This window comes from Vicugna pacos, chromosome 11 (assembly GCF_048564905.1).
Source record: "Vicugna pacos chromosome 11, VicPac4, whole genome shotgun sequence".
Classification (NCBI taxonomy): domain Eukaryota; kingdom Metazoa; phylum Chordata; class Mammalia; order Artiodactyla; family Camelidae; genus Vicugna; species Vicugna pacos.
The window spans coordinates 1220378-1364556 of NC_132997.1; the positions used below are offsets into that span (position 1 = coordinate 1220378).

Consider the following 144179-nt stretch of genomic DNA (forward strand, 5'->3'; position numbering starts at 1 on the left):
CCTCTTCCTCAGTCCAGGATGAAGTTCCCTAGTAGATTTACTCAGAGGTCTTGTGAAAATGGCTATTCATTTTATTGTTTCACCAAGAAGGGCTGCCATCATGATCTCTGTGGTCAGGTTTTGAAGGGCTGCCATCATGATATCTGGTAAGAATTCTATGGAATTGGGTGTTTCTATTTCATGAAAAGAAAAAAATTACAAATAGAAAATTAGAACAAGGATGGTCACATGGGCTCTTGGAAGTGGACACCATTAGAATTTGGAGGGACTAGTGGGCTCAGTGGGAATGTTAACTGAGTGTATCTCATGAACTGGGCATTGTCCTATTTGTACTGTGTGTTCCTTATTTGAGACAGTGAGCTCACCTAACCTCGAAAACCTCTTTAAAAAATTAGACTTTTTATTTTGAGATGTAATGTAGATTCCCATGTGGTAGTAAGAGATAATATGGAGAGGGCCTATGGACTCTTTGCCCAGTTTTCCTTAATGGTTCCATCTTGCAATATTGGGGTACAATTCATTACTGACTCACTAACAATTTGAGGTTTGTGTTATTGCCCTCATTTCTATCCACGATTAAATTGGGGCTTAGAGAAGCACACAGTCCTGCCCAGGTCACCCACATTGTTAGTGCAGAGTCTGGTGAACGTGGGCTTGGGATTTCCAGGAAGTATCATTATGATGGTCTTTGGCAGGGAGCAGCATTCACTTTGCTTGTTTATTCATTCATTCAAAAAACATTTATTGAGTAAATTCTGTGGGTCAGATGATTTCTTAGGGTTATCTGATTCTTCATCAGTACTGAGAACCAGGTAATGTTTACATTTTTTAAACTGAGAAAATTAGCTCTGAGAGGTTATAACTCCCCCAAAGGAAGAATAGCTCATAAAGGGGGGATAGTACATTTGTACAGTCACCACTTTTTATGCAGGTGGTACCCTAGGCATTTTACATTTGCAAACATCCGTAATCCAGATTTATTCTTGAAAGGCAAGGATTTTTTTTAATTGATGTATAGTCAAGTTTACAATGTTGTGTCAATTGCAAGGTGTTTTTTGACTTTTGAATTAAAAAATACTTTTTCAGGAGGGAAATTAGGTGTATTTATTTGTTTGATTTCTTAAAATGAGGTACTGGGGTTTGAACCCAGGACCTCGTACATGCTAAGCATGTGCTCCACCAATGATCAGTACCCTCTACCCCAAGGCAAGTTTTCTTATCCATTACTATGAAGCTAAGGGGTTCAAATAAATTGAATAGAATTCCAGATCTTTTGATCCTACTGTGGTCCTTTTCTTTATATTCTGCTGAAGGGGTTTGGGGAAAGCATATCTTTTGTTCATTTCTTTATTCAGCATTTTTGAGTAGTGACTTTATATCAGAGCCTTGCTAGGTGCTTGGAAATATAAAATAAGAAATGACACTTCTCTGCAGGGGCAGGAAGCCTAGACCAAAAACTGGGTAATGTGATCCGAGCTACAGTAACCATGTGCAGACTCTGAGGACAAACTGTACCCCCGGATATGCTTTGGCTTCCCTTGCCTTCTGTCTGGTACACACCAGGTCACCGCAACCCAGATGGGCCCATAGCATACAGCAGAGTATGTACCTCGATCTCCTCTCCTGTCTCGGCAGGGCCTGCAACATGAGCATCACTGACTACGTGCAGTGTGCTGAGGACCACCAGACTCTTCCCGTTGTAGTCCAAACCATGGAGATCACCTCAGAGGAGAATTTCTTTTGCATCTATCAGCTACTCACCTCGGTGAGCCATATCAGCCCATGTGGCTCCCAGTGGACACTCTGTATCCACTACAGGCAACGCTATGTGCCCGAGAATGGGTGGAGCGTCTTCCAGAAACACTGCAAGGTCGTGGGCCTTGTCACCATTACCGACTGTCTCTCTGCCAAGGCCTTGGAGAAGCTCCACGTGCAGAGGAGCTGTATGGCACCTCGATAATGACTCTCAGCTCTTTGTCTTTGTACTGCATGTGGAGGAAGTCGAGCAGCCGCGCACCGACGTTGCCTTCAAATTTAGAGGACTGCAGGGTGGTGGAGAAGAGGATCGAGGACTTCACTGAGTCACTCTTCATCTTGCTCAAGTCCAAGTGGCTGGATGGTGGCCCCAAGAATTCTGGGGACAAGATCCCCCTCCCCTGCATCCCGTTTGAGAAGGAGGACTTCATGGGACTGGACACAGACAGCAGGTAAGTTTACCTGGAGGCCAGTCCACCCTGGCTTTGTGCCGGATTGCTTCCCTACATCCAGAAAGGGATCAGCAAGGAAGAAGTCTGTCTTGTAGCCAAGAGGGGATGGAGATGCAGCCCGCCGGTTTACAGACATTTCAATGTGAATCCGCCTTTGTTTCAGAGAGATCCTTTTAGGGTTAGTGTGGACACTTACTCCTGCTTTACAGCCATGACCATGGTGGGACCCCTGGGGTTGCTGTCCAATAAAGTAGCCAAAGCCACTGATGCTAGGAGCACTGGGGAGGAGGCTGGACTGAGCTGAGATGTGTTGTAGGTCAAATGCACATCAGACACTGAGGCTTGTCTAGTAAAAGTATATAAACTATCTCTTTACTTCCTATATTGATTACATGTCAAAATGATAGTATTTTACATACAGTAGATTAAGTAAGATCTGTTCTTAAAATCACATTCTAGTATTTGTTTTTTGTTTGTTGGTTTGTTTCTTTGTTTACAATTTTAAACGTGGCAAATGGGAAACGTTATTTACATGGCTCTCATTTCATTTCTGTTGGGCAGCCTGTCCTGGGACAGTCTCATCCCTTTGCTTATAGATGAGATGCTGAACCCCGAGAGGCGGAACGAGGCGCTGGTTGAGCTGGGGCTGGAGCCGGTGTCTCCTACCTCCCAGGCCCAGCACCTATTCTGCTCAGGCCCTCTCTTCTTGCCCGACAGCCTCCATGCCAAGTTAGGACATCAGAAATACCGCCGGGGACTTCCGAATGAACTCCTTATGCAGGGAAAGGCGTATCACGGTGTATGGGACAGAGCAGGGAAATGTTCATTCTCACTTTTTCCCTGTGATTAAGTCAACGGCCCCACATTGCCTCGGAAGTACAGACGAGCTCTTCTGGGCTGCCTACCCCCCCAACTTCAGCTCTGTTTCCCGGTGTATCTGTTGTGCTGTCCCTCAGGCAGAAGAGGGTGAGATGCCTTTTCCGAGACGTGGAAACCTTTGCTGGGGAGAGTGAGGGAAGCTGTGTTCCCCCGGCCTACGGCCTCTGTCCTTGAGTCTGGAGAGGGCTCATGGTGGTCCCACAGGTGACGGTCGGAGAACCTGGCACATGTTTCTGGGCCCGCTGTGAAGGAAGTGCTCTGTGACTCTTGAACTTAGCTAAGATCAGATCCTACTCTCTGGTTGTTGGTAAGTTGGAGGAGAAGATGCTAGAGAATTGATAAAAAGAATGTCTAGACCAGCCCTGTGAGTGAGAAGCACAGGGGACACGAGTCCCACCTGCGAGAGACAATGTAGCGGGCTCTGGATGAATTTTCTGTTCCTCCCAGACATACCTCTATGACTTAAGGAAGGGGAGAGGCATGTTGTAGCCATGATCTGTACTTGTCCTCTCAGGGCCCTGTGATCTACATGCCTGCACTCCCCATCTGCTTCTTAAGATGAGCTGGCATGTATAGGAGCCTGGGCACTGCTGAGGGCATAGCTGCCAGCACCGTGCTACACCAACTCTGGCTCCGTTCACCTCTCCTGTCAACACCTGCTGAGGCCCCAGGCGTTAGTCAAGGTAGGTGCATCGGTGCAACATAAGCAGGGACCACTTCTCCCCCTGGACAGACTGGTGAGTGAGCAGTGGAAGCCTGGAGCCCTGCCCCAGCCCCCACGCCAGTGCCTCCTCTTTTGTCATAGGAGGCAATGGTGATATTTTTGCTCAACAAATGCTTGTCTCTGAGTCTGCAGCCCCACCAGAGAATGCCAGATTGTTTTTGTCTTTTGAAGTCTGCCCTTGGGACTTGGCGGAGTATCCGGATGTGTAAATAGCCCACAGTGGTTGACACTGTCCCCATTGTTTACCCAGAACCTCGTGTACCAGGCATGGCTCCCAGTATCGAAATACAGCAGCGCATTAAACCTCCCTCCTTTTGGGTCTGTCTGTTCTGGTACCATAAGGGCTCAGCCAGCTTCTGAACGTCAGTGAGATAACGCGGCCAGTGAGCTCGGGTCAAGCACATTCTCCTCCAGTCACTTTTACCCCATTGTTGCTTTTAGTATTCCACAGTCATTAATTATTTAAACAATTCTTTGGTACAGGAGCAGAGCCTAATTCTCTCCTGCTACTATTGGTGGAAGTGAGTAAAACGGTCCAGAATGTAATGCGACCACAATTTGTAGCTCAAAATCTGCCTTGAAGCTTGTAGGTGGAATTTTGGTTAGGGGCGCTGACCACGTTGGGGTCCCCCGGCAGCGCCGCTCCCCTCAGGTCCCTGCATTCCCTGGAGCAGGAGGTGAGGGTGGGTCTCACCATCCCCTCGTCCCTGGCCTCACACACTCACGTAAATTCTTGTACATGCTGTCAAAATCATTTTTGTTCTTGTGTGATTCTAATTTTCTCTTGTTCCTCTTTTCCTTTTTCTTTATTCCTTTTTCAATTGTACTGCCCAGTGAGCATGTTGTTGCATCTGAAAATGTGGGCTGTGCACACCCTGCATTGGAAATAGCCAGATTGCCCTCCATACTGTCTCCATCGCTTTAAAAAGCAAAATCTTAATATCTGTCTTGATCCATGTATTATCCTAGTCATTTTGTATTTTCTAATGTTTTGGAATATTTGCTTTGTTAGCACATTACCCACTGGTGTTAGATACCTGTTAAAATCCTTGCTTTGCGGGACCTGTTTGGTCCTCCTTTTATTTGGTGACAAATGCGCCCTTATTAAATTTGTTTGATTGTTTTGAAGAAGTAAGATGCGAATTGATTTAGTCGGCTGCTCAGGGATTCTTTTCATGGAGTATTTAAACTTGTAAGGTCAAACTCTGCAGCATTTTGCTCGATTCCTGCTTTTACACAAACGTGCTCGGCACGCGGTTCCTGGCTGTCGCTGTGTGACGTGCGTGACGGCGCTTCCTGGCCGGCGGTCACTGGTGAGGAAGTGGCCGCCACGGAGGTGACAGCTGCAGGGGACGCTGTTGGAGGAAGCGGTCATCGTTTGGTTCTTTAATTTTTTTTTTTTGCATTCAACTTCCCCGTGCCATTTACTTTACTTTGCCTTCATAAAGGGGCAGAATTGGGTCTAAAATCCATGACACTATTTGTTCCCTTTACGAGGCTGGTTTTTCTGGGTATCAGGACAACATGACCTTCTCCTAAGTAGCTGGCTCACCTGGATCTGTTGGACACAGGGACAGCTAAAAGGGCCGTAGCTTCCTCTCTGCTCCAGCCAGTGGGCATTCAGAGCTGGGTCTGTGGTTTGCCTCAGCAGCCGTGCAGACCTCCCTGCCCCGGCCTTTACTTTTAACCCATGTTGGCAGTAAAGAGTTGAATCCGTTTCTGTTGCAGCTGACATCCACCACTGACAGCCGTGTCGTTAGTTTGTGGTAGTCAGTTTCCAACACCCCAGACAACCGTGAAAAAAGATGATTTGGCCGACCTAGGACCCTGGATTCTCACCCTCACCATGGTTCATCTCACCCGGTGGAAGGGTTTGGCCACCACCATCATGCTGAACATGAGGCCTTGTTTCTCCTTTCATGCTCTGGTCCAAATGTGGACACTTCATTTTTCACTGAATTTGTCTCTCTTGAGACAGGCCAGAATATCTGAATGAGTCCATCACATTCTGGGTGGGGAACAGAACAGAAGTAAGTGTCGCAAGTAGATGGAGTCTAGGCTTTCCGGGTTGGCAAATGCAGGCTGGGATCTGTGATGGCTGGGCTGTACACTGGACACAGGCCTTTCCCGTGGCTCCCGAGAGCCCATGAGTTGGAGTGATAACAGCCTTGCGTGGGCTCCCCCATCCTCATCTGCTCACTGGCAAGTGTGTCTGCTAATTAGGAGCTCCCCCAGACCTCGGGCCCTTCAAAGCTCAGACCACGGGAAAATCTTGAGTCCCTTCTCCTGGGCCTCCTGTGTGAGAATCCAGTGCCTTCTGAGGTGACCAGCGGCAGGAGATGCCTCCCCCTCCAGGGAGCACCCTACGGCGGACTGTTAGTGAACCATGCTGTGAGCTTGTGTGTTTCCGGCCATGGTCCCTGCAAAACCACACTTGAGATCAGCTTATTGGCGAAAATAACAGGACTGATTCCAGGGCAGGGCCTGGGGGAGGGAACAGTGGAAATTGAATGTGACCTGAGACAACTAGGTGGGTGCTGAGGCTGTTACTAAAATGGGGAGTCTGGGAGGTACCTGCCAGTAATCGAATTCCAGAGTAAATGGTGGACATGAGGCATTTTTAAGATGCCATTTTTCATCCAAGTTAGGACTTCAAAGAGGCACTCGGCTCTATGAGACTGGGGCTCAGGTGAAGGAGCTGGACTAGAGATAAAAGTTGGGAGTCGTCATTCTTAGCTGGTGTTCACAGCCTTGCATGTGAATTAGATAATCTCGAGAGCTGCAGACTGAGGCTGAGGGAGGGGAGGGCTGTTCCTCGGTTGGAGGAAAGCCCAGACCATGCAGCTTTGGTGTGTCAGCCAGCGGCGTTTGTCATTTTCAGAGCAATCCCATTTATCCTTAAGGGGCCTGGGGGTCAGCAGGGCCAGCCAGAAAGAAATCCAAAGGGAGAGTCTTGGCCATGTGTGCGTCTTAGGAAGGTGCAGAGGCTGCAGGATACGGAAGGTTAGAATCCTCAGAAGCTGGAGTTGGAGTGGGGAGAAGTTATTCACTGTCACCTGTGAGGGAGGGAGGCCTAGGGAGTCCCCACCTTACCGGACTCGCTTTCCCATGAACAGGAGGCAGTCAGACAGAGAATCTGAGGTAAGAAGGATGGGCACTGGGAGGGGAGCCAACCTGGAGAATGGTGCTTGGAAAGTTCTGGAATAGTCTCCCTGAAAAATAGAGTTAAAAATACCCAGACTCTTAAGAATATTGTTAGTGACTTGGGAGGAGGCAGTTGTTTTTCTGGCCTCCTAAGTTTAAATCATGTATCCAGGGATACACAGAAGATACGGGCAGTCTGTTCCGGGGGCTTGATCCTTACCAGGGGGATCAGTGCAAGTTTAAAGGGGCAGAAGGGCAGCGGAGGGAAACTAGCCAGGCCCCGTGTCAGGTAGCAGTCGGCCGCCCTACTTGCGTGTTTCATTCACATCCATGACTCCCAGGTGGGCGCTGACAGCCCCCTTTTGGGGATTGGGAAGCCTTCTCAGAGGGGTTAAGGAATTGGTTTGTTTAGCGGTTGATAAATGCTGTAGCAGGATTCAAGCAGAGCCTTGTCAGACTTCAAGGGCATGTTCTCTCTACTGTTTCCAGTACTTCCCTGTTATACCTGGAATGGTGAAGTGGGTCAGATTTGGAGCCTTTCAGAAAAAGTATGATTTAAGTGCCTCAGGACTGTTTCACAAAGCTCAGCGTTCTTTGATGGTTCTGAAGCATGCAGTGCTTTTCGCCCCACAGAGGTAACGTCTAACTCCATTGTCGATGATGTGGTTGCAAATGATATACAGGTGTAAAACCACACTTCGCAGCTTCTAAAGGGAAACTCTCCAATTCTCCCTTGGTCGGCTTTCTTCCACGGGGTGTAACTGTGCTGCAGCATAGTCCTGAGCTTCTGTATGGAGTGAGGATTTAATATCCGATGTTAGCATAAAATGGTCAGATGAAGAAAACCGACAATGACAATTTATTTTTGGGTTTCATTAGTCAAGATATACTATCAGTTAATGGCCCATATAGCAAATGAAATTCAGTATAGGACATTGCATTTCTTCCTTTCTATTTAGAGTTCTCTTACCGAATAAGGTTGCCTGCTTTGGAACATCAGCTTCACCACCACGGCACCTATCAGTGTGTTGGTGTGATTGCATTTACAGAGTGAATCTAATCTGGTCTTCCTAAGCCCCAAACACTCCAGTGCAGAATCACGGGCTGTAGCCATCTGTTAGTCACGCAAATACTTCTAAAATTATATGATGCCAGAAAAGAAAGAAGAGAGAGAGAGAGAGATTGCCTTTATCAAAGTTCCTTTCAGTTCTAACTGCAAACTGTTGTTGAGCAGCTCTGGTTTCCTTTGGATATGAATATATACATTTCTTTGCATGTAACCTAGGTTTTGGACTAGAACACCAAGTTCTTGCTGTCCCCAAGCCACAAAAATAGTAGCCAAATTGCACACGTGTGAAATAGTTTATACTTTTTTCTGAGAAAGTATCCTTGAATTTGGGACTTGGACTGTGATTTCTGCTTTTTGCTTCCCTCAACCGTCTTGTAATCTCTCACTCCTTCCCACGTGGTTCCCAAGTGTTCGTGGTCTCAAAGGAGCGGGCAAACACCCAGTTGGTCACCATGTACTGCTGCTATAGATAGAGACCAGACAAGACCTAAAGGACATTATCGGAGAGGAATTCCTGGAAGAAATGGTCTCTGCATTCAGTTGTGAGGACAGAGTAAGAGTCAGCCAGGAGAATGAGTCAAGAATGTGTCTCAGATCGCAGGTGCAGCCCGGGCAGAGGCCTGGAGGCTTTTGGCGTGGGCACCCGTGGAGAGTGCCCTGTGCGGTCCAGGGTGGAGGGAGCCCCTGCTGGGGAGGACACTGGAGAGAGTCCGGGATGTAGGGCTTTGGAAGAAGTTGAGTTTTACTAGAACTGACACAGTAGGCAGTGAAGGGTGTCAACAGAAGTGACCCTCAGGAAAGGTACTTCTGGTTTTGCTTCTGATATTCTACAGACCGAAGGATCGGGACGGGCGAGAGCAGGTATTTCTTTCCCTTTGAGACCCAACCGGTCATTCATTTATACATTACACGTGCACTTCTGTGAGTCTAGGGGAGAGAGCGTGTAGCCACATTAGTAAGCAAAATGTATTTGCTTCTTGAGAGCTTAGCATTGTCAGAAGTTGACTTAGCCTAGAATGTTCTAGGAAGAGAGGAACAAATTGTGGAGGTTGGAGGGAGGGAAGGCTTCCTTGGGAAACAGTCAAAATGAGACTGGAGCAAGTGGGAAGTAGGAGCAGGTCAGGGGCCCCTGTGGTCACTGGGGACCTGTGTACTTAGGTGAGGATGGGCGAGCAGGGTCTGGGGTGGGGCTAGAACTCTAACAGGGAGCCTCTAAAGGGTTTGAAGTGGGGGTTGATGTAATCAAATTTGTGATTTGGGAAGGCTGCCTGTGTTTGTATAGCGGGGAAGAGGGGGTGGGTGCCACCAACTGGGGGATCATTAGAAGACCATTCACAGGCTGGGATATGGGCATCGGGGCTACTTGGGGATGGCAGGGGCAGTGTGGATGCCGGCTTTCCTTATTGGGGGACTTGTTAGCGGGCCGACCTAGAGGCATTTTGTGGCTGGAAGAAAACTGATGGAGGCCGCCAGGTGGATTTTCCTCTTCTCTCCTTCCCTGCCTAGTGTGATGATCTTAGCTCAGCCAACATTTGGAACAAAAGAGCTAATTTCCAGGGTTGCCCAGGACTTTGTAGAGCTCGTTCGAGTGAGATCTGATCGGATTTAGGTTTGTGTTCAAATCTGGATGTTCACTTAGCTAGAAACGTCCTGTCATTTCGATTTCCATAGGGGTTTTTTACTTCATAAAGATTGCTTTCTTGGTGAGAGGAAATTTAATACAGCTGTTGTCTTTTTCAAAAAAATCATATCATTTAAGAACTTTAATATTCAAAAGAATAGAAATATATAAAATATTTAAGGAAACCTTTGGTGTAGTTTCTTTGCTTTCTGAGCTAATGTGGAGTTAGAGCCTTTGCATTACTTAATAGCACATCCTTGTCAGTATTTAAAGAGCTGATAGTGGGCGCCCCAGGCCCCACCTCTCAAAGAATCGTTAAAGTTTTCTCTGAAATAGTGAGGTCATAAAGGTCTTGTTTTCAGAAATCAAACGGTTTATAATACACAGCATAGCCACATATATAAAATAATAATTAGTTCAAAATTAAGAAAGTGGTGGATAATTGATTTTTTTAAAGCCTATACATAAACTTTCTTGTGCTAATGTTGCAACTGGAAATTTTGAAAAGAAAAATCCTACTGCAATATCATCTACGTGGAATACATATATGAGTTTTACGCTTGAAAAGTAACTGCGCAGTGGTTTTCAAAGTCAGGAGCATTCCAGCTCAGATACTGGCAGTGATGGTTGCTGGTTTTCAATGAAAGAGCCTAAATTTGCCTTCTTAGCTTTTTTATTTTTGTATTGAGAGGGTTGATTAGTGCTTTGCGAGCATGATTTTGGGGCAAATTGAGGGCAGATGTCGTGTAAAAACAGTGAGATATTTCCATGCATTTTATTTTCTGAACATCACCAGGGCACATGTGGGGTTTGTGCCTGCAGGCTGGAATGCTGCAGGACTCCCTAATCCATCACCATTATGTCCTGGAGCTGCTCAGGTCATTGAATGCTTTTCTGTTGCTTGGAGGAAAGGTGGTCTGATGGAGATGATCAGATGTGCAGTTAAAGTGCTATTACTTGAAATAAGAGTAACCTAGAAACATTGCTCTAACAATACAGGATGAGGGAGGAGAATTGTCTGAGCTACTTGCAGTGGGGAGTCTTCTCATATTTCTCCCACACCGTGACTCCTGCCAATATCCGCCACAGTCCTGCACGGTAGTCCTGCCTAAGCAAGCAAGCACTTGGCTCAGAAACGCACTGAATTTCCTTGTGCCTCTGTTTGTTGGCTTTTTTTTGAAAGCACATTTTGCCCTTTGCTTAAATGCCATCCATGCTAGTCAACTCTTACACTCATTTTTCTGGAACTCGTCCATAAATAGCTGCTGAATGGATGAACAGAATGTAGTATCTCCATGTAGTGGAAGATTATTCACACGTAAGAGTGAATAAAAAAAAAGAGGAAAATGAAAAAGGCCACATGTTTTTGGAAGTCCACCCTGACTGTTCAACCCACACTTTTCCCTTTGAAACCCAATCACTTATGCTCCAATCTACTCTTTTTGATAGTACTTACCACCTTCTAATAATCTTTAACGTTTTCAAAAAAAAAAAAAAAGAAAGAGATGCTGATACCACTTCAAAATATACAAGCCTTGATAACAGCTTGTTAATTGAAAGGAAGCAGACACAAACAGTCAAATATTGTTGATTTCAGTGATCTGAAATGCCCAGAAAAGGCACGTGCAGAGGCAGAGAGCAGGTGATGGCTGGAAGGGGCTGGTTGGAGGGGGATTAGGGAGTGACTGCTAGTGATAGGCGGATTCTTTAGGGGTGATGAAGTGTTCTGGAAATAGAAGGTGATGAGTGCTACACAACCGTGAGTTTGCAGAAGACTGCTGAGCGCTGTGTCTGGGAGTGCCTGTTGTTGGGGCATCTTTATTTTGTTCTCATCCTGCAATGTGAAGAGCCATCTTCTGCTGTGGCTGTTCTACTCCTGTGAGTGGTGAGGGTCAGAGACTTTGCAGAGTCATGTTTCTTTTTTCCCCCTGGGTGAGTGTAGGCAAAAAAAGATTTAAGCCTAAGAAAGTGCTCCATCTTCAGAAATGTCTTTTTGTTTTGCATGGTGTAAAAACCTTGAGAGCTTTTAATCGTTGAGGCCAGTCTGTGGGAGGAAATAGCCCGTGAAGCGTTTGAGCCCGGGAAGCACCGTGCATCTCTCCCAGACACGGGTGGGGATTTCACCCCCGTTCAGGCAGTGAAGGGCCCAGACCCGTGAGCAGACTTGACAATCGTGAATATTTACGTGCATCCGCTGCTTCATCTTGGATATTAATTTCAAGCTGAGTCAGTTTGTGGCGGCAGCCTCATCCTACATCAGGAATTTATAGTATCTGCTCTTTGAGGTGAAGACCTGACAGACTTGATTATTTAACAGTCTGCCTTGAATTGATATCTCAGATTCCTTTGTCAAAAGCAAAACAGCAGAAATACAGACGTCCTTTAATGCCAATGTGACCTGGAACGGGATTAGCCTCTGTGCCTCAGTCGCCTTATCTGTGAGTGGGTAAGATGATAACAGTGCTTCCCTCAGAGGAGCTGGTGAGGGGAGAGTCAGAAGCACAAATGGAGGACTTACACGAGGTGCTCATGAATGACCTAGTTTAGTGCTGTCAGTCTGGTGAGGCCTCAGGGGCAGAGATGTCAGAACAGAGCAGTCCTAGCCGGAGCTCGATCCGTGATGGAAGCTGTTATGATCAGTATCACCACTGTTGATTATCAGGTAGTTTATGACTTGGTAATATGAATTCATGAATAATGTTAAAGAACTAGATATCTCAGATCCAGTTTACATAGTCCTCAAAATTTCCTCTGAGAAATAGATGGTATCTTCCCCATCTTAAATCTGAGATGAGTCTCTAAAAAAGTCTGTATTCCTCCATCTTTTTGCTTTAATTCCCCATTTCTTAAAAAACAAAGTTTTTAAATGGAGTTACTGGGGACTGAACTGAGTGCCTCATGCATGCTAAGCACATACTCTCCCACATGAGGTATAACCTCCTCCCTGATTTTTTTTTAATTTACTTTCTTAATTTACGGAGTTTAGAGGCCTCTAATTCTTTTTCTGGAGACTTGTCCATGAACCTGTAAATCTATAATTAATGGACAAAATTTGGTTTATTAAAAAAATCAATAGAATATTGTGCAATCCATCCAAAAAGAAATGCTCATTGACTTAAAATGTTTCTCCTTTAAGGTGATTTCTCCTTTGTGGTCTAGCTTAATTTATTAACAGGCATCCTCATCATCATAATGACCAAACTCGCTGTGAGTGGACACCTACCTAAGGCTAAAATGCTTTCCTCATGTTTTAGTTCATAGCAGGTGTTTGATTGTAGGTATCAGTGTCTCCTTTTTTGCAGCTGAGGGATTGAGAGATGGAGCAGCTTGTCCCAAATTACATGCAGCAGGCTGTGGCTAGCTCGGTGCTGGAACCCAGGCTACACAGGACGCTTTCTTAATTGCTCCTCTAATCAGCCTCCCGTTAAGTGGTTACCCAAACACCTATGACTCCATAAATGGCCGAGTTTAGTGATCTCAACTTGATGATGCCTTCAAAGGAGAGACACCATTGAGAAGGTGAGACAGAGTGGCAGAAATTACAATTGTTTATTTTCACAAATTTTTAATTCTCAGGTAATTACTTAAAAAGTTAATTTTATATTTTAGTGCTCTGTAAGCACTAAAAACATAACATTAAAAATAATTATAGTGCAAAAGAGAAGTGGGCTCTGAAAGTCCAACCACTGCTATTGATGTTACTTGTTTTTCTCTAGTGGCCCTTATTGACAGAAATACTTACAAAGACTGAATTGGTTTTATGTAGTCTTAATATGGAAGAAAAGATTGTCAGTGAATATTGTAAGTAAAGTCTTTACTCTTTTCTTTCCTGTTGATGAATATGTAAGTTGTTTTCATGGCTTAAGTACATTTCCTCATTTGTGAAATTTTAGTAATATTGTTTAATTTGTCTGACTGTGAGAGTTAGACGCCTTGTATACAAAGAACACAAGAGGTGCTTAATAAAAGTGCTGTCACAATGACAGATATTTTAGATTGATCAACTCTGAATACTAAAGAGTGTCGCTTATTTCTGATGCATATTTAATATGTATATGTATGATATATTTGAATATGGTTTAAAGTAACAAGGATTCATTTTTTTTTTGGTGTAGTATGAAGTTTTAATGAAATCTGTATCATTCTAGTGAGACAGGGACTAGTTAGATTGCCTTAATCAGATGACCTTGAAGATTATTTACACAGAATATGTATTGTTACAAATCAGAATTTATGTTGCCGTGTAACCATCCACGCAGATATTTAAATTCGTGGGATTCTGACCAGATCAATTAAGTTTAGTAAAATCCACATTGATCATTTTCAGGGAATAAGCTCCTCTCTTTTGTGATTAAAGAAAATTTTGATTTTTTTCTACACTCTTAACAGGTTTAAAATATCAAAACATTGATTTGACACATTACTTTTTTAATAGAGAGAATAAAGCTCATGCTGTTTTATTATGTAAATAAATATTTTTGTATGTCGACAAACTTGTATGATATCCTGGATCTTTGAGAAGTATTTTGCAAGATATTAGATAACCTACTGTTGGAAAAATACAAACGTGAATTTTATGAACATAGGCGTAGTACAGATCTGTTGGTTTTTGCTACAGTGCAAGACATGAGGCCTAGGATGCCTTTGCTGCCGATTGCCAGGAGGACACATTCCATGTCTCAGTTTCCCCTCCTGTAAAATGAAGTGGCTGAACTGGATTCTTTCCTCTTCTAAGATGAGTTTCCATGAGCCTATGTCTTCTGTTTATATTCAGGAGTATTAGCAGTATCAAATTAAATACTGAATATCCCTCCCTTCCCCCGAATCAAAGTGCAGTATATGCTACATAAGCTTTTAGTTATCTGATTCTCCTTTCTGATCCTACAGGCAATTTTTGTGTTGCATCTTTCCCGGCAACCTGGAAGGTCATTTTAGCCATAGGTGGCACTGTTGCACTTTCTTACATTCTTAACATTCCTGTTTGTAAAAGAAGGCTTAAATAACTTTATTTTATTTTGATTCCTTTACTTAATGCTTCAGAAGAGCCCAATGTCTTTTATGTGTGTCTACCTGGAAAAGTTATTCTGCTTATATCTTAGATTTATTCTGTCATCTCACTGTGAACATTTCAGACTTGCTGTGCAAGCAATGGGAAAATCGGGCTTTTCTTCTAGTGTTAGAAACCAGTGAGCCGGGATTTTATAAAACAGCTAGAAGCGGCATCTGGAGGACCTTAAAGGTGAAAAGTGTATTGAGTTCCCTGAGTTTTGACCCCGCCGCTGTGTGTTAATTGGTGGTAGGAGATTTGGTACATATACGAAGGGGTGTAGTTTTTTGACTTGGGTTTGGTTGCACGTGCTGCCACTGAGCCACGTGAGCCTGAGACAGTTCGTTTTGAGTTTTTCCCTCGTCTGTGAGATGGGGACATTCATATATGAATTGTAGAATTGTGAGAATTAGAAATTATGTGCAGTGTTTACCACAGTGAGTATGTCAAGAGGGCTCTTAAACTTTAGCTGCTGTTTTGTGTGAAGCCATCATTTGGGAGTCTTTGGCAATTACTAAGAAACAGGAAAATAAGAAGAGCTGTTTTTATGATGAAAGATATTTGAGGAGGTTCCATAGTTCCTATACCCATAATTTAGCATCAGCAGAGTCAGGACAGTTACACAGTCGCCCTGAACCAATGTTAAGCCACAGAATTATTTGTTGCTTCATATATTTTGGGGCTTAAGGAGATCCAATACTTATACATATGTTGTCTCCAGCAGCCAACTGAGAGATGACACAAAAGAGTAGACAGGCGATAAATGTCTTCTTTGTTACTGATGAAGCCACGTTCTTCATGAACTTCAAGGCTGTGGGAAAATGTGTGTCATGATACTGTGTCCCAGACTCACCCTGTCCCATGTAGCTCTGGGCCACAGCGAGCCTTCCCTTGAGAGGACCTGCCCCTTCATGCACAGGGCTTTCCTGCCATGGAGCTGAGCATCCCAGGTGCTTCCCAATGGTGACCAACACTGGAGTGAAAGGAAGGGTTTCACATGCCCCGCTTGTCTCCCCAGACTCACACCTCACTCTGTTAGTGTGATGAGTGCTAGCTGTGGGCCAGGGGCCAGGGGTGTGAAGGGAGAAGCACTCTCCATGGCCCAAAAGAGTGGTTAGGAGGCATCCCCTCCCTCAGTTTAAACAGGTGGTTGGATGGAACATAAGGGTACTCCCCAATTGTTTATAAAAGGAGAAATAAGGATGTTCTTTGGGACTTAGGCTAGCCAGGAAACACATAAGATGATTAGAGGGGAGACTTGTAAATCACTTTGATATTAAGTTAACATTTGTTGAACACCCAAAATGTGCTACATTCTTTTCTGAGCATTTTACAGAAATGAATCCTTCAATCTTCTCAACAAGCGAGTAAGGAAGGTTTGATTGTTATCCCAGTTTTACAGTGTGGAAATTGAGGCACACAGAGGGTAATTAAGTTGGCAAAATCACAGAACTAGTAATTGGCAGAGCTGGTATTTAAACCCTGGCTGTCTGGTTTTGAGGCTCCCAGAGATGGGCTTTTTGTGTTTAGCGTTATCAGCATCCCTGAATCTTTATACTTCTGTGCATCAGTTAGCCTAGAAAGGACAGGGAAAGGAGAGTTACATGGGTGCTCATAGTCATGTCTTGCCGCTGTCCACGGAGAGTGCACCGTGATTGGCGTTAATTGTCTTCTGGGCAGTAGATGTGTTCGTATAATAGAAATTTAGTTCATTGAGTTAATCTAGAAACCCTTCCTGCTCCGTTTCTGTCCATGCTTGCCATGTGACTGCCTGCCCGTTATTGGGCAGTGGAGGAGAAAATGTACTCATGGTTGAACTCTGATATTTCAGTCTGGTTCATAGATTCACGTCTTCTGTTACATTAATAAGCTAAGTTTCTGGTTATCTTGCATCAGTGTCTCATGACTTTGGTTAATGTGAAACCAGTCCATGGGAGCCCAGGGGTGATGACGGTATAATTTCTGAGCACGCTGTGGCACTTCTACCCATGCAGACGTGGCTGAAGGATGTCCACCTTCCTCACTGATTTCCCCCAACAGCAGGGTCCTCTCCCACCCCTGGGTGTGAGGTTGGGAGCTCTCTGAGTAGGCCAGTCAGAGGCCCAGTTAACCAATCAGAAAATGATGAAGTACCTGGAAGTGGGTTTAATAGAAGAAAAGGGCTTCCAGGTAGTCAGATGGGCTGTTCGAGTCCATTTGGTGAAAAGCTGTCCACTGTCTGTGGTTTAGCTGCTTCTTTGCTATTGAAAAGTCTGGAGTAGATGAAGGGATTTTAAAAAGCAGAAAGGAATGATTTCAGGTGGTACGTCCACACTGGTGAGAAGTGATGGATGACCACCAGTGTGAGGCATAGACAGAGTCTTACAAAGTTCATAAAACAGCATTAAAAGCTCTGCCATCTGAGTGCACTTCATATGGGGTCCAGATCATCACTGGTGACGCAGTGAGGGCAAGTAACTGATGATGGCAGAAAGAACATGGACGCATCAAAAAGGTCTCGTTCACGTTCCCTGTTTAAGGGATGCGGCACAGTGTAATATATTTGAGCTGGTTTTTCACTGAAAAATTTTTAGTGTTTTCTGGGACTCCCCAGTGCCCCAAGGGTCCATGCAGCTGGGTGTCCCCTCAGTGCAGCACTGTCAGCGCTTGCCCTGGGCTGACGCGGTGTCACACGGAGTAGGATGGTCAGCGTCCCCGACTCCTCTGAGCTCCGTCACCTCATCCGCAGAGCCGGGTTTCTCATCCGTGTCTACTTAGTAGGGTTGTTGAGAATCACACGTGAAGCTTCAGGGGTGACTTGTGGTTGTCTCTGTGATTGGCATATAGTGAATATTTGATAGAAACACTTGTTTTTTTAGTATAATTGTAGTACCTAGGTTGCAGTGGTTTTTAGTCTGCGTTTTTTTATAACTTTATTCTTTTTTTTTTGTTTTGCAACTTTGTTTATTTATTTTTATTTTTATTTTTTAACATTTTTTATTGATTTATAATCATTTTACAGTGTTGTGTCAAATTCCAGTGTTCAGCACAATTTTTCAGTCATTCATGGAAATATACACACTCATTGTCACATTTTTTTCTCTGTGATTTATCATAACATTTTGTGTATATTTCCCAGTGCTATACAGTGTAATCCTGTTTATTTATTCTACAATTTTGAAATCCCAGTCTATCCCTTCCCACCCTCTACCCCGCCCCCCCCGTAACCACAAGTCTGTATTCTTGAGTCCATTTCTGTCCTGTATTTATGCTTTGTTTTTGTTTGTTTGTTTGTTTTTGTTTTTTAGATTCCGCATATGAGCGATCTCATATGGTATTTTTATTTCTCTTTCTGGCTTACTTCACTTAAAATGACATTCTCTAGGAGCATCCATGTTGCTGCAAATGGCATTATGTTGTCGGTTTTTATGGCTGAGAAGTATTCCATTGTATAAATATACCACATCTTCTTTATCCAGTCACCTGTTGATGGACATTTAGGTAGTTTCCATGTTTTGGCTATTGTAAATAGTGCTGCTATGAACATTGGGGTGCAGGTGTCATCCTGATGTAGTTTTCCTTCTGGGTACAAGCCCAGGAGTGGGATTCCTGGGTCATATGGTAAGTCTATTCCTAGTCTTTTGAGGAATCTCCACACTGTCTTCCATAGTGGCTGCACTATTCTTATTTTTAAATATGCACTTAGTTTATTTATTTTTTTGGAGGTACTGGGGACTGAAGCCAGGACATTGTGCATGCTAATCAGGTGCTGTACAACTGAGTAAAACACACCCTCCTTTTCTGCACTTGAATATAAATATTGCTATACCCAAAATAGCTCTTAAACACCATCATGGGACCTAGTCACTGTATAGACAATTGAACACGTATGCTATTTCAATAGGAATAAATGTTGATGAGACATACATTTCTGAATCTGTTAATGTGCTTAAAAACGATCATAGGTAGTGATAAACACGAATCTTTGATCCAGTACTTCTTAGGGTCTGTTTTGCCATCAAGGGAAATTACATTCTACAGAGAAGGCTAATTGGGTCTCTTTGATATTTGGATGGTTTAGCAGATGATGAAGACTTTCAAAAGCTGAAAGTTTTGTATTTTAAATTAACTACAAGTTATCTTCTACAAATTGTAAGTACTAAGCTTGTGAAGTGCTCAGTAATCCAGGGGGTATGTGTCTGTGTCTGTGTGAACGTTTGTGTGTGTGATATCAGGAAGATAGAAAGAAGTTCCATATAGACTTCTGATAACTTTCTCCTCCATTTCAAGGTGTAGGCATATATTTACATAAATAAATTGATATTCTTTTGTCATTTGGCATGTTGGGAATAAGACTTTCTCATACTTGTTTCAGAAGGGTTAGGGAGGTTGAGCTTAGGAAATGGGAGGATATAGAGACAGGGAGGTTCTTTAAACTGTGCAGAATGAGAAATAGTAACTTTTCTCTTTTCTTCTAGAGCAAACTGGCACTGAATTGTAACATAATATTACTCAGAATTGCTTTTCTGATCAGATACAAGTACCTCAGATTTTTTAAGGCAACATGAAAGATGAAATATGTTTTAGCATTTATCTTTAAAAGAAGTTTTATTTTTCAAGTAAAAGGTTATAGCCTGTTCTTTCTTCCAGCGGTACAAGAAATTCTCATTGATCTATCTAAATGACCTCTGTGCTTAGATTCTTTGTGTTTTTTTTTTCTTTAAGTGCTTGTTTCATTGTGGTTTGAATGAATGTTTAAAATTTCTGGATTTTGATCTTTAGAACATGCTGATTTATCAAAACTGTTAAAAACCTGATTGTTCTCTGCTCCTGGTTTGGTGGGACAACCTACTGATTTCTGTTGTCTGTTCAAGAGGGAAATTCTTCCTCTAGCCTGCAGATCATTAAGTGAATGGTTTGCAGTGTGCCTCTAAAATTATTTGTATGCATTGAGCATGTTTGTCCAGTGAAACTTAAATTGACTCATTGTAATGACTTTGCTTTGATTCTGTGGTTTTGATCCTCTCCACAAGAATTTGAATTCTCTGTTGCATTTTGTATACGTGTTCTTAACAGGGGAAGAGATTTTACATTTTTTACAGAGGTGGGTTTTCCTATCCCCTCTGAATGCCTTCTAAAATTGATACATTAAAAATCTGTTATTGCAGTGCATAATTATTTCATAAACTATTTTTTGGCATAATCAGAAACAATGACCAAGAATGATAATAAAAAATACGAAAACCTTCCTTCCTTTGAAGAATAGAAATCAGGTAGTCAGGCTCCCTCATGCTTTGTGCCTGACACAATTACTCTCATGTCATTGTGTATCATGATTCGGAGATGGAGTTGCTTCAGGTTTATAGATTTTTGTTTTAAAATTTGTGTTGAATACTTTCTCCAGACTGATGTTTCCTGTTGTGTTTGTGGAAAGAGTAGAAGGGAAAAAAATACTTTGTTTTGTTTTCAGGAGGCCTGAGTTGATGAGAAAAGTGTTGAGGGTGGGCTGAGGAAAAGAGTGACACTCCCTCTCCTCCTGGCTGAAATTGATGAACAAAGAAATCAATTAAGTATATCGATATTTGACCAATAGAATTTAGCGAGCCCAAACTGGCTAGAAATGCACAACGGAAATTACTGAACTCAGCTGCAGAATGAGGTGCTTTACCAAGTAGAAGCAGCAGAGAGCAATCAGAAAAATCAGTAATATGATGAGATATAAAAGGAATATTATATCTTTTATTTGTGAAACTTTTCTACGGAAAGTTGTGTAGAGCTAAAATTAAGTTTCAAGCATCAGGAGTTAAGAGAGTGGGTGGTTCCGTAGGATCGTTATTCTCGGATGTGCGTAGACCCTGCTAGAGTGGCTGAAGATGGCAGGAAGAGACCCACATCCAGGATTAGTCATCCTAGGGTGTCCTCCATAATGGTTCCATGTGGGAGCCCATGATTGGGTTAACAAATTATAACACAGCACAGTCGCCTCTGAACTTTAAGAAGAAAAAATATGCTTTGGTACTGCTTTGCAAGCAAGTTCCTGTGCATCTTCACTCCAGTCTCCTTTCCTTAAAAAGCAGAGACAATGCTTTGCTTGTGTAGTTGAGGTTTTAGGTAGCACTCTGCTGGTTGCAAAGCAAGGACCGAGACCCTCAGCTATAAATGCTGGGCTTGTGTGTTGTTAGTCTATTATCCCCAAAACAAAGACCTGGCTGGTCTGGTGGTGTGCTTTGTAATGAACATATCTAAAAGTGTATCTTGTTCCCCTCACCCCATGACTTCCCTAAACATACACTAATCCTTTGTACTCATTGTATATTCTACAATCTCTGCCTCATCGTGTCTTTCCCGAATTTCCTCCTTACTATCTCACAACTGTTAACGAATTTTTCCTTTGATTATACACAATAAATATGGGAACATTTGAGAGGCTCATGGAGATGGCTCCCTACTCCCTCTCGATTTCTTGACTTTTTCCACAGAGTCTTGAATAATCATTCCGTGTCGGTAAGACTTCTGCCAGCCAGAACCCACAGTTCCAGGTGAGAAGGATGCAGGCTTTATCTCTCCTACCGGAGGCAGAGACAGAAGAGAATTGAGATATGCTCCCCCGTGATCCCTTCCTGCCCCAGGTCTACTGCAGTTCACCTGCAGCCTTCTGACCTCTGCTCAGCGGGCCTCTGTCCTAGGACTAAACTCATCCTTTTCTTCCCTTGTCAACATTTCCAGTACCTTTCAGAACTTGGTCTCTTCCCTGCAATTCAAACCTGGCAGATGTGATGGTGGTCAGCGTGCTGGTGGGCAGTCCTTTGGGGACCCCCAGGAGCCATGCTGATTCTCCTGAGTCTATCAATCTGGGTTACAGAACAGTCGAGCACCGAAGGAAGCCCATTCACGTGATGTCAACACAGCATTTCATCACTTTCATTTTATTTTTAAATTTTCGGTGGAGAAAATATTTGTAGCAAACTCTTCCAGATATTCGCCGCCTGCTTTCCTCACCACCATTTCCTTGTTGGCTCTGGTGCTAGTTTTATGAATCAGGATTCTTCTCTGCTCATTTCTGGCAGCAGGGCTTGCCGAATCCTTGATCTGCATTTGAAGCAGAATGCTTCTTCGTGATGTCAAGGTGATTCTCCTATTTCTGAATATTTCGTGTACACTCAGCAACTGTTTCAAGTGAAATGCTCTTGTCCAATTTCGGTTAACTCACATTTGCTGATCTCCTGCTTTCATGCTGAGGGCAGTTTCTTTTTCCTCTAATAAAAGTTAGCAATTTGCATTTACTCTGGAAGGTACTGCCCCGAGATGCTTTTGTTCTTAACAGTTTTAATACAATTCACCCATTAAAATGTACATCGGTTTTTACTCTATGCCCAGAATTGTGCATCCCATTCAATCTTAGAACATTTTCATCCCCCCAACAGGATGCCCCGTATGCATAAGCAGACATTCCCATCTTCCCCATCCTCCCCCAGCCCCAAGGAGCCACTTTTCTCTCTGTGGATTTGCCTGTGCTGGACATTTAATGTAAATCGAGTCACTTCATGTAAGTGGAACCGTCTATTGTGACCGACTACTTTCACACTGAGTAACGTTTTCAATGTTTGTCCATGTTGTGGCCTGAGTCACTATTCTATGCTTTGCTATTGCTGAATAACATTCCACTGTATGGCTGGGCCCCTCTGTTTACCCATTCACCAGGTGATAGGCATTTGGGTTGTTTCTGCTTTTTGGCTGTGATGAGTAATGTCGCCGTGGACACTCATGTGGGGTTTTTTTATGTGGATATCTGTTTTCAGTCCTCTTTCGTGTGTGCCCAGAGAGCAGAATTGCTGGGTAAGTCAGAAACGAAATGTTCAACTCTCTGAGGCCCTGCCAGGCTGTTTTCCAAAGTGGCCACGCTGTGTTACGTCCTCACCAGCAAGGGCTGTGCGCTCCACTTCCTCTGTGTCCTCATTAGTGCTTGTTACCATTTTTTTTATTATAACCTATTGTTGTGAGTGTGAAGCGGCTTCTCCTAGTGGTTTTGACTTGATTTTCCTTACAGCTAATGCTATTGAACATCATTTCATTGTGCTTATTGGACATTTCTATGTTTTTCTTGAAAAATACCTTTTCAGAACATTTATTAATTTTTTAATTGAGTTGCCTTTTTATTGTTGAGTTGTAGGGGGTTTTTTTCTTCATTTGGAGATACAAATTCCTTATGAGATAAATGATTTGAAAAAATTTTCTCTAGTGTGTTGTTTTTTCACTTTCTGAATGGTGCCCTTTGAAGCAAAGTTTTAAATTTTGATGAACTCCAATTTATCTCTGTTTTCTTTGTTCCATGTGTTTTGGGGTATTATTTTAAATCTGAAGTATTTTATTTAAGCTTTTATGTATAAAATATCTAAATTTGTAGAAACAGTCTAGGAGATGTGTGCGGTTGTTTTCCCCCGTCTTTGGATAGGAGACTGAGGTGCAGAAAATTTCACTGAAATATCAGTGTCACAGCTACCCAGTGCTGTGGGAGTTCAGACCCCTCATGTTTTTCCCCAGAATATGTGACCTTCACCACCATGCTCCACTACTGCCTGGAATCATTAATGAAAACATCTTTCCTTTTTTGATTTCTTGTTAGTTTGTTTTCTCATTGGGGACCTCATCTCCTTATTTTCCTTTCGGATGTCAGTGTAGATTTATTATAGGGCTCATGTAGGCAGAAGCATTGCTATCAGTTAGCTTCTATATTACTCACTCTCCAGTGATGATTGTTGCTAGTTGACCTAATCAAGTCATGCTTAAGTCTTTCCTGCTCATGACACTAAAAACAGTCATGACTTACAGAACGCTCAAAGAAGAAAGTACTTGATTGATTTTATTTTGCTACCCAATCAAACCAATCAAGTAAAAACCCCAGTGTTGACACAGACTATAAGCCCTTCAGAATAGGGTCACTGTCTTCCTTGTGTTTCATTTATTTGGTCACAGTGTCTGGATAGTGCTTTGCTGTCCAGCAGTTTTGTGAGGATACTGTGCTCGTGAATATTTGTAAGCACAGAATTTTGACAACAGACTGTGTTGTTCATTTCACAAGGGAAAAGATAATATAGAAATACTGCTCAGATCTATTTTAAAATTAAGCTTGGAAATTTGAGAAGAATTCAAGAAGCCATACAAAGCTCTTTTTCACTAATTTTAGATCTATCTTAGACACTTTATGGTTACATAGCAGAGTAACTTATCAAGTAGATTTGACAAGAGGACTGTTATATTGATTATTTGATTTAGTTGAAATATTCTACCAGGGATAAAGTCATAAGTGCCGATAAATGAACAAATATGTTTGTATTTCTATGCAACATGGGAGCAGACTACATATGTTTCTATACAATATATATGACTGTGTGTTTTAATCTGCCTGTCAGTGTTTTTTATAGTTTTTCAGCAATGTTATAACTTCAGAATTCTTCTAAGTTATTCACTCCCGATATTACTGCAGTTTGTACTGTGTATACTATCTTATGCATGGGATTCCACTGTCCCCTCAGTGAGGAATTTCCTCTCCTATTCCGTTAGTAGCAGAGTTAAAGGAACTGTGATTTCTAGGCCTTTGCTTTCCATGTGTTTGCAGTTGGCTGTAAATCACGAATTTCCCTTTCTTAAGTTTTCATTTTTCAATAAGAATTTTTAAAATAATTGTTAATATGTTTCACCAGTCTCCCTAGAAACTTGATGTGTTTGTGCTTTTCAGTTTTCAATTTATGAAAATTGTAAATGCACACTTGTTTTTAAGTAGTCCTTTTTCACTAGATATTTGTTTACCTCTTTAGAGTTAAAATAATTTTTTCCCAATGAATGAATCGGTGTTCATGTTTTAAAAGATAACTTACTTTTTATTTTTCTTATTCTAACAGGTATATTTGTTGTACAGAATTTAGAAAATAAGGATAAACAAAATAATAACTTAAAAATGGCCTCTCATCTCACTTGGAGATACAGATGTAAGGTTTGAAATTGAGAATTACAAGTCCTCTCACGTTGTACTTCTCTTTCAAGTACGTTTTGGTTACTGAGACCCTCGAATTCCCATATGAATTGTAGCAGCAGCTAGTCAGTTACTGCAGAGGAGCCCGCTGGGATTGTGATCGAGACCACGTTGTATGTATGCATCGCTCTGGAGAGCACTGCCATCCCAAGAATGCTGTCATCTGATCCAGCAATCTGCGTGGTGTGTCTTTCCAGGTATTTAGGTATTCTTTAATTTTTTTCAGCAATGTGTATGGTTTACATAGTATTATTTTATTTATTTTTTGCCTTTATACTGAGGACAAGTGTGCAAGGTACCAGGATTAGAATTGTATTATAGCCCCGCAACTTGCTGCCACCATGGACGCTGCGGTCTCTCTTTGCCCTTTGTAAAATCTCGCACAAAATAGGACCTAAGTAACTCTCTCTTGAAAGAATGATTATATGATTGCTGGATGATGCTTGAGAGTCCTTGTGATGATGTCTTTTTCCCAGACTTTCCTCTCTTCTTAACTATGCCCTTTCTCTTCCTTTCTTCCAGCCTGGGTTTCAGCGTGCCTGTGGCATTGATTTTTCTTGTCTGTGGACTCATCCTTTCACTAGTTCATGATAATGTTACATGTGGGCTTTGGAAACTTCCTAGATGTCAAGAAAGAGCAAATCCATTGCATGCTAGATTTTTTAGAGTGTGTTATTGTATTATCGATTGAAATTAAATCAGGCTGACCCATTGAGCCATCCCCTGAGCTCTTTTCGCCTTCCTACAGGTGATACTGCTCTCGTTGCTGCATGTGCCCTTCCCCCAGACTCGGTTTTGGAGTTGAGTAAGTCACCATCACTGGAGCCCTCTCTTTAAAAGATGAAGAAAACCTTTGCTCCTTCTCCCTGGTTGGGGACTTGGATGAGATGAGGTAACAGATAAAGAATGGAGCCCCACCTCATTCTGACCACCGGTCTTTCCGTTCATTTCTCCAGGGGAAGGGTACAATTCAAAAATATAAAGATTGTGAGCTAATGAGATAGACAAGACAACCGATCATTTATTAAATATCCTTTCATGCCAGAAACAAATGTATCATACACACAAAAAGCACATAAATTACGGTAGTACTGTGGTTACAAACGTGGGTCCGAGTTCGATTCCTGCTCTGGAGTGACAAGTCCTGTGAGATGGAGAAATGGTAGATCGGCTTAGCCTCTCTTGGACTTGTTTTCTGTCCTGCAGAGATGGGGTTCGCTAGGCATCCCTACCCCGTAGAGTTGCTGTGGGGTGTAAATGACGTGAGTGGGCAGCCCGAGCACACCTGCTCGTTCCTCGTAAGTGCAGGATAGCACAGCTTTTGCGGTGATGCCTTTATGACCACACCGTGTAGACTCTCAGTGCTCCGAAGGGATGCCTTGTGGATTGGAGATGGGATTCTCACTTCTGTAAATACCCAAGAATTGGGTTATTGGGCCTTGCTGATTTGAATCTATTCTTTAGAAAGTACATAATGTAGATATATTTTTCAAACATGCATGCTTTTTATCTTTTATTATTTATACTTCTACCCTCTCATCTCTTGGTGTGACATTTCATGGAATCCAGGAAACAGTCCTAAGCCACCTGCCTCTTCACACTTCTTTGTGGTGGTTTTCTTCCCTGACTAGAAGAGGGTTTTGCATAGGAAATTTTGTTTGCTCCCCTTCTCTTGGCGTCTCCCTGTTTGTCTGCCCATCTCTCACCTGTCCATCTGTCCATTTCTCTACCCACTCATTCTTCTGACTTGTTCCAAGAAGCATTTCAGGCAGCTTACAGAAGAACAGATACCAAATAAACAGGTGAGAAAATGGGGCCAATTTCAGACAGTGAGGCTTGCAGTTGAGCCTGTGTGAGATTTGCAGGCGTGAGACACACGCCTCTGCCTTGTGCCTTATAAGATAGACAGCATCAATATGCCTGAGGCTCCCAGCAGACACAGGGAAACAGGGTTTGTGGGAGATGCTTACTGTCTGTGAAATAAATAAGTGGCTTAGGAGAAGCCCAGACTTTCCAACTACTAAGGCTTAGGAGAATATATTGAGTGTCTTCCAAAATCAGATTATTGCATCTTTTCTTTTTCAGAGTTTTATGTATAGTTGGTTTACATTCTATACCTGGAAATTTCTCCAAAACTTCTGCCCACGTGAGTCCCATGACTCGGGAATGGGGTGGTTCTGCTCATTGACGGGTGTTGGCCAGAAACGGAAAATGACAGCCTCAAAGGAGCCTGGGATTTATCAGTTATGTTTTGTCAGTGCTGTAGATTTCAGAAAATACTTTTACCATTTCTCTCCGCCTGAGGAAGCAGCGTGCTCTCTTCCCAGCATCAGGAGCTCAGGGCCACGGGATGGTGGGGGCTGACTGCACTGCGGTCAAAACAGCTGTGCTAGTCACTGCAGGTGTGGTGCTTTCACGTAGTGCATTTCATGTTCTTTAATAGGTTTCAACAGGTAGTTAATTAACTGAGTTAATTAACATTTAATAAATATAATGCTTTGTTGAAAAGACAGTTATAGGCAGAATATAAGTTGTGAACAATATAAAAACTGTTTCAATACTGAAATTTCAGTAGGGAAGATTCAGTTTATCTTATTTCCGCCTCTCTTTAAAAGAGAAAAGAAACAAGACAGAAAAAGCAGAGGATGATTTCTGTTCTTCCTCTCGGCTTGCAGGTGCCTTCACCTCCAGTGGCATCCATCCAGACACCAGCACTGACACTGGCCATGCTCAGAACTGCCTCAGCCCTGAAGACACAACTGACAAATGGAAGGGGGACGCGCCCTGTTACAGCGGGTGCTTTCAATTTTTGGGTCCTTATGTAACTGCGTGGTGTTATTCAGGATCACCCATTCTGCACTGTGTGACGGTGCTTTGGTGTCTCCTAGTTCTTTGTTTCTGTAAGTACTCATGTATTTTTTCCAATGTGTGTTACTAGACATCTAAAAATGCATTTTTCAGATGAAAAATAATGTGTATTTAATATAAAATTCTGAAAAAAGGGTCAAAAGGGTCTATCCTGTTCCCAGTATTCAGAGATAATAATTAACACTTTAAAATCTATTTTCTGTTCTTTTCATCAGTGTGTATTACCTCTGTCATAAAAACCAGCAAGCACTGTGTGCCTGTTTGCTGTGTGGAGGCCTCCATTTTCCATTCAGCTTATGACAATTTTTTTTACAGTATTCTATCTCTGCTGGCATGATTTTTAATGACCATTATAGCATTCTGTCTTGTGGAGTCCTCGTCCATTTTACTTTGGACTTAAATAAACTTTTAAATTCCAAGTATACTTAACTGAAATTCTGAAAAGAGATCTGTTGTGGTACCGAAAGTCCCCTACATCCCTTCCCCTTTTTTTCTGAGAGTAAAAACTGCTGACAATGTGGAGTATATATTTCATGACCTTTATGCCTGTGTCATATAAATAAACACATACATACACGTATATGAGAAATCTATGTCTATGTGTGTGTATATATGCTTTACTGAAAAATAAGGCCATACTATATGTTTTCTGCAGCTCGGTTTATTCACTAAGGTATATATCACAGACGTCCTCTCCCTCCAGACTCACCCGGTCCTTTCAGATAGAGTAGAGTGGTCTCCTGATGTGCAGGTTTGGTCTCTTGTGTAAGGACACCTTTCGTGGGAGAGAACTGTGGACAAGGCCTTGGACCACGCCGAAACACCGGAACTTTAGTGGCCACAGCTCACCGTGATTTACCGCATCATTGTCTTGATGGTGGACACTTAAGTTTTCTCCATTTTCCACTGTCAGAAAGGGTGTCTGACTGGCATCCTTCTTGTACAAACATTCCTGTGATCTTATATAAGTATTCCTTTAGTTAAGGTTTCTGGAAATTTAGTCCTTGGATGTGACAACTACATAAATCACTGGCTCCTTTCAAGTGAATCTAGAAATTCCTTCTCCTGTGGGGAATGAAAAGATGTAGAATAACTTATGTAACCAATTCTCTATCCCTGGGTATGATTCCACTTCAGCTTTTCTTCCTACCAATGTAAACAGTGCTGTGTAAATTCTCTGATGAGTACATCTATTTGAACTGATTCTTTTTGTAAATGAAACGATTCCTAAAAGTGAAGTTCAGCCTGTGTGTACACACGTTTTCCAGGGTTTACATATCCATTGACATGTCGTCCTCCAAAAGATCGCTCACAGTTTGTTGTCTCAAAGATGGACACTAGCTAGAATATCTTTTAAAAATATTTGCCAATATGATGAGCAAAATGATTTTCATTGTTTTAGTTTGCACTTTATGACCAGTGTGGTATTGAGCATTTTTCACTCATTAGCCATCTGACTTTTAAAAATTGAATGATCCCTTTTGTCCTTTGCAAATATTTAAGTGAGGGAGCTTCTTGTTGCTTTGTGACAGCTCTATGTATATTATGAACATTAGCCCCTTGTCTTCATCAACATGTATCACAGAGCTTTCCCTTGTCATTTTTTGCCTTTCATTTTGTTCAGTAGGTTCATTTTTGTTATGGCCCAAAATAAACTTTAGATAGTAAATGTCTTCTTTTTCGGTTTTATTCTTGATATTATTCTTAGAAATGCTTTCTTATAATGGTGTAAATTTCTTCTGTAGGTTTTCTTAATCTCTAAGATGGAGATGATAATAGTGCTTGTCATAGTGAGGAGAAGCTGAATTGATATGAGCAAAGAGTTGTATTTGCTCTTATTAGTACTTTCTAATATTTACATCACTTTCTGTAATTTTTCTTGCGGTCATTTTGACCGGAATAGAATTTGTTTTTTCAAGGGGATTCTGTGATTGTCCCAAGACAATTATTGAATTCCTACTTTGCTCTTTAATTTGAAATCCCACCTGTAAAAATACTTATGTACACTAGAGTCTCTTTTTGAGCTCATGATTTATTTCTGTCAATCTTACTTTCCTACACTAGCACTATATCTTACATATTGTAAAAATTTATTTAATATCTGACAGTGCAAATTTTTTGATTTGCTTTTCGATCCCTATTTTTCTTTGCTAGTATTATGACTTCATTTTTCCTGAAGAATTCTAATATAATTTTTTCAAGTTAAAAAAAAGGATAAGTGTTGTCATGGGATTTTTTAGTAATTTTGAAGTATCTTTAGGAGAACGTACATCTTTACAAAACTGTTTTCCTCCATACAAAGGTTGATGTCTCTACTTTCACACTTCTTACTTTACCCCTCAGTACAGTCCTGTACTTCCTCCATATACAACATGGGCATTGTTTTTGAGTTTATTCCAGATTATTGTTGATGTTTTTGTTAATTTTTTAAGTGAGAAATTTTTGCTATTATATTTTTTAACTGTTAAAACTGACACCTAGGAAGGCAGATTCGGTTTGTAAATACTCACTTTGTAACTTCTCATTTAAAATTGTAAGTATTAAGTAATCGATACAGAATCCTTTCTTTTCTGTTTTTAAAAATTTGTTTCCAAGATTCTCAAAATGGTCATAGCAAAGTAGTATAGGTGGGGAGAGAGATGGAGAGAGGTAGTGTGGCTCATGTACAAACTGTGAGCACTTTCATGGCTGCCTTTATGCTGGAAAAGCTGCTGAAGAGTCCAGGTTAGACCAGGGGTGGCTTTGTATGCACTTGAAAGCCAGCTTTCCTGCCTGTATGGTGAAGCCTGGTGGGCATGGCAGGTAGATGATCAAGGTCGAATGGAGGTTATTGGCTGCACAGAGCGCTGTGTCTGAGAACTGGAGACCATCGTCATGGGAAATGCTTGGTGCCAGGAACAATGCAGAGGAGCTGGGGACCCTGTGTGTTAAGGATTTTCCAGCCCTCGGAGTGGGAAGTTCAGACTCTGCATTCAGATCTGAGTTTTAATTCATCCTCTTTAGTTTACTTGTCCTCTGACTTTGGTCAAGCTATATACCCTCTTTCACTTCCTGTTTCCTTGTCTCTCAAAGTAGGAGAATTACAGCCTGCTGCTAGAGTGTTTGATCAGGTTAAATAATTTGTGTCTATAAGATGTCACGTACAGTCACAAGCTCAGTGAGTAAAGGGCTGTTGCCTGTTCTTCTGCAACTCAGTGCTTGACAAGACATGGGGGAAAGCCAGTCCGTAATTTGTGTGTGATGCAAGTAGGAACAAAAATAATGTCTTGCCTTTCCCTAGCAATACTCTTACAGCTTTGCTTCATTTACTTCTTTCCTCCTTTCCTTTCCTCTTTCCCATCCTCCACCAAAAGAGCCTGAGACTCTCTCAGAATAATAGATTCAAATTAATTTAAAGGTAGGCTCATTCTCACGAAATAATAGTAACATAAAAAAAATCTGTGCACATCCCAGAATACGTTGTATTTGATTTACACACACACACGTGTGCACACACACACACACACACACACACAATCAGGCTACCTCCCACTTGCAGAGGGAGAAGGACCACTTTTTCTGAGTTTTCACTCACTGAGCGTGAGAACAATGTCTCTTACACAGACTTTCACCAGGCTTCGTGCATGGTGTTTTTAATTGAATTTCGGCTTTGTAGCCATAGATATAGTCTCCTAATAGAAGAGAGAAAGTGGAGACATAGACATTCTGCTGAGATATTGGTGTTATCATATTTTAGTTGGAACGGACTTAAGACAGCATAGAGTCATAACATTTCATGGGTGAGAATCCATTATGTTGTCACTTGGACAAGAACCTGGATCTTCTGCCATCTTGTCCACGTGGGTGAAGAGGCAACTGGGCAGGGGATGGCAGGCATCCTTCTTGCTTGAGTTCCATGTTCTTGCTAGTTTTCATTGCTCAGCTGCCTTTAGTTTATGTACATGAGGCCTCACATGGGAAGGTCACTCTGTCCTGATAGAATGAGTTTCTTATCAGCAAAAAGCTCTGGACCCACTCATATTTCCCAGAGTTTTCTGCTGATCTGCTGACACTTTATATAATTGAGACTTAAGAAAATACTGAATATAAAATCCTTATTGTTATTGTTTGCCCTCGATTTCCATAGGAATGAGGTGCTGTCTCAGGCTGTCTAAAGTTAGATCTGAACAATGATAGGGTGATAGGTTGTGCTGCTTTACCTCCAAAGTCAAAGGGGATTTCCACCTTAGCTTTTAGAATCAGGCAGATTAGTTCAAATCTTGCCTTTACCAATTATTATCTTTGTGTCTTGGGGGAGAAACTGTACTTTTTTGTGTCCAAATTTGTTTATCTGTAAATAAGTTCAGTATTTATTTTAAGGTTTCTGTTTCAGAATTGAATGAGCTAATACTCTCATTTATAGCTAAAATAGTGATTGCATGGTTCTATGCTGGTGCCTTGGTAGTTGATTACTAAGGGACTCCGCAGTGAGAATGGGGGTGGGGGACTCCGGGGTAATAGAGTTTATATTCCAGGATATGCTTTTAAAAGACTGGATGTGCAGTGGATTTTTAGTAAATATCTACTCCTTTCCTAATCTGCATTGATTGTGTATATATCTTTATACTAATATATGAACAATTTTTATTGCAATTTAAATATCTTTGTAGTACTTACAATATGTAGCTTTAAAAAATACGTGAAATAAAATGATTTGACTTTTATTTTCTTTTCAATAAGCATAACAAAACAAAATAAAAAGAAGAAAATGTTTGAAGGAGTAGAAATAATTTTATTTCTTGGAATCAGTTCCGTATAATAGGTTTTTTGTTCGTGTTGTTAAACAGCATATAAAACTGATAAGTTGTGACATTCTGGAAATGAGGAAACAGTGGAGACATACTACCTCTAATGCAGTCACTTTGTTACCAAGTCCAAACTCGTTCTGCTTGCTGCATGACAGGCCAATAAATCGGGAGATGAGATGTTGGAGTAAGGAATAGTGACTTTATTTGAAAAGACGGCAGACCCAGAAAATGGCATATTGATATCCAGTAGAACTCTCTTCCCCAAGGCAGAATTCAGTCTCCTTTTATACTAAAAAGCGGCGGGGATGTGGCTGGTTGTTGCAAACTTCTTGCTGTACGAATTGTTTCTATTTGAAACCCTTTGTTCCTGCAGCTGTTCATGTGGGTCAAATTATGGTGCCCCCGTATAACCTCCAAAAAAAAGAATTTTTTTTCAGCTTGCCATCTGTACATAAGTGTAGAAGAGCTAATATCCTTAAAGATCAGAGCCCGGAGAATAGGCCCTCCTGGGTATATCAGGCTAAAGGCAACATTCTTTTACAAAAGGTGCAGAAACAGCAAGTCTGTGCCTAGAAAACAAGGTACAGGTTTAAAGTCAGACGAACACATCTAACATGGAGTGAAATTTGTTCTTTTCTATTAGAATTACTTTTTCTACCTCATAAATAATTTTAGTAAGAAACATGAGCAATTTTTTTATTTTTGCTTCTTAATAAAGGACTAAAACTACACTTTAGTGAGCAGGGATGCTGTGCGTGCTTTGGGGTCACAGCAAACTCTTGTTGGGGGTGGTCGACCCTGCAACATGTCTGATGCCCCGTGAGTGTTGGTGAGGGTACCCCTAACCAGGGGCTCTCTTCAGGAACCACCATATGGGCATTGACCTCTGGAGACCTGTTTTTCAGCTGCAGGAAAATTTTTCAGAATCTGTGATGGGAAAATCACTCCAGCTGGGGATAATCAGGGAATAAAGGAAGAGGAAAAGGGCTTGAATTAGAGTAGAAGAGAAAGACAGAAGATCAGGGAGCCTGGGGGCTTGGCAGCGGGGCCTCGGGAGAGAGAGTAGCAGAGAAATGGAAGTGACCGTCTACGGAACCAGCTCCTGCACCTTTCCCCGCACCCAAGCCACACAGCTCTTAATTGGACCCAGGAATCTCTCCTGTCTGGATGTCACCCTGGGCAGAACCTTGAGAATCGAAGGTAAGGGGTGGGCAGCACTCACCTAGCGGGTCACTGAGGACTTTGATCAAGTCCACATTGACATTCCCAGTCATATGCCTTCACCTGTTCTTTATCTCAGGATCTGAGAAGCAGGAGCAAGGAACACAGGGAGAGATCCAGGAAGACATCTGACTGTGTTAAGAGACGACAGTCACAGCGACACTGGGAGTGAAACCCTTGTAGCAAAATAAAATAAATTCAAAACTATTGCATCAGAGCTGCATGTGTGAGAGAGCCTAAGCCTGTCTCAGAGTGCAGGGGACAAGAGGAAAGGAATGGTAAAATTAACACTGATAATTGAAATTTTGTTAAATAGCCTGCTACAGTTAATTTTATCACGTGAATGTATGCAGGTTTATTTCTATGAGCATTTATAGGTTCACACAAACCCACCAGCCCGTCTTGCCCCCATCGGGGATGGGATTTCTCAAGCACAGTGCCCCTCCTGCTTGCGTGGACCACGCTGCGGGTCCTCGCCTGGGGCCGCACTGCTACAGTACACTGAGTCCCTGAGGCACGATCTGGGATACATGACAGGAACATCTGTGCTCTTGGCTGAGGGCCTACGTTTCCCCCTGCAGTGTAAGAATGCCGGTGACTCAGTTAGAAGCATGCATCCAAGCCGTCCTTCCGTGTCATCACCATGTAGAAGCAGTGTCTGAATCTTCTGAATTTCTGCAGAATGCGGTTTACAGTCACCTTCAACAAGTGAGTGTGTGTCCTCTTTCAAGTGGAGGAATTACTGCCGTTTTCCTGGAACTTACTCACCACTAGTCCATCTGATTTTTCTGTGCTAGGATTCAGTATGGCCTGCTAATAACTCTGCAGTCAGATCTAGAAACCCTGATGAAGAGGATTATTTATTTTTTTCTTTAGATGATAGAATTTTATTTTCAAAATTGTGAGTTTTCTGTTCTTGGAGGAATTTTTTCGGGGGTTGGATAAACAACTTTGCTCTTACCATCTTTGTGACCTGTTGCTATATGCGTCTCACCTGTCTTCTGTCACTTGTGAGGCGGTTCCATTTGTGACCCTGTCCTGGTTGTTCATGTAATAAAACATAAAATCTGTAAAAGTACAGTCCCTTTTACTCCGAAGACATTCCACAAATACTCCTTTAATCTGTGTGTGGTTTTAACAAGACACAATCATTAGAACATATACTTGCAGGTTGCCAGTGCAAAATCCCCAAATCAATTGTCTAGCTCAACATCTAAAATCTTTCTAATCTACGTTGGATTTGTATGGATAAGTGAAGTTGTTTGCTAAGAACTCAAGACCAGGTTTATAATACAGGCTGATTTAGCTCAGCAGGTCCTCCCAAGCTGAAGCTCTGCCAGAGGGCGGGGCCAAGGGGAGAGGGCGGGTCCTGCCTTCCCTGAGCTGACAGTTTCATGGCAAAGACCTTCACCAGGTGAAGAAATTGAAGTTTCTTCTAAGAAAATTGGGTCTGAAGAGTCCAAAAAGCGCGGGAGTGACACAATCCCATTTGTCTAAAGTAGGGAAGAGTGGCTGTGGGGCCACTTGGGAGACTCATGAGTCCAGGTGCGCAGTGTTGGTGGCTTCCACTTGAGTGGTAGGACAGTCAGTGGGTAAAAGCGAACAGATTGAAGGCATGTTTTGATGGTTAAAATGAAAGGATCAATGCTGTCTGTGAAGGTAGGATGGAGTAAGGCCCAGGTTTCTGGGTGGATTAATGAGTTAAATAATGGTCCTGCTGTGTTCTGAGGACGGAAAGCTGCAGAGGGAGTTCTGGGGGAAAACTGATGAGTTCAGCTGTGGGTAAAGTGAAAAGGTATTAGATGTGTGATCTGGGAGCTCTGGTGAGAGCCAGTAGTGAGTAGGGGGCGGGGAGAGAGACTTTCAAATCATTTTGTCTTCTGAACATACATATAAGAATGAGTAATGACATAACCCCTCTATATTCTGGATTTAAAACCCAGTAACATTTTGCTATATAGGCTGCAGGGGTTCTCAATTTTTTAATAGAAATAAAATAAATTGAAACAAAACAGTGGAGTTAATGAACATCTTAGAGTTGATGTGTGTCCTTGTATGTATTTTGATTTCTCATCTGTTTATAAACATAATCTACAAAAAGTTAACTTGCTTAGCATAACTGTTAAATAGAGGGACGTGACACACTCTGTTGGTGGCTCAAGGTGATTTCTTGGGCAAATTATGTAGCCTCTCTGTGCCTTAGTTGCATCTTCTGTGACTGCCCCCGGGCCCCTCATCACAGCTGATTCCCTAGAATAGATGTTGGGAGGGAGGCTGCTGAAGGGAGTAAGAGGTGGCAACTGCTAGGGACACTGAAGAGAGAGACAAAAACAGATTAAATCCAAGAAACTGAGTGCTAATACACTCAAAGGAGAAAGAATCCCGCAGTGTTTTGAGCCCCTTAGCATAAGGGAAACAAAATCACGTGGATCCAAACTCTTGAGCATATGAGTATTGTGGGTGGGAGGGTGTTATCAGAAAAGGGTTGAAAGAGGCCTTTTGGTTTCCCTTAACGTTTCCAGTAAGGATGGGGCACAGAAGCGAAAACCACCCGCTTCACAGTAGAAGGTGCTGTTTTGTGCAAAACTGACGAAGGTTGGAGACCAGTGATCAGTTGTGCTGACAAATGAAGAGACTTCTGGATTGGGGCACTTGCTGTGACTTCCAGGTGACCTGCTGGCTGGGGGCTGTGAGGCGGGCAGTAGGTTTGCAGTGTGACCTGGGCATAATCCCTGGCTCTGAGGCCCCTGCAAGTTTCTGCAGCAGCTGCTCTTGCCCTGCGATGGGAGGGCATAAAAGGGCATTGTAGCACACGAGGGCAGGAAGGGGCTGCTTTAAAAGCAGACATGTAGCCTCCTGCAGCTGCAGACCTGCAGGCAGTTTGGTTCATTGTCGTGGAGTGGACTTTAGAGGCCTTAGTGTCGTCTTAAGACTTGTTTTCCCTTGGGGACCGGGTTTGCCTTTGCATATTAATATTGAAGGTTTGGGCTTCTGGCAAAGATGTTTTCACAGATGGGTATATACGTAACATATCGTATAAAATAAAATGTTTTTATTTAATATGTGGGACTTTGCAGCTGTTGGGAAGAGCTGTGTTGGCCTGGTCTCCACGGAGGACACTAGCGGTCGGCAGAGCGTGCGGGAGGGCAGGCAGCCTGCAGTGCTGCTGCGGGGGGTTCTCCCCAGCATGGTGCTCTGCTGAGTTCAGTCTTCTATGAGTTTGGTTGCCAGAGGAGCAGACAGCATAGTAATGAGTTCTGGTGGGATTGTATAATGACAGGAAGAAAGAGGGAGCCGTAGTTCTTCGGGACTACTACACTCTTTTGGTTCCTGATCCAGTGTGTCCCATTACACAATTGATGAGTTGTGTCTATTTTGGGACTTGATTGAAATAAACGTGCAGCCTGAATTTTAAGAGTTATGTTTTATTTGTCAGGAGGACTCGAGCCAGGATGACCGCCTCTCGGAACACTCTGAGGGACTGCTCCCAAGAGTAGGGGAGAAGCTAGGATTATATAGGAGCTTTACAACAAAGACCAGGTAGTTAGAACAATAAAACATTGCTTGTTATCTAAAGAAAGCCAGGTATCTCACGTTCAAGAATTTAGTGCTTTTCAATATATGGGAGGAAGCCAACATTTGGGCTCACTGAATATATTCTTTAGACAAGCACCTAGCTATCTAGGGTCAGTAATCTGTCCTTTCTTATTCTGAGTCTGCTCAGAGGACACCGTTGTGAGTGGCTGCAGGCGTGTTTTCACTGGGGTGCGGCAGCAGTCGCTGATGACTTGTTTTCAGCATTCTTTGTTTAGTGACATGGTTGCAGTATTTTCATTCACATTGTAGTATTTTCGTTCACAGAAAATTATGATATTACCCTGATTATGGATAATCTGGAACCTTGGAAAGGAACCGAGATGGAATTACTGCAGGTAACTTCTACTTTAATAAGCCGTGTGCAAACATGAACACGGAGGAAGCATACAAAAGGATTCGGTGGTGAATGGGAAGGGTTTCTGCACGTTACAGGAGAAGGCAAGGCAGAATTCCTCTTCTTTGTGGGCAGGGACGTGAGTCCAACTTTCCTTTCTGAAGTGCTTTCGGAGAACAGTTTATGGTAATTAAGGAACATAGACAAACGGTGGCACACATTGCATTTAAGAGCTGGCCGGTTTCAAACTTGGGTATTGGACAGGTGGATTTCATAGGCAAGTGGTCAGGTGGATGGGACAGAGATGGAGCCCAGGCCTGGGGCCATATTCACGTTGAAATCGCCATTACCTCACCATAGCACCTTGGACTAGAATGTAACCACTCTTAACCTGTTGGTGAATCTGTGAAATGGGCATGATAATATTCGTTACTTTCTGGGATTGTTGTAAGTTCTAAAGGGTATTATAGCACACATGAAACACTTAACACACTGGCACTTAGCAGTTTACACTTTGGGCGGCCACCAAGCTTGGCGTGTGTCAGAGCCGTAAAGGCAGTATTTATCTGTTGAGGATGCACTGGTAGCCCCTTGGCTAGGTTGTGAATTTGGTGATTTCCTTTAATACTTGTAACTCTGTGTTCCATGGGCAGTTATTTTCATAGACAGATGAGGAATCTCAGGGTAAAAAAGACTGTAATTTGCCCAAAGTCAGACCATAATTTTGGGTGCAGGGGCCTCGGTTCAGCATGGGCCCCTGGGACTTGTGCCTTCTCCATTCAGCACCAGAGCCAGATGTGGGCTCGGCTGTTTCCCTGCCCAAAATATCCGGCAGGCCGCAAGACACAACTGGCCCCGTGTTGCTTGAGCAAAATCTCCGGAGGAGAGGCAGTTACAAAAGGGATAAACATAAAAACAGATGACAGCAAACTGTGATCAGCTCTGAGAAGGAAAGGAACACGTCTCGCCGTGCAGAGCTGGGAGCTTTCCCGTCGGGCTGCTCTGGGGGCGTTCATCTCAGCTTAACAAACTCTGCTGCTGCACCAATGCAGGAAGGCAGGGCGCGTGTGGCCAGGTAGACAGGGCCTCATTGATCGTACTCATTCCCCATTAAGCGACAGCTCTCACGGGCACTTAACTAATAAACAGATGTTGGCCATAATCGTCACGCATTTTGACTGGTAGCTTTATTGGCTCCAACTTTGGGAGGAGGTCATTGAAGCTGGGGAGTTTGCTGCATGCCCGTGATTACCATGGAAATATTCCCACTGGTCTTTCAACCTAGACTGGTGTGGCTGTCATGTCCTGGCCCTGTGAATGGCATCGTGTAGCTTCTCCCAATTGCCCCAAATGACTTACATTGATATGCTTAATTCGTAGGAAATGGTATGTGGTAATAAGGGAAAAAAGGCAGTAAGAAATTGTTTGGAAAACTAGAAAAATACCTATTCTTTCCCGGCTGGGGGAGCGTACCCTGTATCACCCACCCTAATCACTGCCTGTCACCTCCTTCCTGCCGACTCCATGTTCAGAAGCCACTCTGAGCCTTGGGAGAACATTTTGCCTCATGAAACTTTTGACTAGGACCCGTGACTTCTCTGTCCCTGGTTAACTCTCTCTTCAAAGCCATGTAAATTTTTTGCAGGCTCCTCCACTCAGATGTAAGAATAGCCTCTTTAAACTTCTTGATGCAGCTCCTTAATGAAGATCTTGCGATGGAAACCTAGCCAAAACTGGGATGTATGCATATAGTGACTGCAAACTCGGCACTTTGTTAGTTCAGAATCAGAGGGGTGAGTGACTCAGGAAATGCTTTTTTAAGGTAACAAGGGGAAAGTGAAAGGACGCAGGCTATGTGAGAAAGAAACATCTCGGTCACAGCCAGCAAGACACCTGTGTTCAGGATGGGGTGTGGCGAGTGCAGAGTTCTCACAAAAAAAGAACTGATGTGATGGGAGGGAGGACAGTTGGGTACTTTATTGGGGAGGAAAAAAGTGGGCTGAACATTTCCTGGTTGAACAAGAGGATTGTGACATGATGTGCTTGTATTTTGGAGAGAAGGGTTTTGTGGGGACAGGCCTAGGAGTACGCTGTATGGCTGGGGAGTCAGCACAACAGAGAAACACAGAGAACTGGGCAGACCCCAAGACCCATGCTGGGGGAGAGGCTGCCTGCAAGCTGGAGCCCTGGAGGCTGCTTCTGTCGCTTAGCTGGGGTCTCAGACCTCCCTTCACAGACCAGTCCTGTTGATAGAAGAATAAAAAAACGTTGGGCATGAGAAGGGCTGTGTCCCAGGCTTTTGTTGAGTCCCTGGGATGTGCCCCACCAGATTTTGTTCCTTGACTTCATGCAGTAAAGAATTGAAGAGCAAGCCAGTGTTGAGTAAAGGTATATTTATTCAGAGAGATACATTGATAGGCAAGAGAAACTTCACGAGGTGTGGGGGTTTGATGCTCAGATTAGAAGTAGGTACACACTTCACAGACAGAGTGTGGGCCTTCACCAAAGAGGGAAAGAGTGGTGACCGCGAGGTGGCGCTGTGTTGCTTGTTTTCTTGGGCTTGGTGGTTTCATATGCTAATAAGTAGAAGGACCAGCCTTAGGGCAAGGGGCTGGGATTTCCAAGGAGTTGGCCATTTCCCACCCTTTGACCTTTTGTGGCTATCATTGGGACTGCCATGGTGCCTGGGGCATGTTATTCACCACGTTACTATTACAATGGGTGTTTACTGAATCTCAAGATCTGCTAGAAGTTAAATCTCTTCATCCTGAGCCTCAAGACCTATTGGGGTTTGAATCCTTCACCATTTCTATGTTAATTGCGGTGGCCTTCCTTGAATGGCTGTGCTCTTCCCCCTTCCATCCTGTCTCACTGTGATGACACAGAGACAGCAAAGGCCAGGCCCTACCTGTGCTCCTGCATTTAAAGACTGCAGGTTTGGGGTGGGCTTATGATGACTCTGAGTGTTGAGAAGGATGTTTCAGATTTTCCCACGTGAGACATGGGGACCTGCCAGCAGCCACTGCAGATTTATCCCACGGGCATTATCCCTTGTGTTGTTATGGAAACAACAGGCCAGCCAAGAAACAAGAATCACTCAGAGGGTTGGAGTATTGAGATTTATTACGTTGGCGGGCTCTGAGGGGCTTCTTTTCCAAAGCTCTGAGCCCCTCCAAGATGTGCACATGATGTTTTATACGGTTAATTACAAGTATGGGACTATTAGCCAATAAGGCTCAAACAACAAAAAGCAAGGAATCAGTACACTGAAGCTTATCAATTTGGAACAGATCCCGTTACTGACAATTGTTCACCTTGGATTTTCGGGTTAGCTTATTAGCCCAGTAAACTGACACTAAACTTCAGATTTACCAGGTATCCCAGCAAAACTTAGATCAGTAAACCGACACTTATCACACTTAGATTTGTGACTTAGCTTGTTAGACCACCTGTGGTTTTCCTTCACAGTGTCACTTATCTTTTCTATTTTTCTTTTTTGCTTTTTTTAAGTATTTAATCCAAATTTAATATCAGGGTTTTTTGGGAAAGAAATTTCTCTTTTTCTTTTCTTTGGTGATCTTTTATGGGGGCAGGTAATTAGACGTATTTATCTGTTAGTGGAAGCCCTGGGGCTTGAACCCAGGACCCCGTGCACGCTAAGCACACGCTCTACCACCCGCCCCATCATCTTTTCTTTTTGGTTTAGCTGCCAAGAATCCTACAGCTGAATTTCTAGTCAGCCTTTAACACTTGCTCTGACTTCATGGAATCCATTTTTATGAGTTTATCTCCCCCTGGTTTCATTTAAGTATTGAATCTCCATTTTCTCTTCATTCTCAGGTTTGCCTTTTTGTTGTTAAGGTTGTTAAGCTGTTTTTAAAAGAATTGTTTAAATTCTCTTTAGCAAGAGGCTGAATGTGAATAAATATGTAAAGAAACAGCACAATTAAATGCTTTTAAACATTCTAAACTATTTAGTAGTTACTTAAAAACCGAATTGAATATTAAAGTGATAACATTTTAGAAATATTTTTTAATTTTTTAGAAAGATATAGCTGATTTAAAATATGATATTAGTTTCAGGTGTACAATAGATGCTCCATTTATAGTTACTGTAAAACATTGTCTGTATTCCCTGTGTTGTAAGGTACATCCCTCTAGCGTGTTTACATTACATGTTGCAGTTTGTGTAAGAAAGTTGGGTAATGCAGAGTCTGGGACGTGGCTGTGTCTGACCCAGGTTCACGCTCACCCTGCCTGTCAGAGCTCAGGCCTTCACTCCTTTCTGCAGGGGAGCGAGTGGAGGCAGTTCTCATCAGTGCTGGCACCACCCTCTGAGTGGCAGTGACAGCAGTCACTGTGTGTGGACGTGCAAAGAGTTTTTCCAAGAGCTTTATATGCGTTTCTGAATTTAATAATAAAAGCCCTCCTGTGAGGAAGCGTTTTAAGCTTTTAATGTATAATACATCTTATTTTGATATTGATAGATTTCAAACCACCAGAAAATTTAAAGGAGTAGTAAAATAAAACCTTAAATACAGTTCACCTTAAAGGGCACTATTTGACTTTTTGTGTCTGGCTTTTTAGCATAAAGTTTCAAGGTTCATCCATATTGTAGCCTGAATTAGTACTTTATTCTTTTTGTTTGATAATATCATTTTCTTTTTTTCGTTTTTGGTCTATTTAAAAATATTTTCATTGAAGTCTAGTCAGTTTATAATTTTGTGTCAGTTTCTTGTGTGCAGCACAACATTTCAGTTAATTAGGAACATACCTGTATTCATTTTCATACTCTTTTTAAACACAAGATACTATGAGATATTAAATATATTCTCCTGTGCTATACAGTATAAACTTGCTGTTTATTTGTTACATACTCAGTATCTGCAAATCTTGAACTCCCAATTTATTCCTTCCCACACCCTCTCCCCTCTGGTAACCATAGTTTGGTTTCTATGACTCTGTGTCTGTTTCTGTTCTGTAGATAAGTTTATTTTTTGTTTCTTTCTTTTTTTTTTAGATTCCACCTGTGAGCAATCTCATATGGTATTTTCCTTTCTCTTTATAGCTTACTTCACTTAGAATGACATTCTCCACGTCCATTGATGTTGCTACAAATTGCATTATTTTATTATTATTTTATGGCTGAATAGTAGTCTATTGGACAAATACGCTACAAACTTTTTATCCAGTCATCTCTCAGTGGACATTTCGGTTGTTTCCATGTCTTGCTATTGTAAATAGTGCTGCTGTGAACATTGGGGTGTAGGTGTCTTTTTGAATTAGGGTTCCTTCTGGATATATGCCCAGGAGTGGCATTGCTAGTTCATATGGGAGGTCAGTTTTTTGTCTTTAGAGGAACATCTATACACTTTTCCACAATGGCTCCACCAAACTGAATTCCCTCCACAGTGTAGGAGTGTTCCCAATTCTCCGCAGCCTCTCCAGTATTTATTGTCAGTGAACTTCTGAATGATGGCTATTCTGACTGGTGAGAGGTGATACTTGATTGCAGTTTTGATTTGCATTTCTCTGATAATGATATTGAACATTTTTTCATGTGGCTACTGGCCATTTGTATGTCTTCATTGGAGAAATGTTTCTTTAGGACTTCTGCCAATTTTTGAATTGTTTGTTTGTTTTTTTTCATATTAACTGTAAAAGCTGCTTACATATTCTGGGAATTAAGCCCCTAGCATTTTCATTTATTGCAAATATTTTCTCCCATTCCATAGGTTGGTTGTCTTTTTGTTTTGCTTACTGTTTCCTTAGCTGTGCAAAAGCTTGTAAGTTTAATTAGATCCCTCTTGTATATTTTTGGTTGTTTTTCTATTGCTTGAGTAGACTGATCTAGGAGAACATTGCTGAGATGTATGTCAGATGTTTTGCCTATGGTTGCTTCTAAGAGGTTTATAGTGTCTTGTTTACATGTTTAAGTCTTTAACAGATTTTAATTCTTTTTTGTGTATGCTGTGTGGCAGTAGTCTAGCTTCAATGATTAACATGCAGCTGTTCAGTTTTCCCTACACCATTTGCTGAAGAGGCTGTCTTTACTCCATTGTATGTTGTCACCTCCTTTGTCAAAATTTCAATGACCAAAAGTTTGTGGGCCTATTCTTGGTAATTTTGTTTATCCGTTCATTGATGGATGGATATTGTTAGTAACTTTTGGCTACTCTGAATGATACTGCTATGAATATTGATGTGAAATTTTTTATGAGAATATGTTTTCATTCCTTTGGCTGTACATTTGGCCCACCATATCTGTAGTTTCCACTACATGGATCTAGATGGCTGATTGTAAAGGGACTCGAACATCCTTGGATTATGGTATCCAGGGTGTGGGGTTCCTGAAACCAACCACCCAAGGGTATTGAGGGATGACTCTACATATAGGAGTGGAATTGCTGAGCCATACAACTCTAAGCTTTTGAGGAAATACCAGACTTCTCCAAAGAAGCTGCAGCATTGTCCCTTTCCCCTGGCCGCATATGAGGTTTCTCTGCCTCCTGAATGACATTTGTTATTGTGCATGTTTTGGTTATAGCCATCCTAGTGGGTGTAAAATGAGATCTCATTTTGTTCTTGATTTCGCTAGTGATGCTGAGCATCGTTTCATATGCTTATTGGCCATTTGTATATCTATTTAAATTCATGGTAAATTTAAAAATTGTGTCTATTTTCTTGTATTGCTCAGTTGAAAGCATTCGTTATATATACTGGATACTACTCTCTTATTAGATACATGCTTTGCAAAATTTTTCTTCTATTCTGCAAACTGTCTTTTCACTATATTTTTTTAAACATTAAAACAATTTCTTTACAGGGGAGGTAGATAGATGAAATGATTTATTTTATTTTTCTTACTAAGCACGCCCTCTCTGACTTGAGATAACCATTTCCCCTGTCATTTCACTTTCTTGATGATGTCCTTTGTAATAAAAAGATTTTAATTTTGGTGAAGTCCAGTTTATCTGCTTTTTCCTTCTATCACTTGTGCTCTTGGTTTTGTATCTAGGAAACCAAAGCTTATCCTAGGCCCACAAAGATTTATACTGTGTCTTCTTTTAGAAATTTTATAAGTTTAATTTTTACATTTCTGTCTGTGATCTATTTTGAATTAATTTTATTTGTTATATAAAATATGGGTGTTCAGATTCCAGATTGATTCTTTTGCCTGCAGATACCCAGCTGTCCCTGCACCATTTGTTGAATAGGCTATTCTTTCAATGGGGTGTTTTTGGCCCCCAGGTGGAAAACTGTCTGTAAATGAAAGTTTTCCCCGTGGGTTTTTATTGTGTCTCTTAAATTTATTTATCCAAACTTATGCCAGTTTCATACTGACTTAGTGCTATAGCATTTTAGTACACTTTAAAGTGAGTCCTCCAACTTTACTCTTCTTTTTCAAGGTTGTTTTTGCTGTCCTGGGCCCCTTGCACGTCCATATGAATTTTGGGTTCAGTTTTTCAATTTTTGCAATGAAGTTGGCTGGAATTTTGATAGGGATACCACTGAATATATAGATCACTTTGAGGAGTCTTAACATTTTTAATAATATTGTCAATCATTCCATGAAAATGGAATGTCTTCCATATATGTAGATCTTTTAAAATTTATTTTGTTGATACTTCAAAAAGTTCAATGTACAAATCTTGTAAATTTTTGTTAAATGTATCTCTCACTTTATTCTTAATGCTGTTGTAAAAGGAAAGGCTGAGTTTCTTAGGGGTGGTACTATATATCAATCTTCTTATTTCTAGAATTCCTTCACAGCAAATACCCTAGGTATATATTTGCTACATAAATCTATCCACAACTATTCCCCGCCCCGTGTTATAAGAAACCAAGACCCAAGGTAAGCTACTTGAAAACACCTATGTGGAAGTGAGAAATGAGACCCATGTTTGGGGCTTTGTGCAGATGATACTGAGAGCTTATTCAGAATGGCTTCTTCTTAATTACTTTTAAACAACCCTTTCAGTGTATTTAGTCAGATACATTAAGATATGCCCTTTTGATGTGCGGAGTAGCTAAGACTATAATTTTCAAATAAATTCTAGTGAGAGTGTTGTACTTGAAACCTAATTTGCATCAATCTTTGAAGAATTATGTTTCAGGAGATTTGACTAAAGAACACCTATCTTTATTCTATAACGAGGACTAAATGCTCAAGCAACATGTAAGAGTTTGAGCAAACTGCCCCCGCCCCGTAGTGCTGGGTGGCTGCAGCTGTAACTGGAGTCAGTGCTTACCTCTCCCAGTACGCTAGTGCTGATTTGCTCAAAGTGGTTCATCCAACAGTTTGTCAGTAGCCTGTTGGACAAAGTGATAAAACATTGATTGAAGATTGCTAGAATGCAATATATTCTTACTAATATTAAGTAAGCACACATTGAGTGCTTACTGTATGATGGAATTGTCCCTCAGCCTCACATGAATATTATTTCTCTTAAAACCTCATATATTTCCTTGTTATTCTCACTTTACAGATAAGGAGACTGAGAATTAGGTCTTCTCTCTTTTGGGGGGAGCTCATTATTAATGATGGGAAGTTGTAAGGAAAAAGATATTGATTCATCATGAGAAAACATTTTTGTGAGAGTCAGCAATGAAGATGAACACTGAAGAATGTGATCATTGTTCAAGTGAGACAAGCCCTGGGTTGTGTGGAGTCAGCATCCCTGTCCTGGACACGGCACGTGTAGAGCTGCGTGCTGGGTGAGGCAGCGCGGCCACGCAGGGAACGCGGATGCTGGGGTCTTAGGCTGTGCTCAAGCCCGGTGGGGCTTTCCCCTAAGGGCAGTGCACCATCATTGACAGATTTTAAGTAGGAGAATAGGCTGCTCTCGTAGTTCACATTTGTCTTGTAGAATGCTTGGAAAAGTTTAGAAGGCTTGGCAGGAGGTGATGTACTGAGTCAGAGTAGGGTGGCTGCGAGGTGTAGCAGTGTCCAATTTTCAAGTGGTTTTCAGGCCCAGGCTTGTGGCTTAGTAGCCGTGTCAGTTTGAATGACACACACAAGGAATTGAAACAATTTATCTAATCAATTGAAGCAGTGATGTACCCAATTCCCAGGACTGTTGTGGAGATCCAGTGAGATACACTGTGCAGTGTGCAGCGTGGTCTCCAGCACAGAGTCAGTGCTGAGTGAGTGCCAGTGAGTATCTGGTAGGTCAGTTGAGGGTGGTGGTACTCTGTGACTGAGGATATCTGGTCCCTGAAGGAGGGGTCCATTCACATCTGTGAGTAATGGGCCTGAGTTGGGAGACGCAGGGAGACCTTACCCTCCGACCAGGAGCCCTGGGCAGGACGGCTATGGGATGAGCACCGTGAAGTCAGCTCTTTGCAGGTTGAGTTGGGAGTGCCCTTGAGATATCTACGCAGAGTCACGAGCTTAAAGAGGAGGTCTGGGCCCAGGCTGTGCATTTTCCTAAAATCTCAACTCCTGAGGACACCGATGTATTGATCACTGAAAGTGAAGTCATACTTTAAAGGACAAATGAATAGTAGTATCATCACTGTCAACAAAGCTCACGTGTATTTATTCATCACTCACTTTGCTAATTGGGTACTTACAGAGCTCACTTCACCGTCCTCCCGTGGGCTCCGGCTCCACAGAGAAGAGCTTGTGTGTCTCCTTCTTTTCCAGAAGAAGACACATTTAGCTTGTAGCCTTCTGTACCTTGCCAGACTTAGGATATTAGTTTGTTGGTTTAATTGTATTTTCTGTTGGCCATGTCCTGACAGGAGAGAAATTTTACCTCATGGTCATGTTTCAATTAGCTGTTACTGAGAATTGCTGATCTGATACATAGTGTATGTATTATATTAACTTTGTAGAGTAGTTATCATTTTTCTGTCTTTGCCCTTTAATTTTGTTTGCCCCTTCAGTGTTCTATCCTTTATGGGGCCTTATTTTTTTTTAATTAAATAATGTCTGTTAGCAGTTAAGAAAACAAAAGCAAAGAAAAAATGCACATGAGAGCTAAATTTAGAAAATGTCTAGTGTGTTTTCTATCTCGACAATGGAGGGTTGTATAACCTCTTGGAAACCTTCATTAGACAAGTTTCTTAAAATGCTGATTGAGAAATAAAACCTTCCTTCCTCATCTTTCAAGCTGCACAACTCATTGTCAAGAAAGGGGAAATCCTCAGAAGCCAAGACAAACGAGAAAACAGGGATTCTGGGAGATAAGTGAGCGTTAGAATCCGTGGTGTGCTGGTTGGCTCCTGAACTGATTTTCAGTTGCCTTGACAGGAGGGCAGGTGTTTAGCCCCAGGCCTCTCACACTAGGAGTTGGATGGGTGATCATATAATGGGCCAAGCCCATCCTGAGAATCTTGCTTTACTAAAGGGTGAAAGAGGAAAAAGAAAATTCCTCAAGACAAGAAAGTAAGGAAAGTCAATTTTGTTGGAAGAGGGGGAAAATAACAAATCCAAAGTAAGGATATATTTTAAAGCTGTTCTGGCATGAGAGTGACCACAAACTCCTGGCAGAAAAGCACAGCTACTCCTTGATTGATAAGTTGTGTTTTGAATGAATCAGTGAACAGCTATTCCGAAAAAGGCCTCCAGAGTCTTGTGGATCAAGATACTGGACAGCAAACACCTCTCTTCCAAGGTCTCATTCAAATAACCAGAAAGGTTTTAAAGGAAAGTAGCAATAATCTGAGTTATATTTATTGACATTACTATATGCTAAGAATTCAGAGGTGACTATGTAGTTTTCTCCTCTTTTATGGACCTTACTTTCTCTTTGGGGAGACAAAATGACATAGTTGGGTATCTTGGTGGAGGGAGGTGTTAGTCTGTTGCAATTAGCCAGGAGAGGAGATTAAGAAAACAGTGAAGGGTGGGTGAACTTTTTAGCTGAGGACAGTCTTGTTCACTTGGCTTTTAATTGCAGGCTCAATGAGCTGTCACTGGAGGGAATAGATCTTACGGAGGATGGGCTTAGCTCAGGCCTCTTTGGAATGGACAAGTGAAGCTGGAGAAAGACAGTCAAATCTGTGCAGACATTAAAGTTCACTTGAACGTGTTCCATCCCTGAGCCAAAGATAGGACAAATATGGAGCACTTCTTGAGGGCAGAGGAGTGGTTTTTAAGGTTCTTCAAGAATGAATCCCAGGGAACCGAGATGGCCAGTTGTCAAATTGAGACTTTGTTCTTTGGACGGTGTACCCAGCAAGGGTATTGGCCTTTTATATGTTTCCATTTGTCTTTGATACATGTCTTTTGATGAGGACGTGGGCACAAGTGTTTGACACCTTGTCGAGGCGATTTTGGATACCTGCCTAGAAGCACGGGCACAGTTGCGGCTGCGTCATACATCTTGCAGCCCATCCCTTTCTCCGGCTCTGTAATCACGGCAGAGTGGTTCCTTGTTGACCTGTCCATCTCCTCTGTCACATCATAACCCATGAAAAGACCGGAGCATATTAACTTGGCTTTGTTAAAGTCAAAGGTACAGATCAAATATGGAGTCAGATTTGTTCTTTCCTACTTCAGTAGTGCCATGGAGAAGGCAGTTTGGGCAGCTTTTTGTAGTGTCCTGGAGGCTTTCTCTCTCAGCTTCTGGGCGCCTCTGTTGAAAACCCTTCATAGCTGTCTGGCCTGCTGGAAAAGCACTCTGCCTGTTTTACCCTGAAGATGTGTTCTGTTTATAAACTCATCTCTACTCCTTGGAAAACAACTCAAGAAAAACTCAGTTGGTTTTTCACCAGCCATGGGCAGGGGTGAGATAAACCATGTTATTATTTCATAAAATAATAGTAATAATAGTAATATTAATAGTAGTAGCAGTAGTAGTAGTAGTAATAATAATAATAGTAATAATTATATTAAAAGAATTCTTAAAACACGACTGCACATTGGAGAGAGTCAATAAATGCTTTCTGGCTTAAATCAAAAGTGATGACTCAGTGATTCCATGGCTGCTGTATTTGCTATGCTAGTTACTCCTTTGTTCCATTACACAGTTTTTTTAACTGAAAAAGAAATACAAGCAAATGGTTAAAAAAAAAAAACTCAAACAGAGCACAAAAATACACAAGTGAAAGAAATTTTCCCTCATCTTCTGTTCTTTCAGCCCTCTGTGGAGATGCCACTGTTTGCTATCCTTTGGGTGCTGTTCCAGATATGCTTTGCACATTCCCACCTATGTATGTAAATTCCTTTAAAATTTTAGTTATTTTTAACTTAAACGGATTTAAATCCTCAAGTGGCTTCTGGCCGGGTAATAGAACAGAACAAATCTGACTCCATATTAAATCTGTTCCTTTGAATTTAACCCTATGCTCTGTCTCCTAGGCTTCATCTTGCTTGTAATCAATGTCGCCTGGAGCCTGAAATATACAGGAGAGCCTATTCTGAAGCCTCTGACCTTTAAGGATATTTAACACTTTTTCATTCATTTAAAGATAGCAAATTACAGAATAGAAAATAACATTTGTTTTGTTGGAGGTTTGCAGGGATCTTACCCACGCAGATAGCTGCAAGAACAAAGGATTCTAACAAGAAGGAATTCCTACACTAAGAAGTTTGCAACAACCAAGCATATAGGAAAGGATCCTGAATTGTGACTTGGGGAGATGGTTTTCCAGGACATTAGTTTGCCATCTAGGTCTACAGAAACTTGCTATTCCACGCCCCAACATCTGGTCTCCCAACTTATTGTCCTGTCCTGCACTGAGGAGAAAGAATTTCGACTTGGTAACACTCCTATCTACCTAGAAAGCTGGGCACTGGAGCTGAGTGTTATGGAAACAGGCCAGCCAAGAAAAGCACCAATCGGGGTGTTGGTGTACTCAGAAGTATTATGCCGGTGGGCTCAGTGGGGCTCCTGCTCCGAAGTTCTGAGCACCTCCAAGACGTGCACAAGAGGTTTTAAAGGCTTAATTACAAGTAAGGGGGAATTAGCCAATAAGGCTCAAAGAACAAAAAGCAAGGAATCAGTACACTGGAGCTTATCAATTTGTAGCAGATCACATTACTGACACTTGTTGAGCTTGGAATTACGAGTTAGGTTGTTAGCCCAATAAACTGACACTAAACTTCAGATATATGAGATAGCCCAGCAGAATTTAGATCAGTAAACTGACACTTATCACACTTAGATTTGTGACTTAGCTTGTTAGCCCAGCTGGACTTTTCCTTCACATGAGGACAGCTCTCCCACACCCAGGGAACTACTGTGAGCCCTTGATGTTTCCACTAGGGTTGGGTATGGTTTACCCAGGAGGGATGGGGACTATGCACCAACACTCAGGCAGTCTGCTCTGTCTGGGTCTCTGATCTTGTACCATCCCGCTCCCCGCCAGCCCAACACCTGGGACAGTGGAGCTAAGGCAGTGATCCTGCCTGCCTGTTTCCCAGCGTGTAAAAGGGGATTATGTACCTTTCCAAGGTAGTTCTGAGCGACAACACCTGCGGGTGCTTGGTTCTCAGAGCAAGAGAAAACCCAGGTCCGCGTGGGGGCAATGGGTGTGATCCCCATAGAGTTTCTGCAAAAGCATCCCATGGAGGGCTGGATCAGGGAGGTAAAACTTGAGCTGCGGAACTTGAAGGGTTACAGAAGGGTACAGAGGCAGGTCTGCCGCCTAGGGGTGCCCCAGAGGTAAAGCTTTTTCTCTCCAACTCCGCTAAGACCCTCCCCTCTCCAGATCTCTCCCTACTCTCTGCTCATCGTGTCCATCTGTATCTCTCCAATTTCCCCGTCCTCTCCACCCGCTCCCATCTTCTCCCTCCCTCCCTCCCTGTCCCACCTTCTCTCACAGAACCCAGAGAGGATCGCTGGCCCTCCTGCGCATGCGCAGTCAGTGCCAAGTGGTCCGCTGGTTGGAAGCTCTATATCCTAGCCGGGGATCGGGCCCAAAGTTTTCTCAACTCTGTCGCCCGGTAGGACTTTGGTTCCTGTCTGGGGCCGGGGCCTCTGGCTGTGGAAGTGCAAGGTGGGGAAAGTGGTCAGGCGGTTGCGGGAGGGCGGTCCGCCTGTCACAGTCCCCAAGGGCACCAGGCAGCCCGTGTTCAGATGAATTGCTCAAGCCAGACCCCTCTACCCGCGCCACCTGCCCCGGCGCCCCGGCCACAGCTGCCAAGGGCCAGGTGTGCCCCTACCACCTCTCACCCAGCCGGGATCCCCTCAGTCCGCTGCTGGCGTCCCCTTCCCCTCTACCGCCTGCGAGTCCTCTCCTCCCTGGCTTCCTCTCCTTGGCCGCCGGCCCGTTCACGCCCCTGGGAGGGCTGTGTCCGGGCGGGCGGGGACTGCGGACCCGGACGGGGCGGGGGGCTGGGGCTGGGGCTGGGGCTGACCTCCGAGCAGGGCTGCAGCCCGCGTCCCTCCCCTTTCCCTCCCCCCCGGGGCAGCCCTCCTCTCCCTTTCCCGCTCCCGGAGGACCAGCTCAGTGGCCTGGGCACTGCACCCTGGGCTGAGAACCTCCGGCTGTAACGCCCTGCTTCTCCAGTTGGAGTCGGAAAAAGGGAGCCTCAGTGCTGAGCGAGCTTCTGTCTCCTCCCTCAGTTTTTCTGCTGCAGGTAAGTACTTTTAACACTTTCAGGTGTTATCATGGCTGTGCTTGTTGATGTCACGTGTTTTTATAGTGAGAGTGATTACAGTGGTGAAAGCAGGGCTTGGTTCTGTTAAAAATGAGCTGAAGGCATGAGGCTGTGACATCCTCCTTCCTTCCCTCTCCCAGGGTGAAAGGAGTGATCCTCGATTTTCAAAAGATAGTTACAGTCCCTAACTAGCACAGCCCAGCTAGTGTGTGTTAAGAGGAACAGCACCACCAGAGGCCTTGGAGACCCAGGGATATTGCAGTCCTAAAGAGCTCCTGGCACAGTTTGGTTTGTTTTGGTTTTTTGTTTTTCTTAAATTGTGTGATAGACTAGTGGTATAAACAGAAAAATAATTGTCAAGAAATATTTCTTCATGTAACAGTGTTATTGTGATATAGTTCACACACCATGAATTCCATCCATTTAAATGGTACAATTCAGCAGCTTTTAGCATATTCACAGTTGTGCAACCATTATTATTCCAGAACGTTTTCATCACTTCAGAAAGACCAGTGGAAATGAATGACCTATCCACCCCTCCCAAGTGGTGGTTCTAAAGAAATTTCTTGGCTATTCCTGATCATAAATTAACTTGTTACATTCCAAGAAAAATCTGGTAGGAATTCTAATCAGAATTGCAATGAATCTGTCTATCAAAACTGGAAGAATTAATGTCTTTATGGCATAAACTTCTTCTACCCATGAATATATCTTGGACCCTATCTTTTCATCAGTCCAGTGACTGGCCCATGGGAAGTCCTCACTAATTGTTGTACTTGTGAATGATGAGATTCTATACATCGTTAGTTGCAACTGTAGCCTTTCACAGAAGAGAAAAGTAACCTCAGTGAAGCAAGTGACTCTCTGATGGTCAGAAAGAGTGACAGCCAGTGCTGGAGTGATCCAGTGGACTTGGTGCTTGCAACCAGAATTCTCCACCACATACAGTTAAGGGGATTAGAGTGTTCTTTTATTTTTTCTTAATGGCGTTGCTTTTATTTTTACTTATTTTTTTAAATTCTTTTTTATTTAAGTGTAGTCAATTTACAATGTTAGTTTCAGGTGTACAGCAGAGATTCAGTTATAAACATATGCATATGTATATATATGTTTTAGATTGTTTTTAGTATAACTCATTACAAGAAATTGAATATAGTTCCCTGTGTTATACAGCAGGTCCTTGTCATTTATTTTATATTTACTAATTTGTATCTGTTAATCCCCCCTTCCCTGCCTGCTAAACACAGTTTACTTTCTATGTTCATGAGTCCATTTATAGGAGCACCGTTTTTCCTAGTAATATATGCTCTTTGGCTGCTTCAGTTTCAGTAATTTCATCTTATCTGTGGGTGCTTTTATTCTGGTGGCCTTTATGTGGTTTGCACACGTGGTAATAGAGATCTGTATTTGGGACAAATTCAGGCCTCTGTAGTCCCTGGTACAGAGTGCCCACTGAATTGATGCTTGAACTGGGAAAAAGGCACAGTAAATTTTGGAATTTCAACTATGGTTGAGAATTCCAGGGTTCTATAACCTATTTAGACAACCTTAATATTGGCTGCACCCATACTGGGTAATTTGTTGGAAATTCATGGTATGGTGGTGTAGAGACAGGGAATTGTATGCTTCTTCTCTTTCTGTTTATTTTTTTTTTACACTCATTCTCCTGGGCCTCCCAGATCCTCCCCCAGAAGGGCCCAGGGCTGGCTTGGTGCTGCGCTGAGGCAATATTTGTTAATAAGGCCCTTTCCTCTACTCATCTGAGCCTCCGGTTCTTTCTCTGCACAATGAGGGCTTAGACTTGATAAGTACTTTTCAGTTTCTTTTAAAGCCATGTTTCCTTTGAGAAACAGAAAATGCAAATCTCTCCTCTCAGCCCAACCCTTTAGATTTTGATAAGTCCTCCAAGGAGTGACATAGCTCTTTGTGGAATATGAATGTGATTGTGATCCCAGGTGAAACAGAAAAGACTCTTCAGAGATTGATTGCAGGGAGAGGGCAGGAAAGGGGCAGTATGTCACACTTTCTAGTGTGAGCACTGGAGCAGGGGCTTGGATTTAAATATGGTGACTGACGTGGCCTCTCTCTAATCTTGTAGAATGTGATAAACTTCTCTACCTCAGTTTCTTGATGTGTCAAGTTGGGGTGATAATATTTTAAGGCTTTTGTGAAACATTATACACATAAGCCATTTGTGTCTCGGTAGAAACAAGACCTGCTAGGGATTCAGGGATTTGTTTAAAAAAAATCTTGTCCATAGCAGACTGTCTGTGTGTATTTTAAGTTCCTGGAGGGTGAGGGTGAGTCTGAAGCCCATTGTGGGACAGGTGGGCCATAGTTCTCTGTGCCCCAGATTACCCCCTCCTCCCCAGTCCTCTTCCTCAGTCCAGGATGAAGTTCCCTTGTAGATTTTCTCAGGGGTCTTGTGGAAATAGCTTTTCATTTTATTGTTTCACCAAGAAGTTCTGCCATCATGATCTCTTTGGTCAGGCTTTGAAGGGCTGCCATCATGATATCTGGTAAGAATTCTATGGAATTGGGTGTTTCTATTTAATGAAAAGGAATAAAAATTACAAATAGAAAATTAGAACAAGGGTGGCTTCAGGGGCTCTTTGAAATGGACACCATTAGCTTTGTTGGCTTCAGGTGCTGTGGCCTGTTGCCACGAGGACCCATTCTCTTGCTCTGAAGTTGGAGGTACCAGTGGGTCCAGTGGGAATGATAACTGAGTGTATCTCATGGGCTGGGCATTGACCTATTTGTACTGTGTGTTCCTAATTTGAGACAGTGAGCTCACCTAACCTCAATAACCTCTTTAAAATTTAGACTTTTTATTTTGAGATGTAATGTTGATTCCCATGTGGTAGTAAGAGATTATATGGAGAGGGCTTATGGATCCTTTTGCCCAGTTTTCCTTCATGGTTCCATCTTGCAATGGTGAGGTACAATTCATTACTGACTCACTAACAATTTGAGGTTTGTGTTATTGCCCTCATTTCTATTCATGATTAAACTGGGGCTTAGAGAAGCACACAGGCCTACACAGGTCACCCACTTTGTTAGTGCAGAGTCGGGTGAACGTGGGCTTGGGATTTCCAGGCAGTACCATTATGATGGTCTGTGGCAGGGAGCAGCATTCACTTGCTTGTTTATTCATTCATTCAACAAACATTTATTGAGTAAACTCTGTGGGTCATATGCTTTCTTTGGCTTATCTGATTCTTCATCACTACTGAGAATCAGGCAATGTTTATATATTTTAATCTGAGAAAATTAGCTCTGAGAGGTTATAACCCTCCGAAAGGAAGTATAGCTCATTAAGGAGGGATAGTACATTTGTACAGTCACCTCTTTTTATGCAGGTGGTACCCTAGACATTTTACATTTGCAAACATCCGTAATTCAGATATATTCTTGTAAGGCAAGGATTTTTTTTTTAATTGAACTATAGTCAAGTTTACAATGTTGTGTCAATTGCAAGGTGTTTTTTGACTTTTGAATTAAAAAATACTTTTTCAGGAGGGTAATTACGTGTATTTATTTGTTTCATTTTTTAAAATGAGTTACTGGGTTTTGAACCCAGGACCTCGTACATGGTAAAAATGTGCTATACCACTGAACTGTATCCTCTTCCCCTAGGCAAGTTTTCTTATCCATTATTATGAAGCTTAGGGGATCAAATAATTTGGATACAAATCCAGATCTTTTAATCCTACTGTGGTCCTTTTCTTTATATTCTGCTGAAGGGGTTTGGGGAAAGCATTTTCTTTGTTCATTTTTTATTCAGCATTTTTGAGCAGTGACTTTGCATCAGGGCCTTGCTAGGTGCTTGGAAATAGAAAATAAGAAATGACCCTTCTCTGCAGAGGCAGGAAGCCTAGACCAAAAGCTGGGTAATATGATCCGAGCTACATTAGCCATGTGCAGACTCTGAGGACAAACTGTACCCCCGGATTTGCTTTGGCTTCCCTTGCCTTCTGGCTGGTACACACCAGGTCACTGCAACCCAGATGGGCCCGTAGCACACAGCAGATTATGTACCTCGATCTCCTCACCCCTCTCGGCAGGGCCAGCAACATGAGCATCCCTGACTACGTGCAGTGTGCTGAGGACCACCAGACTCGTCCCGTTGTGGTCCAACCAATGGAGATCATCTCAGAGGAGAATTTCTTTTGCATCTATCAGCTACTCACCTCGGTGTGCCATATCAGCCCATGCGGCTCCCAGTGGACATTCTGTATCCACTACAGGCACCACTATGTGCCCGAGAATGGGTGGAGCATCTTCCAGACACACCGCAAAGTCGTGGGCCTTGTCACCATTACCAACTGTCTCTCTGCCAAGGCCTTGGAGAAGCTGCACGTGCAGAGGGGCTGTATGGCACCGCGCTTAATGACTCTCAGCTCTTTGTCTTTGTGCTGCATGGGGAGGTAGCCGAGCAGCCGTTCACCGACGTGTCCTTCAATCTACGAGGACTGCAGGGTGGTGGAGAAGAGGATCGATGACTTCACTGAGTCACTCTTCATCTTGCTCAAGTCCAAGTGGCTGGATGGTGGCCACAAGAATTTTGGGGCAAGATTCCCCTCCTCTGCATCCTGTTTGAGAAGGAGGACTTCATGGGACTGGACACAGACAGCAGGTAAGTTTACCTGGAGGCCAGCCCACCCTGGCTTTGTGCTGGATTGCTTCCCTACATCCAGAAAGGGATCAGCAAGGAAGAAGTCTGTCTTGTAGCCAAGGGGGGAGGGAGGTGCAGCCCGCTGGTTTACAGACATTTCAAAGTGAATCCGCCTTTGTTTCAGAGAGATCCTTTTAGGGTTAGTGTGGACACTTACTCCCGCTTTACAGCCAGGACCATGGTGGGAACCCTGGAGTTGCTGTCCAATAAATTAGCCAAAGCCACTGATGCTAGGAGCACTGGGGAGGAGGCTGGACTGAGCTGAGATATGCTGTAGGTCAAATGCACATCAGACGCTGAGGCTTGTCTAGCAAATGTATATAAACTATCTCTTTACTTCCTACATTGATTACATGTCAAAATGATAGTATTTTACATACAGTTGATTAAGTAAGATCTGTTCTTAAAATCAGTTTCTAGTATTTGGTTTTTGTTTGTTGGTTTGTTTTTTTGTTTACTATTTTATACGTGGCAACTGGGAAACTTTCTTTACATGGCTCTCATTTCATTTCTGTTGGGCAGCCTGTCCTGGGACAGTCTCATTCCTTTGCTTTTGGATGAGATGCTTAACCCCGAGAGGCGGAACGGGGCACTGGTTGAGCTGGGGCTGGAGCCGGTGTCTCCTGCCTCTCAGGCCCAGCACCTGTTCGGCTCAGGCCCTCTCTTCTTGCCCGACAGCCACCATGCCAAGTTAGGACATCAGAAACACCGCCAGGGACTCCCGAATGAACTCCTTATGCAGGGAAAGGCGTATCACGGTGTATGGGACAGAGCAGGGAAATGTTCATTCTCAGTTTGTCCCTGTGATTAAGTCAAAGTCCCCACTTTGCCTCGGAAGTACAGACAAGCTCTTTTGGGCTGCCTACCCCCCCAACTTCTGCTCTGTTTCCCGGTGTATCTATCGTGCTGTCCCTCGGGCAGAAGAGGGTGAGATGTCTTTGCCGAGAAGTGGTACCCCTTTGCTGGGGAGAGTAAGGGAAGCTGTGTCCCCCCGTCCTATGGCCTCTGTCCTTGTGTCTGGAGTGGGCTCATGGTGGTCCCACAGGTGACGGTCCGAGAACCTGGCACTTGCTGCTGGGCCCGCCGTGAAGGCAGTGCTCTGTGATTCTTGAACTTACCTAAGATCAGATCCTACTTTCTGGTTGTTGGCAAGTTGGAGGAGAAGATGCTAGAGAATTGATAAAAAGAATATCTAGACCAGCCCTGTGAGTGAGAAGAGAAGTGGACCCGAGTCCCACCTGCGAGAGCCCACCTAGCGGTCTCTGGATGAATTTTCTGTTCCTCCCAGATATACCTGTATGGCTTAAGGAAGGGGAGAGGCTTGTCGTGGCCATGATCTGTGCTTGTCCTCACAGGGCCCTGTGATCTACATGCCCGCACTCCCCTTCTGCTTCTTGGGGATGTGCTGGTATGTTTAGGAGCCTGGGCACTGCTGAGGGCATAGCTCCCAGCACCGTGCTACACCGAGTCTGGCTCTGTTCACCTCACCTGTCAACACCTGCTGAGGCCCCAGGCATTAGTCAAGGTAGGTGCATCGGTGCAACGTAAGCAGGGACCACCTTCTCCCCCTGGACAGACTGGTGAGTGAGCAGTTGAAGCCTTGAGCCCTGCCCCAGCCCCCACGCCAGTGCCTCCTCTTTTGTCATAGGAGTCACTGGTGACATTTTTACTCAACAAATGCCTGTCTCTGAGTCTGCAGTGCCACCAAAGAATGCCAGCTTGTTTTTGTCTTTTGAAGTCTGCCCTTGGGACTTGGCGGAGTAGCCGAATGTGTACTTAGCCCACAGTGTTTGACACTGTCACCATTGATTACCCAGAACCTCATGTACCAGGCATGGCTCCCGGCATCAAAATACAGCAGCGCATTAAATCTCCCTCCTTGTGGGTCTGTCTTTCCTGGTACCATAAGAGCTTAGCCAGCTTCTGAACGTCAGTGAGATAACGCGGCCAGTGAGCTCAGGTCAAGCACATTCTCCTCCAGTCACTTTTACCACATTGTTGCTTTTAGTATTCCACAGTCATTAGTTTTTTAAACAATGCTTTGGTGAAGGAGCAGAGCCTAATTCTCTCCTGCTACTCTTGGTGGAAGTGAGTAAAACGGTCCAGAATGAAATGCGACCACAATTTGTAGCTCAAAATCTGCCTAGACGCTTGTAGGTGGAATTTGGGTTAGGGGCGCTGACCACGTTGGGGTCGTCCGGCAGCACCGCTCCCCTCAGGCCCCTGCTTTCCCTGGAGCAAGAGGTGAGGGTGGGTTTCACCATCCCCGCGTCCCTGGCCTCACACACTCACGCAAATTCTTGTACATGCTGTCAAAATCATTTTTGTTCTTGTGTGTTTCTAATTTTCTCGTCTTCATCTTTTCCTTTTTCTTTATTCCTTTTTCACTTGTACTGCCCAGTGAGCATGTTGTTGCATCTGAAAATGTGGGCTGTGCACATCCTGCATTGGAAATAGCCAGATTGCCATCCGTGCTGTCTCAATCATTTTAAAAAGCAAAAACTTAACAGCTGTCTTTATCCATGTATTATCCTCGTCATTTTGTATTTTCTTAATTTTTGGAATGTTTACTTTGTTTGCACATTACCCACTGGTTTTTGATACCTGTTAAAATCCTTGCTTTGAGGAACCTGTTTGGTCCTCTTTTTATTTGGTGACAAATGCGCCCTTATTAAATTTGTTTCATTGTTTTGAAGAAGTGAGATGCGAATTGATTTAGGCGGCTGCTGAGGGATTCTTTTCATGGAGTATTTAATCTTGTAAAGTCAAATTCTGCGGCAACTTGCACGATTCCTGCTTTTATACAAACGTACTCGGCACGAGGTTCCTGGCTGTCGCTGTGTGACGTGCGTGACGGCGCTGTCTGGCCGGTGGTCACTGGTGAGGAAGTGGCCGGCTCGGGGGTGAGCATCTGCAGGGGACGCTGTTGGAGGAAGCAGTCACCGTTTGGTCCTTTAATTTTTTTTTTTTGCATTCAACTTCCCCGTGCCATTTACTTTACTTTGCCTTCATAAAGGGGCCGAATTGGGTCTAAAATCCATGCCACTATTTTGTTCCCTTTACGAGGCTGGTTTTTCTGAGTATCAGGACAACATGGCCTTCTCCTAAGTAGCTGGCTCACCTGGATCTGTTGGACACAGGGACAGCTAAAAGGGCCATAGCTTCCTCTCTGCTTCAGCCAGTGGGCATTCAGAGCTGGGTCTGTGGTTTGCCTCAGCAGCCGTGCAGACCTTCCTACCCAGGGATTTACTTTTAACCCATGTTGGTAGTAAAGAGCTGAATCCGTTTCTGTTGCAGCTGACGTTCACCACTGACGGCCGTGTCATTAGTTTGTGGTAGTCAGTCTCCAACACCCCAGACAACCATGAAGGAAGATGATTTGGCCGACCTAGGACCTTGGATTCTCACCCTCACCATGGTTCATCTCACCCAGTGGAAGGGTGTGGCCACCACCATCATGCTGACCATGAGGTCTTGTTTCTCCTTTCATGCTCTGGTCCAAATGTGGACACTTCATTTTTCACTGAATTTGTCTCACTTGAGACAGGCCAGAATATCTGAATGAGTCCATCACATTCTGGGTGGGGAACAGAACAGAAGTAAGTGTCGCAAGTAGATGGAGTCTAGGCTGTCCGGGTTGGCAATTGCAGGCTGGGATCTGTGATGGCCGGGCTGTACCCTGGACACAGGCCTTTCCCGTGGCTCCCATGAGCCCAGGAGTTGGAGTGAGAACAGCCTTGCCTGGGTTCCCACATCCTCATCTGCTCACTTTCAAGTGTGTCTGCTAATTAGGAGCTCCCCCAGACCTCGGGCCCTTCAAAGCTCAGACCACGGGAGAACCTTGAGTCCCTTCTCCTGGGCCTCCTGTGTGAGAATCCAGTGCCTTCTGAGGTGGCCAGTGGCAGGAGATGCCTCCCCCGCCGGGGAGCACCCTACGGAGGACTGTTATTCAGTGCACCATGCTGTGAGCTTGTGGGGTTCCGGCCATGGTCCCTGCAGAACCACACTTGAGATGGACTTATTGTCATAAATAACAGGACTGATTGCAGGGCAGGGCCGGGGGGAGGGAAGAGTGGAAATTGAATGTGACCTCAGACAACTAGGTGGGTGCTGGGGCTGTTACTAAAATGGGGAGTCTGGGAGATACCTGCCAGGAATCGAATTCCAGAGTAAATGGTGGACATGAGGCATTTTTAAGATGCCATTTTTCATCCAAGTTAGGACTTCAAAGAGGCACTCGGTTCGATGAGCCTGGGGCTCAAGTGAAGGAGCCGGACTAGAGATACACGTTGGGAGTCGTCATTCTTAGCTGGTGTTCACAGCCTTGCATGTGAATTAGATCTTCTCGAGGGCTGCAGACTGAGGCTGAGGGGGGGCAGGGCTGTGCCTGGGTTGGAGGAAAGCCCAGACCATGCAGCTTTGGTGTGTCAGTTAGCTGCATTTGCCATTTTCAGAGCAATGCTATTTATCCTTAAGGGGCCAGGGGGTGGGCAGGGCCAACCAGGAAGAAATCTGCAGGGAGGGTCATGGCCACATGTGCCTCTTGGGAAGGTGCAGAGGCTGCAGGGTCTGGGAGGGTAGAGTCCTCAGAAGCTGAAGTTGGAGTGGGGAGTGGGGAGAATGTAGTCACAGTCACCTGTGAGGGAGGGAGGGAGTCCTAGGGAGTCCCCACCTTACCGGACTCTCTTTCCCATGAACAGAAGGCAGTCAGACAGAGGATCTGAGGTGAGAAGGGATGGGCAAAGGGAGGGGAGCCAACCTGGAGAATGGTGCTTGGAAAGTTCTGGAGTAGTCTCCCTGAAAAATAGAGTTAAATATACCCAGACTCTTAAGAACATTGTTAGTGACTTGGGAGGAGGCAGTTGTTTTTCTGGCCTCCTAAGGGTAAGGCATGTATCCAGGGATACACAGAAGATACGGGCAGTCTGTTCCGGGGGCTTGATCGTTACCGGGGGAACAGTGCAAGTTTAAAGGGGGAGAAGGGCAGCGGAGGGAAACTAGCCAGGCCCCGTGTCAGGTACCAGTCGGCCGCCCTACTTGCGTGTTGCATTTACATCCATGCCTCCCAGGTGGGCAGTGGCAGCCCCCTTTTGCAGATTGGGAAGCCTTCTCAGAGGGGTTAAGGAATTGGTCTGTTTAGCGGCTAGTAAATGCTGTAGCAGGATTCAAGCAGGGCCTTGTCAGACTTCAAGGTCATGTTCTCTCTACTGTTTCCAGTACTTCCCTGTTATACCTGGAATGGTGAAGTGGGTCAGTTTTGGAGCCTTTCAGAAAAAGTATGATTTAAGTGCCTCAGGACTGTTTCACAAAGCTCAGCGTTCTTTGATGATTCTGAAGCACGCAGTGCTTTTCGCCCCACAGAGGTAACGTCTAACTCCTTTGAAGATGACGTGGTTGCAAATGATGTACAGGTGCAAAACCAGACTCTGCAGCTTCTGAACGGAAACTCTCCAGTTCTCCCTTGGTCAGCTTTCTTCCGCGGGATGTAACTGTGCTGCAGCGTAAACCTGAGCTTTCCGTATTTAGTGAGAGTTTAATATCCAAAGTTAGCATAAAACGGTCAGATAAAGAAAACCGACGTTGACAATTTATTTTTGGGTTCCATTAGTCAAGATATACTATCAATTAATGACCCATATAGCAAATGAAATTCAGTATAGGACATTGCATTTCTTGCTTTCTATTTAGAGTTCTCTTACAGAATAAGGTTGCCTGCTTTGGAACATCAGCTTCACCACCACGGCACCTATCAGTGTGTTGGTGTGATTGCATTTACAGAGTGAATCTAATCTGGGCTTCCTAAGCCCCAAACACTCCTGTGCAAAATCACAGGCTGTAGCCATCTGTTAGTCACGCAAATACTTCTAAAATTATATGATTCCAGAAAAGAAAGAAGAGAGAGAGAGCGATTGCCTTTATCAAATTTCCTTTCAGTTCTAACTGCAAACTGTTGTTGAGCAGCTCTTGTTTCCTTTGGATATGAATATATACATTTCTTTGCATGTAACCTAGGTTTTGGACTAGAACACCAAGTTCTTGCTGTCCACAAGCCACAAAAATAGTAGCCAAATTGGACCCGTGTGAAATAGTTTATACTTTTTTCTGAGAAAGTATCCTTGAATTTGGGACTTGGGCTGTGATTTTTGCTTTTTGATTCCCCCACCCGTCTTGTAATCTCTCACTCCTTCCCACGTGGCCCCCAAGGGTTCGTGGTCTTATTAGGAGCAGGCACCCTGTTGGTCTCCATATATTGCCGCTATAGATAGAGCCCAGACAAGACTTAAGGACATTATCAGAGAGGACTTCCTGGAAGAAATGGGCTCTAAATTCAGTTGTGAGGACAGAGTAAGAGTCAGCCAGGAGAAGGAGTCAAGAATGTGGCTCAGGTCGCAGGTGCAGCCCGGGCAGAGGCCTGGAGGCTTTTGGCGTGGGGACCCGGGGAGAGTGCCCAGTGCAGTCCAGGGTGGAGGGAGCCCCTGCTCGGGAGGACACTGGAGACAGTCCGTGGTGTAGGGCTTTGGAAGAAGTTGAGTTTTACTAGAACTGACACAGTAGGCAGTGAAGGGTGTCAACAGAAAGTGACCCTCAGGAAAGGTACTTCAGGTTTTGCTTCTGATATTCTACAGACAGAAGGATCGGGATGGGCGAGAGCAGGTATGTCTGTCCCTTTGAGATCCAACCCGTCATTCATTTATTCATAACACGTGCACTTCTGTGAGTATAGGGGAGAGAGGGTGTAGCCACGATAATAAGCAAAATGTATTTGCTTCTTGAGAGCTTAGCATTGTCAGAAGTTGACTTAGCCTAGAAAGCTCTAGGAAGAGAGGAACAAATTGTGGAGGTTGGAGGGAGGGAAGGCTTCCTTGGGAAACAGTCAAAATGAGCCTGGAGGCAAGTGAGAGGTAGGAGCATGTCAGGGGACCCCTGAGGTCACTGGGAACCTGTGTACTGAGGTGAGGCTGGGCAAGCAGGGTCTGGGGTGGGGCTAGAACTCTAACAGGGAGCCTCTGAAGCATTCGAAGTGGGGTTGATGTAATCAAATTTGTGATTTGGGAAGGCTGCCGTGGCTCTGTGTGTGTAGCGGGGATGAGGGGGTGGGTGCCACCAACTGGGGGATCATAAGAATACCATTCACAGGCTGGAATATGGGCATCGGGGCTACTTGGGGACGGCAGTGGCAGTGTGGATGCCGGCTTTCTTTATGGGGGGCTTGTTAGCGGGGCCGCCCTTGAGGCAGCTTGTGGCTGTAAGAAAAATGATGGAGGCTGCCAGGTGGACTTTCGTCTTCTCTCTTTCCCTTCCTTGTTTGATGATCTTAGCTCAGCCAACATTTGGAACAAAACAGCTAATTTCCAGGGTTGCCCAGGACTTTGTTGAGCTCGTTCGAGTGAGATCTGATTGGATTTAGGTTTGTGTTCAGAGCTGGATGTTCACTTAGCTAGAAACGTCTTGTCATTTCGATTTCCATAGGGGTTTTTATTCTTGATAAAGATTGCTTTCTTGGTGAGAGGAAATTTAAAACAGCTGTTGTCTTTTTCAAAAAATCCTCTTTTAAGAATTTTAATATTCAAAAGAATACGAATATATAAAATATTTAAGGAAGTCTTTGGTGTGGTTTCTTTGCTTTCTGAGCTAATGTGAAGTTAGAGCCTTTGCATTACTTAATAGCACATCCTTGTCAGTATTTAAAGAGCTGTTAGTGAGCGCCCCAGGTCCCACCTCTCAAAGAATCGTTAAAGTTTGCTCTGAAATAGTGAGGTCATAAAGGTCTTGTTTTCAGAAATCAAACAGTTTATAATACACAGCATAACTCCATTTATAAAATAATAATAAGTTCAAAACTAAGAAAGTGGAGGATAAATGATTTTTTTAAAGCCTAAACATAAATTTTCTTGTGCTAATGTTGCAAGTGGAAATTTTGAAAAGAAAAATCCTACTGCAATATCATCTATTTGGAATAGATATATGAGTTTCACGTTTGAAAAGTATCTGCGCAGTGGTTTTCGAAGTCAGGAGCATTCCTGCTCAGATACTGGCAGTGATTGTTGCTGGTTTTCAATGGAAGAGCCTAAATTTGCCTTCTTAGCTTTTTGGTTTTTTTATAGTGAGAGGGTTGAGTAGTGCTTTGCCAGCATGATTTTGGGGCAATTTGAGGGCAGATGTCGTGTGCCAGCAGTGAGAAATTTCCATGCATTTTATTTTCTGGACATCACCAGGGCACATGTGGGGTTTGTGCCTGCAGGCTGGAATGCTGCAGGACTCCCTGATCATTCACCTTTATGTCCTGGAGCTGCTCCGGTCAGTGAATGATTTTCTGTGGCTTGGAGATAATGTGGTCTGATGGAGATGATCAGATGTGCAGTTAAAATGCTATTACTTGAAAGAAGAGTAACCTAGAAACATTTCTCTAACAATACAGGATGAGGGAGGAGGATTGGCTGAGCTGCTTGCAGTGGGGAGTCTTAGTTGACTCCCTCACCGTGACTCCTGCCAATATCCACCCCAGCCCTGCACGGTAGTCCTGCCGAAGCAAGCAAGCACTTTGCTCAGAAACAGACTGAATTTCCTTGTGCCTCTCTTTGTTGGATTTTTTTGAAAGCACATTTTGCCCTTTGCTTCAATGCCATCCATGCTAGTCACCTCTTACACTCATTTTTCTGGCCTCGTCCATACATAGCTGCTGAATGGATGAACAGAATGTAGTATCTCCATATAGTGGAACATTATTCACACGTAAGAGTGAATAAAAAGACAAAAAAGAAGAGGAAAATGAAAAATGCCACCTGTTTTGGGAAGTCCACTTTGACTGCTCAACCCACACTTTTCCCTTTGAAACCCAATCACTTATGCTCCACTCTACTCTTTTTGATAGTACTTACCACCTTCTAATAATCTTTAAATTTTTCAAAAAAAAAAAAAAAAAGAGATGCGGATACCACTTCAAAATGTACAAGACTTGATAACAGCATGTTAATTGAAAGGAAGCAGACACAAATGGCCACATATTGTTGATTTCAGTGATATGAAAAGCCCAGAATAGGCACATGCAGAGGCAGAGAGCAGGTGATGGTTGGAAGGAGCTGGTTGGAGGGGGATTAGGGAGTGACTGCTAGTGACAGGGGGATTCTTTTGGGGTGATGAAGTGTTCTGGAAATAGAAGGTGATGAGGGCTGCACAACCGTGAGTGTGCAGAAGACTGCTGAGCACTGTCTCTGGGAGTGCCTGTTATCGGGGCATCTTTATTTTTTTCTCATCCTGCAATGTGAAGAACCATCTTCTGCTCTGGCCGTTCTACTCCTGTGAGTGGTGCGGGTCAGAGACTTTGTAGAGTCATGTTTCTTTTTTCCCCCTGGCTGAGTGTAGGCAAAAAAGATTTAAGCCTGAGAAAGTGCTCCATCTGCAGAAATGTCTTTTAGATTTGCATGGTGTAAAAATCTTGAGATCTTTTAATCATTGAGGCCAGTCTGTGGGGGGAAATACCCCGTGAAGCCTGGGTGAGCCGGGGAAGAGCCGCGCTTCTCTCCCAGACACGGGTGGGGATTGCACCCCCGTTCAGGCAGTGAAGGGCCCAGACCCGTGAGCAGACTTGACAATCGTGAATATTTACGTGTATCCGCTGCTTCATCTTGGATATTAATTTCAAGCTGAGTCAGTTTGTGGCGGCAGCCTCATCCTACATCAGGAATTTATAGTATCTGCTCTTTGAGGTGAAGACCTGACAGACTTGATTATTTAACAGTCTGCCTTGAATTGATATCTCAGATTCCTTTGTCAAAAGCAAACAGCAGAAATACAGAATTCCTTTAATGCCAATGTGACCTGGAACGAGTTTAGTCTCTGTGCCTCAGTGGCCTTATCTGTGAGTGGGAAAGATGATAACCCTGCTTCCCTCAGAGGAGCTGGTGAGGGGAGAGTCAGAAGCACAAATGGAGGACTTACAAAAGATGCTCTTGAATGACCAAATTTAGTGCTCTCAGCCTGGTGAGGCCTGAGGGGCAGAGATGTCAGAACAGAGCATTCCTAGCCGGAGCTCGATCCGTGATGGAAGCTGTTATGATCAGTATCACCACTGTGCGTTATCAGGTAATTTTAAGACTTGGTAATATGAATTCTTGAATAATGTTAAAGGACTAGACATCTCAGATCCAGTTTACATAGTCCTCAAGATTTCTTCTGAGAAATGGATGGTTTCTTCCCCATCTTAAATCTGAGATGAGTCTCTAAAAAATTCTGTATTCCTCCATCTTTTTGCTTTAATTTTCCATTTCCTAAAAAACCATGTTTTTAAATGGAGTTAATGGGGACTGAACTGAGTGCCTCATGCATGTTAAGCACTTACTCTCCCAAATGAGGTATAATCTCCTCCGTGATTTTTGTTAAAATTTACTTTCTTACTTTACAGAGGTAAGAGGCCTCTAATTCTTTTTCTGGAGACTTGTCCATGAACCTGTAAATCTATTATTAATGGACAAAATTTGGTTTATTAAAAAATCATTAGAATATTCTGCAATTCATCCAAAAAGAAATGCTCATTGGCTTAAAATGTTTCTCCTTTAAGGGGATTTCTCCTGTTTGGTCTAGCTTAATTTGTTAACAGCCATCCTCATCATCATAATGACCAAACTCACTGTGAGTGGACACCTACCTAAGGCTAAAATGTTTTCCTCATGTTTTAATTCATAGCAGGTGTTTGATTGTAGGTATCAGTGTCTCCTTTTTGCAGCTGAGGGATTGAGAGATGGAGGAGCTTGTCCCAAATTACACGCAGCAGGCTGTGGCTAGCTCGGTGCTGGAACCCAGGCTGCACAGAATGCATTCTTAATTGCTCCTCTTATCAGCCTCCCGTTAAGTGGTTACCCGAACACCTGTGACTCCATAAACGGCCGAGTTTAGTGATCTCAGACTGATGAGGCCTTGAAAGGAGAGACACCATTGAGAAGTTGAGACAGAGTGGCAGAAATTAAAATTGTTCATTTTCACAAATTTTTAATTCTCAGGTAATTACATAAAAAGTTATTTTTTTTATTTTAGTGCTCTGTAAGCACTAAAAACAAAACATTAAAAATAATTATAGTGCAAAAGAGAAGTGAGCTCTTAAAGTCCAACCACTGCTAATGATGTTGCTTGTTTTTCTCTTGTGGCCCTTTTTGACAGAAATACTTACAAAGACTGAATTGGTTTTATGTAGTTTTAATATGGAAGAAAAGATTGTCAGTGAATATTGTAAGAAAAGTCTTTACTCTTTTCTTTCCTGTTGATGAATATGTACGTTATTTTCATGGCTTAAGTACATTTCCTCATTTGTGAAATTTGAGTAATATCGTTTAATTTGTCTGACTGTGAGAGGTAGATGCCTTGTATACAAAGAACCCAAGAGGTGCTTAATAAAAGTGTGCTGTCACAATGACAGATATTTTAGAAGGATCAACTCTGAATACTAAAGAGTGTCGCTTATTTCTGATACATATTCAATATGTATTTGTATGATATATTTGAATATGGTTTAAAGTAACAAGGATTCATTTTTTTTTTTGGTGTAGTATGAAGTTTTAATGAAATCTGTATCATTCTAGTGAGACAGGGACTAGTTAAATTGCCTTAATCAGATGACCTTGAAGATTATTTACACAGAATATGTATTGTTACAAATCAGAATTTATGTTGCCGTGTAACCATCCACTCAGACATTTAAATTCGTGGGATTCTGACCAGATCCGTTAAGTTTAGTAAAATCCATATTGATCATTTTCAGGGAATAAGCTCCTCTATTTTGTGATTAAAGAAAATTTTGATTTTTTTCTACATTCTTAACAGGTTTAAAATATCAAAACATTGATTTGACATGTCCACTTTTTTAATAGAGAGAATAAAGCTCATGCTGTTTTATTATGTAAATAAATGTTTTTGTATGGCAACAAAATTGTATGATATCCTGGCTCTTTTAGTATTTTGCAAGATACTTAGATAACCTACTGTTGGAAAAATACAAACGTGAATTTTATGAATATAGGCCTAGTACAGATCTGTTGGTTTTTGCTACAGTGCAAGACATGAGGCATAGGAGAGCTTTGCTGCTGATTGCCAGGAGGACAGATCCCATGTCTCAGTTTCCCCTCCTGTAAAATGAAGTGGCTGAACTGGATTCTTTCCTCTTCTAAGATGAGTTTCCATGAGCCTATATCTTCTGTTTATATTCAGGAGTATTAGCAATATCAGATTAAATACTGAATATCCCTCCTTTCCCCGGAATCAAAGTGCAGCATGTGCTACATAAGTTTTATTTATCTGATTCTCGTTACTGATCCTACAGGCAATTTTTGTGTTGCATCTTTCCTGGTAACCTGGAAGGTCATTTTACCCATAGGTGGCACTGTTGCACCTACTTACAGTCTTAACTTTCCTGTTTGTAAAAGGAGGCTTAAACAACGTTATTTTATTTTGATTACTTTACTTAATGCTTCAGAATAGCCCAATGTCCATTATGTCTGTCTAACTGGAAAAGTTATTCTGCTTATATCTTAGATTTATTCTGTCATCTCACTGTGAACATTTCAGACTTGCTGTGCAAACAATAGCAAAATCGGGCTTTTCTTCTAGTGTTAGAAACCAGTGAGCCGGGATTTTATAAAACAGCTAGAAGCGGCATCTGGAGGACCTTAAAGGTGAAAAGTGTATTGATTTCCCTGAGTTTTGACCCCGCCGCTGTGTGTTAATTGGTGGTAGGAGATTTGGTACATATACGAAGGGGTGTAGTTTTTGATATGGTTTGCCTGCACGCGCTGCCACTGAGCCACTTGAGCCTGAGTCAGTTCGTTTCGAGTTTTTCCCTCGTCTGTGAGATGGGGACATTCGTATCTGATTTGTAGAATTGTGAGAATTAGAAATTATGTGCAGTGTTTACCACAGTGTGTATGTCAAGAGGGCTCTTAAACTTTAGCTGCTGTTTTGTGTGAAGCCATCATTTGAGAGTCTTTGGCAATTACTAAGAAACAGGAAAATAAGAAGAGATGGTTTTATGATGAAAGATATTTGAGGAGGTTCCATAGTTCCTATACCCATAATTTAGCATCAGCAGAGTCAGAACTGTTACACAGTCGCCCTAAACCAACGTTAAGCCACAGAATTATTTGTTACTTCATATATTTTGGGGTTTAAGGAGATCCAATACTTATACATATGTTGTCTCCAGCAGCCTACTGAGAGATGACACAAAAGAGTATACAGGCAATAAATGTCTTCTTTGTTACTGATGAAGCCACGTTCTCCATGAACTTCAAGGCTGTGGGAAAATGCGTGTCATGATACTGTGTCCCAGAAATACAGACTCACCCTGTCCCATGTAGCTCTGGGCCACAGCGAGCCTTCCCTTGAGAAGACCTGCCCTTTCATGCACAGGGCTTTCCTGACATGGAGCTGAGCATCCCGCGTGCTTCCCAATGGTGACCAACACTGGAGTGAAAGGAAGGGTTTCACATGCCCTGCTTGTCTCCCCGGACTCACACCTCACTCTGTTAGTGTAATGAGTGCTAGCTGTGGGCCAGGGGCCAGGGGTGTGAAGGGAGAAGCACCCTCCATGGCCCAGAGGAGTGGTTAGGAGACATCCACTCCCTCAGTTTAAACAGGTGGTTGGATGGAACATAAGGGTGCTCCCCAAGAGTGTGTAAAAGGAGAAATAAAGATTTTATTTGGGACTTAGGCTAGCCAGGAAACAGATAAGATGATTAGAGGGGAGACTTGTAAAACAATTTGATATTAAGTTGACATTTGTTGAACACCCAATATGTGCTACATTCTTTTCTGAGCATTTTACAGAAATGAATCCTTCAATCTTCTCAACAAGCGAGTAAGGAAGGTTTGATTGTTATCCCAGTTTTACAGTGTGGAAATTGAGGCACACAGAGGGTAATTAAGTTGGCAAAATCACAGAACTAGTAATTGGCAGAGCTGGTATTTAAACCCTGGCTGTCTGGTTTTGAGGTTCCCAGAGATGGGCTTTGGGTGTTTAGCATTATCGACATCCCTGAATCTTTATACCTCTGTGCATCAGTTAGCCTAGAAAGGACAGGGAAAGGAGTGTTACACAGGAGCTCATAGTCATTTCTTGGCCGCTGTCCACGGAGAGTGCACCGTGATTGGCGTTAATTGACTTCTGGGCAGTAGATCTGTTCGTATAATAGAAATATAGTCCATTGAATTAATCTAGAAACCCTTCCTGCTCCGTTTCTGTCCATGCTTGCCATGTGACTGCCTGCCCGTGATTGGGCCGTGGAGGAGAAAATGTACTCATGGTTGAACTCTGATATTTCAGTCTGGTTCATAGATTCATGTCTTCTGTTACATTAAAAATTTAAGTTTCTGGTTTTCTTGCATCAGTGTCTCATGAGCTTGGTTAATGTGAAACCAGTCCATGGGAGCCCAGGGATGATGACGGTATAATTTCTGAGCACGTTGAGGCACTTCTACCCGTGCAGACGTGGCTGGAGGATGTCCAGCTTCCTCACTGATTTCCCCCAACAGCATGGTCCTCTCCCACCCCTGGATGTGAGGTTGGGAGCTCTCTGAGTAGGCCAGTCAGAGGCCGAGTCCACCAATCAGAAAATGATGAAGTACCTGGAAGTGGGTTTAATAGAAGACAAGGGCTTCCAGGTTGTCAGATGGGCTGTTCGAGTCCATTTGGTGAAAAGCTGTCCACTGTCTGTGGTTGAGCTACTTCTTTGCTGTTGAAAAGTCTGGAGTAGATGAAGGGATTTTAAAAAGCAGAAAGGAGTGATTTCAGGTGGTACGTCCACACCGGTGAGAAGTGATGAATGACCGCCTTTGTGAGTCATAGACAGTCTTACAAACTTCATAAACCAGCTTTAAAAGCTCTTCCATCTGAGTGCACTTCATATGGGGTCCAGATCATCACTGGTCGCACTGTGAGGGCAAGTAACTGATAATGGCAGAAAGGACACGGATGCATCAAAAAGGTCTCAGTCACTTTCCCTGTTTAAAGGATGCAGCACAGTGTAATATATTTTAGCTTGTTTTTCACTGAAAAGTTTTTAGTGTTTTCTGGGACTCCCCAGTGCCCCAAGGTTCCATGCAGCTGGGTGTCCCCTCAGTGCAGCTCTGTCAGCGCTTGCCCTGGGCTGATGCGGTGTCACGGGGAGCAGGACAGTCAGCGTCCCCGGCTCCTCCGAGCTCCGTCTCCTCATCCGCAGAGCCGGGTTTCTCATCCGTGTCTACTTAGTAGGGTTGCTGAGAATCACACGTGATGCTTCAGGTGTGACTTTTGGTTGTCCCTGTGATTGGCATATAGTTAATATTTGATAGAAACACTTGTTTTTTTTAGTATAATTGTAGCACCTAGATTGCAATGGTTTTTAGTCTGCATTTTTTATAACTTTATTCTTATTTTTAAATATGCACTTATTTTTATTTATTTTTTTTGGAGGTACTGGGGACTGAAGCCAGGACATTGTGCATGCTAAGCAGGTGCTCTACAACTGAGTAATACACACCCTCCTTTTCTGCACTTGAAGGTAAATATTGCTATACACAAAATAGCTGTTAAACACCATCATGGGACCTAGTCACTGTATAGACAATTGAACACGTATACTATTTCAATAGGAATAAATGTTTTTGAGACATACATTTCTGAATCTGTTAATGTGCTTAAAAACGATCATAGGTAGTGATAAACACGAGTCTTCGATCCAGTACTTCTTAGAGACTGTTTTGCCATCAAGGGAAATTACATTCTACAGAGAAGGCTAATTGGGTCTCTTTGATATTTGGATGGTTTAGCAGATGATGAAGGCTTTCAAAAGCTGACAGTTTTGTATTTTAAAGTAACTACAAAGTTACCTTCTACAAGTTGTAAGTACTAAGCTTGTGAAGTGCCCAGTAATCCAGGGGGTATGTGTCTGTGTCTGTGTCTGTGTCTGTGTGAACGTTGGTGTGTGTGATTTCAGGAAGGTAGAAAGAAATTCCATATAGACTTCTGATACCTTTCTCCTCCATTTCAAGGTGTTGGCATATATTTACACTAATAAATTGATATTCAGTTGTCATTTGGCATATTGGGAATAAGACTTTCTCATACTTGTTTCAGAAGGATTAGGGAGCATGAGCTTAGGAAATGGGAGGAGATAGAGGCAGGGAGGTTCTTTAAACTTTGTGCAGAATTAGAAACAGTAACTTTTCTCTTTTCTTCTAAAGCAAACTGGCACTGAATTGTAACATACTATTACTCAGAATTGCTTTTCTGATCAGATACATGTACCTCAGATTTTTAAATGCAACATGAATGATGAAATGTGTTTTAGCAGTTATTTTTAAAAGTAGTCTCTTTTCAAGTAAAAGGCTATAGCCTGTTCTTTCTTCTAGCGGTACAAGAAATTCTCATTGTTCTGTTGCAATGATCTATGTGCTTACTTTTTTTTTTTTCTTTAAGTGCTTTTTTCATTGTGGTTTGAATGAATGTTTAAAATTTCTGGATTTTGATCTTTACAACATGCTGATTTCTCAGAACTGTTAAAAACCTGATTGTTCACTGCTCCTTGTTTGGTGGGGCACCCTATTGATTTCTGTTGTCTGTTAAAGAGTGAAATTCTTCCTCTAGCCTGCAGATCATTAAGTGAATGGTTTGCAGTGTGCCTCTAAAATTATTTGTATGCATTGAGCATGTTTGTCCAGTGAATTTTAAATTGACTCATTGTAATGACTTTGATTTGATTCTGTGTCTTTTGCTCCTCTCCACAAGAATTTGAATTCTCTGTTGCATTATGTATACGTGTTCTTAACAGGGGAAGAAATTTTGCATTTTTTACAGAGGTGGGTTTTCCTATCCCCTCTGAATGCCTTCTAAAATTGATACAATAAAAATCAGTTATTGCAGTGCATAATTATTTCATAAATTATTTTTTGGCATAATCAGAAACAATGACCAAGAATGATAATAAAAAATACGAACACCTTCCTTCCTTTGAAGAATAGAAATCAGGTAGTCAGGCTCCCTCATGCTTTGTGCCTGACACACTTACTCTCATGTCATTGTGTATCATGATTCGGAGATGGTATTATTTCAGGTTTATAGATTTTTGTTTTAACATTTGTGTTGAATTCTTTCTCCAGGCTGATGTTTCCTGTTGGGTTTGTGGAAAGAGTAGAAGGGAAAAAAATACTTTGTTTTGTTTTCAGGAGGCCTGAGTTGATGGGAAAAGAGTTGAGGGTGGGCTGAGGAAAAGAGTGACACTCCCTCTCCTCCTGGTTGAAATTGATAAACAAAGAAATCAATTAAGTATATCGATATTTGACCAAAAGAAGTTAGCGAGCCCAAACTGGCTAGAAATGCACAATGGAAATTACTGAATTCAGCTTCAGAATGAGGTGCTTTACCAAGTAGAAGCAGCTTAGAGCAATCAGAAAATCAGTAATATGATGAGATATAAATGGAATATTATATCTTTTATTGCTGAAACTTTTCTACGTTAAGTTGTGTAGAGCTAAAATTAAGTTTCAATCACCAGGAGTTAAGAGAGTGAGTGGTACTGTAGGATCGTTATTCACGGATGTGCCTAGACCCTGATAGAGTGGCTGAAGATGGCAGGAAAAGACCCACATCCAGGATTTTCATCCTAGGGTGTCCTCCATAATGGTTCCATGTGGAAGCAGATGATAGGGTTAACAAATTGTAACACACCCCAGTCGCCTCTGAATTTTAAGAAGAAAAAATATGCTTTGATACTGCTTTACGAGCAAGTTCCTGTGCATCCTCACTCCAGACTCCTTGCCTTAAAAAGCAGAGACAATGTTTTGCTTGTGTAGTTGAGGTTTTAGATAGCACTCTGCTGGTTGTAAAGCAAGGACCGAGACCCTCAGCTATAAACGCTGGGCTTGTGTGTTGTTAGATAATATATTATCCCCAAAACAAGGACCTGGCTGGTCTGGTGGTCTGCTTTTTAATGAACATATCTAAAAATGTATCTTGTTCCCCTCACCCCATGACTTCCCTAAAGATACACTAATCCTTTGTACTCATTGTGTATTCTACAATCTCTGCCTCATCCTGTCTTTCCCGAATTTCCTCCTTACTATCTCACAACTGTTAACGAAGTTTTCCTTTGATTATACCCTATAAATATGGGAGCATTTGAGAGGCTCATGGAGATGGCTCCCTAATCTCTCTCGATTTCTTGACTTTTTCCACAGAGTCTTGAATAATCATTCCTTGTCAGTAAGACTTCTTCCAGCCAGAACCCACAGTTCAGGTGAGAAGGATGCAGGCTTTATCTCTCCTACCGGAGGCAGAGACAGAAGAGAATTGAGATATGCTCCCCCGTGATCCCTTCCTGCCCCAGGTCTACTGCAGTTCACCTGCAGCCTTCTGGCCTCTGCTCAGAGGGCCTCTGTCCCAGGACTGACCTCAGCGTTTTCTTCCCTTGTCAATATTTCCTGTGCCTTTCAGAACTTGGTCTCTTCTCTGCAATTCAAACCTGGCAGATGTGATGGTGGTCAGCGTGCTGGTGGGCAGTCCTTTGGGGACCCCCAGGAGCCATGCTGATTCTCCTTAGTCTCTCAATCGGGGTTACAGAACAGTCGAGCACCGAAGGAAGCCCATTCTCGAGATGTCAACAGAGCATTTCATCACTTTCATTTTACTTTTCAATTTTTGGTGGAGAAATTATTTGTAGTGAACTGTTCCAGATATTTGCCGCCTGCTTTCCTCATCACCATTCCTTGTTGTCTCTGGTGTTAGTTTTATAAACCAGGTTTCTTCTCTGGTCATTTCTGGCAGCTGGGCTTGCCGAATCCTTGATCTGTATTTGAAACAGAATGCTTCCTCGTGATGTCAAGGTGATTTTCCTATTTCTGAATATTTCGTGTACACTCAGCAACTGTTTCAAGTGAAATGCTCTTGTCCAATTTCGGTTAATTCACATTTGCTGATCTCCTGCTTTCATGCTGAGAGCAGTTTCTTTTTCCTCTAATAAAAGTTAGCAATTTGCATTTACTATGGAAGATACTGGCCCAAGGTCCTTTTGTTCTTAAGAGTTTTAATACAATTCACCCATTAAAATGTACATCGGTTTTTACTCTATGCCCAGAATTGTGCATCCCATTCAATCTTAGAATATTTTCATCCCCCCAACAGGAAGCCCTGTACGCATAAACAGACATTCCCATCTTCCCCATCCTCCCCCAGCCCCAAGGAGCCACTTTTCTCTCTGTGGATTTGCCTGTGCTGGACATTTCATGTAAATCGAGTCACTTCATATAAGTGGAAACGTCTATTGTGACTGACTTCTTTCACACTGAGTAACGTTTTCAATATTTGCTCATGTTGTGGCCTTAGTCACTATTCTATGCTATGCTATTGCTGAATAACATTCCACTCTATGGCTGGGCCCCACTGTTTACCCATTCATCAGGTGATACGCATTTGGGTTGTTTCTGTTTTTGGCTGTGATGAGTAATGTCGCCGTGAACACTCATGTGGTATTATTTATGTGGATATTTGTTTTCAGTTCTCTTACGTGTGTGCCCAGAGAGCAGAATTGCTGGGTAAGTCAGAAACGAAATGTTCAACTCTCTGAGGCCCTGCCAGGCTGTTTTCCAAAGTGGCCACGCTGTGTTACATCCTCACCAGCAAGGGCTGCGTTCTCTGCTTCCTCTGTGTCCTCTATAGTGCTTGTTACGCTTTTTTTTTTATTATACCCTATTGTAGTGAGTGTGAAGCGGTTTCTCCTAGTGGTTTTGACTTGATTTCCCTTACAGCTAATGCTATTGAACATCATTACATTGTGCTTTATGGACATTTGTATATTTTCCTTGAAAAATACCTTTTCAGATACTTTATTAACCTTTTAATTGAGTTGCCTTTTTATTGTTGAGTTGTAGGGTTTTTTTTTCTTCATTTTGAGATACAAATTCCTTACCAGATAAGTGATTTGAAAAAATTTTCTCCTCTGTGTTGTTGTTTCACTTTCTGGATGGTGCCCTTTGAAGCAAAGTTTTAAATTTTGATGAACTGCAATTTGTCTCTGTTTTCTTTGTTTCTTGTGCTTTTGGGGTATTATTTAAACTCTGAGGTATTTTATTTAAGCTTTTATATATAAAATAACTTAATTCTTAGGACCGTTATAGGAGATGGGTGCAGTTGTTGTCCCCAGTCTATGGATAGGATACTGAGATGCAGAAAATTTCACTGAAATATCAGTGTCACATCTACCTAGTGCTGTGGGATTTCAGACCCTCATGTTTGTCCCCAGCATTTGTGATCTTCACCACCATGCTCCACTACTGCCTGGAATCGTTAATGAAAATGACTTTCATTTTTTGATTTCTTGTTAGTTTGTTTTCTCATTGGGGACCTCATCTCCTTATTTTCCTTTCGGATATCAGTGTAGATTTATTTTAGGTCTCATGTAGGCAGAAGCATTGCTATCAGTTAACTTCTTTATTACTCACTCTCCAGTGATGATTGTTGCTAGTTGACCTAACCAAGTCATGCTTAAGTCTTTCCTGCTAATGACACTAAAAACAGTCATGACTTATAGAATGCTCAAAGAAAGTACTTGATTGATTTTATTTTGCTACCCAATCAAACCAATCAAGTAAAAACCCCAGTGTTGACACAGACTATAAGCCCTCCAGAATAGGATCACTGTCTTCCTTCTGTTTCATTTATTTGGTCACAGTGTCTGGATAGTGACTTGCTGTCCAGCAGTTTTGTGAGGATATGGTGCTCGTGAATCATTGTAAGGACAGAATTTTGACAACAGACTGTGTTGTTCATTTCACAAGGGAAAAGATAATATAGAAATACTGCTCAGATCTATTTTAAAATTAAGCTTGGAATTTTGAGAAGAATTCAAGAAACCATACAAAGCTCTTTTTCACTAATTTTAGATCTATCTTATACACATATGGTTACATAGCAGAGTAAGTTATCAAGTACATTTGACAATAGGAGTGTAATATTGATTATTTGTTTTAGTTGAAATATTCTACCTGGGATAAAGTAATCAGTGACCATAAATGAACAAATATGTTTGTATTTCTATGCAACATGGGAGCAGATTTCATGTTTCTATATAATATGTATGACTGTGTGTTTTAATCTGTCTGTCAGTGTTTTTATAGTTTTTCAGCAATGTTGTAACTTCAGAATTCTTCTAACATATTCACTCCCGATACTACTGCAGTTTGTACTGTGTATCCTATCTTATGCATGGGATTCCACTGTCCCCTCAGTGAGGAATTTCCTCTCCTATTGAGCTAGTAGCAGAGTTAAAGGAACAGTGATTTCAAGGCCTTTGCTCTCCACGTGTTCACAGTTTCCTGTCAATCACGATTTTCTCTTTCTTGTGTTTTCATTGTGCAATTAGAATTTTTGAAAATAATTATTAATATGTTTCACCAGTCTCCCTAGAAATTTGATGTGTTTGTGCTTTTCAGTTTTCAATTTATGAAAATTGTAAATGCAGACTTGTTTTTAAGTAGTCCTTTTTCACTAGATATTTGTTTACCTCTTTATAGTTAAAATAATTTTCCCCAATGAATGAATCGGTGTGCATATTTTAAAAGATACTTTAGTTTTTATTTTTCTTATTCTAACAGGTATATTCGTTGTACAGAATTTAGAAAATAAGGATAAACACAATAATACCTTAAAAATGGCCTCTAATCTCACTTGTAGATACAGTTGTAATGTTTGAAATTGAGAATTACAAGTCCTCTCACTTTGTTCTACTCTTTCAGGTACGTTTTAGTTACTGAGACCCTCGAATTCCCATATGAATTGTAGCAGAAGCTAGTCAGTTATTGCTGAGGAGCCCGCTGGGATTGTGATCAAGACCACGTTGTATGTGTGCTTCACTCTGGGGAGCACTGCCATCCCAAGAATATTGTCATGTGATCCAGGAATTTGCGTGGTTTGTCTTTCCAGGTATTTAGGTCTTCTTTAATTTATTTCAGCAATGTGTATGGTTTACATAGTATTATTTTACTTTAATTTTTGCCTTTATACTGAGGACAATTGTGCAAGGTACCAAGATTAGAATTGTATTATAGCCCCGCAACTTGCTGCCACCATGGACACTGTGGTCTCTCTTTGCCCTTTGTAAAATCTCGCACAAAATAGGACCTAAGTAACTCTCTCTTGAAAGAATGATTATATGATTGCTGGATGATGCTTGAGAGTCCTTGTGATGATGTCTTTTTCCCAGACTTTCCCCTCTTCTTAAATATGCCCTTTCTCTTCCTTTCCTCCAGCCTGGGTTTCAGCCTGCCTGTGGCATTGATTTTCCTTGTCTGTGGACTCTTCTTTTCACTAGTTCATGATAATGTTACATGTCGGCTGTGGAAACTTGCTAGATGTCAAGAAAGAGCAAATCCATTGCATGCTAGTATTTTTAGAGTGTGTTATTGAATTATCAATTGAAATTAAATCAGGCTGACCCATTGAGCCATCCCCTGAGCTCTTTTTGCCTTCCTACAGGTGATACTGCTCTCGTTGCTGCATGTGCCCTTCCCCCAGACTTAGTTTTGGAGTTGAGTAAATCACCATCACTGGAGCCCTCTCTTTAAAAGATGAAGAGAACATTTGCTCCTTCTCCCTGCTTGGGGACTTGGATGAGATGAGGTAACAGATAAAGAATGAAGCCCCACCTCATTCTGACCACTGCTCTTTCCGTTCATTTCTCCAGGGGAAGAGTACAATTCAAAAATATAAAGATTGTGAGCTAATGAAATATACAAGACAACCGATCATTTATTAAATACACTTTCATGCCAGAAACAAATGTATTATACATACAAAAAGCACATAAATTACGGTAGTACTGTGGTTACAAACGTGGGCCGAGTTCGAGTCCTGCTCTGGAGTGACAAGTCCTGTGAAATGGAGAACTTGTAGGTCGGCTTAGCCTCTCCCGGACTTTTTTCTTTCCTGCAGAGACAGGGCTCGCTAGTCATCCCTCCCCCGTAGAGGTGCTGTGGGTTGTAAATGACGCGCGTGGGCAGGCCAAGCACAGCTGCTCGTTCCTCGTAAGTGCAGGATAGCACAGCTTTTGCGGTTACGGCTTTATGATGCCACCGTGTAGACCCTCAGTGCTCCGAAGGGATGTCTTGCGGATTGGAGATGGGATTCTCACTTCTGTAAATACCCAAAGATTGTGTTATTGAGCCTTGCTGATATAAATCTATTCTTTAGAAAGTACATAATGTAGATATATTTTTCAAACATGCATGCTTTTTTTCTTTTATTATTTATACTTCTACCCTCTCATCACGTGGTGTGACTTTTGATGGAATCCAGGAAACAGTCCTAAGCCACCTGCCTCTTCACACTTCTTCGTGATGGTTTTCTTCCTTGACTAGAAGAGGGTTTTGCATAGGAAATTTTGTTTTCTCCCCTTCTCTTGGCGTCTCCCTGTTTGTCTGCCCATCTCTCACCTGTCCATCTGTCCATTTCTCTACCCACTCATTCTTCTGACTTGTTCCAAGAAGCACTTCAGGCAGCTTACAGAAGAACAGATACCAAATAAACAGGTGAGAAAATGGGGCCAAGTTCACAAATTGAGGCTCGGAGTTGAGCCTGTGTGAGAGTTGCAGGCGTGAGACACACGCCTCTGCCTTGTGACTTATAAGATAGACAGCATCAATGTGCCTGAGGCTCCCAGCACACACAGGGAAGCAGGGTTTGTGGGAGATGCTCACTGGCTGTGAAATAAATAAGTGGCTTAGGAGAAGCCCAGCCTTTCCAAATACTAAGACTTAGGAGAATATTTTGAGTGTCTTCCAAAATCTGAGTATTGCATCTTTTCTTTTTCAGAGTTTTATGTATAGTTGGTTAACATTCTATAACTGGAAATTTCTCCAAAACTGCTGCCCACGTGAGTCCCATGACTCGGGAATGGGGTGGTTCTGCTCATTGACGGGTGTTGGCCAGAAACGGAAAATGACAGCCTCAAAGGAGCCTGGGATTAAGCAGTTATGTTTTGTCAGTGCTGTAGATTTCAGAAAATGCTTTTACCGTTTCTCTCCATCTGAGGAAGCAGCGTGCTCTCTTCCCAGCATCAGGAGTTCAGGGTCTCGGGATGGTGGGGGCTGACTGCACTGCCGTCAAGACAGCTGAGCTAGTCACTGCATTTGTGGTGCTTTCACGTAGTGCATTTCATGTTTTTTAAAAGGTTTCAACAGGTAGTTAATTAACTGAGTTAATTAACATTTAATAAATATGAGGCTTTTTTGAAAAGACAGTTATAGGCAGAATATAAGTTGTGAACACTTTAAAAATGGCTTCATTACTGAAATTTCAGTAAGGAAGATTCAGTTTATCTTATTTACGCCTCTCTTTAAAAGTAACAAAGAAACAAGACAGAAAAAGCAGAGGATTACTTCTGTTCTTCCTCTCGGCTTGCAGGTGCCCTCACCTCCAGTGGCATCCATCCAGACACCAGCACTGACACTGGCCGTGCTCAGAAATGCCTCAGCCCTGAAGACACAACTGACAAATGGAAGGGAGCCGCGTCCTGTTACAGCGGGTGCTCTCACTTTGTGGGTCCTTATGTAACTGCGTGGTGTTATTCAGGATCGCCCTTTCTACACTGTGTGACGGTGCTGCGGTGTCTCCTAGTTATTTGTTTCTGTAACTACTCATGTATTTTTTCCAATGTGTGGTACTAGACATCTAAAAATGCATTTTTCAGATGAAAAATAATGTGTATTTAATATAAAAGTCTGAAAAAAGAGTCAAAAGTGTCTATCCTGGTCCCAGTACTCAAAGATAATAATTAACACTTTAACATCTATTTTCTGTTCTTTTCATCAGTGTGTATCAGCTCTGTCATAAAAACCAGCGAGCACTGTGTGCCTGTTTACTGTGTGGAGACCTCCATTTTCCATTCGGCTTATTACACATTTTTCTACAATATTCTATCTCCCCTGACATGATTTTAAATGACCAGTATAGCATTCTGTTTTGTGGAGGCATCGTCCATTTTACTTTGTACTTAAGTAAACTTTTAAATTCCAAGTATACTTAATTGAAATTCTGAAAAGAGAACTGTGGTGGTACCGAAAGTCCCCTACTTCCCTTCCCCTTTTTTCCTGAGAGTAAAAGCTGCTGACAATGTGGAGTATATATTTCATGACCTTTATGCCTTTGTCATATATATATACACACATACATACACGTATATGAGAAATCTATGTATATGTGTGTGTATATATGCTTTATTGAAAAATACGGCCATACTATATGTTTTCTGTAGCTCTGTTTATTCACTAACGTATATATCATAGACCTCCTCCCACTCCAGACTCACCCGGTCCTTTCAGATAGAGTAAAGGGGTCTCCTGATGTACAGGTTTGGTCTCTTGTGTAACGACACCTTTCGTGGGAGAGTACTGTGGACAAGGCCTTGGACCACGCTGAAACGCTGCAACTTTAGTGCCCACAGCTCTCCGTGATTTACCGCATCATTGTCTTGATGGTGAACACTTAAGTTTTCTCCATTTTCCACTGTCAGAAAGGGTGTTTGACTGGCATCCTTCTTGTACAAACATTCCTGTGATCTTGTATGAGTATTCCTTTAGCTAAGGTTTCTGGAAATTTAGTCCTTGGATGTGACAACTTCATACATCACAGGATGCTTTCAAGTGAATCTTGAAATTCCTTCTCCTGTGGGGAATGAAAAGATGTAGAATAACTTATGTAACCAATTCTCTATCGCTGGATATGATTTCACTTCAGCATTTCTTTCCACCATTGTAAACAGTGCTGTGCAAATGTTCTGATGAGTACATCTTTTTGAACTGATTTTTTCTAAATGTAACGATTCCTAAAAGTGGAGTTCAGCCTGTGTGCACACACGTTTTTCAGAGTTTACATATCCATTGACATGTCATCCTCCAAAAGATCGCTCACAGTTTGTTGTCTCAAAGATGGACACTAGCTATAATATCTTTTAAACATATTTGCCAATATGACGAGCAAAATGATTTTCATTATTTTAGTTTGCACTTGATGACCAGTGAGGTTTTGAGCATTTTTCACTCATTAGCCATCTGACTTTTAAAAAGTGAATGATCCCTTTTGTCCTTTGCAAACATTTAAGTGGGGGAGCTTCTTGCTGCTTTGTGACAGCTCAATGTGTATTATGAACATTAACCCCTTGTCTTCATCAACATGTATCAGAGAGCTTTTACTTGTCATTTCTTGCCTTTCATTTTGTTCAGTAGGTTCATTATTGTTGTGGCCCAAAATAATCTTAAGATAGTAAATGTCTTCTTTTTGGGTTTTATTCTTAGAAATGCTTTCTTATAATGGTATAAATTTCTTCTGTAGGTTTTTTTAATCTCTAAGATGGAGATGATAATGGTACTTGTTACAGTGAGGAGAAGCTGAATTGACATGAGCAAAGAGTTGTATTTGCTCTTATTAGTACTTTCTAATATTTACATCATTTTCTGTAATTTTTCTTGTGGTCATTTTGACGGGAATAGAATTTGTTTTTTCCAGGTATTCTCTGATTGTAACAAGACAATTATTAAATTCATACTTTGCTTTTTAATTTGAAATCCCACCTGTAAAAAATACTTATGTATACTAGAGTCTCTTTTTGAGCTCATGATTTATTTCTGTCAATCTTACTTTCTTACTCTAGCACTATATCTTACATATTGTAAAAATTTATTTAATATATTACAGTGCGATTTTTTGATTCTTTTTTCGATCCCTAAATTTCTTGGCTTGTATTATGACTTTATTATTCCTGAAGAATTCTAATATAATTTTTTCAAGTTAAAAAAAAACAGATAAGTGTTGTCATGGGATTTTTTAGTAATTTTGAATTATCTTTAGGAGAACGTACATCTTTAAAACTGCTTTCCTCCATACAAAAGGTTGATGTCTCTACTTTCACACTTTTACTTTACCCCTCAGTACAGTCCTGTACTTTCTCCATGTACAACATGGGCATTGTTTTTGAGTTTATTCCAGATTATTGTTGATGTTTTTGTTAATTTTTTAAGTGAGAAATTTTTGCTATTATATTTTTTAACTGTTAAAACTGACACCTAGGAAGGCAGATTCGGTTTGTAAATACTCACTTTGTAACTTCTCATTTAAAATTGTAAGTATTAAGTACTTGTTACAGAATCCTTTCTTTTCTGTTTTTAAAAATTTGTTTCCAAGATTCTCAAAATGGTCATAGCTAAGTAGTATAGGTGGGGAGACAGATGGAGAGAGGTAGTGTGGCTCATGTACAAACTGTGAGCACTTTCATGGCTGCCTTTATGCTGGAAAAGCTGATAAACAGTCCAGCTTAAACCAGGGTGGCTTTGTATGCACTTGAAATCCAGCTTTCCTGCCTGTATGGTGAAGCCTGGTAGGCGTGGCAGGTAGATGATCAAGGTCGAATTGAGGTTATTGGCTGCACAGAGCACTGTGTCTGAGAATTGGAGACCATCGCCATGGGAAATGCTTGGTGCCAGGAACAATGCAGAGGAGCTGGGGAACCTTGTGTTAAGGATTTTCCAGCCCTGGGAGTGGGAATATCAGACTCTGCATTCAGATCTGAGTTTGAATTCATCCTCTTTAGTTTTCTTGTCCTCTGACTTTTGTCAAGCTATATACCGTCTTTCACTTCCTGTTTTCTTGTCTCTCAAATTAGGAGAATTACATCCTGCTGCTAGAGTGTTTGATCAGGTTAAATAATTTGTGTCTATAAGATGTCACATACAGTCACAAGCTCAGTGAGAAATGGGCTGTCGCCTGTTCTTCTGCAGCTCAGTGCTTGACAAGACATGGGGGAAAGCCAGTCCCTAATTTGTGTGTGATGCAAGTAGGAACAAAATTAATGTCTTGCCTTTCCCTAGCAGTATTCTTACAGCTTTGCTTCATTTACTTATTTCCTCCTTTCCTTTCCCCTTTCCCATCCTCCACCAAAAGAGCCTCTCAGAAAAATAGATTCAAATTACTTTAAAGGTTGGCTCATCCTCATGAAATGATAGTATCATAAAAAAAACTGTGCAAATCCCAGAATATATTTTATATGATTTACACACACACATGTGCGTGCAAACACACACACACACAAAATCAGTCTACCTCCCACTTACAGAGGGAGAAGGTCCACTTTTTCTGAGTTTTCATTCACAGAGAGTGAGAACAATGTCTCTTACACAGACTTTCACCAGGCTTCGTGCATGGTGTTTTTAATTGAATTTCTGTTTGTGGCCATAGATATAGTCTCCTAATAGAAGAGAGAAAGTGGAGACATAGACATTCCGCTGAGATATTGGTGTCATCATATTTTAGTTGTAAAGGACTTAAGACAGCATAGAGTCGCAACATTTTATGGGTGAGAATCCATGATGTTGTAACTTAGACAAGAACCTGGGTCTTCTGCCATCTTGTCCACGCGGGTGAAGAGGCAACTGGGCAGGGGATAGTAGGGATCCTTCCTGCTTCACTTCCATGTTCTTGCTAGTTTTCATTTCAGCTGCCTTTAGTTTATGTTCATGAGGCCACTCATGGGAAGGTCACTCTGTCCTGATAGATTGAGTTTCTTATCAGCGAAAAGCTCTGGACCCACTCATATTTCCCAGAGTTTTCTGCTGACCTGCTGACACTTTATATAATTGAGACCTAAGAAACTACTGAATATAAAATCCTTATTGTTATTGTTTGCCCTCGAGTTCCATAGGAAGGGGTGCTGTCTCAGACTGTCTAAAGCCAGATCTGAACAAAGATAGGGTGATGGGCTGTGCTGCTGGACCTACACAGTCGAAGGGGATTTCCACCTTAGCTTTATAATCAGGCAGGTTAGTTCAAATCTTGCCTTTACCAATTAGTATCTTTGTGTCTTGGGGGAGAAACTGTACTTTTTTGTGTCCAAATTTGTTTATCTGTAAATAAGTTCAGTATTTATTTTAAGGTTTCTGTTTTAGAATTGAATGAGCTAATTCATTCATTTATACCTAAAATAGCGATCGCATGGTTCTATGCTGGTGCCTTGGTAGTTGATTACTAAGGGAATCGGCAGTGAGAATGGGGGTGGGGGACCCCTGGATAATAGAGCTTATATTCCAGGATATGCTTGTAAAAGACTGGATGTGCAGTAGATTTTTAGTAAATATCTACTCCTTTCCTAATCTGCATTGATTGTTTATATATCTTTATACAAATATATTAACAATTTTTATTGCAATTTAAATATTTTTGTAGTATTTACATTATGTAGCTATAAAAATACATGAAATAAAATGATTTGACTTTTATTTTCTTTTCAATAAGCAAAACAAAATAAAATAGAAAAGAAAAAAGTCTTGAGGGAGTAGAAATAATTTTATTTCTGTGGAATCAATTCCGTATAATAGGTCTTTGTCATGTTGTTAAACAGCATATAAAATTGATAGGTTGTGACATACTGGAAATGAGGAAACAGTGGAGACATACTACCTCTAATGCAGTCATTTTGTTACCAAGTCCAAACTCGTTCTGCTTGCTGCATGACAGGCCAATAAATGGGGAGATGAGATGTTGGAGTAAGGAATAGTGACTTCATTTGAAAATCTGGCAGACCCAGAAAATGGCATATTGATATCCAGTAGAACTCTCTTCCCCAAAGCAGAATTCAGTCTCCTTTTATACTAAAAAGCGGCGGGGATGTGGTTGGTTGTTGCAAACTTCTCGCTGTATGAATTGTTTGTCCTTGGAATCCTTTGTTCCTGCAGCTGTCCATGGTGGGTCAAATTAAGGTGCCCCCGTAAAACCTCCAAATAAAAGAAAGGTTATTATCTATTTTGCAACTTGCCATCTGTACAAAAGTGTAGAAGAGCTAATATCCTTAAAGATCAGAGCCCGGAGAATAGGCTGTCCTGGATATTTCAGGCTAAAGGCAACTTTTTTTTACAAAAGGTGCAGAGATAGCAAGTCGGAGCCTAGAAAACAAGGTACAGGTTTAAAGCCAAACGAACACATCTAACATGGAGTCAAATTTGTTCTTTTCTTTTACAATTTCTTTTTCTAACTCATAAATAATTTTAGTAAGAAACATGAGAAATTTTTTTTATTTTTGCTTCTTAATAACGGATTACAACTACACTTTAGTGAGCAGGGATGCTGTGCGTGCCTTGGGGTCACAGCAAACTCTTGTTGGGGGTGGTCGACCCTGCAACATGCCTGATGCCCCGTGAGTGTTGGTGAGGGTCCCCCTAACCAGGGGCTCTCTTCAGGAACCACCATATGGGCATTGACCTCTGGAGACCTCTTTTTCAGCTGCAGGAAATTTTTTCAGATTTTGTGATGGAAAAATCTCTCCAGCTGCAGATAATCAGGGAATAAAGGAAGAGGAAAAGGGCTTGAAGTAGAGTAGAAGAGAAGGACAGAATATCAGGGAACGTGGGGGCTTAGCAGCGGGGCCTCGGGAGAGAGAGGAGCAGAGGTGTGGAGGGTCCCGGCTACGGAACTAGCTCCTGCACCTTTCCCCGCACCCAAGCCACACAGCTTTTAATTGGGCCCAGGACTCCCTCCTGTCTGGATGTTACCCTGGGCAGAACTTTGAGAATCGAAGCTAAGGGGTGGTCAACAGTCACCTAGGGGGTCACTGATGACTTTGCTCAAGTCCACATTGACTTTTCCAGTCATGTGCCTTCACCTGTTCTTTATCTCAGGATCTGAGAAGCAGGAGCAAGGAACTCATGGAGAGATCCAGGAAGATATCTGACTGTGTTAAGAGACGACAGTCACAGTGACACGTGGAGCGAAGACACTTGCAGTAAAGTAAAATAACTTCACAACTATTGCATCAGAGCTGCAAGTGTGAGAGAACCTAAGCCTGTCTCAGAGTGCAGGGGACAAGAGAAAAGGAATGGTAAAATTACCACTGACATTTGAAATTTTGTTAAAAAGAATGCTACTGTTAATTGTATCACTTGAATGTATGCAGGTGTTTTTCTATGAGCATTCATAGGTTCACAAAACCCCACCAGCCTCTCTTGCTCCCATCTGGTGTGGGCTTTCTCAAGCACAGTGCCCTTCCTGCTTGGGTGGGCCACGCTGCTGGTCCTCGCCTGGGGCCGGACTGCTACAGGACACTGAGTCCCCGAGGCACGACCTGGGATACATGACAGGAACATCTCTGCTCTTGGCTGAGGGCCTCCGTTTCCCCCTGCAGTGTAAGAATGCCGGTGACTCAGTTAGAAGCATGCATCCAAGCCATCCTTCGGTGTCATCACCATCTAGAAGCGGTGCCTGAATATTCTGAATTTCTGCAGAATGTTGTTTACAATCACCTTGAACAAGTGAGTGTGTGTCCTCTTTCAAGTGGAGGAATTACTGCCGTTTTCCTGGAACTTACTCACCAGTAGTCCATCTGATTTTTCTGTGCTAGGATTCAGTATAGCCTGCTAATAACTCTGCAGTCAGATCTTGAAACCCTGATGAAGAAGATTATTTATTTTCTTTCCTTATATGATAGTATTTTACTTTCAAAATTCTGAGTTTTCTGTTCTTGGAGGAATTTTTTTGGGGTTTGGAGAAACAACTTTGCTCTTACCATCTTTGTGACCTGTTGCTATATGCATCTCACCTGTCTTCTGTCACTTGTGAGGCGGTTCCATTTGTGACCCTGTCAGGGTTATTCATGTTATAAAACATAAAATCTGTAAAAGTACAGAACCCTTTTACTCCGAAGACATTCCACAAATACTCCTTTAATCTGGGTGTGGTTTTAACAAGACACAAACATTAGAACATATACTTGCAGGTTGCCAGTGCAAAATCCCCAAATGAATAGTCTAGCTCAACATCTAAAATCTTTCTTATCTACCTTGGATATGTATGGATAAGTGAAGCAGTTTGCTAAGAACCCAAGACCAGGTTTAGGATACAGGCTGATGTAGCTCAGCGGGTCCTCCCAAGCTGATGCTCTGCCAGAGAGTGGGGTTGAGGGGAGAAGGCATGCCCTGCCCTCCATGAGCTGACAGTTTCATGGCAAACACCTTCACAAGGTGAAGAAATTGGAGTTTCTTCTATGAACAGTGGGTCTGAAAAGAGCCCAAAAAGCATGGGAGTGACACAATCCCATTTGTCTCAAGTAGGGGAGAGTGGCTGTGGGGCCACTTGGGAGACTCGTGAGTCCAGGTGGGCAGTGTTGGTGGCTTCCACTTGAGCGGTAGGATAGTGGGTAAAAGCGAACAGATTGAAGGCATGTTTAGATGGTAAAAAGAAAGATTTAAAGCTGTCTGTGAAGGTAGGATGGAGTAAGGCCCAGGTTTCTGGGTGGATTAATGAGTTAAATGATGGTCCTGCTGTGTTCTGAGGAGGGAAAGCTGCAGAGGGATTTCTGGGGGAAAACTGATGAGTTCAGCTGTGGGTAAAGTGAAAGGTTAGATGTGTGGTCTGGGATCTCAGGTGAGAGCCAGTAGTGAGTAGGGAGAGGGGAGAGAGACTTTCAAATAATTTTATCCTGTGAACATACATATAAGGATGAGTAATGACACACTTAACCCCTCTATATTCTGTATTTAAAACCCAGTAACATTTTGCTATATTGGTTGCAGGGGTTCTTAATTTTTTAATACAAATAAAATAAATAGAAACAAAATAGTGGAGTTAATGAATATCTTAGAGTTGATGTGTGTCCTTGTATGTATTTTGATTTCTCATCTTTATAAACATAATCTACAAAAAGTTAACTTGCTTAGAATAAGAGTTAAACACAGGGACATGACACACTCTGTTGGGGGTTGAAGGTGATATCTTTGGCAAATTATATAGCCTCTCTTTGCCTTTGTTGCATCTTCTGTGAATGCCCCCGTGCCACTCATCACAGCTGATTTCCTAGACTAGAAGTTGGGAGGGAGGCTGCTGAAGAGAGTAAGAGGTGGCAACTGCTAGGAACAAAGAAGACAAAGACAAAAACAGATTAAAGCTGAGAAACTGAGTCCTAATACCCTCAAAGGAAAAATAATCCCGCAGTGTTTTGAGCCACTTATCGTAAGGGAAACAAAATCACGTGGATCCAAATCTCTTGAGCATATGTGTATTGTGGGTGGGAGGGTATCATCAGAAAAGGGTTGAGAAGAGGCTTTTTGGTTTCCCTTAACGTTTTCAGTAAGAATGGGGTGCAGAAGCAAAAACCACCCGCTACACAGTAGAAGGTGTTGTTTTGTGCGAAACTGACCAAAGTTTGGAAACCAGTCATCAGTGGTGCTGGGAAATGAAGAGGCTTCTGGATTGGGTGGGGCACTTGCTGTGACTTCCAGGTGACCTGCTGGCTGGGGTCTGTGAGGAGGGCAGTAGGTTTGCAGTGTGACCTGGGCATAATCCCTGGCTCTGAGGCTGCTGGTCTGACTAGCAGACCTGGGCAGATGCAGTCCTATTGGGGCATCTCGTGATGTGGCCTGGGACACCTGCCATGCTGAGGGCGAGAGGAGGGATCCCCTAAGGGGGTGTCCCTGTGAAGAGTAGAAACGTCCTCCTGCAGGGGAGGAAGAGCCTCTGAGCAGCGGGCCGGATGCACAGGCATATGTGTATTGCAGCCTGAGCACGGAGATTTCGGGGACCTGGAAGTCATAAAGTGGCCCGAACAGCCTTGTTCCTTAGAAACTGGAGGGAAAAGATGCTGCAAATGCAGGCTAATTTCAGACCCTGTGGTGGGTCATGAGTGATAGGAAAGAACTGGTCAGGCAGGCACGAAAGAACCCTGTGGTTGTCCCAGTTGGGGCGTCACACAGGAGGGAGGAGCAGAGTTATAGACTTTGTCACTTTTTATCTGTGTGACTTTGAACAATAACACCCCACCTCTCTCTATATATATCTTCATCTGTAAAGTGACAGAGTGACAACTCGTGTCATCAGAAGGCTTAGTTTAGCTCTGATCCTCATTGTCCAGTCCTGTCAGTGCTGCCCTGCAAGGTTCTGCAGTGGGTGCTCTTACCCTGAGATGGGAGGGCGTAGAAGGGCATTGTAGCACCCGAGGGCAAGAAGGGGTTGCTTTAAAAGCAGACATGTAGCCTCCTGCAGCTGCAGACCTACAGGCAGTTTGGTTTATGGTCGTGGAGAGGACTTTGGAGGTCTTAGCATCGTCTTAAGACTTGTTTTCCCTTGGGGACCTGATTTGCCTTTGCAGATTAATGTTGAAGATTTGGGCTTCTGTCAAAGCTGTTTTCAGAGATGGGTATATATGTAACATATAGTATAAAATGAAAGGTTTTATTTAATATTTGGGACTTTGTAGCTGTAGGGAACAGCTCTGTTGGCCTGGTTTCCACGGAGGACAATAGCAGTCGTCAGAGCGTGCGGGAGGGCAGGCAGCCTGCAGTGCTGCTGCGGGGGTTCTCCCCAGCAGGACGCTCTGCTGAGTTGACTCTTCTCTGAGTTTGGTTGCCAGAGGAGCAGACAGCAAAGTAATGAGTTCTGGTGGGATTGTATAATGACAGGAAGAAAGAGGGAGCCGTAGTTCTTCGGGACTACTACACTCTTTTGGTTCCTGATCCAGTGTGTCCCATTACACAATTGATGAGTTGTGTCTATTCTGGGACTTGATTGAAATAAACGTGCAGCCTGAATATTAAGAGTTATGTTTTATTTGTCAGAAGGACTCAAGCCAGGATGACCGCCTCTCGGAACACTCTGAGGGACTGCTCGCAAGAGTAGGGGAGAAGCTAGGATTATATAGGAGCTTTACAACAAAGACCAGGTAGTCAGAACAATAAAACATTGCTTGTTATCTAAAGAAAGCCAGGTATCTCAAGTTCATGAATTTAATGCTTTTCAATATATGGGAGGAAGCCAACATTTGGGCTGACTGAATATATACTTTAGACAAGCACCTAGCTATCTAGGGCCAGTAATCTTCCTTTCTTATTCTGAGTCTGCTCAGAGGGCACCATTGTGAATGGCTGCAGGCCTGTCTTCACTGGGGGGTGGCGGCAGCCGCTGATGACTTGTTTTCAGCATTCTTTGTTTAGTGACATGGTTGCAATATTTTCATTCAATTTGTAGTGTTTTCATTCACAGAAAATTATGGTATTACCCTGATTATGGATAATCTGGAAGCTTGGAATGGAACCGAGATGGAATTACTGCAGGTAACTTCTACTTTAATAAGCCATGTGTAAACATGAACACGGAGGAAGCATACAAAAGGATTCGGTGGTGAATGGGAAGGGTTTCTGCACGTTACAGGAGAAGGCAAGGCAGAATTCTTCTTCTTTGTGGGCAGGTATGTGAGTCCAACTTTCCTTTCTGAAGTGCTTTCTGAGAACTGTTTATGGTAATGAACCAACATTGACAAACGGTGACACACATTGCATTTAAGAGCTGGCTGGCTTCAACTTGGGTATTGGACAGGTGGAATTCATAGGCAGTGGTCAGGTGGATGGGACAGAGATGGAGCCCAGGCCTGGGCCCATATTCAGGTTGAAATCGCCATTTACTCACCATAGCGCCTTGGACTTGAATGTAACCTCTCTTAAACTGATGGTGAGTCTGTGAAATGGGCATGATAATATTCGTTACTTCCTGGGCTTGTTGTAAGTTCTGAAGATTATTATAGCACACATGAAGCACTTAACACACTGACACTTAGCAGTGTACACTTTGTTCGACCACCACGCTTGGTGTGTGTCAGAGCCTTAAAGGCAGCATGTGTCTGTTTAGGATGCACTGGTAGCCCCTTGGCTACTTTGTGAATTTGGTGATTTCCTTTAATACTTGTAACTCTGTGTGCCATGGGCAGTTATTTTTATGGACAGATGAGGAATCTCAGGGTAAAAAAGACTGTGTAATTTGCCCAAAGTCAGACCATAATTTTGTGTGCAGGGGCCTCGGTTCAGCATGGGCTCCTGGGCCTTCTGCTCTCTCCGTTCAGCACCAGAGCCAGATGTGGGCTCGGCTGTTTCCCAGCCCAGAATATCCAGCAGGCCACAAGACACACCTGGTCCTGTGCTGCTTGAGCAAAATCTCCGGAGGAGAGGCAGTTACAAAAGGGATAAACATAAAAACAGACGACAGCAAATTGTGATCAGCTCTGAGAAGGAAAGGAACACGTCTGGCCGTGCAGAGCTGGGAGCTTTCCCGTCGGGGCTGCTCTGGGGGCGCTCATCTCAGCTAAACAAGCTGTGCTGCTGCACCAAGGCAGGAAGGCAGGGCGCGTGTGGCCAGGTAGACAGGGCCTCGTTGATCGTACTCATTCCCTATTAAGTGGCAGGTGTCACAGGCACTTAACTAATAAACAGATGTTGGCCAGAATCATCACGCATTTTGCTTGGTAGTTTTATTGGCGCCAACTTTGAGAGGAGGTCATTGAAGCTGGGGAGTTTGCTGCATGCCCGTGATTACCATGGAAATACCCCCACTGGTCTTTCAACCTAGACTGGTGTGGCTGTCATGTCCCAGCCCTGTGAATGGCATCGTGCAGCTTCTCCCAAGTGGCCCAAATGACTGACATTGATATGCTTAATTCGTAGGAAATGGTATGTGGCAATAAGAGAAAAAGGTAGTAAGAAATTGGAAAACTAGAAAATAACCAATTCTTCCCCTGCTGGGGGACCGTACCCTGTGTCTCTCACCCCACTCACTGCCTGTCACCTCCTCCCTGCCGACTCCGTGTTCAGAAGCCACTCTGAGCCTTTGAAGAACATTTTGCCTCATGACACTGTTGACTAGGACCTGCGACCTCTCTGTCCCTGGTTAACTCTCTCTTCAAAGCCATTTAAATTTCTTGCAGGCTCCTCCACTCAAATGTAAGAATAGCCCCTTTAAACTTCTTGATGCAGCTCCTTAATGAAGATCTTGGGAAGGAAACCTAGCCAAAACCTGGGAGGTATTCACAGAGTGAATGTAACCTGAGCATTTTTTGACGTTCAGAATCAGAGCGGTGGGAGACACAGGAAGGCCTTTTTAAGTTAGAAAGTGGAAAGAGAAAGGCCTCAGGGTGTTTGAGACTGAAACATCTCGGTCCCAGCCAGCAAGGCACCTGCGTTCAGGATGGTGTGTGGGGAGTGCAGAGTTCTCAAAAAGAAAGAAGTGGTGGGATGGCAGGGAGGACATTTAGGTACTTAACTGGGGAAGGAAAAAGTTGGCTGAACAATTCATGGTTGAACAAGAGGATTGTGACATGATGTGCTTGTATTTTGGAGAGAAGGGTTTTGTGGAGCCAGGCCTAAGGAGAAATCTCTCTGACTGGGGAGTCAGCACAACAAAAAAACACAGAGAACCAGGCAGACCCCATGGCCCCTGATGGGGGAGAGGCTGCCCACCAATTGGAGACCTGGAGGCTGCTTCTGTCCCTTAGCTGGGGTCTCAGACCTCACTTCACATCCCAGTCCTGTTGATACAAGAAAAAATATGTGGGGCATGAGAAGGGCTGTGTCCCAGGCTTCCGTTGAGCCCCTGGGATGTGCCCCACCAGATTTTGTTCCTTGGCTTCATGCAGTAAAGAATTCAAGAACAAGCCAGTGTTGAGTAAAGGTAGATTTATTCAGAGAGATACATTGACAGGCATGAGAAACGTCACGAAGTATGGGGGTTTGATGCTCAGATTAAAAGTAGGCACACACTCCACAAAAATAGTGTGGGCCTTCTCTGAAGAGGTAGAGAGAGGGGTTCCTGGGATGTGGCTCTGTGTTGCTCCTCTTCTTGGGCTTCGTGGTTTCATATGCTAATAAGTAGAAGGACCAGCCTTAGGGCAAGGGGCTGGGATTCCAGGGAGTTGGCCATTTTCCACCCTTTGACCTTTTGTGGCTAGCCTTGTGACTGCCATGGTGCCTGGGGCCGTGTTATTCACCATGTTACTATTACAATGGGTGTATAATGAAGCTCAGGATCTACTAGAAGTTAAATCTCTTCATCCTGAGCCTCAAGACCTATTGGGGGTTGAATTCTTCACCATTTTGATGTTAATTGCTGTGGTCTTTCTTGAATGGCTTGCTCTGCCCCCTTCCATCCTGTCTCACTGTGATGACACAGAGAGAGCAAAGGCCGGGCCCTGCGTGTGTTCCTGCATTTAACAGTGGGAGATGTGGGGTGGGCTGAGGATGACTCTGAGTGGTGAGAAATATGTTTCAGATTTTCCCACATGAGACATGGGGACCTGCCAGCAGCCATCGCAGATTTATCTCACGGGCATTATCGCTTGTGTTGTTACGGAAACAACAGGCCAGCCAAGAAATAAGCAGCACTCAGAGGGTGGGAGTACTGAGATTTATTATGCCAGCGGGCTCAGAGGGGCTTCTGTTCCCAAGCCCTGAGCACATCCAAGACGTGCACATGAGGTTTTATAGGGTTAATTACAAGTATGGGGCTTTTAGCCAATAAGGCTCAAACAACAAAAAGCAAGGAATCAGTACACTGAAGCTTATCAATTTGGAACAGATCACGTTACTGACAATTGTTGACCTTGGATTTACGAGTTAGCTTGTTAGCCCAGTAAACTGACACTGAACTTCAGATTTACGAGTTAGCCCAGCAAAACTTAGATCAGTAAACCGACACTTATCACACTTAGATTTGTGACTTAGCTTGTTAGCCCAGCTGGGGTTTTTGTTCACAGTGTCACTCATCTTTTTTATTTTCCTTTTATTTTTAAAGTATTTAATCCAAATTTAATATCAGGATTTTTTTGGAAAGAAATTTCTCTTTTTCTTTTCTTTGGGGCTCTTTTGGGGGGTAGGAAATTAGGTATATTTATCTGTTAGTGGAGGCCCTGGGGCTTGAACCCAGGACCCTGTGCACACTAAGCACACGCTCTACCACCTGCCCCATCATCTTTTTCTTTTTGCTTTAGCTGCCAAGAATCTTACAGCTGAATTTCTAGTCGGCCTTTAACACTTGCCCTGACTTCATGGAATCCATTTTTATGAGTTTACCTCCCCCTGGTTTCATTTAAGTATTGAATCTCCATTTTCTCTTCACTCTCAGTTTTGCCTTTTTGTTGTTATGGTTGTTAAGCTGTGTTTAAAAAATTGTTTAATTTCTCTTTTAGCAGGAGGCTGAAGTAAATAAATATGTAAACAAACATCACACTTAAATGCTTTTATATATTCTAAGCTGTTTAGTAGTTAATTAAAAACCAAATTGAATATTAAAGGGATAACATTTTTAAATTATTTTTTAAATTTTTTATAAAGACATAGCTGATTTAAAATATATGTTTCAGGTGTACAATAGATGCTCCATTTATAGTTACTGTAAAACATTGTCTGTATTCCCTGTGTTGTAAGATACATCCCTCTAGAGTGTTTACATTACATGTTGCAGTTTGTATAAGAAAGTTGGGTAACGCAGAGTCTGGGACGTGGCTGTGACTGACCCAGGTTCACGCAAACCCTGCCTGTCAAAGCTCAGGCCTTCACTCCTGTCTGCAGGGGAGCGAATGGAGGCAGCTGTCATCAGCGCTGGCACCACACTCTGAGTGGCAGTGACAGCAGTGACTGTGTGTGGACGTGAAAATTGTTGTTCCAAGAGTTTTACATGCTTTTCTGCATTTAATAATTAAAGCCCTCCTGTGAGGAAGGGTTTTAAGTTTTTAATGAATAATACATTTTATTTTGATATTGATAGACTTCAAAACTCCGGAAAATTTACAGGAGTAGTACAATAAATGCTTAGATACAGTTCACCTTAAAGGGCACTATTTGCCCTTTTGTGACGGGCGTATTTTAGCATAAATTTTCAAAGTTCATTCATATTGTAACCTGAATCAGTACATTATTCTTTTTGTTTGATAATATCCTTTTCCTTTTTTTTCGTTTTTGGTCTATTTAAAAATATTTTCATTGAAGTCTAGTCAGTTTATAGTGTTGCATCAGTTTCTTGTGTACAGCACAAAACTTCAGTTAAATAGGAACATACCTGCATTCATTTTCATATTCTTTTTAAACATAAGTTACTATAAGTTATTAAATATATTCTCCTGTGCTATACAATATATACTTGCTGTTTATTGTATACATACTCAGCATCTGCAAATCTTGAACTCCCAATTTATTCATTCCACACCCTCTCCCCTCTGGTAACCATAGTTTGGTTTCTATGTCTCTGTGTCTGTTTCTGTTCTGTAGATAAGTTTATCTTTTTGTTCCTTTGTTTTTGGTGTTTTTTTTGTTTTGTTTTAGATTCCACATGTGAGCGATCTCATATGGTATTTTTCTTTCTCTTTCTGGCTTTTTTCACTTAGAATGTCATTCTCCTGGTCCATTCATATTGCTGCAAATGGCATTATTTTATTATTATTTTATTGCTGAATAGTAGTCTATTGGACATATATACTACAACCTCTTTATCCAGTCGTCTGTCAGTGGACATTTAGGTTGTTTCCATGTCTTGATATTGTAAATAATGCTGCTGTGAACATTGGGGTGAAAGTGTCTTTTTGAATTACGTTTCCTTTCGGATATATGCCCTGGAGTGGGATTGCTGTGTCATCTGGGCCCCCAAGGTTTTGTCTTTTGAGGAACCTCTATACAGTTTTCCACAATGGCTCCACCAAACTGCATTCCCACCACAGTGTAGGAGTGTTCCCAATTCTCCACAGCCTCTCCAGCATTTAGTGTCTATGAACTTCTGAATGATGGCTATTCTGACTGGTGAAAGGTGATACTTGTTTGCAGTTTTGATTTGCATTTCTCTGATAATGATATTGAGCATTTTTTCATGTGCCTATTGGCCATTTGTATGTCTTCATTGGAGAAATGTTTCTTTAGGTCTTCTGCCCATTTTTGGATTGAATTGTTTGTTTTTCTTTTTTATCAAGTGTAAAAGCTGTTTACATATTCTGGGAATTAAGCCCTTGTCACTTTCATTTAATGCAACTATTTTCTCCCACTCCATACGTTGTCTTTTTGCTTTAATTTTTGTTTTCTTTTCTGTGCAAAAGCTTGTAAGTTTAATTAGAACCCACTTGTATATTTTTGCTTGTATTTCTATTGCTTGAGTAGACTGCTCTTGGAAAATATTGTTGAGATATATGTCAGATGTTTTGCCTATGTCTTCTTCTAAGAGGTTTATAGTGTCTTGTCTACAATTTTAAGTCTTTAAGCCATTTTGAATTCATTTTTTTGTATGTTGTGAGGGGGTAGTCTAACTTCATTGATTTACATGCAGCTGTGCAGTTTTCCCTGCACCATTTGCTGAAGAGGCTGTCTTTGCTCAATTGTATGTTCTCACCTCCTTTGTCAAAGATTCAATTACCAAAAGTTTGTGGGACTATTCTTGGTAATTTTGTTTATCCATTCATTGATGGATGGATATTTTTAGTGACTTTTAGCTACTCTGAATGATACTGCTATGAATATTAATGTGCAAGTTTTTGTGAGAATACATTTCCATTCTGTTGGCTGTACAGTTGGCCCACCATATCTGTAGTTTCCACTTCATGGATCCAGATGGCTGATTGCAAAGGGACTTGATCATCCTTGGATTATGGAATCCAGGGTGGGGGGTTCCTGAAACCAACCCCCCGAGGACACTGAAGGATGACTCTACATGTAGGAGTGGAATTGCTCAGCCACATAACTCTAACCTTTTGAGGAAACATCGGGCTCTTCCAAAGAAGCTGCACCATTGCCCCTTTCCAACGGCTGCATATTGAGGGTATCCATTTCTCTGCCTCCTGACTGACACTTGTTATTGTCCATGTTTTGATTATAACCATCCTAGTGAGTTTAAAATGAGATCTCATTTTGATTTTGATTTCGCTAGTGATGCTGACCATCTTTTCAGATGCTTATTGGCCAATTGTGTATCTATTTAAATCCTTGGCAAATTAAAAAATTGGGTCGATTTTCTTTGTATTGTTCAATTGTAAGCATTTGTTTTATATCCTGGATACTAGTCTCTTATTAGATATATGCTTTGCAAGATTTTTCTCCTATTCTGCAGATTGTCATTTCACTTTAATTTTTTTAAACATTAAAACAATTTCTTTATAGGGGAGGTAATTAGATTTATTCATTTTGTTTTTCTTCCTTAGCACGCACTCTATCATTTGAGCTACCCCTTTCCCCTTTCATTTCACACTCTTGATGTTGTCCTTTGTAACAAATGATTTTAATTTGATGAAGTCCATTTTATCTATTTTGTTTTATCACTTGTGCTCTTGGTATTGTATCTAGGAAGCCATAGCCTATCCTATGACCACAAAGATTCATACTATGTCTTCTTTTAGAAAGTTCATATATTTAGTTTTTACGTTTCTGTCTGTGATCCATTTTGAATTAATATTTGTTATATAAAATACGGGGTCCAGATTCCAGATTCATTCTTTTGCCTTCAGATACCCAGGTGTCTCTGCTCCATTTGTTGGATAGACTATACTTTCAATGGAGTGTTGTTGGCACATTTCTGGAAAACTGACTGTAAATGTAAGTTTCCCCCCAGGATTTTTTATTGTGTCTCATAGATTTCTGCATCCAAACTTATGACAGAAGCATAATGACTTGAGTGCTATAGATTTGCTGTAACCTTTGAGTGAGTCCTCCAAATTTGCTCTTCTTTTTCAAGATTGTTTTGGCTGACCTGGGTCCCTTGCTTTCAATATGAATTTTGGGATCAGTTTTTCAATTTTTGCAAAGAAGTCAGCTGGAATTTTGATAGGGATTCCATTAAATATGTAGATTACTTTGGGAAGTCTTAACATTTTTAACAATATTTTCTACCATTGCATGATCATGGGATGCCTTCCATATATGAAGATATTTTAAATTTTTTTTGGTGATACTTCAAAATATTCAATGTACAAATCTTGTAAACTTTTGTTAAATGTATCTCTCATTTTATTTTTTATGCAGTTGTAAATGGAACGGCTTAGCTTCATAAGGGTGGGACTATATATATCAATTTATTTATTTCTAGGATTCCTACATAGCAAATACACTAGGTTTATATTTGCTACATTGATCTATCCACAATTCTTCCCACCCCCGTGTCATAAGAAACCAAGACCCAGCTTAAGCCATCTGAACACCTATGTGGAAGTGAGAAATGAGACCTTTGGGTGGGGTTTGTGTAGATGATACTGAGATCTTATTCAGGATGGCTTCATCTTAATTTCTTTTAAACAATCCTTTCAGAGTACATAGTCAGATACATTAGGAAAATGCTGTTTTGATGTGCGGAGGAGCTAAGACTATAATTTTCAAGTAATTTCTAGTGAGAGTGTTGTACTTGAAACATAATTTGCATCAATCTTTGAAGATTTATGTTTCAGGAGCTTTGAGTAAATAATACCTGTCTTTATTCAATAACTACAACTAAATGCTCAAGCAACATGTAAGAGTTTGAGCAAACTGCTCCCGCCCCGTAGTGCTGGTTGGTTGCAGCTGTAACTGGAGTCAGCGCTTACCTCGCCCAGTACACTTGTGCTGATCTGCTCAAAACAGTTCGTCCAACAGTTTGTCGGTAGTCTTTTAGACAAAGCCATAAAGCATTGATTTAAGGTTGCTGGAATGTAATCTATTCTTATTAATATTAAGTAAGCACATATTGAGTACTTACTGTATGTTGGGAATTGTCCCTCAGCCTCACATGAATATTACTTCTAATAAAACCTCTCATATTTCCCTGTTATTTGCACTTTACAGATAAGGAGACTGAGGATTAGGTCTTCTCTCTTTTGGGGGGAGCTCATTATCAATGATGGGAAGTTGTAAGGAAAAAGATATTGATTCATCCAGAGAAAATATTTTTCTGAGATTCAGTATTGAAGAAGGTAACCACTGAAGAGGGTGATCATTGTTTGAGTGAGACGAGCCCCGGGTTGTACGGAGTCAGCATCCCTGTCCTGGACGCTGCACGTGTAGAGCTGCGTGGTGGGTGAGGCGGCGCGGCCGCGCAGGGAAAGCGGATGCCGGGCCGTTGGGCTGTGCTCAGGCCCGGTGGGGCTTTCTCCTAAGAGCAGTGGACCGTCATTGACAGATTTTAAGTAGGCTAGTGCGATGCTCTCGTAGATCACTTTTGTCTTGTAGAATGCTTAGAAACATTTAGAAGGCTCGGCAGGAGGTGATGTGATGAGTCAGAGTAGGGTGGCTGCGAGGTGTAGCAGTGTTCAATTTTCAAGTGATTTTCAGTCCCAGGTTTGTGGCTCAGTAGCCGTGTCACTTTGGATGACACACCCAAGGAAGTGAAACAATTTATCTAATCAATAGAAGCAGTGATGTACAGAACTCCCAGGACTGCTGTGTAGATCCAGTGAGATAACGTGTGCACAGTGTGCAGCATGGTCCCCAGCACAGAGTCAGTGCTGAGGGAGTGCCAGTGAGTACCTGGTAGGACAGGTGTGGGTGGTGGATCTCATTGACTGAGGAAATTTGTCCCTGAAGGAGGGGTCTTGTCACATCTGTGAGTGATTGGCCTGAGCTGGGAGAGGCAGGGAGACCTTGCCCCCGACCAAGGGCCCTGGGCAGGATGGCTATGGGAGGAACACCGTGAAGATAGCTCTTTGCAGGTGGAGTTGGAGGTGCCCTTGAGACATCTAAGTGCAGTGTCACAATCACAGAAGTGGTCTGGTCCCGGGCTGTGCATTTTCCTGCTGAGATATTGATCTCTGAACGCGAAGACATACTTTACAGGACAAGTGAATAGTAGTATCATCTCTCATCAAAGCTCACATCTCTTTATTCATCACTCACTTTGCTAATTGGGTACTTACAGAACACACTTCACTGTCCTCCCCTGGGCTCAGGCTCCACAGAAAAGAGCTGGTGAGTCTCCCTCTTTTCCAGAAGAAGACACACTTAGCTGGTAGACATCTATACCTCGCCAGACTTAGAATTTTAGGTTGTTGATTTAATTCTATTTTCTGTTGGTCATCTCCTGACAGGAGAGACGTTTTACCTCATGGTCAGGTTTCAATTAGCTGTTACTGAGAATTGCTGGTCTGATCCATAGTGTATTTATTCTATTAACTTTGTAGAGTACTTATCATTTTTCTGTCTTTGCTCTTTAATTTTGTTTGCCCCTTCAATTTTCTATCTTATTTGGGACCTTATTTTATTTTTTAATTAAAAAATGTCTATTAGCAGTTAACAAAACAAAAGCAAAGAAAAAATGCACATGATAGCTAAATTTAGAAAATATCTTGTGTGTTTTCTGTCTCAGCAATGGAGGGTTCTAGAAACTCGTGAAAAGCTTCATTACATAAGTTCCTTTAAATTCTGATTAAGAAATAAAACCTTCCTTCCTCATCTTTCAAGCTGCACAGCTAATTGTCAAGAAAGTGAGGGGAAATTCTCAGAAGCCAAGACAAACCAGAAAGCAGGGATTCTGGGAGATACGTGAGCCTTAGAAGCCCTGGGGTGCTGGTTGGCTCCTGAACTGAGTTTCAGTTGCCCTGGCAGGAGGGCAGGAGGTGAGCCTGTGGCCTCTCACACTGGGAGTTGGATGGCTGTTCTTATATAAGGCCAAGCACATCCTGAGAATCCTGCTTTATAAAAGGTTGAATTAGAAAGAAAAGAATAAAAGCATTCCTCAAGGCAAGGAAGAAAGGAAAGTAAAATTTTTTGGAAGCGGGAAAAAATAACATATCCAAAGTAAGGATTTAGTTTAAAGCTGTTCTGGCATGAGAGTGACCACAAACCCATGGCAGAAAATCACAGCTCCTCCCGGAAAGAGAAGGTGTGTTTTGAATGAATCAGTGGACAGCCATTCTGAAAAAGGCCTCCAGAGTCTTCTGGATCAAGATACTGGACTCAAACACCTCCCTTCCATGGTCTCATTTAAATAACCAGAAAGGTTTTAAAGGAAAGAAGCCATAATCATAGTTCTATTTATTGACATTACTTTATGCTAGGAATTCAAAGGTGACTATGGAGTTGTCTCCTCTTTTATGGACCTTACTTTCTATTTGACATAGTTGGGGAACTTGGTGGAGGGTGGTGTTAGTATGTTGCAATTAACCAGGAGAGGAGTTTAAGAAAGCAGTGAAGGGTTGGTGACATTTTTCGCTGAGGACAGTCCTGTTCAGTTGGCTTGTAATTACAGGCTCGTTGAGTTGTCACTGGAGGGAATTAATCTTAAGGAATTTGGACTTAGCTCAGGCCTCTTCAGAATGGACAAGTGAACCTGGAGAAAGACAGTCAAATCTGTGCAGACATTGAAGTTCACTTCAACATGTGGTATCCATGAGCCAAAGATAGGACTAGTAGGCAGCACTTCTTGAGGACAGAGGAGTGGTTTTTAAGGTTCTTCAAGAATGAATCCCAAGGTACCGGGATGGCCAGTTGTCAAACTGTGACTTTGCTCTTTGGACGGTGTATCCACCAAGGTTATTGGCCGTTTATAAGTTTCCATTTCTCCTTAATACATGTCAGGTTATGAGGACGTGGGCATAAACGTTTCACACCTTGTCAAGGTGACTTTGGGTACCTGCCTAGAATCATGGGCACAGTTGCGGCTGCATCATACATCTTGCCGCACATCCCGCTCCCCGGCTCCGTGATCACGGCAGAGTGGTTCCTTATTGAGCTGTCCATCTCCTCTGTGACATCGTAACCAAACAAAAGATTGGAGAGTATTAGCTTGGCTTTTTTCTTTTCTAACATTCCCTTCAAATTATGATGACTGATAGTGGACCCAGTTACGTTTGCAGATGATTTACAAGTAGGGCTGTCAGTACAAACCTTGTAATCCCCGCTGTGTGATCTAGAGAAGAAAGTTACACTCTTTCCAAATTGTTTTGATGCACTTATGTGGGAAAATGATGTATGTTTGAATATGTATTTCCTCTCTTACTCATCATGGCTAGAGATGAATATTTGTAGACATGGAATGAGTACTCTGTATTTGAACTGTATGGTCCCCTAAATTCTCCCCAGCTTTTTAAAGTCATCACTGGAGTGCTACCTCCAGAGTGCCGCAAAGCATCCAACACTGCCTGCTCTTCGGACACTGTAAGTTTCCAAGTTGGAGAAGGCTGCTGGCTGGTGAGTCAATCTCTCGCACATCTCTGGTTGGGTGATGTGAGCTGAGAACACAAGAATTGGCAGACAGTAACTAACCACGATCAGGTCCATTTCTGGAACACTCATGGAGGATTTTACACCTATGCTAGTGGAATACGTTATTTCATTTAGTTTTCCCAAAAATCATAATTAGATTTTATCACCTGTATTAAAAAGGAAACTGTCAAAGAGAGTGACGTGCAGACTTTGGACTGGAACACGGGTCTTTCTGATCCCTGTCTCTGTTCCCTCCCCGGCCTATCCTTGCAAATGACCAGGAGACTCTTCCTCAGTCTTGAGTTTCCCTCTGATGTTACCGCTCTCTTTGTTTCTAAGAGAGGAAAACAAGTCTAAACTTACTTTCCAGTTGGAAATGGAATGGAGAGTTAACGTTGGAAGCCGGGAGAATCTGTCCTGTGATGAAGTGGTCTCCGAGCCACTTCCACTGGGATGTCACATCACTGTCTGGGCCCCTTGCTCAGCCTGTGCACAGGTGACAGCGCAGTTGTGCCGAGCAGTCCTCCCGGACAGGGCAGTGGGTTGGAAATGAGTTTGGGGATTTGGTTTCATTACACAAGTTCCTGAGGGCCTTGACCTGGCACTTCGAGTGGGAGCATTTCCTGTCCCACAGACTGTGCTCTGGGCCCGTGCAGACCTGACGTGGCCTCAGCCTGAGTCTCAGGGCCCGTGGTGATGAGGAGCATTTTAGCCCATGGTCTGCCGGAGGCTCTGAGACTACTGGGCTGTGGGACTTTTTCCAGGATGATAATAATTCCTCCCCGAGTTTCAGATTTCCTTGCCTGTGAGCCGGGGTAGTAGTTGTTTCTGAGATGATTGTAATGATTCAGTAATGGGCGCAGCGTGTGCTGACAGGTAGCTGGGTGCTTTAGGAGCAGAAGTCGCAGTCACTCTGTCAGCCTCTCCCTGTGCGCTCTGTGCTTTGAGAAGTTGTGTGTTTGGTGAAAGTCCCGCCCAGACCCTAGGGTCTAGATGAACTGTTGTTCCTTTACTTTCCCTTCCTTTTCCTCTTTCCCTTCTCTGTGTCCCATGTTTAGGTAGCAGATTCCTCTATTTCAGGGAATACGGGCTTTTCTAGTAAAGGGACAGGTGGAATGCGGAGAGGTGGGGCCCAGAGGGGGTCTGGAGTGTCTGCACAGTGCTGCTTCCCTGCGTTTCTGCATCCGGTCCCATCAGTGCACTAAGTCAGCCTTCCTCTTCCTTCCTGTGTCATCGGGTCTCTGTTTTAAGGGAAAACCATTTTTATGGGTCTTTTTTCACTTACGTGTTTCATTCAGATGGTTGTTGCTTTTCTCCCTGTGCTTCAGCGTTCTGAGGAGAAAATTCAGCCGTGCAGCATCCTCTCCGAGCTCTACGAGTTGATCGGCTTCCACTGCAAGTCCACCTTCTTCAAGCGGGTGGCCCCCGTGCGGCACGCGGCCCCCGGCATCCCGGAGCCTGGCGGGAAGGCCTGCTCCCGACTCCTCCTGCAGACGCTTCCTGGCTACAGTCTGTCACTGGACTTGCAGGACTTCAGCAAATGTGTTGGAACTAAAACATTGCTTCAGCCCCATTAACCATGCCTGGTTTGGGCCCTGCTGTCCTGCCTCATCAGGGTGAATCTTGATTCATTTAGAACAGGGCTCAGCAGACTTTTCCTTTCAAGGGCTTGGGGGTAAATATTTCAGGGTCTGAAAACCTCCTGATCTCTGGTGCAGCTGCTCAGCTCTACTGTTTAGATGCCAGAACAGCCAGATAGTCCACACACCCATAGAGCTTTATTAACAGCGGTGGCTGGGGCTGGATTGGGTGTATGAACTGCAGTTTGCCCCCACAGCCTCCTCAATATTGACACCTGCACCAGAGTGTACATTTGTGACAATGGGTGAACTTACACTGACATGTCATCATCACCCATAGCCCATAGTTGACACTAGGATTTACACATTGTGTTGTGCACTCTGTGGGTTTGGACAGATGTACAATGACATGTATCCACCATCACAGCATCATACAGAGTCGTCTGTCTTAGTGACCTTAAAATGCTCCGTGCTGCACCTCATTCATTGCTCTTTCCCCTCTAGCCTCTGGCAGCCACTGATCTTTCAGTCTCTGTGTTTTTCCCTTTCCCAGAACACCATACAGTTGGAATCAGACAGTTGCTGAAACTTCCCAGATTGGCTTCTTTCACTTGGTAATATGCATTTAAGGTTCCTCCATGTCTTTCCATTCCTTGATAACTCATTTCATTTTAGCACCAAATAATAGTCCATTTTCTGGCGGGACCACAGTTTATTTATCCATTCACCTACTGAAGAAGAGCTTAGTTGCTTCTGAATCCTGTTGAGTATGAATAAAGCTGCTATTAACATCTGTATGCAGATTTGTGTGTGAACATAAGTTTCCATTTCATCGAGTAAACACCAAGGAGCACAGTTGCCGGATCATATGTTAGAATTACGTCTAGCTCTGTAAAAAATTGCCAGACCGTCTTCCAAAGTACCTGGGCCATTTTTCATTCCCACCAACAATGCATTATAATTTCTGGTGCTCCACATCCTCACCAGCATTCGGTGCTGTCAGTGTTCTGCATTTTGGCAGTTCTGACAGGTGTGCAGTGGTATCTCGCTGTTTCAGTCTGCATCCCCTTGATGACAGGTGCTGTGGAGCATCTTTCCAAAGGCTACTTTGGCATCCAGATTTCTTCTTTGATGAGGTGTGTGTTCAGGCATTTTGCTCATTTTTTAATCAGGTTATTCATCCTTCTTGTTGAGTGTAAAGAAATTTTGTTATATTCTGGATTTCAGCCCTATATCAGTGTGTCCCTGCCCTTCACCTTCAGTGCCAGAGTTGTCCTTTGGGTCTCAGTGGAGTGTCAGATCTTCAAAGAGATTCCCTGTCTTCCCTCAGCCTAAATACTGTCCTTGTATTTTTCACTTTCATTGACTCATTTTGTTCTTTTTAAATAGCATTTCCCATAATTTGTAAGTATATTAAAGAGAAAAGGGCAATGATTGAACACCGCCTGCCCCACCAGGCTGTGTGCCCTGTGAGAGCAGAGGCCCTGTCCCCACTCACCGTTTCCCATGACAGCACATGGCACATGTCCATGTAAAAGTGTGTAACGCGGGGCCAAACCTGATGAGCAGCTATGACGACATGTGTTGTCTACCATTTATTGGTAGACTTTGTTTCTGATCTTAATTATTAAATCATATGAATGAAACATGGTTGTTTTGAAAAATAAAACAACAAAGCACACCTCAATGTGATTGGTAATTTCTACTTAGATTTTTGACCCAGGAGGGGATGTTCACCATCATTTTGTGGAGGAGGTTGGGAAGGTAAAGTAAGAGAGTGAGATCAAATAAAGTAAAAATGATAACAGTCACTTGGCTTTATTTTCACTGAAACAAAAGTTATTTTAAACCCTATCTCAGCTGTTGTTCTGTTGTTTTAAAGATTTCTCATAGAATTAAATGGAAGCCCACTAAACCCTGAAAGGGAAACTGTGTGCTCAGGTCCTGAAAATTGTTTATGTCTATTTCTTGAGATACAAATTTCCCTGCTGGTTACAGAAATTCGAGGCGGGAACACACAGTGCACTGCATGTGTCTGCCGGTTTCACGGGCTGCTCAGTGTCAATTTCATTTTCTTGGGTTGCAGTTTAGGACGCATTTCCATGAGAAATATTGCTCAGGCTTTTCCTGAATGAAGGATTGAATTTTCCACAGGAAATATTATGAATGAGAGTGACAAGGCACAAGGGTTTCCCATAAAGGAATAGTTGATGTAATAAACTGTCACTATGGTGAATATTTTTAATAAAAGCCAGTTGAAAATTTTATCACTAGGTCAAATGGCACAATTCCGTCTGAAGAAAAAAGATTCAAATTTTAAAGAAGAAGTGGTTTGAATCAAGTAGAAATTATGATTTCTAAACTATTTGTTGTAAGAACTTATACTCAGTCTTATCATAATTGCCGGTGGTAGGAAGTGGATCATTAATTATTTATTAAAAAAAAATCCACAAGGTGCTATTTGCCACATTCTTGATGCGACAGTCCTGTGGTTAGTTAAGTTGGGACATTTAGGAAACTTAGCTAGGTTTTACGGACATTGATTTCAGCCACTTTATCTTTACTACAATCTCTTCTTTTGTGTCGGCATATGGTCCATAAATATATATGGGGAGGAACAACCTCCAACTCGGATTTACAGTGCAAACCGCAGGAACTTCAAACCGGCACTACGAAACAGACTGAGAAACCAGAGTAAGTGTTTCTCCTGCAACCCGTTCCCTTTGTGCTGGATGAACGAACGTCTCTCCACATGCTCAGTTATGAGAGATAAGTGTGTGTGAAAGCCGTCCTTCACCTAGCTTGAAGGGAACACAAAGTTTCTTTTCAGTTGCCAACTCCAATCCATACATATATATGGGGAGGTACAAGCTCCAACTCGGGTTTACAGTGAAAACGGCAGGCACTTCAAACCGGCACTAGGAAACAGACAGAGAAACCAGAGTCAGTGTTTCTCCTGAACCCGTTCCCTTTATGCTGGATGAACGAACGTCTCTCCACATGCTCAGTTCTGAGAGATAAGTGTGTGTGAAAGCCGTCCTTCACCTAGCTTCAAGGGAACACAAAGTTTCTTTTCATTTGGCAACTCCACTCCATACATATATATGGGGAGGTACAAGCTCCAACTCGGTTTTACAGTGAAAACGGCAGGCACTTCTATCAGGCACGAGGAAACAGACTGAGAAACCAGAGTGAGGGATTCTCCTGCAAACCGTTCCCTTTGTGCTGGATGAACGAACGTCTCTCCACATGCTAAGTTCTGAGAGATAAGTGTGTGTGAAAGCCGTCCTTCACCTAGCTTGAAGGGAACACAAAGTTTCTTTTCAGTTGCAAACTCCACTCCATACATATATATGGGGAGGAACAAGCCCCAACTCGATTTTACAGAGAAAACGGCAGGCACTTCAAACCGGCACTAGGAAACAGACTGAGAAACCAGAGTAAGGGTTTCTCCTGCAAACCGTTCCCATTGTGCTGGATGAACGAACGTCTCTCCACATGCTCAGTTCTGATAGATAAGTGTGTGTGAAAGCCGTCCTTCACCTAGCTTGAAGGGAACACAAAGTTTCTTTTCAGTTGCCAACTCCACTCCATACATATATATGGGGAGGTACAAGCTCCAACTCGGGTTTACAGTGAAAACGGCAGGCACTTCAAACCGGCACTAGGAAACAGACTGAGAAACCAGAGTCAGTGTTTCTCCTGCAACCCGTTCCCTTTGTGCTGGATGAACGAACGCCTCTCCACATTCTCAGTTCTGAGAGATAACAGTGTGTGAAAGCCGTCCTTCACCTAGCTTGAAGGGAACACAAAGTTTCTTTTCAGTTGCAAACTCCACTCCATACATATATATGGGGAGGTACAAGCTCCAACTCGGTTTTACAGTGAAAACGGCAGGCACTTCAGACCGGCACTAGGAAACAGACTGAGAAACCAGAGTAAGGGTTTCTCCTGCAACCCGTTCCCTTTGTGCTGGATGAACGAACGTCTCTCCACATGCCCAGTTCTGAGAGATAAGTGTGTGTGAAAGCCGTCCTTCACCTAGCTTGAAGGGAACACAAAGTTTCTTTTCAGTTGCCAACACCACTCCATACATATATATGGGGAGGTACAACCTCCAACTCGGTTTTACAGTGAAAACGGCAGGCACTTCAAACCGGCCCTAGGAAACAGACTGAGAAACCAGAGTAACGGTTTCTCCTGCAAACCGTTCCTTTGTGCTGGATGAACGAACGTCTCTCCACATGCTCAGGTCTGAGAGATAAGTGTGTGTGAAAGCCTTCCTTCACCTAGCTTGAAGGGAACACAAAGTTTCTTTTCATTTGGCAACTCCACTCCATACATATATATGGGGAGGTACAAGCTCCAACTCGGTTTTACAGTGAAAAAGGCAGGCACTTCAAACCGGCACTAGGAAACAGACTGAGAAACCAGAGTCAGGGTTTCTCCTGCAACCCGTTCCCTTTGAGCTGGATGAACGAAAATCTCTCCACATGCTCAGTTCTGAGAGATAGGTGTGTGTGAAAGCCGTCCTTCACCTAGCTTCAAGGGAACACAAAGTTTCTTTTCATTTGGCAACTCCACTCCATACATATATATGGGGAGGTACAAGCTCCAACTCGGTTTTACAGTGAAAACGGCAGGCACTTCTATCCGGCACGAGGAAACAGACTGAGAAACCTGAGTGAGGGATTCTCCTGCAAACAGTTCCCTTTGTGCTGGATGAACGAACGTTTCTCCACATGCTAAGTTCTGAGAGATAAGTGTGTGTGAAAGCCGTCCTTCACCTAGCTTGAAGGGAACACAAAGTTTCTTTTCATTTGGCAACTCCACTCCATACATATATATGGGGAGGAACAAGCTCCAACTCGGTTTTACAGTGAAAACGGCAGGCACTTCAAACCGGCACTAGGAAACAGACTGAGAAACCAGAGTAAGGGTTTCCTCTACAACCCGTTCCCTTTGTGCTGGATGAACGAAATTCTCTCCACATGCTCAGTTCAGAGAGATAAGTGTGTGTGAAAGCCGTCCTTCACCTAGCTTGAAGGGAACACAAAGTTTCTTTTCAGTTGCCAACTCCACTCCATATATATATATGGGGAGGTACAAGCTCCAACTCGGTTTTACAGTGAAAACGGCAGGCACTTCAAACCGGAACTAGGAAACAGACTGAGAAACCAGAATATGGGTTTCTCCTGCAACCCGTTCCCTTTGTGCTGGATGAACGAACATCTCTCCACATGCTCAGTTCTGAGAGATAGGTGTGTGTGATAGCCGTCCTTCACCTAGCTTGAAGGGAACACAAAGTTTCTTTTCAGTTGCAAACTCCACTCCATACATATATATCGGGAGGTACAAGCTCCAACTCGGTTTTACAGTGAAAACGGCAGGCACTTCTATCCGGCACGAGGAAACAGACTGAGAAACCAGAGTGAGGGATTCTCCTGCAAACCGTTCCCTTTGTGCTGGATGAACGAACGTCTCTCCACATGCTAAGTTCTGAGAGGTAAGTGTGTGTGAAAGCCGTCCTTCACCTAGCTTGAAGGGAACACAAAGTTTATTTTCAGTTGCGAAATCCACTCCATACATATATATGGGGAGGTACAAGCTCCAACTTGATTTTACAGTGAAAACGACAGGCACTTCAAACCGGCACTAGGAAACAGACTGAGAAACCAGAGTAAGGGTTTCTCCTGCAAACAGATCCCTTTGTGCTGGATGAACGAACGTCTCTCCACATGCTCAGTTCTGAGAGATAAGTGTGTGTGAAAGCCTTCCTTCAAATAGCTTGAAGGGAACACAAAGTTTCTTTTCATTTGGCAACTCCACTCCATACATATATATGGGGAGGTACAAGCTCTAACTCGGTATTACAGTCAAAACGGCAGGCACTTCAAACCGGCACTAGGAAACAGACTGAGAAACCAGAGTAAGGGTTTCTCCTGCAAACCGTTCCCTTTGTGCTGGATGAACGAACGTCTCTCCACATGCTCAGTTCTGAGAGATAAGTGTGTGTGAAAGCCGTCCTTCACCTAGCTTGAAGGGAACACAAAGTTTCATTTCAGTTGCAAACTCCACTCCATACATATATATGGGGAGGTACAAGCTCCAACTCGGTTTTACAGTGAAAACGGCAGGCACTTCAAACCGGCACTAAGAAACAGACTGAGAAACCAGAATATGGGTTTCTCCTGCAACCCGTTCCCTTTGTGCTGGATGAACGAACATCTCTCCACATGCTCAGTTCTGAAAGATAGGTGTGTGTGATAGCCGTCCTTCACCTAGCTTGAAGGGAACACAAAGTTTCTTTTCAGTTGCAAACTCCACTCCATACATATATATCGGGAAGTACAAGCTCCAACTCGGTTTTACAGTGAAAACGGCAGGCACTTCTATCAGGCACGAGGAAACAGACTGAGAAACCAGAGTGAGGGATTCTCCTACATACCGTTCCCTTTGTGCTGGATGAACGAACGTCTCTCCACATGCTAAGTTCTGAGAGATAAGTGTGTGTGAAAGCCGTCCTTCACCTAGCTTGAAGGGAACACAAAGTTTATTTTCAGTTGCGAAATCCACTCCATACATATATATGGGGAGGTACAAGCTCCAACTTGATTTTACAGTGAAAACGACAGGCACTTCAAACCGGCACTAGGAAACAGACTGAGAAACCAGAGTAAGGGTTTCTCCTGCAAACAGACCCTTTGTGCTGGATGAACGAACGTCTCTCCACATGCTCAGTTCTGAGAGATAAGTGTGTGTGAAAGCCTTCCTTCAACTATCTTGAAGGGAACACAAAGTTTCTTTTCATTTGGCAACTCCACTCCATACATATATATGGGGAGGTACAAGCTCTAACTCGGTATTACAGTCAAAACGGCAGGCACTTCAAACCGGCACTAGGAAACAGACTGAGAAACCAGAGTAAGGGTTTCTCCTGCAAACCGTTCCCTTTGTGCTGGATGAACGAACGTCTCTCCACATGCTCAGTTCTGAGAGAGAAGTGTGTGTGAAAGCCGTCCTTCACCTAGCTTGAAGGGAACACAAAGTTTCTTTTCAGTTGCAAACTCCACTCCATACATATATATGGGGAGGTACAAGCTCCAACTCGGTTTTACAGTGAAAACGGCAGGCACTTCAAACCGGCACTAGGAAACAGACTGAGAAACCAGAGTAAGGGTTTCTCCTGCAACCCGTTCCCTTTGTGCTGGATGAACGAACGTCTCTCCACATGCTCAGTTCTGAGAGATAAGTGTGTGTGAAAGCCGTCCTTCACCTAGCTTGAAGGGAACACAAAGTTTCTTTTCAGTTGCCAACTCCACTCCATACATATATATGGGGAGGTACAAGCTCCAACTCGGTTTTACAGTGAAAACGGCAGGCACTTCAAACCGGCACTAGGAAACAGACTGAGAAACAAGAGTAAGGGTTTCTCCTGCAACCTGTTCCCTTTGTGCTGCATGAACGAACGTCTCTCCACATGATCAGTTCTGAGAGATAAGTGTCTGTGAAAGCCTTTCTTCAACTAGCTTGAAGGGAACACAAAGTTTCTTTTCATTTGGCAACTCCACTCCATACATATATATGGGGAGGTACAAGCTCTAACTCGGTATTACAGTCAAAACGGCAGGCAATTCAAACCGGCACTAGGAAACAGACTGAGAAACCAGAGTAAGGGTTTCTCCTGCAAACCGTTCCATTTGTGTTGGATGAACGAACGTCTCTCCACATGCCCAGTTCTGAGAGATAAGTGTGTGTGAAAGCCGTATTCATCTAGCTTGAAGGGAACACAAAGTTTCTTTTCAGTTGCCAACTCCACTCCATACATATATATGGGGAGGTACAAGCTCCAGCTCGGTTTTACAGTGAAAACGGCAGGCACTTCAAACCGGCACTAGGAAACAGACTGAGAAACCAGAGTAAGGGTTTCTACTGCAACCAGGTCCCTTTGTGCTGGATGAAGGAACGTCTCTCCACATGCTCAGTTCTGAGAGATAAGTGTGTGTGAAAGCCGTCCTTCACCTAGATTGAAGGGAACACAAAGATTCTTTTCAGTTTCCAACCCTACTCCATACATATATACGGGGAGGTACAAGCTCCAACTCGGTTTTACAGTGAAAACGGCAGGCACTTCAAACCGGCACTAGAAAAAAGACTGAGAAACCAGAGTAAGGGTTTCTCCTGCAAACCGTTCCCTTTGTGCTGGATGAACGAACGTCTCTCCACATGCTCAGTTCTTAGAGATAAGTGTGTGTGAAAGCCGTCCTTCACCTACCTTGAAGGGAACACAAAGTTTCTTTTCAGTTGCCAACTCCACTCCAAACATATATATGGGGAGGTACAAGTTCCAACTCGGTTTTTCAGTGAAAACGGCAGGCACTTCAAACCGGCACTAGGAAACAGACTGAGAAACAAGAGTAAGGGTTTCTCCTGCAAACCGTTCCCTTTGTGCTGGATGAACGAACGTCTCTCCACATGCTCAGTTCTGAGAGATAGGTGTGTGTGAAAGCCGTCCTTCACCTAGCTTGAAGGGAACACAAAGTTTCTTTTCAGTTGCCAAAACCACTCCATACATATATATGGGGAGGTACAAGCTCCAACTTGATTTTACAGTGAAAACGACAGGCACTTCAAACCGGCACTAGGAAACAGACTGAGAAACCAGAGTAAGGGTTTCTCCTGCAACCAGGTCCCTTTGTGTTGGATGAACGAACGTCTCTCCACATGCTCAGTTCTGAGAGATAAGTGTGTGTGAAAGCCGTCCTTCACCTAGCTTGAAGGGAACACAAAGTTTCTTTTCATTTGGCAACTCCACTCCATACATATATATGGGGAGGTACTAGCTCTAACTCGGTATTACAGTCAAAAGGGCAGGCACTTCAAACCGGCACTAGGAAACAGACTGAGAATCCAGAGTAAGGGTTTCTCCTGCAACCCGTTCCCTTTGTGCTGGATGAACGAACGTCTCTCCACATGCTCAGTTCTGAGAGATAAGTGTATGTGAAAGCCGTCCTTCACCTAGCTTGAAGGGAACACAAAGTTTCTTTTCAGTTGCCAACTCCACTCCATACATATATATGGGGAGGTACAAGCTCCAACTCGGTTTTACAGTGAAAACGGCAGGCACTTCCAACCGGCACAAGGAAAGAGACTGAGAAACCAGAGTTTGTGTTTCTCCTGCAACCCGTTCCTTTTGTGTTGGATGAACGAACGTCTCTCCACATGCCCAGTTCTGAGAGATAAGTGTGTGTGAAAGCCGTCCTTCACCTAGCTTGAAGGGAACACAAAGTTTCATTTCAGTTGCAAACTCCACTCCATACATATATATGGGGAGGTACAAGCTCCAACTCGGGTTTACAGTGAAAACGGCAGGCACTTCAAACCGGCACTAGGAAACAGACTGAGAAACAAGAGTAAGGGTTTCTCCTGCAAACCGTTCCCTTTGTGCTGGATGAATGAACATCTCTCCACGTGCTCAGTTCTGAGAGATAAGTGTGTGTGAAAGCCGTCCTTCACCTAGCTTGAAGGGAACACAAAGTTTCTTTTCAGTTGCCAAATCTACTCCATACATATATATGGGGTGGTACAAGCTCCAACTCTGTTTTACAGTGAAAACGGCAGGCACTTCAAACCGGCACTAGGAAACAGACTGAGAAACCAGAGTAAGGGTTTCTCCTGCAACCCGTTCCCTTTGTGCTGGATGAACGAACGTCTCTCCACATGCTCAGTTCTGAGAGATAAGTGTGTGTGAAAGCCGTCCTTCACCTAGCTTGAAGGGAACACAAAGTTTGTTTACATTTGCCAACTCCACTCCATACATATATATGGGGAGGAACAAGCCCCAACTCGGTTTTACAGTGAAAACGGCAGGCACTTCAAACCGGCACTAGGAAACAGACAGAGAAACCAGAGTATGGGTTTCCCCTGCAACCTGTTCCCTTTGTGCTGGATGAACGAACGTCTCTCCACATGCTCAGTTCTGAGAGGTAAGTGTGTTTGAAAGCCGTCCTTCACCTAGCTTGAATGGAACACAAAGTTTCTTTTCAGTTGCCAACACCACTCCTTACATATATACGGGGTGGTACAAGCTCCAACTCGGTTTTATAGTGAAAACGGCAGGCACTTCAAACCGGCACTATGAAACAGACTGAGAAACCAGAGTAAGGGTTTTTCCTGCAACCCGTTCCCTTTGTGCTGGATGAACGAACGTCTCTCCAAATGCTCAGTTCTGAGAGATAGGTGTGTGTGAAAGTCGTCCTTCACCCTGCTTGAAGGGAACACAAAGTTTCTTTTCAGTTGCAAACTCCACTCCATACATATATATGGGGAGGTACAAGCTTAAACTCGGTTTTACAGTGAAAACGACAGGCACTTCAAACCGGCACTAGGAAACAGACTGAGAAACCAGTGTCAGTGTTTCTCCTGCAACCCGTTCCCTTTGTGCTGGATGAACGAACCTCTCTCCACATGCTCAGTTCTGAGAGATAAGTGTTTGTGAAAGCCGTCCTTCACCTAGCTTGAAGGGAACACAAAATTTCTTTTCAGTTGCCAACTCCACTCCATACATATATATGGGGAGGTACAAGCCCCAACTCGGTTTTACAGTGAAAACGGCAGGCACTTCTAACCGGCACTAGGAAACAGACTGAGAAACCACAGTAAGGGTTTCTTCTGCAACCCGTTCCCATTGTGCTGGATGAACAAACGTCTCTCCACATGCTCAGTTCTGATAGATAAGTGTGTGTGAAAGCCGTCCTTCACCTAGCTTGAAGGGAACACAAAGTTTCTTTTCAGTTGCAAACACCACTCAATACATATATATGGGGAAGAACAAGCCCCAACTCGATTTTACAGAGAAAACGGCAGGAACTTAAAACCGGCACTAGGAAACAGACTGAGAAACCAGAGTAAGGGTTTCTCCTGCAAACCGTTCCCATTGTGCTGGATGAACGATCGTCTCTCCACATGCTCAGTTCTGATAGATAAGTGTGTGTGAAAGCCGTCCTTCACCTATCTTGAAGGGAACACAAAGTTTCTTTTCAGTTGCCAACTCCACTCCACACATATATATGGAGAGGTACAAGCTCCAAATCGGGTTTACATTAAAAACGGCAGGCACTTGAAACCGGCACTAGGAAACAGACTGAGAAACCAGAGTCAGTGTTTCTCCTGCAACCCGTTCCCTTTGTGCTGGATGAACGAACGTCTCTCCACATGCTCAGTTCTGAGAGATAAGTGTGTGTGAAAGCCGTCCTTCACCTAGCTTGAAGGGAACACAAAGTTTCTTTTCATTTGGCAACTCCACTCCATACATATATATGGGGAGGTACAAGCTCCAACTCGGTTTTACAGTGAAAACGGCAGGCACTTCAAACCGGCACTAGGAAACAGACTGAGAAACCAGAGTGAGGGATTCCCCTGCAAACCGTTCCCTTTGTGCTGGATGAACGAACGTCTCTCCACATGCTCAGTTCTGAGAGATAAGTGTGTGTGAAAGCCGTCCTTCACTTAGCTTGAAGGGAACACAAAGTTTCATTTCAGTTGCAAACTCCACTTCATACATATATATGGGGAGGAACAAGCCCCAACTCGGTTTTACAGAGAAAACGGCAGGCACTTCAAACCGGCACTAGGAAACAGACTGAGAAACAAGAGTAAGGGTTTCTCCTGCAACCCGTTCCCATTGTGCTGGATGAACGAACGTCTCTCCATATGCTCAGTTCTGAGAGGTAAGTGTGTGTGAAAACCGTCCTTCACCTAGCTTGAAGGGAACACAAAGTTTCTTTTCAGTTGCCAACTCCACTCCATACATATATATGGGGAGGTACAAGCTCCAAATCGGTTTTACAGTGAAAAATGTAGGCAATTCAAACCGGCACTAGGAAACAGACTGAGAAACCAGAGTAACGGTTTCTCCTGCAAACCGTTCCCTTTTTGCTGGATGAACGAACGTCTCTCCACATGCTCAGTTCTGAGAGATAAGTGTGTGTGAATGCCGTCCTTCACATACCTTGAAGGGAACACAAAGTTTCTTTTCAGTTGCCAACTCCATTTCATACATATATATGGGGAGGTACAAGCTCCAACTCGGTTTTACAGTGAAAACGGCAGGCACTTCAAACCGGCACTAGGAAACAGACTGAGAAACCAGAGTAAGGGTTTCTCCTGCAACCCGTTCCCTTTGTGCTGGATGAACGAACGTCTCTCCACATGCCCAGTTCTGAGAGATAATTGTGTGTGAAAGCCGCCCTTCACCTAGCTTGAAGGGAACACAAAGTTTCTTTTCAGTTACCAACACCACACCATACATATATATGGGGAGGTACAAGCTCCAACTCGGTTTTACAGTGAAAACGGCAGGCACTTCAAACCGGCCCTAGGAAACAGACTGAGAAACCAGAGTATCGGTTTTTCCTGCAAACCGTTCCTTTGTGCTGGATGAACGAACGTCTCTCCACATGCTCAGGTCTGAGAGATAAGTGTGTGTGAAAGCCTTCCTTCAACTAGCTTGAAGGGAACACAAAGTTTCTTTTCAGTTGCCAACTCCACTCCATACATATATACGGGGAGGTACAAGCTCTAATTCGGTATTACAGTCAAAATGGCAGGCACTTCCAACCGGCACTAGGAAACAGACTGAGAAACCAGAGTAAGGGTTTCTCCTGCAACCCGTTCCCTTTGTGCTGGATGAACGAACGTCTCTCCACATGCTCAGTTCTGAGAGATAAGTGTGTGTGAAAGCCGTCCTTCACCTAGCTTGAAGGGAACACAAAGTTTCTTTTCAGTTGCCAACTCCACTCCATACATATATATGGGGAGGTACAAGCTCCAACTCGGTTTTACAGTGAAAACGGCAGGCACTTCCAACCGGCACAAGGAAACAGACTGAGAAACCAGAATAAGGGTTTCTCCTGCAACCCGTTCCCTTTGTGCTGGATGAACGAACGTCTCTCCACATGCTCAGTTCTGAGGGATAAGTGTGTGTGAAAGCCGTATTCACCTAGCTTGAAGGGAACACAAAGTTTCTTTTCAGTTGCCAACTCCACTCCATACATATATATGGGGAGGTACAAGCTCCAACTCGGTTTTACAGTGAAAACGGCAGGCTCTTCAAACGGGCACAGGGAAACAGACTGAGAAACAAGAGTAAGGGTTTTTCCTGCAACCCGTTCCCTTTGTGCTGGATGAACGAACGTCTCTCCAAATGCTCAGTTCTGAGAGATAAGTGTGTGTGAAAGCCGTCCTTCACCTAGCTTGAAGGGAACACAAAGTTTCTTTTCAGTTGCCAAATCTACTCCATACATATATATGGGGAGGTACAAGCTCCAACTTGATTTTACAGTTAAAACGACAGGCACTTCAAACCGGCACTAGGAAACAGACTGAGAAACCAGAGTAAGGGTTTCTCCTGCAACCAGGTCCCTTTGTGCTGGATGAACGAACGTCTCTCCACATGCTCAGTTCTGAGAGATAAGTGTGTGTGAAAGCCGTCCTTCACCTAGCTTGAAGGGAACACAAAGTTTCTTTTCAGTTGCAAACTCCACTCCATACATATATATGGGGAGGTACAAGCTCCAACTCGGTTTTACAGTGAAAACGGCAGGCACTTCAAATCGGCACTAGGAAGCCGACTGAGAAACCAGAGTAAGGGTTTCTCCTGCAACCCGTTCCCTTTGTGCTGGATGAACGAATGTCTCTCCACATGCTCAGTTCTGAAAGATAAGTGTGTGTGAAAGCCGTCCTTCACCTAGCTTGAAGGGAACACAAAGTTTCTTTTCAGTTGCAAACTCCACTCCATACATATATATGGGGAGGTACAAGCTCCAACTCGGTTTCACAGTGAAAACGGCAGGCACTTCCAACCGGCACAAGGAAAGAGACTGAGAAACCAGAGTAAGTGTTTCTCCTGCAACCCGTTCCTTTTGTGTTGGATGAACGAACTTCTCTCCACATGCCCAGTTCTGAGAGATAAGTGTGTGTGAAAGCCGTCCTTCACCTAGCTTGAAGGGAACACAAAGTTTCTTTTCAGTTGCAAATTCCACTCCATACATATATATGGGGAGGTACAAGCTCCAACTCGGTTTTACAGTGAAAACGGCAGGCACTTCAAACCGGCACTAGGAAACAGACTGAGAAACCAGAGTAAGGGTTTCTCCTGCAAACCGTTCCCTTTGTGCTGGATGAACGAACGTCTCTCCACATGCTCAGTTCTGAGAGATAAGTGTGTGTGAAAGCCGTCCTTCACCTAGCTTGAAGGGAACACAAAGTTTCTTTTCAGTTGCCAACTCCACTCCATACATATATATGGGTAGGTACAAGCTCCAACTCTGTTTTACAGTGAAAACGGCAGGCACTTCAAACCGGCACTAGGAAACAGACTGAGAAACCAGAGTAAGGGTTTCTCCTGCAACCCGTTCCCTTTGTGCTGGATGAACGAACGTCTCTCCACATGCTCAGTTCTGAGAGATAAGTGTGTGTGAAAGCCGTCCTTCACCTAGCTTGAAGGGAACACAAAGTTTCTTTTCAGTTGCAAACTCCACTCCATACATATATATGGGGAGGAACAAGCCCCAACTCGGTTTTACAGTGAAAACGGCAGGCACTTCAAACCGGCACTAGGAAACAGACAGAGAAACCAGAGTAAGGGTTTCCCCTGCAACCTGTTCCCTTTGTGCTGGATGAACGAACGTCTCTCCACATGCTCAGTTCTGAGAGTTAAGTGTGTTTGAAAGCCGTCCTTCACCTAGCTTGAAGGGAACACAAAGTTTCTTTTCAGTTGCCAACACCACTCCTTACATATATACGGGGTGGTACAAGCTCCAACTTGATTTTATAGTGAAAACGGTAGGCACTTCAAACCGGCACTAGGAAACAGACTGAGAAACCAGAGTAAGGGTTTCTCCTGCAAACCGTTCCCTTTGTGCTGGATGAAAGAAGGTCTCTCCACATGCTAAGTTCTGAGAGATAAGTGTGTGTGAAAGCCGTCCTTCACCTAGCTTGAAGGGAACACAAAGTTTCTTTTCAGTTGCAAACTCCACTCCATACTTATATATGGGGAGGTACAAGCTCCATCTCGGTTTTACAGTGAAAACGGCAGGCACTTAAAAACCGGCACTCGGAAACAGACTGAGAAACCAGAGTAAGGGTTTCTCCTGCAACCCGTTCCCTTTGTGCTGGATGAACGAACGTCTCTACACATGCTCAGTTCTGAGAGATAAGTGTGTGTGAAATCCGTCCTTCACCTAGCTTGAAGGTAACACAAAGTTTCTTTTCAGTTGCCAACTCCACACCATACATATATATGGGGAGGAACAAGCCCCAACTCTATTTTACAGTGAAAACGGCAGGCACTTCAAACCGGCACCAGGAAACAGACTGAGAAACCAGAGTAATGGTTTCCTCTGCAACCTGTTCCCTTTGTGCTGGATGAACGAACGTCTCTCCACATGCTCAGTTCTGAGAGCTAATTGTGTTTGAAAGCCGTCCTTCACCTAGTTTGAAGGGAACACAAATTTTCTTTTCAGTTGCAAACTCCACTCCATACATATATATGGGGAGGTACAAGCTCCAACTCAGTTTTACAGTGAAAACGGCAGGCACTTCAAACCGGCACTAGGAAACAGACTGAGAAACCAGAGTAAGGGTTTCACCTGCAACCCGTTCCCTTTGTGCTGGATGAACGAACGTCTCTCCACATGCTCAGTTCTGATAGATAAGTGTGTGTGAAAGCCGTCCTTCACCTAGCTTGAAGGGAACACAAAGTTTCTTTTCAGTTGCCAACTCCACTCCATACATATATACGGGGAGGTACAAGCTCCAACTCGGTTTTACAGTGAAAACGGCAGGCACTTCAAACCGGCACTAGGAAACAGACTGAGAAACCAGAGTAAGGGTTTCTCCTGCAACCCGTTACATTTGTGCTGGATGAACGAACGTCTCTCCACATGCTCAGTTCTGAGAGATAACAGTGTGTGAAAGCCGACCTTCACCTAGCTTGAAGGGAACACAAAGATTCTTTTCAGTTGCAAACTCCACTCCATACATATATATGGGGAGGTACAAGCTCCAACTCGGTTTTACAGTGAAAACGGCAGGCACTTCAAACCGGCACTAGGAAACAGACTGAGAAACCAGAGTAAGGGTTTCTCCTGCAACCCGTTCCCTTTGTGCTGGATGAACGAACGTCTCTCCACATGCCCAGTTCTGAGAGATAAGTGTGTGTGAAAGCCGTGCTTCACCTAGCTTGAAGGGAACACAAAGTTTCTTTTAGGTTGCCAACTCCACTCCATACATATATATGGGGAGGTACAAGCTCCAACTCGGTTTTACAGTGAAAACGGCAGGCACTTCAAACCGGCACTAGGAAACAGACTGAGAAACAAGAGTAACGGTTTCTCCTGGAAACCGTTCCCTTTGTGCTGGATGAACGAACGTCTCTCCACATGCTCAGGTCTGAGAGATAAGTGTGTGTGAAAGCCTTCCTTCACCTAGCTTGAAGGGAACACAAAGTTTCTTTTCATTTGGCAACTCCACTCCATACATATATATGGGGAGGAACAAGCTCCAACTCGGTTTTACAGTGAAAACGGCAGGCACTTCAAACCGGCACTAGGAAACAGACTGAGAAACCAGAGTAAGGGTTTCTTCTGCAACCCGTTCCCTTTGTGCTGGATGAAAGAACGTCTCTCCACATGCTCAGTTCACAGAGATAAGTGTGTGTGAATGCCGTCATTCACCTAGCTTGAAGGGAACACAAAGTTTCTTTTCAGTTGCCAACTCCACTCCATACATATATATGGGTAGGTACAAGCTCCAACTCGGTTTTACAGTGAAAACGGCAGGCACTTCAAACCGGCACTAGGAAACAGACTGAGAAACCAGAGTAAGGGTTTCTCCTGCAACCCGTTCCCTTTGTGCTGGATGAACGAACGTCTCTCCATATGCTCAGTTCTGAGAGATAAGTGTGTGTGAAAGCCGTCCTTCACCTAGCTTGAAGGGAACACAAAGTTTCTTTTCAGTTGCCATCCCCACTCCATACATATATACGGGGAGGTACAAGCTCCAACTCGGTTTTACAGTGAAAACGGCAGGCACTTCAAACCGGCACTACGAAACAGACTGAGAAACCAGAGTAAGGGTTTCTCCTGCAAACCGTTCCCTTTGTGCTGGATGAACGAACGTCTCTCCACATGCTCAGTTCTGAGAGGTAAGTGTGTGTGAAAGCCGTCCTTCACCTAGCTTGAAGGGAACACAAAGTTTCTTTTCAGTTGCCAACCCCACTCCATACATATATATGGGGAGGAACAAGCTCCATCTCGATTTAACAGTGAAAACGGCAGGCACTTCAAACCGGCACTAGGAAACAGACTGAGAAACCAGAGTAAGGGTTTCTCCTGCAACCCGTTCCATTTGTGCTGGATGAACGAACGTCTTTCCACATGCTCAGTTCTGAGAGGTAAGTGTGTGTGAAAGTCGTCCTTCACCTAGCTTGAAGGGAACACAAAGTTTCTTTTCAGTTGCAAACTCCACTCCATACATATATATGGGGAGGTACAAGCTCCAACTCGGTTTTACAGTGAAAACGGCAGGCACTTCAAACCGGCACTAGGAAACAAACTGAGAAACCAGAGTAAGGGTTTCTCCTGCAAACCGTTCCCTTTGTGCTGGATGAACGAACGTCTATCCACATGCCCAGTTCTGAGAGATAAGTGTGTGTGAAAGCCTTCCTTCACCTTGCTTGAAGGGAACACAATGTTTCTTTTCAGTTGCAAATTCCACTCCATACATATATATTGGAAGGTACAAGATCCAACTCGGTTTTACAGTGAAAACGGCAGGCACTTCAAACCGGCACTAGGAAACAGACTGAGAAACCAGAGTCAGTGTTTCTCCTGCAACACGTTCCCTTTGAGCTGAATGAACGAACGTCTCTCCACATGCTCAGTTCTGAGAGATAAGTGTGTGTGAAAGCCGTCCTTCACCTAGCTTGAAGGGAACACAAAGTTTCTTTTCAGTTGCCAACTCCACTCCATACATATATATGGGGAGGTACAAGTTCCAACTCGGTTTTACAGTGAAAACGGGAGGCACTTCATACCGGCACTCGGAAACAGACTGAGAAACCACAGTAAGGGTTTCTCCTGCAACCCGTTCCCTTTGTGCTGGATGAACGAACGTCTCTCCACATGCTCAGTTCTGAGAGATAAGTGTGTGTGAAAGCCGTCCTTCACCTAGCTTGTAGGGAACACAAAGTTTCTTTTCAGTTGCCAACTCCACTCCATACATATATATAGGGAGGTTCAAGCACCAACTCGGTTTTACAGTGAAAACAGCAGGCACTTCAAACCGGCACTAGGAAACAGACTGAGAAACAAGAGTAAGGGTTTCTCCTGCAACCCGTTCCCTTTGTGCTGGATGAACGAACGTCTCTCCACATGCTCAGTTCTGAGGGAGAAATTTGTGTGATAGCCGTCCTACACCTTGCTTGAAGGGAACACAAAGTTTCTTTTCAGTTGCAAACCCCACTCCATACATATATATGGGGAGGAACAAGCTCCAAATCGGCTTTACAGTGAAAACGGCAGGCACTTCAAACCGGCACTAGGAAACAGACTGAGAAACCAGAGTAAGGGTTTCTCCTTCAACCCGTTCCCTTTGTGCTGGATGAACGAACGTCTCTTCACATGCTCAGTTCTGAGAGATAAGTGTGTGTGAAAGCCGTCCTTCACCTAGCTTGAAGGGAACACAAAGTTTCTTTTTAGTTGCAAACTCCACTCCATACATATATATGGGGAAGTGCAAGCTCCAACTCGCCTTTACAGTGAAAACGGCAGGTACTTCAAACCGGCACTACGAAACAGACTGAGAAACCAGAGTAAGGGTTTCTCCTGCAACCCGTTCCATTTGTGCTGGATGAAAGAACGTCTCTGCACATGCTCAGTTCTGAGAGATAAGTGTGTGTGAAAGCCGTCTTTCACCTAGCTTGAAGGGAACACAAAGTTTCTTTACAGTTGCAAACTCCACTCCATACATATATATGGGGAGGTACAAGTTCCAACTCGGTTTTACAGTGAAAACAGCAGGCACTACAAACCGGCACTAGGAAACAGACTGAGAAACCAGAGTAAGGGTTTCTCCTGCAACCCGTTCCCTTTGTGCTGGATGAACGAAAGTCTCTCCACATGCTCAGTTCTGAGAGATAAGTGTGTGTGAAAGCCGTCCTTCACCTAGCTTCAAGGGAACACAAAGTTTCTTTTCATTTGGCAACTCCACTCCATACATATATATGGGGAGGTACAAGCTCCAACTCGGTTTTACAGTGAAAACGGCAGGCACTTCTATCAGGCACGAGGAAACAGACTGAGAAACCAGAGTGAGGGATTCTCCTGCAAACCGTTCCCTTTGTGCTGGATGAACGAACGTCTCTCCACATGCTAAGTTCTGAGAGATAAGTGTGTGTGAAAGCCGTCCTTCACCTAGCTTGAAGGGAACACAAAGTTTCTTTTCAGTTGCAAACTCCACTCCATACATATATATGGGGAGGAACAAGCCCCAACTCGATTTTACAGAGAAAACGGCAGGCACTTCAAACCGGCACTAGGAAACAGACTGAGAAACCAGAGTAAGGGTTTCTCCTGCAAACCGTTCCCATTGTGCTGGATGAACGAACGTCTCTCCACATGCTCAGTTCTGATAGATAAGTGTGTGTGAAAGCCGTCCTTCACCTAGCTTGAAGGGAACACAAAGTTTCTTTTCAGTTGCCAACTCCACTCCATACATATATATGGGGAGGTACAAGCTCCAACTCGGGTTTACAGTGAAAACGGCAGGCACTTCAAACCGGCACTAGGAAACAGACTGAGAAACCAGAGTCAGTGTTTCTCCTGCAACCCGTTCCCTTTGTGCTGGATGAACGAACGCCTCTCCACATGCTCAGTTCTGAGAGATAAGTGTGTGTGAAAGCCGTCCTTCACCTAGCTTGAAGGGAACACAAAGTTTCTTTTCAGTTGCAAACTCCACTCCATACATATATATGGGGAGGTACAAGCTCCAACTCGGTTTTACAGTGAAAACGGCAGGCACTTCAGACCGGCACTAGGAAACAGACTGAGAAACCAGAGTAAGGGTTTCTCCTGCAACCCGTTCCCTTTGTGCTGGATGAACGAACGTCTCTCCACATGCCCAGTTCTGAGAGATAAGTGTGTGTGAAAGCCGTCCTTCACCTAGCTTGAAGGGAACACAAAGTTTCTTTTCAGTTGCCAACACCACTCCATACATATATATGGGGAGGTACAACCTCCAACTCGGTTTTACAGTGAAAACGGCAGGCACTTCAAACCGGCCCTAGGAAACAGACTGAGAAACCAGAGTAACGGTTTCTCCTGCAAACCGTTCCTTTGTGCTGGATGAACGAACGTCTCTCCACATGCTCAGGTCTGAGAGATAAGTGTGTGTGAAAGCCTTCCTTCACCTAGCTTGAAGGGAACACAAAGTTTCTTTTCATTTGGCAACTCCACTCCATACATATATATGGGGAGGTACAAGCTCCAACTCGGTTTTACAGTGAAAAAGGCAGGCACTTCAAACCGGCACTAGGAAACAGACTGAGAAACCAGAGTCAGGGTTTCTCCTGCAACCCGTTCCCTTTGAGCTGGATGAACGAAAATCTCTCCACATGCTCAGTTCTGAGAGATAGGTGTGTGTGAAAGCCGTCCTTCACCTAGCTTCAAGGGAACACAAAGTTTCTTTTCATTTGGCAACTCCACTCCATACATATATATGGGGAGGTACAAGCTCCAACTCGGTTTTACAGTGAAAACGGCAGGCACTTCTATCCGGCACGAGGAAACAGACTGAGAAACCTGAGTGAGGGATTCTCCTGCAAACAGTTCCCTTTGTGCTGGATGAACGAACGTTTCTCCACATGCTAAGTTCTGAGAGATAAGTGTGTGTGAAAGCCGTCCTTCACCTAGCTTGAAGGGAACACAAAGTTTCTTTTCATTTGGCAACTCCACTCCATACATATATATGGGGAGGAACAAGCTCCAACTCGGTTTTACAGTGAAAACGGCAGGCACTTCAAACCGGCACTAGGAAACAGACTGAGAAACCAGAGTAAGGGTTTCCTCTACAACCCGTTCCCTTTGTGCTGGATGAACGAAATTCTCTCCACATGCTCAGTTCAGAGAGATAAGTGTGTGTGAAAGCCGTCCTTCACCTAGCTTGAAGGGAACACAAAGTTTCTTTTCAGTTGCCAACTCCACTCCATATATATATATGGGGAGGTACAAGCTCCAACTCGGTTTTACAGTGAAAACGGCAGGCACTTCAAACCGGAACAAGGAAACAGACTGAGAAACCAGAATATGGGTTTCTCCTGCAACCCGTTCCCTTTGTGCTGGATGAACGAACATCTCTCCACATGCTCAGTTCTGAGAGATAGGTGTGTGTGATAGCCGTCCTTCACCTAGCTTGAAGGGAACACAAAGTTTCTTTTCAGTTGCAAACTCCACTCCATACATATATATCGGGAGGTACAAGCTCCAACTCGGTTTTACAGTGAAAACGGCAGGCACTTCTATCCGGCACGAGGAAACAGACTGAGAAACCAGAGTGAGGGATTCTCCTGCAAACCGTTCCCTTTGTGCTGGATGAACGAACGTCTCTCCACATGCTAAGTTCTGAGAGGTAAGTGTGTGTGAAAGCCGTCCTTCACCTAGCTTGAAGGGAACACAAAGTTTATTTTCAGTTGCGAAATCCACTCCATACATATATATGGGGAGGTACAAGCTCCAACTTGATTTTACAGTGAAAACGACAGGCACTTCAAACCGGCACTAGGAAACAGACTGAGAAACCAGAGTAAGGGTTTCTCCTGCAAACAGATCCCTTTGTGCTGGATGAACGAACGTCTCTCCACATGCTCAGTTCTGAGAGATAAGTGTGTGTGAAAGCCTTCCTTCAAATAGCTTGAAGGGAACACAAAGTTTCTTTTCATTTGGCAACTCCACTCCATACATATATATGGGGAGGTACAAGCTCTAACTCGGTATTACAGTCAAAACGGCAGGCACTTCAAACCGGCACTAGGAAACAGACTGAGAAACCAGAGTAAGGGTTTCTCCTGCAAACCGTTCCCTTTGTGCTGGATGAACGAACGTCTCTCCACATGCTCAGTTCTGAGAGATAAGTGTGTGTGAAAGCCGTCCTTCACCTAGCTTGAAGGGAACACAAAGTTTCATTTCAGTTGCAAACTCCACTCCATACATATATATGGGGAGGTACAAGCTCCAACTCGGTTTTACAGTGAAAACGGCAGGCACTTCAAACCGGCACTAGGAAACAGACTGAGAAACCAGAATATGGGTTTCTCCTGCAACCCGTTCCCTTTGTGCTGGATGAACGAACATCTCTCCACATGCTCAGTTCTGAAAGATAGGTGTGTGTGATAGCCGTCCTTCACCTAGCTTGAAGGGAACACAAAGTTTCTTTTCAGTTGCAAACTCCACTCCATACATATATATCGGGAGGTACAAGCTCCAACTCGGTTTTACAGTGAAAACGGCAGGCACTTCTATCAGGCACGAGGAAACAGACTGAGAAACCAGAGTGAGGGATTCTCCTACATACCGTTCCCTTTGTGCTGGATGAACGAACGTCTCTCCACATGCTAAGTTCTGAGAGATAAGTGTGTGTGAAAGCCGTCCTTCACCTAGCTTGAAGGGAACACAAAGTTTATTTTCAGTTGCGAAATCCACTCCATACATATATATGGGGAGGTAAAAGCTCCAACTTGATTTTACAGTGAAAACGACAGGCACTTCAAACCGGCACTAGGAAACAGACTGAGAAACCAGAGTAAGGGTTTCTCCTGCAAACAGACCCTTTGTGCTGGATGAACGAACGTCTCTCCACATGCTCAGTTCTGAGAGATAAGTGTGTGTGAAAGCCTTCCTTCAACTATCTTGAAGGGAACACAAAGTTTCTTTTCATTTGGCAACTCCACTCCATACATATATATGGGGAGGTACAAGCTCTAACTCGGTATTACAGTCAAAACGGCAGGCACTTCAAACCGGCACTAGGAAACAGACTGAGAAACCAGAGTAAGGGTTTCTCCTGCAAACCGTTCCCTTTGTGCTGGATGAACGAACGTCTCTCCACATGCTCAGTTCTGAGAGAGAAGTGTGTGTGAAAGCCGTCCTTCACCTAGCTTGAAGGGAACACAAAGTTTCTTTTCAGTTGCAAACTCCACTCCATACATATATATGGGGAGGTACAAGCTCCAACTCGGTTTTACAGTGAAAACGGCAGGCACTTCAAACCGGCACTAGGAAACAGACTGAGAAACCAGAGTAAGGGTTTCTCCTGCAACCCGTTCCCTTTGTGCTGGATGAACGAACGTCTCTCCACATGCTCAGTTCTGAGAGATAAGTGTGTGTGAAAGCCGTCCTTCACCTAGCTTGAAGGGAACACAAAGTTTCTTTTCAGTTGCCAACTCCACTCCATACATATATATGGGGAGGTACAAGCTCCAACTCGGTTTTACAGTGAAAACGGCAGGCACTTCAAACCGGCACTAGGAAACAGACTGAGAAACAAGAGTAAGGGTTTCTCCTGCAACCTGTTCCCTTTGTGCTGCATGAACGAACGTCTCTCCACATGATCAGTTCTGAGAGATAAGTGTCTGTGAAAGCCTTTCTTCAACTAGCTTGAAGGGAACACAAAGTTTCTTTTCATTTGGCAACTCCACTCCATACATATATATGGGGAGGTACAAGCTCTAACTCGGTATTACAGTCAAAACGGCAGGCACTTCAAACCGGCACTAGGAAACAGACTGAGAAACCAGAGTAAGGGTTTCTCCTGCAAACCGTTCCATTTGTGTTGGATGAACGAACGTCTCTCCACATGCCCAGTTCTGAGAGATAAGTGTGTGTGAAAGCCGTATTCATCTAGCTTGAAGGGAACACAAAGTTTCTTTTCAGTTGCCAACTCCACTCCATACATATATATGGGGAGGTACAAGCTCCAGCTCGGTTTTACAGTGAAAACGGCAGGCACTTCAAACCGGCACTAGGAAACAGACTGAGAAACCAGAGTAAGGGTTTCTACTGCAACCAGGTCCCTTTGTGCTGGATGAAGGAACGTCTCTCCACATGCTCAGTTCTGAGAGATAAGTGTGTGTGAAAGCCGTCCTTCACCTAGATTGAAGGGAACACAAAGATTCTTTTCAGTTTCCAACCCTACTCCATACATATATACGGGGAGGTACAAGCTCCAACTCGGTTTTACAGTGAAAACGGCAGGCACTTCAAACCGGCACTAGAAAAAAGACTGAGAAACCAGAGTAAGGGTTTCTCCTGCAAACCGTTCCCTTTGTGCTGGATGAACGAACGTCTCTCCACATGCTCAGTTCTGAGAGATAAGTGTGTGTGAAAGCCGTCCTTCACCTACCTTGAAGGGAACACAAAGTTTCTTTTCAGTTGCCAACTCCACTCCAAACATATATATGGGGAGGTACAAGTTCCAACTCGGTTTTTCAGTGAAAACGGCAGGCACTTCAAACCGGCACTAGGAAACAGACTGAGAAACAAGAGTAAGGGTTTCTCCTGCAAACCGTTCCCTTTGTGCTGGATGAACGAACGTCTCTCCACATGCTCAGTTCTGAGAGATAGGTGTGTGTGAAAGCCGTCCTTCACCTAGCTTGAAGGGAACACAAAGTTTCTTTTCAGTTGCCAAATCCACTCCATACATATATATGGGGAGGTACAAGCTCCAACTTGATTTTACAGTGAAAACGACAGGCACTTCAAACCGGCACTAGGAAACAGACTGAGAAACCAGAGTAAGGGTTTCTCCTGCAACCAGGTCCCTTTGTGTTGGATGAACGAACGTCTCTCCACATGCTCAGTTCTGAGAGATAAGTGTGTGTGAAAGCCGTCCTTCACCTAGCTTGAAGGGAACACAAAGTTTCTTTTCATTTGGCAACTCCACTCCATACATATATATGGGGAGGTACAAGCTCTAACTCGGTATTACAGTCAAAAGGGCAGGCACTTCAAACCGGCACTAGGAAACAGACTGAGAATCCAGAGTAAGGGTTTCTCCTGCAACCCGTTCCCTTTGTGCTGGATGAACGAACGTCTCTCCACATGCTCAGTTCTGAGAGATAAGTGTATGTGAAAGCCGTCCTTCACCTAGCTTGAAGGGAACACAAAGTTTCTTTTCAGTTGCCAACTCCACTCCATACATATATATGGGGAGGTACAAGCTCCAACTCGGTTTTACAGTGAAAACGGCAGGCACTTCCAACCGGCACAAGGAAAGAGACTGAGAAACCAGAGTAAGTGTTTCTCCTGCAACCCGTTCCTTTTGTGTTGGATGAACGAACGTCTCTCCACATGCCCAGTTCTGAGAGATAAGTGTGTGTGAAAGCCGTCCTTCACCTAGCTTGAAGGGAACACAAAGTTTCATTTCAGTTGCAAACTCCACTCCATACATATATATGGGGAGGTACAAGCTCCAACTCGGTTTTACAGTGAAAACGGCAGGCACTTCAAACCGGCACTAGGAAACAGACTGAGAAACAAGAGTAAGGGTTTCTCCTGCAAACCGTTCCCTTTGTGCTGGATGAACGAACATCTCTCCACGTGCTCAGTTCTGAGAGATAAGTGTGTGTGAAAGCCGTCCTTCACCTAGCTTGAAGGGAACACAAAGTTTCTTTTCAGTTGCCAAATCTACTCCATACATATATATGGGGTGGTACAAGCTCCAACTCTGTTTTACAGTGAAAACGGCAGGCACTTCAAACCGGCACTAGGAAACAGACTGAGAAACCAGAGTAAGGGTTTCTCCTGCAACCCGTTCCCTTTGTGCTGGATGAACGAACGTCTCTCCACATGCTCAGTTCTGAGAGATAAGTGTGTGTGAAAGCCGTCCTTCACCTAGCTTGAAGGGAACACAAAGTTTGTTTACATTTGCCAACTCCACTCCATACATATATATGGGGAGGAACAAGCCCCAACTCGGTTTTACAGTGAAAACGGCAGGCACTTCAAACCGGCACTAGGAAACAGACAGAGAAACCAGAGTATGGGTTTCCCCTGCAACCTGTTCCCTTTGTGCTGGATGAACGAACGTCTCTCCACATGCTCAGTTCTGAGAGGTAAGTGTGTGTGAAAGCCGTCCTTCACCTAGCTTGAAGGGAACACAAAGTTTCATTTCAGTTGCAAACTCCACTCCATACATATATATGGGGAGGTACAAGCTCCAACTCGGTTTTACAGTGAAAACGGCAGGCACTTCAAACCGGCACTAGGAAACAGACTGAGAAACCAGAATATGGGTTTCTCCTGCAACCCGTTCCCTTTGTGCTGGATGAACGAACATCTCTCCACATGCTCAGTTCTGAAAGATAGGTGTGTGTGATAGCCGTCCTTCACCTAGCTTGAAGGGAACACAAAGTTTCATTTCAGTTGCAAACTCCACTCCATACATATATATGGGGAGGTACAAGCTCCAACTCGGTTTTACAGTGAAAACGGCAGGCACTTCAAACCGGCACTAGGAAACAGACTGAGAAACCAGAATATGGGTTTCTCCTGCAACCCGTTCCCTTTGTGCTGGATGAACGAACATCTCTCCACATGCTCAGTTCTGAAAGATAGGTGTGTGTGATAGCCGTCCTTCACCTAGCTTGAAGGGAACACAAAGTTTCTTTTCAGTTGCAAACTCCACTCCATACATATATATCGGGAGGTACAAGCTCCAACTCGGTTTTACAGTGAAAACGGCAGGCACTTCTATCAGGCACGAGGAAACAGACTGAGAAACCAGAGTGAGGGATTCTCCTACATACCGTTCCCTTTGTGCTGGATGAACGAACGTCTCTCCACATGCTAAGTTCTGAGAGATAAGTGTGTGTGAAAGCCGTCCTTCACCTAGCTTGAAGGGAACACAAAGTTTATTTTCAGTTGCGAAATCCACTCCATACATATATATGGGGAGGTACAAGCTCCAACTTGATTTTACAGTGAAAACGACAGGCACTTCAAACCGGCACTAGGAAACAGACTGAGAAACCAGAGTAAGGGTTTCTCCTGCAAACAGACCCTTTGTGCTGGATGAACGAACGTCTCTCCACATGCTCAGTTCTGAGAGATAAGTGTGTGTGAAAGCCTTCCTTCAACTATCTTGAAGGGAACACAAAGTTTCTTTTCATTTGGCAACTCCACTCCATACATATATATGGGGAGGTACAAGCTCTAACTCGGTATTACAGTCAAAACGGCAGGCACTTCAAACCGGCACTAGGAAACAGACTGAGAAACCAGAGTAAGGGTTTCTCCTGCAAACCGTTCCCTTTGTGCTGGATGAACGAACGTCTCTCCACATGCTCAGTTCTGAGAGAGAAGTGTGTGTGAAAGCCGTCCTTCACCTAGCTTGAAGGGAACACAAAGTTTCTTTTCAGTTGCAAACTCCACTCCATACATATATATGGGGAGGTACAAGCTCCAACTCGGTTTTACAGTGAAAACGGCAGGCACTTCAAACCGGCACTAGGAAACAGACTGAGAAACCAGAGTAAGGGTTTCTCCTGCAACCCGTTCCCTTTGTGCTGGATGAACGAACGTCTCTCCACATGCTCAGTTCTGAGAGATAAGTGTGTGTGAAAGCCGTCCTTCACCTAGCTTGAAGGGAACACAAAGTTTCTTTTCAGTTGCCAACTCCACTCCATACATATATATGGGGAGGTACAAGCTCCAACTCGGTTTTACAGTGAAAACGGCAGGCACTTCAAACCGGCACTAGGAAACAGACTGAGAAACAAGAGTAAGGGTTTCTCCTGCAACCTGTTCCCTTTGTGCTGCATGAACGAACGTCTCTCCACATGATCAGTTCTGAGAGATAAGTGTCTGTGAAAGCCTTTCTTCAACTAGCTTGAAGGGAACACAAAGTTTCTTTTCATTTGGCAACTCCACTCCATACATATATATGGGGAGGTACAAGCTCTAACTCGGTATTACAGTCAAAACGGCAGGCACTTCAAACCGGCACTAGGAAACAGACTGAGAAACCAGAGTAAGGGTTTCTCCTGCAAACCGTTCCATTTGTGTTGGATGAACGAACGTCTCTCCACATGCCCAGTTCTGAGAGATAAGTGTGTGTGAAAGCCGTATTCATCTAGCTTGAAGGGAACACAAAGTTTCTTTTCAGTTGCCAACTCCACTCCATACATATATATGGGGAGGTACAAGCTCCAGCTCGGTTTTACAGTGAAAACGGCAGGCACTTCAAACCGGCACTAGGAAACAGACTGAGAAACCAGAGTAAGGGTTTCTACTGCAACCAGGTCCCTTTGTGCTGGATGAAGGAACGTCTCTCCACATGCTCAGTTCTGAGAGAAAAGTGTGTGTGAAAGCCGTCCTTCACCTAGATTGAAGGGAACACAAAGATTCTTTTCAGTTTCCAACCCTACTCCATACATATATACGGGGAGGTACAAGCTCCAACTCGGTTTTACAGTGAAAACGGCAGGCACTTCAAACCGGCACTAGAAAAAAGACTGAGAAACCAGAGTAAGGGTTTCTCCTGCAAACCGTTCCCTTTGTGCTGGATGAACGAACGTCTCTCCACATGCTCAGTTCTGAGAGATAAGTGTGTGTGAAAGCCGTCCTTCACCTACCTTGAAGGGAACACAAAGTTTCTTTTCAGTTGCCAACTCCACTCCAAACATATATATGGGGAGGTACAAGTTCCAACTCGGTTTTTCAGTGAAAACGGCAGGCACTTCAAACCGGCACTAGGAAACAGACTGAGAAACAAGAGTAAGGGTTTCTCCTGCAAACCGTTCCCTTTGTGCTGGATGAACGAACGTCTCTCCACATGCTCAGTTCTGAGAGATAGGTGTGTGTGAAAGCCGTCCTTCACCTAGCTTGAAGGGAACACAAAGTTTCTTTTCAGTTGCCAAATCCACTCCATACATATATATGGGGAGGTACAAGCTCCAACTTGATTTTACAGTGAAAACGACAGGCACTTCAAACCGGCACTAGGAAACAGACTGAGAAACCAGAGTAAGGGTTTCTCCTGCAACCAGGTCCCTTTGTGTTGGATGAACGAACGTCTCTCCACATGCTCAGTTCTGAGAGATAAGTGTGTGTGAAAGCCGTCCTTCACCTAGCTTGAAGGGAACACAAAGTTTCTTTTCATTTGGCAACTCCACTCCATACATATATATGGGGAGGTACAAGCTCTAACTCGGTATTACAGTCAAAAGGGCAGGCACTTCAAACCGGCACTAGGAAACAGACTGAGAATCCAGAGTAAGGGTTTCTCCTGCAACCCGTTCCCTTTGTGCTGGATGAACGAACGTCTCTCCACATGCTCAGTTCTGAGAGATAAGTGTATGTGAAAGCCGTCCTTCACCTAGCTTGAAGGGAACACAAAGTTTCTTTTCAGTTGCCAACTCCACTCCATACATATATATGGGGAGGTACAAGCTCCAACTCGGTTTTACAGTGAAAACGGCAGGCACTTCCAACCGGCACAAGGAAAGAGACTGAGAAACCAGAGTAAGTGTTTCTCCTGCAACCCGTTCCTTTTGTGTTGGATGAACGAACGTCTCTCCACATGCCCAGTTCTGAGAGATAAGTGTGTGTGAAAGCCGTCCTTCACCTAGCTTGAAGGGAACACAAAGTTTCATTTCAGTTGCAAACTCCACTCCATACATATATATGGGGAGGTACAAGCTCCAACTCGGTTTTACAGTGAAAACGGCAGGCACTTCAAACCGGCACTAGGAAACAGACTGAGAAACAAGAGTAAGGGTTTCTCCTGCAAACCGTTCCCTTTGTGCTGGATGAACGAACATCTCTCCACGTGCTCAGTTCTGAGAGATAAGTGTGTGTGAAAGCCGTCCTTCACCTAGCTTGAAGGGAACACAAAGTTTCTTTTCAGTTGCCAAATCTACTCCATACATATATATGGGGTGGTACAAGCTCCAACTCTGTTTTACAGTGAAAACGGCAGGCACTTCAAACCGGCACTAGGAAACAGACTGAGAAACCAGAGTAAGGGTTTCTCCTGCAACCCGTTCCCTTTGTGCTGGATGAACGAACGTCTCTCCACATGCTCAGTTCTGAGAGATAAGTGTGTGTGAAAGCCGTCCTTCACCTAGCTTGAAGGGAACACAAAGTTTGTTTACATTTGCCAACTCCACTCCATACATATATATGGGGAGGAACAAGCCCCAACTCGGTTTTACAGTGAAAACGGCAGGCACTTCAAACCGGCACTAGGAAACAGACAGAGAAACCAGAGTATGGGTTTCCCCTGCAACCTGTTCCCTTTGTGCTGGATGAACGAACGTCTCTCCACATGCTCAGTTCTGAGAGGTAAGTGTGTTTGAAAGCCGTCCTTCACCTAGCTTGAAGGGAACACAAAGTTTCTTTTCAGTTGCCAACACCACTCCTTACATATATACGGGGTGGTACAAGCTCCAACTCGGTTTTATAGTGAAAACGGCAGGCACTTCAAACCGGCACTATGAAACAGACTGAGAAACCAGAGTAAGGGTTTTTCCTGCAACCCGTTCCCTTTGTGCTGGATGAACGAACGTCTCTCCAAATGCTCAGTTCTGAGAGATAGGTGTGTGTGAAAGTCGTCCTTCACCTAGCTTGAAGGGAACACAAAGTTTCTTTTCAGTTGCAAACTCCACTCCATACATATATATGGGGAGGTACAAGCTTAAACTCGGTTTTACAGTGAAAACGACAGGCACTTCAAACCGGCACTAGGAAACAGACTGAGAAACCAGTGTCAGTGTTTCTCCTGCAACCCGTTCCCTTTGTGCTGGATGAACGAACCTCTCTCCTCATGCTCAGTTCTGAGAGATAAGTGTTTGTGAAAGCCGTCCTTCACCTAGCTTGAAGGGAACACAAAATTTCTTTTCAGTTGCCAACTCCACTCCATACATATATATGGGGAGGTACAAGCCCCAACTCGGTTTTACAGTGAAAACGGCAGGCACTTCTAACCGGCACTAGGAAACAGACTGAGAAACCACAGTAAGGGTTTCTTCTGCAACCCGTTCCCATTGTGCTGGATGAACAAACGTCTCTCCACATGCTCAGTTCTGATAGATAAGTGTGTGTGAAAGCCGTCCTTCACCTAGCTTGAAGGGAACACAAAGTTTCTTTTCAGTTGCAAACACCACTCCATACATATATATGGGGAAGAACAAGCCCCAACTCGATTTTACAGAGAAAACGGCAGGAACTTAAAACCGGCACTAGGAAACAGACTGAGAAACCAGAGTAAGGGTTTCTCCTGCAAACCGTTCCCATTGTGCTGGATGAACGATCGTCTCTCCACATGCTCAGTTCTGATAGATAAGTGTGTGTGAAAGCCGTCCTTCACCTATCTTGAAGGGAACACAAAGTTTCTTTTCAGTTGCCAACTCCACTCCACACATATATATGGAGAGGTACAAGCTCCAAATCGGGTTTACATTAAAAACGGCAGGCACTTGAAACCGGCACTAGGAAACAGACTGAGAAACCAGAGTCAGTGTTTCTCCTGCAACCCGTTCCCTTTGTGCTGGATGAACGAACGTCTCTCCACATGCTCAGTTCTGAGAGATAAGTGTGTGTGAAAGCCGTCCTTCACCTAGCTTGAAGGGAACACAAAGTTTCTTTTCATTTGGCAACTCCACTCCATACATATATATGGGGAGGTACAAGCTCCAACTCGGTTTTACAGTGAAAACGGCAGGCACTTCAAACCGGCACTAGGAAACAGACTGAGAAACCAGAGTGAGGGATTCCCCTGCAAACCGTTCCCTTTGTGCTGGATGAACGAACGTCTCTCCACATGCTCAGTTCTGAGAGATAAGTGTGTGTGAAAGCCGTCCTTCACTTAGCTTGAAGGGAACACAAAGTTTCATTTCAGTTGCAAACTCCACTTCATACATATATATGGGGAGGAACAAGCCCCAACTCGGTTTTACAGAGAAAACGGCAGGCACTTCAAACCGGCACTAGGAAACAGACTGAGAAACAAGAGTAAGGGTTTCTCCTGCAACCCGTTCCCATTGTGCTGGATGAACGAACGTCTCTCCATATGCTCAGTTCTGAGAGGTAAGTGTGTGTGAAAACCGTCCTTCACCTAGCTTGAAGGGAACACAAAGTTTCTTTTCAGTTGCCAACTCCACTCCATACATATATATGGGGAGGTACAAGCTCCAAATCGGTTTTACAGTGAAAAATGTAGGCAATTCAAACCGGCACTAGGAAACAGACTGAGAAACCAGAGTAACGGTTTCTCCTGCAAACCGTTCCCTTTTTGCTGGATGAACGAACGTCTCTCCACATGCTCAGTTCTGAGAGATAAGTGTGTGTGAATGCCGTCCTTCACATACCTTGAAGGGAACACAAAGTTTCTTTTCAGTTGCCAACTCCATTTCATACATATATACGGGGAGGTACAAGCTCCAACTCGGTTTTACAGTGAAAACGGCAGGCACTTCAAACCGGCACTAGGAAACAGACTGAGAAACCAGAGTAAGGGTTTCTCCTGCAACCCGTTCCCTTTGTGCTGGATGAACGAACGTCTCTCCACATGCCCAGTTCTGAGAGATAATTGTGTGTGAAAGCCGCCCTTCACCTAGCTTGAAGGGAACACAAAGTTTCTTTTCAGTTACCAACACCACACCATACATATATATGGGGAGGTACAAGCTCCAACTCGGTTTTACAGTGAAAACGGCAGGCACTTCAAACCGGCCCTAGGAAACAGACTGAGAAACCAGAGTATCGGTTTTTCCTGCAAACCGTTCCTTTGTGCTGGATGAACGAACGTCTCTCCACATGCTCAGGTCTGAGAGATAAGTGTGTGTGAAAGCCTTCCTTCAACTAGCTTGAAGGGAACACAAAGTTTCTTTTCAGTTGCCAACTCCACTCCATACATATATACGGGGAGGTACAAGCTCTAATTCGGTATTACAGTCAAAATGGCAGGCACTTCCAACCGGCACTAGGAAACAGACTGAGAAACCAGAGTAAGGGTTTCTCCTGCAACCCGTTCCCTTTGTGCTGGATGAACGAACGTCTCTCCACATGCTCAGTTCTGAGAGATAAGTGTGTGTGAAAGCCGTCCTTCACCTAGCTTGAAGGGAACACAAAGTTTCTTTTCAGTTGCCAACTCCACTCCATACATATATATGGGGAGGTACAAGCTCCAACTCGGTTTTACAGTGAAAACGGCAGGCACTTCCAACCGGCACAAGGAAACAGACTGAGAAACCAGAATAAGGGTTTCTCCTGCAACCCGTTCCCTTTGTGCTGGATGAACGAACGTCTCTCCACATGCTCAGTTCTGAGAGATAAGTGTGTGTGAAAGCCGTATTCACCTAGCTTGAAGGGAACACAAAGTTTCTTTTCAGTTGCCAACTCCACTCCATACATATATATGGGGAGGTACAAGCTCCAACTCGGTTTTACAGTGAAAACGGCAGGCACTTCAAACGGGCACTAGGAAACAGACTGAGAAACAAGAGTAAGGGTTTTTCCTGCAACCCGTTCCCTTTGTGCTGGATGAACGAACGTCTCTCCAAATGCTCAGTTCTGAGAGATAAGTGTGTGTGAAAGCCGTCCTTCACCTAGCTTGAAGGGAACACAAAGTTTCTTTTCAGTTGCCAAATCTACTCCATACATATATATGGGGAGGTACAAGCTCCAACTTGATTTTACAGTTAAAACGACAGGCACTTCAAACCGGCACTAGGAAACAGACTGAGAAACCAGAGTAAGGGTTTCTCCTGCAACCAGGTCCCTTTGTGCTGGATGAACGAACGTCTCTCCACATGCTCAGTTCTGAGAGATAAGTGTGTGTGAAAGCCGTCCTTCACCTAGCTTGAAGGGAACACAAAGTTTCTTTTCAGTTGCAAACTCCACTCCATACATATATATGGGGAGGTACAAGCTCCAACTCGGTTTTACAGTGAAAACGGCAGGCACTTCAAATCGGCACTAGGAAGCCGACTGAGAAACCAGAGTAAGGGTTTCTCCTGCAACCCGTTCCCTTTGTGCTGGATGAACGAATGTCTCTCCACATGCTCAGTTCTGAAAGATAAGTGTGTGTGAAAGCCGTCCTTCACCTAGCTTGAAGGGAACACAAAGTTTCTTTTCAGTTGCAAACTCCACTCCATACATATATATGGGGAGGTACAAGCTCCAACTCGGTTTCACAGTGAAAACGGCAGGTACTTCCAACCGGCACAAGGAAAGAGACTGAGAAACCAGAGTAAGTGTTTCTCCTGCAACCCGTTCCTTTTGTGTTGGATGAACGAACTTCTCTCCACATGCCCAGTTCTGAGAGATAAGTGTGTGTGAAAGCCGCCCTTCACCTAGCTTGAAGGGAACACAAAGTTTCTTTTCAGTTGCAAATTCCACTCCATACATATATATGGGGAGGTACAAGCTCCAACTCGGTTTTACAGTGAAAACGGCAGGCACTTCAAACCGGCACTAGGAAACAGACTGAGAAACCAGAGTAAGGGTTTCTCCTGCAAACCGTTCCCTTTGTGCTGGATGAACGAACGTCTCTCCACATGCTCAGTTCTGAGAGATAAGTGTGTGTGAAAGCCGTCCTTCACCTAGCTTGAAGGGAACACAAAGTTTCTTTTCAGTTGCCAACTCCACTCCATACATATATATGGGTAGGTACAAGCTCCAACTCTGTTTTACAGTGAAAACGGCAGGCACTTCAAACCGGCACTAGGAAACAGACTGAGAAACCAGAGTAAGGGTTTCTCCTGCAACCCGTTCCCTTTGTGCTGGATGAACGAACGTCTCTCCACATGCTCAGTTCTGAGAGATAAGTGTGTGTGAAAGCCGTCCTTCACCTAGCTTGAAGGGAACACAAAGTTTCTTTTCAGTTGCAAACTCCACTCCATACATATATATGGGGAGGAACAAGCCCCAACTCGGTTTTACAGTGAAAACGGCAGGCACTTCAAACCGGCACTAGGAAACAGACAGAGAAACCAGAGTAAGGGTTTCCCCTGCAACCTGTTCCCTTTGTGCTGGATGAACGAACGTCTCTCCACATGCTCAGTTCTGAGAGTTAAGTGTGTTTGAAAGCCGTCCTTCACCTAGCTTGAAGGGAACACAAAGTTTCTTTTCAGTTGCCAACACCACTCCTTACATATATACGGGGTGGTACAAGCTCCAACTTGATTTTATAGTGAAAACGGTAGGCACTTCAAACCGGCACTAGGAAACAGACTGAGAAACCAGAGTAAGGGTTTCTCCTGCAAACCGTTCCCTTTGTGCTGGATGAAAGAAGGTCTCTCCACATGCTAAGTTCTGAGAGATAAGTGTGTGTGAAAGCCGTCCTTCACCTAGCTTGAAGGGAACACAAAGTTTCTTTTCAGTTGCAAACTCCACTCCATACTTATATATGGGGAGGTACAAGCTCCATCTCGGTTTTACAGTGAAAACGGCAGGCACTTAAAAACCGGCACTCGGAAACAGACTGAGAAACCAGAGTAAGGGTTTCTCCTGCAACCCGTTCCCTTTGTGCTGGATGAACGAACGTCTCTACACATGCTCAGTTCTGAGAGATAAGTGTGTGTGAAATCCGTCCTTCACCTAGCTTGAAGGTAACACAAAGTTTCTTTTCAGTTGCCAACTCCACACCATACATATATATGGGGAGGAACAAGCCCCAACTCTATTTTACAGTGAAAACGGCAGGCACTTCAAACCGGCACCAGGAAACAGACTGAGAAACCAGAGTAATGGTTTCCTCTGCAACCTGTTCCCTTTGTGCTGGATGAACGAACGTCTCTCCACATGCTCAGTTCTGAGAGCTAATTGTGTTTGAAAGCCGTCCTTCACCTAGTTTGAAGGGAACACAAATTTTCTTTTCAGTTGCAAACTCCACTCCATACATATATATGGGGAGGTACAAGCTCCAACTCAGTTTTACAGTGAAAACGGCAGGCACTTCAAACCGGCACTAGGAAACAGACTGAGAAACCAGAGTAAGGGTTTCACCTGCAACCCGTTCCCTTTGTGCTGGATGAACGAACGTCTCTCCACATGCTCAGTTCTGATAGATAAGTGTGTGTGAAAGCCGTCCTTCACCTAGCTTGAAGGGAACACAAAGTTTCTTTTCAGTTGCCAACTCCACTCCATACATATATACGGGGAGGTACAAGCTCCAACTCGGTTTTACAGTGAAAACGGCAGGCACTTCAAACCGGCACTAGGAAACAGACTGAGAAACCAGAGTAAGGGTTTCTCCTGCAACCCGTTACATTTGTGCTGGATGAACGAACGTCTCTCCACATGCTCAGTTCTGAGAGATAACAGTGTGTGAAAGCCGACCTTCACCTAGCTTGAAGGGAACACAAAGATTCTTTTCAGTTGCAAACTCCACTCCATACATATATATGGGGAGGTACAAGCTCCAACTCGGTTTTACAGTGAAAACGGCAGGCACTTCAAACCGGCACTAGGAAACAGACTGAGAAACCAGAGTAAGGGTTTCTCCTGCAACCCGTTCCCTTTGTGCTGGATGAACGAACGTCTCTCCACATGCCCAGTTCTGAGAGATAAGTGTGTGTGAAAGCCGTGCTTCACCTAGCTTGAAGGGAACACAAAGTTTCTTTTAGGTTGCCAACTCCACTCCATACATATATATGGGGAGGTACAAGCTCCAACTCGGTTTTACAGTGAAAACGGCAGGCACTTCAAACCGGCACTAGGAAACAGACTGAGAAACAAGAGTAACGGTTTCTCCTGGAAACCGTTCCCTTTGTGCTGGATGAACGAACGTCTCTCCACATGCTCAGGTCTGAGAGATAAGTGTGTGTGAAAGCCTTCCTTCACCTAGCTTGAAGGGAACACAAAGTTTCTTTTCATTTGGCAACTCCACTCCATACATATATATGGGGAGGAACAAGCTCCAACTCGGTTTTACAGTGAAAACGGCAGGCACTTCAAACCGGCACTAGGAAACAGACTGAGAAACCAGAGTAAGGGTTTCTTCTGCAACCCGTTCCCTTTGTGCTGGATGAAAGAACGTCTCTCCACATGCTCAGTTCACAGAGATAAGTGTGTGTGAATGCCGTCATTCACCTAGCTTGAAGGGAACACAAAGTTTCTTTTCAGTTGCCAACTCCACTCCATACATATATATGGGTAGGTACAAGCTCCAACTCGGTTTTACAGTGAAAACGGCAGGCACTTCAAACCGGCACTAGGAAACAGACTGAGAAACCAGAGTAAGGGTTTCTTCTGCAACCCGTTCCCTTTGTGCTGGATGAACGAACGTCTCTCCATATGCTCAGTTCTGAGAGATAAGTGTGTGTGAAAGCCGTCCTTCACCTAGCTTGAAGGGAACACAAAGTTTCTTTTCAGTTGCCATCCCCACTCCATACATATATACGGGGAGGTACAAGCTCCAACTCGGTTTTACAGTGAAAACGGCAGGCACTTCAAACCGGCACTACGAAACAGACTGAGAAACCAGAGTAAGGGTTTCTCCTGCAAACCGTTCCCTTTGTGCTGGATGAACGAACGTCTCTCCACATGCTCAGTTCTGAGAGGTAAGTGTGTGTGAAAGCCGTCCTTCACCTAGCTTGAAGGGAACACAAAGTTTCTTTTCAGTTGCCAACCCCACTCCATACATATATATGGGGAGGAACAAGCTCCATCTCGATTTAACAGTGAAAACGGCAGGCACTTCAAACCGGCACTAGGAAACAGACTGAGAAACCAGAGTAAGGGTTTCTCCTGCAACCCGTTCCATTTGTGCTGGATGAACGAACGTCTTTCCACATGCTCAGTTCTGAGAGGTAAGTGTGTGTGAAAGTCGTCCTTCACCTAGCTTGAAGGGAACACAAAGTTTCTTTTCAGTTGCAAACTCCACTCCATACATATATATGGGGAGGTACAAGCTCCAACTCGGTTTTACAGTGAAAACGGCAGGCACTTCAAACCGGCACTAGGAAACAAACTGAGAAACCAGAGTAAGGGTTTCTCCTGCAAACCGTTCCCTTTGTGCTGGATGAACGAACGTCTCTCCACATGCCCAGTTCTGAGAGATAAGTGTGTGTGAAAGCCTTCCTTCACCTTGCTTGAAGGGAACACAATGTTTCTTTTCAGTTGCAAATTCCACTCCATACATATATATTGGAAGGTACAAGATCCAACTCGGTTTTACAGTGAAAACGGCAGGCACTTCAAACCGGCACTAGGAAACAGACTGAGAAACCAGAGTCAGTGTTTCTCCTGCAACACGTTCCCTTTGAGCTGAATGAACGAACGTCTCTCCACATGCTCAGTTCTGAGAGATAAGTGTGTGTGAAAGCCGTCCTTCACCTAGCTTGAAGGGAACACAAAGTTTCTTTTCAGTTGCCAACTCCACTCCATACATATATATGGGGAGGTACAAGTTCCAACTCGGTTTTACAGTGAAAACGGGAGGCACTTCATACCGGCACTCGGAAACAGACTGAGAAACCACAGTAAGGGTTTCTCCTGCAACCCGTTCCCTTTGTGCTGGATGAACGAACGTCTCTCCACATGCTCAGTTCTGAGAGATAAGTGTGTGTGAAAGCCGTCCTTCACCTAGCTTGTAGGGAACACAAAGTTTCTTTTCAGTTGCCAACTCCACTCCATACATATATATAGGGAGGTTCAAGCACCAACTCGGTTTTACAGTGAAAACAGCAGGCACTTCAAACCGGCACTAGGAAACAGACTGAGAAACAAGAGTAAGGGTTTCTCCTGCAACCCGTTCCCTTTGTGCTGGATGAACGAACGTCTCTCCACATGCTCAGTTCTGAGGGAGAAATTTGTGTGATAGCCGTCCTACACCTTGCTTGAAGGGAACACAAAGTTTCTT

General features: G+C 43.4%; 1 protein-coding gene across 4 annotated transcripts; it reads left to right on the plus strand.

The window, feature by feature from the left end:
* The first annotated feature begins 1667 nt into the window (after positions 1-1667).
* Positions 1668-105536, plus strand: LOC140699561 (trafficking protein particle complex subunit 9-like). Of its 4 annotated transcripts, XM_072972213.1 has the most exons (8): positions 1668-2207; positions 56129-56700; positions 72176-72263; positions 78490-78676; positions 79229-79372; positions 80564-80721; positions 81155-81288; positions 87412-87591. In XM_072972213.1, the coding sequence occupies exons 1-2, from the start codon at positions 1783-1785 to the stop codon at positions 56493-56495; spliced, it is 792 nt and encodes a 263-aa protein (XP_072828314.1). In that variant the 5' UTR covers positions 1668-1782; the 3' UTR covers positions 56496-56700; positions 72176-72263; positions 78490-78676; positions 79229-79372; positions 80564-80721; positions 81155-81288; positions 87412-87591. The 4 variants fall into 4 exon arrangements, with proteins under 4 accessions (XP_072828314.1, XP_072828317.1, XP_072828316.1 ...); XM_072972216.1 differs by lacking the exons at positions 56129-56700; positions 72176-72263; positions 78490-78676; ... (1 more) ...; positions 81155-81288; positions 87412-87591 and adding an exon at positions 105009-105253; XM_072972215.1 differs by lacking the exons at positions 56129-56700; positions 72176-72263; positions 78490-78676; positions 80564-80721; positions 81155-81288.
* Positions 105537-144179: the final 38643 nt, after the last annotated feature.

Bases quoted from the DNA above. Each gene is read 5' to 3' on its own strand.
- LOC140699561 (XM_072972213.1), top strand. From the start codon at position 1,783: ATGTGGCTCCCAGTGGACACTCTGTATCCACTACAGGCAACGCTATGT. The intron at 2,208-56,128 runs GTAAGTTTACCT...CCCTCTCGGCAG, and splicing joins GGACTGGACACAGACAGCAG to GGCCAGCAACATGAGCATCC.